The 110,959-nt window shown below is 46.3% G+C and overlaps 1 protein-coding gene across 1 annotated transcript; it reads left to right on the top strand.

The window, feature by feature from the left end:
* Positions 1 to 58,585: 58,585 nt before the first annotated feature.
* Cdh3 (cadherin 3) lies at positions 58,586 to 107,137 on the top strand. Its single transcript, XM_052728113.1, has 16 exons — positions 58,586 to 58,703; positions 58,928 to 59,048; positions 84,158 to 84,237; positions 85,401 to 85,526; positions 85,683 to 85,838; positions 85,940 to 86,084; positions 87,836 to 88,011; positions 88,667 to 88,795; positions 90,466 to 90,651; positions 93,198 to 93,439; positions 93,668 to 93,813; positions 94,573 to 94,797; positions 96,977 to 97,183; positions 103,102 to 103,232; positions 103,585 to 103,731; positions 106,419 to 107,137. Exons 1-16 carry the CDS (start codon positions 58,656 to 58,658, stop codon positions 106,626 to 106,628), a joined length of 2,475 nt encoding a protein of 824 aa, XP_052584073.1. The 5' UTR covers positions 58,586 to 58,655; the 3' UTR covers positions 106,629 to 107,137.
* The last annotated feature ends 3,822 nt before the right edge of the window (positions 107,138 to 110,959 follow it).

Below are 110,959 nucleotides of genomic sequence, written 5' to 3'. Positions count from 1 at the left end.
CAACTTTCAGGAGTCAGTTCTCTCCTTCCATTATGTGGGTTCTGGGGATGCGATTCTAGTCTGGCTTGGTGGTAGGCACTTTATCTGCTGAGCCATTTCACAGGCCCCAAAAAACTTTTTTTTTTCTTTTTTTTTTCTTTTTTGGTTTTTTCAAGACAGGGTTTCTCTGTGTAGCTTTGCGCCTTTCCTGGAATTCGCTTTGGAGACCAGGCTGGCCTCGAACTCACAGAGATCCACCTGCCTCTGCCTCCCGAGTGCTGGGATTAAAGGCGTGCGCCACCACCGCCCGGCCCAAAAAACTTTTAAAATGGCTGTGAAGACCCATAAGAGCTAGGCCAGCTTCCCTCCCTAATTTTAAACACACCAAACATGCTCTCACCTCAGCACTTTTTTAAAAAACAGTCTCTCTGTGTAGCCCAGGCTGTCCCTGAACTCACAGCAGTCCTCATGCTTCACCCTCTCACTCACAGAGATTACATTCGAGAGCCACCAAGCCCAGCTCCACCCCAGTGCCTTTGCACCTGCTGTCTCCACCTTATCCTCAGGTCCCTCCTTAAAGGCAAGCCCTCTTCCCTGACCACCACTTACAAACACAGTGACTTCCTGTCTGTTCACCCCATTTAAGTTTATCAAATCAAAAAGACAGCCTACAGAATGGGAAAAGATCTTCACCAACCCCACATCTGACAGAGGACTGATCTCCAAAGTATATAAAGAACTCAAGAAACTAGACATCAAGATACTGAACAATCCAATTAATAAATGGGCTACAGAGCTAAACAGAGAATTCTCAAAAGAAGAATCTCAAATGTCTGAAAGACATTTAAGGAAATGCTCAACATCCTTAATCATTAGAGAAATGCAATTCAAAATGACTCTGAGATACCACCTGTGAGAATGACTATGATCAAAAACACTAATGACTATGTTGGAGAGGATGTGGAGCAAGGGGAACACTCCTCCACTGTTGGTGGGAGTGCAAACTTGTACAACCACTGTGGAAATCAGTATGTTGGTTTCTCAGAAAACTGGGAATTGATCTACCTCAAGATCCACCCATATCACTCTTGGGCATATACCCAAGGAATGCTCAGTCATGCCACAAAGATACATGCTCAGCTATGTTCATAGCAGCATTATTTGTAATAGCCAGAACCTGGAAACAGCCTAGATGCCTGTCAACTGAAGAATGGATTAAGAAAATGTGGTACATATACACAATGGAGTACTACTCAGCAGAGAAAAACAATGACAGCATGAAATTTGCAGGCAAATGGATGGAACTAGAAAATATCATCCTGAGTGAGGTAACCCAGACACAGAAGGACAAACATGGTATGTACTCACTCATAAGTGGATACTAGATAAAAAGCAAAGGTCAATCAGACTGTAACCCACAGATCCAGGGAGGCTACCTAGCAGGGAGGACCCTAGGATGACTGTGGCTTATAATAAATTTTTCCCAATCACTGGGCAACCTTTAGTGAAACATTTCACTATTAGAATAAGAATTTGTACCGTATCAAGCTGATAAAAGAATACGCAGGCCGTATTTTCAGGAGGGGAGGCTAAAATCTTTTAGATTATGGATTAGCCTATAGAAAAATGTCTGCCATTAAATCAAACAGTAAAGGGGAAGATGAATAGGAATCTCACTTACACAACTTAACTAAAACATAGCTCTCTGAACAGATGAAGACAGGTTTCTTCTGTATCCCAGAATCTAATCAATATTTATATGTATAATTAAGCTATTATTTGGCTTAAAAGGGCTAATTGGGAAACGTTATCATTTTTACTATTTTCTACAGAGAAAATATTTTCCTGTTTCAAAAAAAGAATCTCCACACTTTAGGAATAGTCATGTCCTCCTCCGTTTACTTCACTTTTTCCTTCCGGGGGGGAAGGCAAAAGAGCACTGAGGAGGAAAAGAGGAATAGACATCAGATGGCTGAAATACAATAAAACTCACTAAATTTTAGCTATGGTTGCTATTACAATGAATATTTCCAGGGGCAGGGGTATAATCAGCCTTGAGATTTCTTACCATGTATTAAATAATAGTCACTGTCTGCCTTTTTCTGCTAGACTGTATTATTATCATCTTTACCAGTTAGGAAACAAAATGTTTATTGTACTTATGTGGGGAACAGAAATCCTTAGATCTAAAACTTAGGTTCATTTGTTTCTACACAAAATAAAATTATGAACTAAGGTGAGGACATCAAAGTGGAAAGAAAGAACTTTTTTTCTTAAAATAAATTTCTGACTTTTTCTTTTTTAAAATAACAAAAGTTGGTCAGATTACTTCCTGTCTAATGTCTGTTCCCACCACTCCCCGCCCTCGTGAGGATGGAGCACTGCTTGCCTTGTTCGCTCTGTGTCCCCAGCACACACAGTAAGCATTCAATACATACTTACCAGATGAGTGCATGTCTCCTTACAGAGTGACACACCAACTGTTCAGCTCACTTCTCTGAGCTTGTGAGGATTAAAGGAGATTTTAAAAGAAAATGAGACGGTGTAGAGTCATAGGGTACAGTTTTAAAGAAATGGGTTTCGATTCTCCTACCAACCCACTGGACCCAGGGGCATTGGCAAGTTTGGGATCTGACAGCCCTTTTGTCTCTACATTCTTCAAGCTGGCAGAGGGCTGAGCAAACCCCAGTGCCACTCTTTGGTAACAACAGATCTCTTCCCAGGCTGGTTCTGCTGGTCCCCACACCTTCTCACAGGTGAAACCTTAGCCAGAAACCTCGGCTCTCCTGAGACTGAAGGTCCCCGTTATTTATGTGGGGCGTGGCAGGCAGAGAGAGAGAGCCCATCTTGAGACTGGTATGGAAGGTTGAATTATGTCAGTTCACAATTCACTGTCTCTGGCCTTGAAGTCACTATGTTGCCCGAGGCAGCCTCAAATTTGTGGCGGTCCTCTCGCCTCAGCCTCCCAGATGCTGGGACCACAGGTGTGCACCACCATGGCTGCCTCATGCACTTTTTTTGAAGTCCTCTCTCTTCCCCTTTACCTGTCTCTACCGTGTTTATCGACATCTTTGAGTTTTTATGTGATTATGTAAAATGGGTGCTGTTGCTTCATATTACTATGATTTTACTTAGAATTTTTAATACGTATTTGTTTCCTATGTGTGCATATGCATGTTATGGAGGTGTAGAGGTCAGCGGACAACCTGAGAGAGTAGGTTGTCTCCTACCGTGTGGATCCTAGAGCTTGAACTCAGGTCATTAGGCTTGGGGCAAGCACCTCTACACCCTAGGCCATCTTGCCAGTCACAGTTTTTGGGTTTTTTTTTAATCAAGAGGCATCTTGTATTATTAGTCAGCTGACTAGGGACCTTTGCACTTCTCAAGTAGAAATCATGGTTAGAGATCAGTAGCTATTCTAATGTTGGTAGACCTGGACCCTTGAGTGCCAAAGGCTGGTGGGATGCGCTCACAGACTCAGAACCTTACAGCTTTAAGTTCTGAGAACTAAAGGCTTATGGCTCCAGGCTCGCAGAGACCTATGACTGTAGGTGCTCAGGTCAGCGGCTTATCACTCCAGGCTTTGCCAGTAGCTCGGCTCTTGCTAGTAGCTCGGCTCTTGCTAGTAGCTAATGTATCTCTGACTTGAAGCAGCAGCAGCAGCAGCAGCAATCACCTAGGGTTGGAGCTCCCAAACCTCGGCTGTATGCCTCTGCATCTTTTTTTTTTTTTTTTTTTTTCGAGACAGGGTTTCTGTGTGTAGCTTTGCGCCTTTCCTAGAACTCATTCTGTAACCCAGGCTGGCCTCGAACTCACAGAGATCCGCCTGGCTCTGCCTCCCGAGTGCTGGGATTAAAGGCGTGCGCCACCACCGCCCGGCTTTTTTTTTTTTTTTTTAACATACATTGGTGTTTTGCCTGCATGTATGTTTGTGTGAATGTATTAGTTCCCCTGGAACTGGAGCCACAGACAGTTGTGAGCTGCCATGTGGGTGCTGGGAATTGAACCCAGGTCCTCAGGAAGAGCAGTCAGTGCTCTTAACCACTGAGCCATCTCTCCAGCTTCATCATCTTATATCTTTACTGGCATTGGGGTAAGGACCTTCAGTTTTTAAGGCTTAGCAGCTTCCTGGAAGTCTTCTAGTCACCAGGGCCTCAGTCCTTCATCTTTGGCCTTTGATAACTTTTTCTGTATTTCCAAGGTCCTTTATCATCTCACAGTCTCTGCTCCAGGGGAACTCTGGATGCCCGCTCACCATTGCTGCTGCTGCCATAGCTGCTCTGCTGTCTCTTCTTCATGAAACCAGCTTAGCCTACATGTGATAGAAAGCAAAAAATAAGCAAAGAAGTTTAGTCCCAGAACTCAGGGACACAAGGAATTTCTCTGAGTTCAAGGCCAGCCTGGCTTACATATTTTCCAGGCTAGGCAGGGCTATGTAGTGAGAACCTGCCTTAAAAATAGGTAGATAGGCCGGGCGGTGGTGGCGCACGCCTTTAATCCCAGCACTCGGGAGGCAGAGCCAGGCGGATCTCTGTGAGTTCGAGGCCAGCCTGGTCTACAGAGTGAGTTCCAGGAAAGGCGCAAAGCTACACAGAGAAACCCTGTCTCAAAAAACCAAAAAAAAAAAAAAAAAAAAATAGGTAGATAGATAGACAGACAGACAGATAGATAGATAGATAGATAGATAGATAGATAGAAAGGCCATTTGTGAGAAACCATTTGTCTTAGTTAGGGTACCATGACCATGGCAACTCTTATAAAGGAAAATACTTAATTGGGGCTGGCTTACAGTTTCAGAGGTTTAGTCCATTATCATCATGGCGGGTGGCATGCAGGCAGACATGGTGCTGGAGAAGGAGCTGAGATTTCTATATCTTAATCTGCAGGCAACGGGAAATGAACTGAGACACTGAGTATAGGAGACCTCAAAGCCCACCCCCACAGTGACACACTTCTTCCAACAAGGCCACACCTACTTCAACAAGGCCACACCTCCTAATAGTGCCACTCCCTAGGGGAACCATTTTCTTTCAAATCACCACACCATTTATTGAGCCTTAATGTTGTTCTAACTCCAGGGAGCAGCAGAGAAGGGTGTCTCCCAGCTGACTTGAAAAGTGAGCTGAAAAGTTTGGTTCTATCACTAGGCAGTAGGTGTGTGGCAAGGATGTCTGTACCAGCCATGGTGCAGCTCTTTGTGCAAATGAAGAACTGTATTTGCACCAATCAAGCACAGCCCTTCATGCAAATGAAGGATTACCATCCACAATAATCAGTGCCTTTTTGCTGGGCCAGGATGAAGATGGGGGAATGGGGAATGGAGGTAGGGCTTGGGATGGAGTTCTTCCCTCTGAATGAGACAGCTATAGAGTAACCAGCATAGTTTCAAAAGTTCACCAAGGCTTATCTTATTATTGATTGATTGGTATCTTTTGGTTGATAGAGCCTATGTAGCCCAAGATGACCTCAAAATCACAACAGAGGCTCACCTTGAGTTCTTGACCATCTTGAGCACATCTCCTGAGTCCTGGCAGTACACAACCAAGCCTGGCACCCCCGGGAGTTGCTCTCTTGCATAGAGTACTGCTTTCTAAGCTGGTGTTGTCACAACTGGAGCACGTGTTCAGCTGTGGTGGAAATGGACCTTGGCCACAGCTGAGGAGTCCTCAGAGTCACAATAAAGTCCCCAAAACAACCAGGCTGCCATATGGGCAGTCCAGCCAGGTACCAACTGAGGAGCTGCTAGGGTAACAGTTCCCTGACCAAGACACGAGGGAAGGGCCTGTCAGACAGCCAACTCTAGGCAGTTTAGTCATTCCCAGAAGGCATTAAAAGGGTGTTTATAATAAAGACTTAACAAAAGCTCTGAACAAACAATTCTAACAGCCTTTAATGCTATTTCGTAGTGCTTAAAAATGCTTAGTAGTGCTTAACTCTCGACCCAGTAGCCCAGATTGAGGTTGTCCCAGAATCTGTCCTATCATCATAGGTCAGATTCAGTTTCTTCCTGTGACAGCCTGTGGCCGCCGCCGCTGCCGCCCCCCCCCCCCCCCCCCCCCCCCCCCCCCCCCCCCGCCCATGGGTCTCCTGGCAGTCACATCTTCTGAAATAAAAGTTTGCATCCCTACAAAAGGTATACATCAAAGATGGAATAAATTCGATGGCTTTTTGGAAACAGCCTTTGGGAGGTGGATTCGATTCAGATGAGGTCATGAGAGTGGGAACATGATAGGACTTGTGCCTTTTTGTTTATTTTTGATAAGGCCTTAATTAGCCAGCCTGGCCTAGAACTTCTGGTCCTCCTCTCTGTCCCCTGGGTGCTGGGATTACAGGGGTGTGCCACCATACCTGGCTGTGAGTTTGTACCTTTAGAAGATGAGGCAGTCAGGGGCTGAGCAGACGGCTCAGTGGGTGAAGAGCCTGCTGTGTGAGCGTGAGGACCTGGGATTCATCTGCAGCACCCACACAGCCGTACACACCTGCAATCCCAGCACTGGCCAGAGCGGATTCTTGGGGCTTGTTGGCCAGTCTGTTTAGCTGAATTGGTAAGTGCCAGACCAACAACAAGAGACCCTGTCTCAAAAATTAATGTGGAGAGTGAGTAAGGACACCAGACATCAACCTCTGGCCTTCACATGTCTGCACATACCCATGCACACAAACACCTGGACACACAGAAGCACATGCTCACGAGAGGGGCAAGAGAAGGAAGAGCAGGAGAGGGGATGCTGGAGCTCACTGACTTTTACACACCAAGCAAAGGCCAAGGAGCACACAGAGACACTGGCCACCCGCAAGCTGGGAGAAGAGGCCTCAGAATAAAACCTGCCTTACTGGGAGATTTCATCCCAGCCTCCAGCACAGGAAGTTTCTGTTGTTGAAGCCACCTGACTGTGGGCATCTTGCTGTAACTAACCAGCTCCCTGGGGTCCCTTGCTCTACTCAAACAGAAATCATGAGTAGAGAGAAGTCACTATTCTCGTGTTGGCAGACCTAGGCCCTGGAGGGCCAAAGGCTTGTGGGCTGGGCTGCAGATTCGGAGCTTTGTAGCTGATCCTGAACGTCTCAATAAAAACAACAAAAACAAGCCACAATGTTTATTAAGCATGGAGTTTGCTGTAATTTCCTCTCCTTTCTTTTATTGTATGTGTATGTACGTATGTCTGAGTGTATGTATATGCATGCTTCATTGAATTCTCACCAAACCCCTTGAGCAGCTACTGTTCTGATCCTTCTGCAGGTGAAAATAACAAGGATTCTGGGGCTGCTGAGATGGCTCAGCAGGCGTGGTGGTTTGAATGAGAAATTCACTCACATGTGTGAATACTTGGTCCCTGGTTGGTGGCACTGTTTGGGGAGGCTATGGAATCTCTAGGAAGTGGAGCCTTGCTGGAGGAAGGACGTCAGGGAGGGTGGGCATTGAGAGCTCAGAGCCTGACCCCACTTCCAACTTGCTCTCTCTGCTTTGCATTTTGTGGCTGAAGATGTGATCTCTCAGCACCCTGCTGCCATGGACTCTCTCTCTCTGGAACTGTAAGCCCAAATAAACTCTTCCATGTGTCGATTTTGGTCAGTTTGTCATAGCAACAGGACAGCACTTAATACCATGGGTAAATGTGCTTGCTGCCCAGCCCGAACACCTGAGTTGGATCCTGAGACCCACATGGTAGGAGAGAAGCACTCCTGTGAGCGTTCTGACCTCCACTCATACTGAGACACATGCAGCCCCCACAAACACACATGTAAACACAAGTAAGGTGAAGCAACGTGCCATACAGATGCCTAGGGATCACCAGCTACAGCTCAACTTCTGTTGTTTTGTTTGTTTGTGAGACAAGATCTTACTCCATTCCAGGCTGACTTTGAACTTATGATCATTCTGTCTCATCCTCCTCAAAGCTGAGACCATGAGCGTGTGCTGCCAGCCTCAGTGTTGTTGTTCTGTTATTTTTTGTTTTGTTTCATTTTCCAAGACAGGGTCTCTCTACACAGCTCTGGCTCTCCTGGAACTCACTCTGTAGACCAGACTGGCCTAGAACTCACAGAGATCCGCCTGCTTCTGCCTCTCGAGTGCTGGGATTAAAGGCATGCACCACCACCCAGCTGTTCTATTTTTATTCTTATACTTCCCAGTTCATCTATCTAATCCACACAAGTCACAGGTTGTTGTAAGTTCACAGAGTTGTGTGGCTCCACCATGAGCAATTCCAGGATATTCACACCATCCCTGGAAGAAACACTGTGCTCCTCAATCCTCTCAACCCCAGGCAACTGTTCATCCACTTTATAGCTCAACAGACTTTCTTATTCTGGACACTTCAATAAGTGAAAGCCCACAGCACACAGGGCACAACTCACAGGGCACAGCTCACAGGGCACAGCTCACAACAGACTATTCCTTGGCCTTTTCACTCAGTGTGATGTTTTCAAGGTCCATCCATTCTACAGCACATACAGACATTGTATTTCTTCTAAAATTGGAATAACATTCCCTAGTATGGTATGCCACATCTTATTTATGCACATATCAGTTAATAGTACTTGTGTTCTTCTACTTCTAAAAGTACCTTGTATTTAGTCTTGAGTAATTTTGTACCTGTACATAGCATATCTTGATCATGCTCACCCCTAACATGTCCATCATGTCCCCCCTCCCCCCCCCTCTCTCTCTCTCTCTATATATATATATACATATATATATATGTATATATATATATATGTATATATATAATCCATCCACTAAGTACAATTAGTGCTGCCTTCTGGAATGCTGACGGACCTTGTTAGCTTCATCTTGTGCACATAACCATAGCTGCAGTGAGTTCAGGAGTGCAAAGGTAAGCCATGTACAGGAGACAGCACTCCACAGCACTCCTCCCCATCCCTCTCTACCACAGTGTTCCCCAAGCCTTTTGACGGAGCACAGGTCTGCTTTTTAGCTGTCGTAAACAGAGCTCCACTGTTTTCTACACTTTCATGTAGAAATTTCTATGTAGACATATATCATTTCTTTCAGGTATGTACTCAGGAGTGGAGTTGCTAGGTCAGATAGTAATTATGTTTAACATTTGGAGGCAACACCTGTTTTTAATACATTCCAATAGCTGAAAGTGGTTTCTGCCATTAAAGATAATCAAAAGGATAATAACATGTTGTAACACACAAAAAACGGCACAGGGCTGCAATTCAGGGTACACAGAGCTGCCTTTATTCGACTGGTGTTATCCGTGGATGCTTCTGCGTTGCAATGGTAGCATTGATAGTATGATGAGGCCAATGGCCTGCAAAGTCTAAAATGCTCACTCCGTAGAAAAAGGTTTGTCAACCCCTGAAAGCTATGTGTTGGTGTTACTGTTGACTCTTGTTTGAGATAGAGTCTCATGTACCTCAGGCTGGCCTCAAATTGACTATGTAGTCCAAGGATGACCTTCAGTGCTGATCCTCCCGCCTCCCCCTCCCAAGTGTTAGGATTGCAGATGTACACGACCATGCCATGTGGAAGTACATACATGTATTCCCACATATAAACAGACACATGCAGCCAAAAATAAATAGTTGGGCATGGTGTTGCACATCTTTAATTCGAGCACTCCGGAGGCAGGTGCAGGAGGATCTCTGTGTGGTCAAGGCCAGGTGTGTCTACATAGCCAGTTCCAGGCCAGTAAGAGTTACACAGTGAGACGCTATCTCAACAAACAAGCAAATATGATCTTAAAAAAGAAATGAAACCTTGTGTCTGGCCCATCTTCTGGATAAGAGCATCGAGCTCAGGCTGGTTCATGTACACTGGGGAAAGATGAGGAGTGAGACTTAGCTTTTCTGTCTTCCTAGGCAACTTCCTCCCCTCCAGCTGAGAAGACCTGACCCTGAATAATTCATGGCTGGGGTTTGCAGAGCACTCCAGCTCTTCAGAGCACTTTGACCATCATTAATTAGTAAGAACTTGGCTCTAGCTGTCACCATGTTAAAGAAAGACAGAAGTGTCTTTAATGTCTCTACCGATAAAACTAGAAGCTTCCATCTTCATGAGCTACATGACAAAGCCTTGACCAGCAGCTTCCTTCTCCCTGCCCACCGCTCCATTGCCTCCCTAGACCTGCTGTTCTGGCTGATACCCCTGAGAAGCCATGTCCCCTGTTTGTCCTCATCGTCCTGTCTGAAAGGAGCAAAGACACGATCTCTGGGCTTGTGAGGATTATTGTCATGGAGTTTATGTTTACAAAACTGTTCTGAAAAGAACCCTCATCCACCAGTGGGGACATCCAATGGCCCCGCAGCTTTGGAAGGCAACTCAGCAGGTCCCCAAATAGTCAAACATCAAGCGATCAGATGTCCCAGCAGTTCCACACTTAGGTTATAGCCAAAGGAATGAGAACACATGCACACAGAGCCTGTACATATGGCACATTGTTATAATAACTCAGAAGTAATGGGGCTGGAGCGACGGCTCAGCAGTAAGAGCACTTGCTGATTTGCAGAGGATGCAGAACCCACGTGGTGGCTCACAACCATCCATAACTCCACTTCCAGGGCATCTGATGCCTTCTTCTGACACCTGAGGTCACCAGACACATACGTGGGACCCAAACATACCTGCAGGCAAAATACTCATACACATAAAATAAATACATCGAAAATAAAACAGATTCCAGGACCCATTTCAGATAGTGAGATGACAGGTTTTGTTTCTGGTTGTTGTTGCTGTTTTATTTTTTGTTTTTGTTTGTTTGGTTGGTTGGTTTGGTTTGGTTTTTCGAGACAAGGTTTCTCTGTGTAACAGTCCTGGTTGTCCTGGATCTTACTTTGTAGACCAGGCTGGCCTCGAACTCACGGAGATCCGCCTGCCTCTGCCTCCTAAGTGCTGGGATTAAAGGGTGTGCCACCACTGCCCCAGCTTTGTTTTTTCTACCAAAGGTAGCTAGCCCACCAAGGGCTGGTCCATAAATCTCCTTCACTTTAATCTTCCGACTTGAAAACTTTAATGCAGATCTCTTACTCTCCCTCACCTGTGAATACTTTTGTTTATACGAAAGATGCCCCTGAATCCTCCAAATGTAATGGCCTAGAGTAACTGGCCCTTCTCCCTTTGCCTTCCTTTCCTTTGCACTGACTCTTTAAATGAGTCAATCATGAAAGATTGTGAGGTCAGATCCCAGCCAATGAGGAAAACACACACACACACACACACACACACACACACACACACACACACGTCACTGCATTTAGAATAAAAGCCAAGTGAACTTTCTGCCCAATGTGCTTGCTTCCTAGTTTGGATGGTGTCACATCCTTTTTACAAAAAGAAATTGCCTCCCAAGCTCCCTGCACTTTATTCATGTATATAGAGATTATTCTTTGTTTCTAATACCAGTCTATCAGAATCTATATTTTTAAAAACTCTCTAGGTGAGTCTGGTAGTTGGGCTACTTTGAGAACATGATGATCCAACTTGGAGCCATGGAGCTTATTTACCCTTCCTCAAATCCCTTTTGTTGTTTCCTATTGACCTGCCAACGATTCCTGTGTTTAAGAGCTCAAACTCATAGCCTCAATAATAACACACAGCCCCTGGGAGTTTATAATTTCCCTTTAGTTTAATTCAGGGTAAGGATTGATGATGTTAATAACAGCAATAGAAAACTAGAATGTGCTGGGCCCTCTGCAGGGGGTTCCCAGGCACCATGTCCTCTGGATTCTCATAACAGACTAATGACTGAGTTTGGCTGTCCCTGCTTTGCTCAAGGATTTTGAGGAGTTAAGTGGCAAGGTCAGAATTGAGACCCATTTTTTAATTATTTTAAATTTTATTTTTATTTTTATTTACGGGTTTATGTGAGTATATGCCACATCAGTGCGGTGCCCACAGAGGCCAGAAGAGGGCATTGGATCCACTGAAGCTGGAGTTACAGGTGGATGTAAGTCTTTGCACTTGGGTACCAAGAGCCAAAGCCAGGTCCTCTAAAAGAGCAGCCGATGCTGTTACCTGCTGAGCCGTCTCTCCAGCCCCAAGACCCGGTTTTTTGGTTTTTGGTTTTTGGTTGTTTTTGGTTTTTTGAGACAGGGTTTCTTTGTGTAGTTTTGGTGCCTATCCTGGAACTCACTCTGTAGACCAGGCTGGCCTCGAACTCAGAGATCCGCCTGGCTCTGCCTCCCGAGTGCTGGAATTAAAGGGTATGTGCCACCACCACCCGGCCTCAAGACCCATTTTATATGACCCCAAAGCCAGCCTAGTTAATCTTATACTACTTAATACCCAGTAATCTTAATTCTTCATGTGAGGACACAGAGGCTCAGATTTTCAAGTTTCACACAGAAACTTCTAGACCAAGCTAAAGCTGGGACACAGGTTTGCATCTCCCCAGTCCTGTATTTTCTCACATCGTTGTGCATAAGTCCTGCTCAATTACTTTATCAGGAAACAACCACCTCAAACAAAAAGATGCAGAAGACTGATTACCTTTTCAGGTCAGGGTAATACACTCCTGTTTTTACCACTACAACTTTTTTTTTTTCAATTACAGGTGATAGTAGCTAACACAGATTGAGCATTTTCTTTGTCCCAATAATTGTTTTAAGTTTGCCCCGCCCCAGGCTGGCCTGCATGCTGGAATTACAGGCATGCCCCACAACACTGACTCTGAGTGTCATATCTGAGTACCACGTTTCGATCCCAGCTGAAGATGGCGTGGGTGCTGTTACCATGAGCATCATCATGCTCACTCTGCAGACTGGCCGTGGAGGTCCTGGGACTTTGTATGGTTTTTTTGTTTTTGTTTTTGTTTTGTTTTTTTGTTTTTTTTTTTTTTTGTTTGTTTGTTTTTTTGGTTTTTCGAGACAGGGTTTCTCTGTGTAGCTTTGCGCCTTTCCTGGAACTCACTTGGTAGTCCAGGCTGGCCTCGAACTCACAGAGATCCGCCTGGCTCTGCCTCCCGAGTGCTGGGATTAAAGGCGTGCACCACCACCGCCCGGCTTGTTTTGTTTTTTAACTAGGGCTAGCAAGTATTAGATCTGGAATTCAGATCCTGACCGGGTACCTATACCATCGGGGCTTTAGCCACTATTCAGTGGCACCTCATACTCTCCAGTTGTCTCCTGAAGTGTGGTTTTTAATATGTAGAGAAACCTCATCCTTTTTTCTCTTTTGAGACAGGCTGGCCTCTAACTCACTATATAGCCAAGGATTACCTTGAACTTGTTATGTCCCTGCCTCCACCTCCATGCTTGGCTTCATGCAGTGCTAAAGATGGTACCCAGGGCTTCCTGCAGGCTAGGCAAGCAATCTACTGAGACACAGCCTTAGCTCTGAACCAAAATTCCTGAGGCCATTACACACTCCGCAGATAGCTAGGCATAATGACTCATGCCTAATATCAACTCAGGAGGTTGATGCAGGACTGCATGAGTTCAAGGCCAGCTTGGATGACATAAGACTTTATCTAAAGAAAGAGGATAGGTGAGTGGAGATATGTATGCCCCTTGCCTAGCATGCACTAGGCCCTGGGTTCAAGTCCAAGCCCCACCCCTAAAAGTCAAGGTCAAGCAATAGAGACTTGGTAACCATTACAGTATAAAAGAGGCTAATCAGCTATGACAATTAAATGCAACACAAGATCCTGGATTACATCCGAACTAGGAAAATATATAAACACAAATAAAAGAGGAGATGCAATGTGGACTGTAGATGAGACTGTGATAATACTAAAGGCTTTGAGTCTGCTAACTGTGCTATAGCTGTGTATGGAAATGTCTTCATTCTTAGGAAGACAACCCACACCAGCTGAGGGGTGTAATGTTTCCAGCACAACTCTAGTAGTTCAGAAAAGGTAGACAAACATATGACTGTGTATAGCACTTGTGTAAACACTATAGGGGGAAAAGAGAGTGTAAGACATAGGGCAGACCAGAATGTTCCATGTGGACTAAAGGTTTCTTGGAATTTCTTGTACTTCTCTATAAGTCTGAAGTTGTATCAACACTACAAATGATAAAGGGGAGGGTGGCAGTGAGAGGGCTCCGTGGGTTAAGGCACTTGACAGTAAGCCTGCTGACCCGAGTTCAATCCCCAGGACTCACCTGGTGGAAGGAGGGAGCTGACCCCAAGTCCACCTCTGACCTTCACCCGTGTGATGCACATAAACTCACACACACATACATATAACAAATACATAATTACATTTTATTTATTTACTTCTTTTGGTTTTTTGAGACAGGGTTTCTCTGTGTAGCCCTGGCTGTCCTGGAACTCGCTTTGTAGACCAGGGTGGCTTTGAACTCACTGAGATCCGCCTGCCTCTGCCTCCCAAGTGCTGGGATTAAGGGCATGTGCCACCACCACCCAGCTACATTTTTTATTTTTTTAAATTATATATGTAGAGGAGCCATAAAGAAGCCTCAGTAAGTAAATAAAGGTGCTTGCTACCAAGCTTGATGATCTGAGTTCAATCCCCAGACCTCACAGGGTGAATAGAAAGAACTGATTCTCACATGTTCTTCTAAGACCTTCATACACATGCCATGGCATATGTGTGCCCCCCCAATAAAATGCATAAAAATCTAAAATTTTGACATACATGCTGACATTGCTATACAACATGAGAAAAACAAATGTTCTGAGTGCCAGTTGTACCCAGGAGTTGTCCTGCAAAGCCTCTGGCTCACTGTAGCCTAAATGGGAATGTAGACTCTTATTGGCTTGATAAAACACATTTCGCTGGGCGGTGTGGTGCAGCACTCAGGAGGCAGAGCCAGGCGGATCTCTGTGAGTTTAAGGCCAGTCTGGTCTACAGAACGAGATCCAGGACGGGCACCAAAACTACACAGAGAAACCCTGTCTAAAAAAACAAACAAACGCCGGGCGGTGGTGGCGCACGCCTTTAATCCCAGCACTCGGGAGGCAGAGGCAGGCGGATCTCTGTGAGTTCGAGGCCAGCCTGGTCTCCAAAGCGAGTACCAGGAAAGGCGCAAAGCTACACAGAGAAACCCTGTCTCGAAAAACCAAAAACAAACAAACAAACAAACAAACAAACAAACAAAAAACCACATTGGTTTGAATGTGTAGATGTGGAGGTCAGAGGTTGACACTGGATGGATTCCTTTCGTTGGATTTTCGACTTTTTGTTTTGTTTTTATGTGAGACGGGAGCTCATTGTGTAGCCTGACTGGCCTAGAACTTGCTGTAATAGGTCAGGCTAACCCTGAACCCACAGAGTTCTGAAAGCCTCTGCCTCCTGGGAGCTGGGATTAAAGGCATGCGCCACCACATCTAGCTCCGCCTTCTTTTTTGAGTCAGGTTCTCTCACTGAATCTAGAGCTCATAAATTCAGGAAGACTAGACGGCCAGCAAGTCTTCTTATGAAGATGCTCCAGAGGTCGTCTTGTTTCTCCCCACCTCCAGGAGCCTGCGCTGGAGTGCCGCCGTTCACCACCGCGGGAGCTTTTCTCCAGGAGTGCTCGGGATCCGAACTCAGGTCCTCACGATTGCAGGGAAGCGCTTTGCCAACTGAGCCACCTCCCAAGACCCTGGGTTTTGGTTCTGTTGTTGTTTTGAGACAGGATTTAGTGACCCAGGCTGTCCTAGAATGTTCTAAGTAGCCCATGCTGGCCTAGAACTCACAATCCCCCTGCTCCAGACTCTCAACGACTGGGATTACAAATGGGTCCCACCACACCCAGAAACACGTCGCTTACATTCTCTGTGCCCATTTCCTACCCTCACCTGTGCAGTGAGACTGGCAGTACCTACACTGCTGTCTTCCTGAGACACCACAGGGTAAAACACATATGGGTGGTGTGGGCACACACAAAGGCTCGTACAAATACAATCATTATCGTATCAAGTTGATGAAATTTCAAGGAAAATTCTCTGAATTTTTCAAACTCCATAAAAGAGATTTGTCATCGTAGCACCCAGGAGGTGGAGGCAGGAGGATAGGAGCTCAAAGCCAGCTCTAGAAGACTTTTTGGGCTGTATGAGACCTTGTCTTATTTACCTGTCAAATTTGCCAGGTGGGAGAGGCACACACCTTTAATCCCAGCACTCAGGATGCAGAGACAGATAGATCTCTGTCAGTTCCAGGCCAGCCTGGTCTACAGAGTGAGATCCAAGATAGCCAGGGCTACACAGTGAAACCCCATCTCAAAAAAACAAAACAAAACAAAAAACCAAAAAACCAAAACCAAAACCAAAACAAAACACACATCAAATTCCATAAAGTGAACACAGAATGCTTTTGTAAGCAGACAATATAAAATTATGTTTAAGCCATTGGTGTGATAGAGAAATGGTTCAGTGGGTAAGAGTTTTGCTATGCAAGCAGCAGGTCATGAGTTTATATCCCCAGGACCACTGTGGAAGCTGAGCATGGCTGCTCGGGTTGCAGCCATGTTAGGACTGCAGAAGCATGAGGATCCCAGGAATCGGTCCTAGCTGAATCAGCCAGCTTCAGTTACGGTGAGAGAACTGTTTTTAAAAATTAAGACGGAGGGGCTAGCTGCTCCTGCAAGGGACCTGATCCCACAGTCACAGCCATCCTCAACTCTGGTTCTTCATTCCTCTTCTGACCTCCTCTGGCACTGCACCCAGGTGGGACACATACATATATGCAGGCAAACCACTCATGCACATAAAATTAAAATAAATCAATCTTAAAAAATATAAGGTGGAGATTGATAAAGGAAAACATCCAGTGTCCTTCTCTGGCCTCTTCATGTACACATGAATGAGCGCATGTGCACACACACGTGTGCATACACTACAGATACACACACACACACACACACACACACACACACACACACACACACACACAAATAAAGGTTAACATTTTGGGGGATGAAGGAATCTTTTCCAATGGTCCAGCTCTTCTCTCTTGGGCTTCCTTCCATCTCCCTCTCCCTCTCTCCTCCTCCCCCCATGGCATCCCACACTCCCTTTCTCCAAAGATCTATAATTAAGTTCTTACTTGGTAATTGCCACTTCAGGCTCACCATGGAAATTGGCTGCCACCTGGCCTGTTTCCTTCTTTCTTTCAATCTTGGGAAGCAGAGGCAGGAGGCCAAAGTCAGCCCTGAAATTCATGATTGTTCCCATCTCTATTTGTTGAACATCCCCTGGGTGTGCCAGGCAGGTCCGCACGTGCTCGGCTCCCTTGGCATACTACCTGTTGGGTGTAAGTATTACAGCTCGGATGGAAAAGTAGCCTGGCAGCGGGAGCCAAGGGATACCACAAAGTCACACTGCTGCTTACATTGGGTCTTTATGACAGCCCAAGAATGACCTTGAACTCCAGATGCTCCTGCCTCTACCTCCCAAGTACTGGGATTACGGAGGGACACCACCATCCCGGTCTGTGAGGGAACTGAAGCTTGAGATCTTAGTGAGCTCTGAGCCCTCCAAAGCAAGTGGTGAACTGGGGTTTGCATCGACTTCATCTGGCCCCAGTGCTGAAGTTGTACTCTCTGTGAAGTCTCCAGACCCCGGTAAATGCTCTGGTAGTGTGATGCGAAACCCCATCCCTTTATCACCACCCTTTATAATAAGCCCTTCATAGCAATGACCTTGGACTCCTCCTACCTAAAAGGTGGAGTCTTTTACCCACTTTTTCAGGGCTGGCCTTGTTTCGGCAGAAATACTGAGGCAGCAGTGATGTGTGGCAGGCTTCTTTTCTGTCTCTTTGGACATGGACACTACCATAGAAATAAGCCCAGACTGGACTGGTGGCCCACTTATTCTTGTCCCAGCTGCCAGACATATGAATATGGCCATCCTAGACGTGAGGATGTCTGTGACTAGACCTGTGTGTGAGTCCACGTGAGATGAGCTGGGCCTGCTCAGACCCACAGAACTGCAGACTGACTCACAGACTCATGAGCAATTGTTGAAGCCACTAGGTTCCGGGAGTGGTGGTTATTCAGTGGTACCTAATGACAGGGCCCTCTCTAGAAGAGGCTTGGAGCACGTGAGGTGGGAAGCCTCAATAGAGAAGAAATAACCCTTACCTTACGTCTCCTCAGGGCTGCTGGAGCAGAGCTAGCCTGTAACCTGGCTCTGGTTCCTAACACCCAAAACATCATCGACAGTGATGACATCAACTTAATACTTACTGTGCACTGAGCATTTTCATTGAGTCACTGTGAACATTTATGAAGTAAGTACTGCTGAATATCCTTTATCCTAAATGCTTGGACCAGAACTATTTTGGATTTTCTTTTCTCTTTTTGTTTTTTGTGTGTGTCAAGTTTGTGATATTTACAGGTACAGATATGACGAGGGATCTTGGGGATGGGACTGAAGTCTAAACCCAAATGTGATTTATAGTATATACACCTTACATTATATTGCTTGAAGGCAATTTTATGCAATACTTGTAGCGCTCCTGAATTGTTGTTATTTTGTTTTGTTTAAGACCACGCAGCCCTGGCTGTCCTGGAACTTGCTATATAAACCAGGCTAGCCTTCATCTGCCTCTACCTCTCAAATCCTGAGATCAAAGATTTTCTACGGCATACCCGACTGTGCCCCTGAATTTTGATTGCAACTTATCACGGCATACCCGACTGTGCCCCTGAATTTTGATTGCAACTTATCGCATAAGATCAAGTATAGAAACACACACACACACACACACACACACATACACTTCATCTAACTTCCTGGCATGCGATGTGTTCCTCTGCATATTCCACTCTTTCTGCCTCAGCAGCTCATACTTACTGAGGCTCTGACTGTACAGCCTGATTGATTGACCAGGCTTAAAAGGCCTGTGCTTGAATTTGAGATCTCAGGCTTCCAGGCTTTGTAGGTCAACAAAGACCAAAGGCCTGGCGTGAACAGGAGGTTATTATTCACCCGAGAAGACATTAAAAACCACAAGAACGCAAGGCCAGCATGCAGGAATGGCCACCCAGCTAGCTCACCAGGCACACTGTGTCCTCATCCCTCTACCCAACGTGATCCGTAATGAAATCTGCCGCTGGCGGGAGGCAAACGAGAGTCTCCTGCAAGCTGTTACCGGGGGAGCACTAGGGACGCAGTGAATAAACTCTGTCCCCGGAGTTCTGGACAAGCTTGCCACATCGCAGTTAGAGCTCTCCTCCTCGACCGTACGTACGATCACCCGCAGGGAGCTGACCAAAACAGGTTTTCAGTCAACAGGCAAAGTCTAGGTTTGAAAACTATGACAACGAAGATACTCTATGTCCAGATCCTACGTCTGTTTCCAGTTAAATGTATCACTAAAGACAAGAAAGCCAGGGTGTGGACAAGGGACATTAAGAATTCATAGGTGATGAAGCCAGGGGTGACGGTGCAGGTCTTTAATCTCAGCACTCAGGAGGCAGAGGCAGGAGGATCTCTGTGAGTTTGAGGCTATCGTGGTCTACAGAGTGAGTTCCAGGACAGCCAGGACTACATAGTGAAACCCTGTCTCGAAGAAAATAAAAAAAGAGTAAGAAAAACAGAATTCATGGAAGAAAGTAGTGAACAGCATTTACCCATAATTCTCGGGTTGTGCAGCACAACTCCAGGGGGCAGGACTGGAGTTATACTCTGTTTCCAGAAATGTAGAGTTTGGGCCTGTAAGACAGGGTACACAGCCGTGGGTCATAATAAGAGACTATTCAATAAGCAAGGCCTGGGGTCATCCAAACTAAACAAACAAACAAAAACCATCTTGGATCCCTGGACACCGCAGTGAGTTCATCCTCTGCCTTACCTCAGCCTCCCCCATCCATGGTGCCAGCTTTGACCTTCTCATCCTGAAAACCGGAAGGCCTTCGTCCCAGCTTCCAGCATCCTGCTTGATAATCGCCAGTGTCCACCCACCCTCCCGGTACTCCACCTCCAGGGATTCTTCGGCTCCCTTCCGTCTGGCAAGGCTCTGATCCCACGGCCCTTCGGTGTCTCTGAGCCTTCTCCCTCACTTCCTCCTCTGTGTGGCTTCAGTTCTCAGACGTTGCTGTCCACGCTCAGCTCCTGCTCCTCTTTGCTGTGCTCACCCAGACACAACCATCACACACTCCTGCGCTCCTGCTGCGTCCACAACCGTGCAGCTGGGGGATGAGGAAAACTCACGGCCGCCACACCCAGAGCACTCCCCAGCATGCCCGGGTGGTCCCACTGCTTTTCTTAGGCCTTTCACTCTCCCACCCCCAGAAGGCTCCTTCACAACTTCCCTTCCCTCTTCCAGCGCATGCTCATCCTCCCCTGTGCTCACTCTCAACTGATGACCTCATCAGAGAACTTCCAGAAAGTCCCACACCCAGGTGCACCTACTTACTGATATCTGTCCCTAGACCCCACCCTGATTCCCGCAGCTCCCTTCTTTATAAGACGGACTGGTTTGGCGCTTCCTTCCCGCCTGGCCACTCCTTTCTTCTGCACGGTCAGCCTCCTTCACCCACTGAAGCCTCTCCAGCAACTTCCCACAGTCCTGTAATTTACCATTAAAAACAAACCAACCACCAGAAATGTGGAGGCCCATGATGCACACGGTAATCCCAGCATTTGGGAGGCTGAGGCAGGAAGATCGGAAGTATGAGCCAGCCTGGGCTACACAGTGGTTTCTAGACTAGCCTGAGCTTCATGTGAAGACTCTTGTTTCAAAAAACAGCCGGGCGGTGGTGGCGCACGCCTTTAATCCCAGCACTCGGGAGGCAGAGCCAGGTGGATCTCTGTGAGTTCGAGGCCAGCCTGGGCTACCAAGTGAGTTCCAGAAAAGGCGCAAAGCTACACAGAGAAACCCTGTCTCGAAAAACCAAAAAAAAAAAGCAAAACAAAAAAAAAAACAAAACAACACTCCTCAAAGCTTAATAGGGGTAGATAGATGAAAAGATATGTCAAAAATCAAATATAAATAAGAGTTACAGAACCCTGGTAGTGGAGCTACATTTTTTTTTTTTTGGTACAGTTCTTTCAACTTTTTGGTATGTTTTGAAAACTTTTATAAATAAAATATCAGCAAAATATTTTAGTTCCTGTCTGGAACTAAAAACAAAAACAAAACCCACCCCCAACCGACTAACAAACACAAAGTTCCAGGAGCTTCACATTTCACTCTAAGTGAAAGCCTTTTTTTTTTAAATTAATTTGTTTATTTATTCCAGAATAAAATGCAGCTTTATTAAGATATAGGAAAGACTAAAGCCACCAGGGAGACAGTCAAGCCCCTCAAAATGACAAGGGAGAAAGTGACATTATTGAATTCTTTTATTTATTTATTTATTTATTTATTTATTTATTTATTTATTTATTTATTTATTCAGTGAAGTCCTTTCGATGCTGGGTCCTTCTCCTCAGGTCTGTAATCTCACCTTTTGCTTCTCTCCCTCATTCATCTTGTTCCTTGCCTCTTCATTTTGTTTGTTTGTTTTGAGACAGGGTCTCACTATGTAGCTCTCTCTGGCTGTCTCAGAACTCACTGTGTGGACCAGGCTGGCCTCGAACTCCCAGAGATCCTCCTGCCTCTGCCTCCCCAGTGCTGGGATTACAGGCGTGTGCCACCATGCCCAGCAAGTCATAGCCTTTTTGGTTTTCCTAAGTCGTATCAAATGCTTTCCTATGTCAACACTTAGTGCTTATTCTTCCCTCTGTGTTAAATGTTCTTCCGTGTGACTCACGTCAGGTATCTGCTCAGGTGTCAGTTTATTAGAGAAACCTTCCTTGAAGGAGTCTCAATGAGGGATTGTCTAGATTGGATTGGCCTGTGGACAAATCTGTAGGGGATTATGTTAATTGATATGGAAGACCCATCCCACTGTAGGTGGCACCATCCCCTAGGCAGGGGATCCTGATCCATATAAGAGTGAAGAAAGTGCCGGGCGGCAGTGGTGGCTCACGCCTTTAATCCCAGCACTCGGGAAGCAGAGACAGGCAGATCTCTGTGAGTTCGAGGCCAGCCTGGTCTACCAAGTGAGTTCCAGGAAAGGCGCAAAGCTACACAGAGAAACCCTGTCTCAAAAAACTAAAAAAAAAAAAAAAAAAAAAAAAAGAGTGAAGAAGAAAGCAAGCTGAGTACAAGCAGGTAGACGTGCATGCATTCATGCATTCGTTTCTCTCTGCTGTTGACCGTGAATATGATTAGCTGCTTCAGGTCCCTCTGTTGACTTCCACACAGTGATGGACTGTATGCTGAAATGGAACTGTTAGCTAAAATAAACTCCATTCTTGCCCAAGTTTCTTTTGTCAGAGTATTTTATCAGGGCAACAGAAACAAAACCAGGATGCTGTTCTCACATTCTTTTTTTTTTTTTTTTTTTTTGGTTTTTCGAGACAGGGTTTCTCTGTGTAGCTTTGCGCCTTTCCTGGTACTCGCTTTGGAGACCAGGCTGGCCTCGAACTCACAGAGATCCACCTGGCTCTGCCTCCCGAGTGCTGGGATTAAAGGCGTGCGCCACCACCGCCCGGCAGTTCTCACATTCTTGAGTCTGGTCTTATGGCTTGCTTTGACTAACATAATGTGGAAGAATTTGTGAGAGTTTCAAAGTTTGCATTAGGTAAGCTTCTCTGAGAAATAGAACCAATGAGACATATAAGAAGAGATCTAGGGGCTGGAGATGGCTCAGTGGTTGGGAGTGCAGGCTATTCTTCCAGAGGACCTAGGTTGAGGTCCCAGCACCCACGTGACAGTTCACACCTGTCTGTGACTCCAGTTCTTGGGCTTCTGACACCCTCAAACAGACATATATGCAGGCAAAACAACAATTAACATAAAATAAAAGTAAATTGTATTTATGATTTTATATATATGAATGTGTATGGATGTTATATATTAATATATGATATATATGAATATTATATATAGAAAGAAGAGATCTATTATGGAAATCACATCATAAGTTCCTGGAGGCTGAGAGTATTACAATACACTCAGAGTTCTGTGGTACTAATTCAGACCCCGCCAAAATTGAACCAGGGTATGGATTGGGGAGGGGAAGGGATGCTGGGGTAAATCTGACACCCCCAAATTTGGCCCTGTAATGTCTGAGCACAGAAGAAGATGGATGACCCAGCTCAAGATGAGGGAATTCTCCCTTCCTAGTGGTGTTTGTTTTGTTTGATACAGGGTCTCACTATGTAACTCTGGCTGGTCTGGAACATGCTATGTAGCCCAGGCTGGCCTGAACACACTGCCTGCCTCTGCCTCCCAAGTGCTGGCTCCTTTCCTGACTTTTTGTTCCACTGACCTCTCAGTGGATTGGATGATGTCCACCTGCACTGGTGAGGGTGATCTTAGTGAGTCTGTGGATTGATTGATTTCCTAATCTCTACTGGAAACACCCTGACAGTTCCTCTCAGAAACAGCGCTTCATCAGCCAGCCTGGCATCCCTTAGCACAGTCGAGATGGTACAGGAAGTGAGCCATTACAGTAACCATTCCAAACCTAGACTGTGAGAGACTGTGACTTAAAGGTCGGGGCGGGGGGGTACCCCAACATATTTGTTATTGAACCAACCAATCAACTCACTCATGCAGAGCAAATTAAAAAGCAAGTCAGATTCCTAATTTTTGGGAAATGTCCAAATCTCCAGAGGTGATAACTTTCAGCTCCGTCTGGTAAGACTGATCATTGACCACAACTCAGCGTGCCCAGTCATGCCGTCACGTGTGGATCTGCACAGGCGAGCTTCGTTCTCCTGCGGTGTCTTCTCCTGGAGTTGTTACTGCTTTTGTTACCAGTTCTCCTGTAAATCCATGGGGAAATTGGGGCAACTTCCGTCTGTTCCTTAACCAGAAATCACTTGGTTCTGAAAGTCTCCTGAGAAGACACGGCAAGAGTGCAGAGTGCAGTCCATGGAGATGTGGGAAAGGAGAAGAGCCCTTGTCTTTAAAAAACAAACAAACAAAAAAAAACAAACAAGGGTTTCTCTGTGTGACCCTGGCTGTCCTGGAACTCACTCTGTAGACCAGGCTAGCCTCAAACTCAGAAATCTACTTGCCTCTCTGCATGTACACCACTCCCGGCTGCCCTTGACTTTTTAAAGCTGTTCTACTGGGGTATGAAATGGCCCGAGCCAGCCTTTCTGAGAATGAAACCACGTGGAGAGAGAAGCCCCACCAAGAGCCTGCACTGATGGCGGAACGAGACCATCGGCGGAACGAGACCATCAGGCCCTAGTCTATGCCAAGATGGCCTGTTACCTGAGTGGCCCAAGATAAAAGTAGCAGAACCATCCCTTTCATCTCAGATTAGTGGCTGCTACGCAGAGTCACACAAGTAAATGATGTAGCCCAGGCTGGCCTTGAACTCTCCATCCTCTTGCCTTCAACCTCTGAAGTGCTAGGTTACAGGTAACAGTACCATACTTAGCTGTCAGGGATTTTTGTAAATTTTAGTTATTTCTTTTCATGTCTAAATAAATACTAACTTAGGCACACAAACTTTTAAACCTTTGTTTACTTGTGTATGTGTGCCTTAGTGAGCATATGGAGATCAGGGAAGCTGGTTTTGTTCTTCCACCACGTGAGTTCAAGGGACTGGCAGCAAGCAGCTTTACCAGCTGAACCATCTCACCGCCCAAGATTGCCTTTTCAAAATTGAATATTGTCAGCGGCATGGAGGGCCTTGTGATTATGGATACGCACAAGGGGGGCTAAGAACGTTAAATGTACATGGTTGTTCCTTCAAAGGAAGGGATGAATAACCTGTTAACTGCCCAGAAGGCTGGGAGTTGATGTGGTTAGTAGCCTGCTGACCTTTACGATATCTGTATGGTCAAGATCACACCAAATCCTCTCATAGACCCTTATTGTGAGCTTGTCAATCTATAGAACCCATCTTTATGGAAGATATCACATGTACTTTACAAAGAGTTTTGATATATTCATGTCTTAAGCTTTATTGTGAACACAGAATTGAGTTAATTATCACCAGAAAGTTTTCACCAAAATATGCTATGCTTAAATATGCCTAAAATAAACTACTTGGGGTCAGACTCCTGAAGTTTGAGCCAACATTGGCTACTGAATTGTGTTGAACTGAACTGCCTTCTTGCTTCCTGCAGATGGATCATTGCTCTGCTAGCTGTGGTCATCACAGAGACCTCGAAACTGTATATTGTTTGGTTTCATGAAACCAGTATCTAGAGATGAATGAATGTATGAATACCAGTTTGGACCCACAGAAAGAACTCAGGGACTTCCTCCACCATACCAGGTTCTGGGACAAAAATTCGTGCCCTTCTTGTATTGACATGTGGGGAAGGCAGACATGGATGGGGGAGGAGAGAACAGCAAACTCATAAAAGGTAGAGTATACAGTACTTGAAAAGGGCCAAGGTGAAAGATGAGACAGGGAAGTGTGGGAGAGTGGTGTATGACTGGGCACAGCTTTCCACTAGGGCATCAGGAGTGTGTCAACACGGGCAAAGGCCCTGTTTGGGTAGCTGACTAAGCTGGTCTGCAAGCCATTTGTCAAACAGTGGTTTTTCAGGCTGTGTCTTGCTCTGGGTGACTTCATTTTGCAAGCAGCATTTGACTCCATTTTTAGCACAAAGGCAAGAGCAGGCAGACTCTGCACCATGCTGTGCATGTGAACACCACCAGCCAGCCAGCCACATCCTGGAGGCACAGGATGATGTGAAACTTATTCCACCCAACAAACTTACTGTACAAGGGGCTGGAGAGATGGCTCAGTGGTTGACACTTGCTATTGGTCTTAATTGAGTTCAGTTCTGAGCATCCATGTGGTAGTTGTCTATGACTCCTGTTCCAGTGGATCTGGTGCCCTCTTCTGGTCTCTGAGGGCAACAGGCATGCACATGGTGGGCATATACATATACACAGGCAAACACTCATATACATAAAGTAAGACAAACCATTTTAATTACCATATGTGCAAATGAATATATTTAAAGTTATAGCAGGAAATCCAGGCCTAAGAACTTATGAAGCACAACAGACTAAGGAAAGGGTGTAACACCCTCTCCTGGACCCTATAAGAAGAAGACACTGTGATCGTGAGGACCCCCAGTGACCTGCCATCTGACCATCAGGTATACGCATCAAGGGACTGACAGGCGGACAATTCCCAAGTATTCCAGGGCTTCGGCTGGTCTTTATCTGCTGACACAGCCTACAAAAATTTCAATCTGTCCATCCACTCATTCGTCCATCTGGATCAGGTCCCATGCTTCACCTCCACATTCATGACCTCACACCTTACTTTGGCAGTTGAACTCAGCTCAGCTCAAACCTGGGACCCTGGGGCCTGGCCCTGCAGCAGTGCCTTCAATGGTTCTCCTACATGGTTCCTTATCCAAACACCCCCCTTCACCCCAGAGACTGTTTACAACCCTGTCAGCCTTCTGCCTCTGCCTCCAGCAAGGCCTCTTTGGAGTCTGCTGTGGCCTTTTTAACCCTTTTATAGCCAGCCTGTAACCTCCATATATACGTATATGAATATAATTATTGTGTGCTGTGTAATATGTGAGCTGAGAGTTCCTATTAGTAATTAAGATTGGAATAAAAGAACCTGTGTTTGCCCACAGCCAGCTGTAAAGGGAAATAGGGACTCGTAGACAAATCACAGCCGGCAAAACACAGAGCGTGTGAAATGAGTGTTATTTTCTAAATTCCTGACGTTGTGGGACACGCTGACAACCGTGCCCAGGGGAGCAAAAGGGAGAGAGGGGATGAACCAGGGGAGGGAGGCAGAGCTCACCTGACCTGTGGGCAGGTCACAGTAGCCACCTGATCTGACTGAAGTGGGGCACAGACTGCAGACAGAGGCGGAAGTGGGGAGCACAGGGAGGGGGCCACTGCCCTAGTGCAGGAAAGCCGACGGAAGCTTGAGCCAGGAGATCCTGGAAAATCTTTGCAGTTAGAGCCCACAGCACTGGGTTGAAAGGTAGTAAAGGCAGGAAAAGGGGGCGGGGAGGAGATTGGTGGTCACTTCTAGCACTGTGAGCTAAGCAATTGCTCTGGTGGACATTGCTCAGGCAGGGGAGCCTGCAGTGGGAACAGGGAAGGCTAACTCGGAAATCACTGAGATTAGCTACAAGGGCCAGAGACGTCTTCACCTTGGACACAGGGAGGGCTGTGTTAGAAAGGGCAATGTTTATGTACTGTATGAAAACAAAACATGGGACTAGAAAGCACACGTCTGCAAAAATCTTGTATTGTATTCATTGCAGCGTTATTCCTTACAGCCGAAGTGTAAAAATAACCCAAAAGTCCATCACCTGATGAGTGGATAGACTGAATGCGGTGTATTTATACAATGGCACATGACTTGGCATAAAAGGATATGAATTCTTAACACATGACACATCATAGATAAATCCCAAAAACATCATTCAAGTGGGCACAGTGGTCCACACCATACTCAGGAGGCTGAGTGTGAGGTCAATTTGGGCTATAGCTTAAGAACAAACAAACAAAATCGTAATTCAAAGTAGGAAAAAGAGTCACAAAGACTACTGCAGCCAGGAGTGGAGGGAGGGGGCATGACTACAATCCAGTGCTTGGGAGATGGAGGCAAGAAGGTCAAGAGTTCAAGGTCATCCTCCTCTACATAGTGAGTTCCAGGCCAGCCTGGGCTATATGCTATCCTGTCTCAAAAAAATAAACAAACAACAGAAAGACTATTTTATGAATCTGTTTTTACAAAATAGATGAGATAGGCAAATCTGAATGGGTATATAAGATAGACAAGTGGCTGATGCTGGCCAGGGAGCTTGGGCAGAGATGAGGCTGGGTTGGGAGATGGGCTATCTTTAGGGGACAATGAAAATGTTCTAAAACTGACTGTAGTGATGGCTGTACAAGTCTGTGACTATGAAAACACAAAACCACATACTTTCAATTAGAGAGTTATGGGCCAAATTTTAAATAAAGCCGTTATTAATATTATTTTCCAAATAACTTGAAAATAAAAAGTACATACTACGATTTTCCTGAGAGAGCTAACACTGCGGATGCCTCATGTGAGCATGTGTCAGGGCAGACACCGAGACCAATCAAACCACAAATGACTCCAGCCAATTGCACTTGGCAATTTACAGTCACACGCTGGTCACACGGTACGTTCTGTACTCAATGCTGGTCATGGGAGTTCACAATCCGTTTTGTAGATGACACGCTGGAGCAGGCAAATGAGGTTCCCCAAGAATGAAAAGCAGTGTTTGGGAACACAGATTCTGCAACGGGACAAGGCTGACTTTGAACTCAGCTCTGTGCCGTGGCCACTGGCCTGTTAGCCTCTCCATGCTTCAGTTCCCAATGTGTAGAACACAGATAATAACACTTATCAAATAAAGTGATGAGTGGATCAAGTGAACTGTTTGTAGAACACGACATAATCCTAGAGATGGGGGGATCAGGAAATGGCAGCTGGCATCATTGACCATAACACACATAGTCCTCTGATCAGTGTCGTCTGGCACATGAGAAGGAATTAGTCTATGAAATGACAAAAATGTGTATATATATTAACTATCTGTATCTCTATATATGGATAAAGTGTGTGTGTGTATATGTCTACATATGGATAAAAGCAATTTTATATACATATATCTATATATCTATATCGATATAGATATATATATGAATGATCAGGCTGGCCTTGAACTTACAGAGATCTACCTGCCTCTGCCTCCCAAATGCTGATATTAAAGGTGTGTGGCACTGTGTCCAACAAAACTGGAGTTCTGACATTGGAGCCAAGACAAGAAACGATACTGCCCCTCCAAGGCATGAACTGAGTCAGGCTAGGAAAGGATCTCACTTGAAAAAAAGAAAAGTATAATCGGTACAATTGGTTTACATAGGAATTCAATGGCATTCCAACAGCAGGAAATCTGTTCATGTACCACTCCACACTATCTGGTTAAAGGAGAAAAATAGGATTATCTCAATGCCTGAAGGGAAAAGCCGAGGATGCTAAAACTCAGTGTTCACTTACGATTACACTTGAATGAACCAAAACCAAAGGGAAATTCCTGTTTCTGTTTAAAATTGCATGTGTATATTATATACTCCAGTATAATATATTATTATATTATATATATATAATATATACTATATATTATATAATATTAGGATATAATATTACAAGTATCCTAAGCCTTATCAGGCAACATAGTTAACACTAAAATCAAGAGAACTGCTTCCCAGGAGGGAGCAGCAGGAGGCTGCTCTCTTATTATCCGATGAGGTAGTGGTGGACAACAGATTCTGAGCAAGGCTGCCCCTTCATCCAACAGGGAAAGAAAGAATGTTGCCAGACTACAATAGACGGATAGCTGCATCTAAATACTAACCCTAGAATTTTATTATTATTGTTGTTGTTGTTACTATTGTTTTTTGTTTTTCGAGACAGTGTTTCTCTGTGTAACAGCCCTGGCTATCCTGAACTCATTCTGTAGACCAGGCTGGCCTTGAACTCACAGAGATCTGCCTACCTCTGCCTTCGAAGTCCTGAGATTAAAGACTTGAGCCACCACGCCTGGTGCCACACTAGATTCTTATACCATATTTAAAAAAAAAAAAAAAGAATTCTAACTGGGCCAAACACATAAATATGAGAGGGAAGACTATAAAATTTAGAGACTTCCTGACCTGGAACTAGGCAGGGTTCTCAGGACACCGAGAGTGTGACTAACCAGAGAAGGAATCAGACCAATTAGACTTGACCAAAAGAAAACTTTCATTATACTTTAAAAAGACACTGCCAAACCAGATGTGGTGGTGCCCATCTGAAATTTTAGCACTCTAGGGCCAGAGACGGGCAGAACTCTGTGAGTCTGAGGCCAAACCGGGCTATAGTGAAACCCTGCTTCAAAAAAAGGAAGCAGAACAAATGGAAAAACAACCAACAGAAAACGGAGGCTTGAGGTTGAGGGTATAGCTCAGTGACAGAGTGCTTGCCAAGCAAGTGTGAGGCTCTAACTTCAATCCCCAGGAAAAGAAGGAAGACGGGGCTAGAGATGGCTGAGCAGCTAGAGAAGACAGGCAGCAAGGCTGATGTTCGAGTTTTGTTCTGTTGCTGCGGTAACACATTCGGATCTAACTTAACTTAGAGGAGGAAGAAAAAAGCTTATTTCAGGTTAAATGTCACAGTCCATCGCTGAGGGAAGTCAGGTCAGGAACCAGAAGAAGAAACCATGGAGGAATGCTGTTTGCTCACAGACACGTACTTAGCCCAAGACCACCTGCCCAGGGAATGGGGCTGCCCAAAGTGGGCTGGGCTCTCCTACTCAAGATCGGGATAATCATTCTTTGAGACCTTATCTCAAAAAAAAAAAAAAAAAAAAAAAAAAAAGGACGGTAATTCCTGAAGGCTCTGCCCTCGTGACCTCACCACTTTTCATTAGCTTTCACCTCCTAACGCCACTACAATGGGGAATCGAACTCTTAACACATCCATTCGGGAGATGTATTCAAATCACAGCAAAGCCCAAACACTATGAAAAACTTCAAAAACACAGAGCCTTGGGTTCAGTCAGCACCACAGACAACACCAAAATTGTTGCACGAATCCTAAATAGTCTTATAATAAAAACCCAGAGCCAGATGTCAGGGTGAAAGCTGAAAGATCAGAGAAGCAGAGCAAGCCACAGCTACCACCTCTCACCTCACCAACTCCTCAGCCTGACAGAGCCTCTGCAAGAGTGTCTGCAAGAGAGTGAATGCTTATCTCCTCTGGCCTTATATTCCTTTCTCTGCCTACCCATATCACTTCCTGTTTCAAACTTACTAGTGCTGGGATTAAAGGTGTGTGATCCCAAGTGCTGGAATTAAAGGTGTGTGCCACCACTGCCTGACTGTCTTTTAGACTGGATTAATCTCATGTAGCCCAGCATGGCCTTGAATTTATAGAGATTCAGATGGATCTCTGTCTCTGCCTCCCACGTGCTAGGATTAAAGGTGTGTGCCACCACTGCCTGACCTCTATGACTAACTCTATGGCTGGCTCTGTCCTCTGATCTTCAGGAGAGCTTTATTTCTTAGATTATAAACAATATATCACCACATCTCCCCTTTTTTGTCTAAAATAATAAAAGAAGGTTATAACAAATATAAGAAAAACTACATACAAAAAGTACAATAATTATATACAATATATACAGTCAATAATTACATTAATAATGTCTAGTCCATTAACAATTGACAAATTCAGAGAAAATACTCCATTGTTTATCATATTTTGGTGACTCCAAAGTGTTGTGCCTAATTCACTTTCTATCCTAACTTATGTTACCAACTGAAAACTATCTTTTGATGTCTTTCAAACTTATACACTTTATACCTCTTTAGTGCGTTTCTTTTCTGAATTTGTTAACAAGGAAAACTATAACTATAAATTATTGAACTCCATCACAGACCTGAGAAGGAAATAATATTACCTAAGTAAACAGGAAGTGTAGGCAAGCAACTTCCAGAAATGTAAGAAATGACAGAAACAGCTGACTGCCTGGACAGTCACTCAAGTTTCCTCTGCAATGTTGGGGCATCCATCTTCGGCCTACAGGCTTAGCATATCTGACAGACTTTTCTGTAAAGCAGGATATTCTGAAGGGCTTTCCTACCTTGTCTTAGCATGGTTTGGCAGTCCTTTCTTTTGTGTCCTGCTTGTCCATTTGGACAGTATACTGTCATCAGCTGAGGCAAGGGCACTTTCTTGCCCAGTGGCTAACTTTTGCCACAAAGAAAATAAACTCAATATGAAGTTTTCTTCAATGCCCATCATCTTCTCGGAAGTAGATTGGTGCTGCCAGGAGCTGACATTTCTCATTGTCATTTAAAAAAAAAAAGAATCTATGTTATTAAAACATCTTATATGCCATATTCTGCAGATCTCTAAAGTGTTTGAAGACTACCTAAAATATAACTCTGTTTGAGCTTGAAAACATACCTAACCTGACAAGTTCCATTTTAATAGGTGACTAACTACTAACCTGCATTTCTTTATATCCTAATTAGTTGGTAATAATAACTTTCAAGGACTAGCAATTTGCATTACATTGTTAAGTGAACTGTATAGGTACAATACTTTGAACAAGATTAGAAGTGTATGTACAGTATGGTCTAACAAAAATAATCTCAACTTTGCATCAATATACACAGTTTGTATACAATATACAAAAATCCAATCCAATGTAAAATATTTAAAACTTGTAGTTGCTTTTTAAAAGTAGATTCAATAATCTACCTTTTTATCTTATTATATCCATATTCTCCCTTTTTTCTTTTCAGAGTAGATTCAATAATCTACCCTTTTATCCTTTATTTCTATATCTCTTTTTTTTCAGAGTAGATTCAATAATCTACCTTGTATCTTATCATATCTATATCCTCTTTTTCTTTTTCTTTTTTTCAAACAAGAACCCTGAATCTAATCTCCTTTGTTTAGCTTGATTCCTGACCATTACCAAGAACAACTTATAATCAACCACCAAAACAATGACAAATATCTATAATTCATTGAATGACCAAAAACCACCCACCCTACCCCTTGGGAATGTGGGCATCGTGTTCTTAAATTTACTTCCTGCTGTCTAGGAGCAAAGACATCTTTAGGAGATCTTGAAAAGAAAAATTTTGGGTTAATTGTCAAGTCCTGGGAGTGGTAGCTGTATCATTTGTTGTCCAGTCTCTGCATAATGGGAAACTGCAGAGCTTGTCTCAAGTCCAAGCAGTCTGTGAGGCTGGATCATCTCAGCTAGCCACCTTGAAATTGTCCTGAGCAGTTTGTAGTCCAAAGCCAATCTTTAGGTGGTGTTTGTCAGCTTAGTGATGTTATCATTGTCCTGATGAAATCATCATTGTGAGGCCCCATCATCCTTTTGGAGACTTCAAAGTGGCTGTTAGGCATGGTCATGGTTCACTACAGATAGAGTGATAGAGATTCAAACCCAAAATCATGGACAGGAAGCTAGATGAAGCCTTTTTTCTAGAATTAGTTAGTACTCTATATGACCATTAATATAATGACAAAAGTTTAAAATATATATATATTAATCTTATAAATTTTGAAGCCAGGCAGTGGTGGCACACACTTTTAATCCCAGCACTTGGGAGGCAGAGCCAGGCAGATCTCTGTAAGTTCGAGGTTAGCCTGGTCTGCAGAGTAAGTTCCAGGACAGCCAAGGCTGTTACATAGAGAAACCCTGTCTCGAAAAAAAAAATTTTGATGTAAAATTCATACCTTAAGAAGAGTTGTAAAGAGTCAAAATAAAACCAAAGGATCATGAGACTACTAGCAAAAGAATAGTCCCTTAATTTGGGTTTTTCTTCTGTCTTGTATCAGGTGGCTCTTTTGATATGATACAGAGATTTTGCATTTTCCTTTAACAAGCATGTCTTAGTTTAGAGAAGGAGATAGCCACACTCCAACTCCAAAGCCAGCTTTAATTTTTTTTGTTTTTGTTTTTGTTTTTGTTTTTCGAGACAGGGTTTCTCTGTGTAGCTTTGCGCCTTTCCTGGAACTCGCTTTGGAGACCAGGCTGGCCTCGAACTCACAGAGATCTGCCTGGCTCTGCCTCCCGAGTGCTGGGATTAAAGGCGTGCGCCACCACCGCCCGGCCTCCAGCTTTAATTTTTAATTGAACTGGGACTACATAAAGACCATTTGCGCCGGGCAATGGTGGCGCATGCCTTTAACCCCAGCTCTCGGGAGGCAGAGTCAGGCGGATCTCTGTGAGTTCGAGGCCAGTCTGGTCTCCAAAGCGAGTTCCAGGAAAGGTGCAAAGCTACACAGAGAAACCCTGTCTCGAAAAATCAAAAAAAAAAAAAAAGACCATTTGCATTATGTGTCTGTAGAGAACAATAGAAACAAACATTTAGGAAGACTTATGAAATTTTATCCTGTTAGATATGTGATACACCAGTAGGCCAATTTATTCTTTTTCTTGGAACATTTTTTTTCTGGATGATTTGTCCTTTTTTTTTTTTTTTGATGTCTCATTTGTCCAGTGTTCTTCAGATTCCTTAGCCTTCATTTTCCTGAAAGACAAAAACAAAACACTTCCCCAACCCTAACTTTGGGGAGGTTCCCTTTTGGCAAGTTATATATGATCAAATGAAAAGCACTTGTTAGTCATATAAGTTAGTTTAAATTGAATGGTCATACTGGTTGATAAACTATCACCTGTTCTAATTAAGAAGTCTTTCTTGGCCGGGCGGTGGTGGCGCACGCCTTTAATCCCAGCACTTGGGAGGCAGAGGCAGGCGGATCTCTGTGAGTTCGAGGCCAGCCTGGGCTACCAAGTGAGTCCAGGAAAGGCGCAAAGCTACACAGAGAAGCCCTGTCTCGAAAAACCAAAAAAAAAAAAAAAAAGAAGAAGTCTTTCTTGATCAAATCGAACCTTTATCAATTTTGATGGTATCCATAGCTTTTCTTCTTCTGTGGAAACAAAAGCAAAACCTTGTCCCCAACTTAACACATATCCTGGTTTCCATTCTGAGATCAATACATCTTTAAAGTATGTAGCCTGATTTAATTCTGTAGTTTTTTTCTGTTATCCAATGTCTCTCTACAGCTGTTGCTCCTTTCTCATTAGCACTGAGAAAATTAAAAGTTAATAAAGCATTATGTAATCTATTTCTGGGGGGTCTTTATTACCACTTTCTGTTTAGCATATCCTTTAGAGTTCGATTTGATCTTTCTATGACTGCTTGGCCTGTAGGATTATGTGGTATACCTGTAATATGCTTTATATTGTAATAAGCAAAAATCTGTTTCATTTTAACAGAGACATAGGCTGGAGCATTGTCAGTTTTAATTTGTGCATGTATACCCATGATGACCATAACTTTTAGCAAATGTGTGATTATAGAATCAGCCTTTTCTGAACTCAGAGTAGTTGCCCATTGAAATCCTGAATAGGTATCAATGATGTGATGTACATATTTTAATTTTCCAAATTCTAAAAAATGAAACACATCCATCTGTCAGATTTCATTCCTCTGAGTACCCTTTAGGTTACTTCCTGCAGGTAGTGGAGTTTGATTGTATAAAAAACAAGTAGGACATTTCCTTATAATTTCCTTGGCTTGTTGCCAGGTAATGGAAAAATCCTTTTTCAAACCCTTACTATTGGCATGATTTTTGTATGAAATTCTGAGGCCTCCAGCACATTTCCTATTAATAGTTGATCAGTTTTGTCATTATCTTGTACTAGAGGGCCTGGCAGACCCGTATGGGATCAGATGTGTGTTATATATAAGGGATGATTCCTATTCCTGATTATTTCTTATAACTGAATAAATAATGAAGTTAATTCTGACTCATCAGGGATTAATTCAGCAGTTTCAATGTGTAAAAAAACTCTTTCAGCATACTGGGAATAACTATGTTGAGAGGTTCTATAAAATCTAGTAATACCATCAGAATGGCATATAATTCTGACTTTTGGACAGAATTATAAGGACTTTGATCCACTTTACTTAAATTTTCTTATTTGTAACCTGCCTTTCTTGATTTGCTTGCATCAGTATAAAATGTAGGGGCTCCAGCTATTGGTGTTTCCCATACAATGAGAGGCAGGATCCGATTAGTTCTCTTTATAAATTGAATTATATTGCTTTTGGGATATTTGTTGTTAATCTCTCCCAAAAAATTACTGCAAGCTCTTTGCCAGCGTTCACTTTCTGCCCATAATTTGTCAATTTCATCATTAGTTAAAGGTACTACAATTTCTGCTGGGTCTATTCCTGCTAATTGATGAAGTCTCAATTTTCCTTTTAAAATCAAATCAGAAATATTTTCCACATATGTCTTTAATTTCTTACTCTGTTTATTTGGTAGAAATATCCATTACAATATAATATCTTCCCTCTGCATTAAAATTCCCGTAGGTGAGTGCTTAGAGGGTAAAATAACCAGAATGCAATCAAGCTTTGGATCCAAACAATCCACACATGCATCCTGTAATTTCTTTTCCACCAAAGCCAATTCTCTCTTGGCTTCAGCTGATAATTCTCTTAGACTATTTAATTACTTGTCACCATCTAAGGTTTTGAACAAATTACTCAGGTCATGAATTTTTTGCCCCAATAGTGGTCCATAGATTGGAAATGTCTCCTAGCAACCTTTAAAAGTCATTAAGGATCTGTAATTGATCTCTCTTAATTTGTACCTTTTGGGGTTTAATTTTTTATAGACTTATTTTATATCCTAAATAATTAATAGATCTCCTCTTTGTATTTTTAGGAGCAATTTGTAATCCCTAACAAGGCAAAATTTTCTTTACTTCTTCAAACATTCTTACTAAAGTATCTACATTTGAATCAGCTAGTAAAATGTCATCCATGTAGTGGTAAACTATAGATCGAGGAAATTGTTTATGCATTACTTCCAATGGCTATCGTACAAAATATTGGCACAGGGTTGGGTTATTTAACATTCCCTGTGAGAGAGCCTTCCGTTGATATCTTGTAACAGGCTGAAAATTATTATAAGTAGGCACTGTGAAGGCAAATTTTTCTCTGTCTTTTTCTTGTAAGGATATTGAGAAGAAACAGTCTTTTAAATTGATAACTATAAGAGGCCATCCTTTAGGTAACAGAGAAGGCAAAGGAATTCCAGATTGTAGAGAGCCCATTGGCTGAATTACCTTGTTAACAGCTCTTAGATCTGTTACCATTCTCCATTTACCAGATTTCTTTTAAATAACAAATACAGGAGAATTCCAAGGGCTGGTTGATCTTTCAATATGCTAAACATTTAACTGCTCTTGTACCAACTGTTCTAAGACCTGCAGTTTCTCTGTTGTTAAAGGCCATTGCTGAACCCATACAGGCTTGTCTGTTAACCATTTTTTTTTTTTTTTTTTTTTTTTTCCTTTTTCGAGACAGGGTTTCTCTGTGTAGCTTTGCGCCTTTCCTGGAACTCGCTTTGGAGACCAGGCTGGCCTCGAACTCACAGAGATCCGCCTGGCTCTGCCTCCCGAGTGCTGGGATTAAAGGCGTGCGCCACCACCGCCCGGCATGTTAACCATTTTAAAGGTAGGGCTGTTGGTGTCTTTGAAAGATCAGCAGTTGTTGTGTCCTGTTCTTGTGCAACCTGAATGGTCAGTGACTGTTCTTTATAATACCATCTAATATTTTTCCCAGAAACATATGTTAGTTTATGGTTTGTTTCTGAGATTGGAGGAATGTTAATCTGGGTATTCCATTACTGTAACAAATCATGTCCCCATAAATTCATGACTATATTAGCCACATATGGCTTTAATTTTCCTTTCTGTCCTTCTGGCCCTATACATTCAACCCATCTCTTGCTCTGTTTCACTTGAGATAATGTTCCAATCCCTAAAAGCTGAACATTTACCTCCTGAAGAGGCCAGTTTGGATGCCAAGATTCTGGTGCAGGTATTGTTACATCCACACCTGTGTCTACAAGAACTTCAGTGACACCATTTATTCATATTTTTAGTTTTGGTCTTTGTTCATTTATAGAAGTTTGCCAAAAAAATTTGCTTTATGGTTTCTCTCAAATTTTTTATTCTCTTTTCTATAGCTGTTCTATCATCCAGAGCAGTATGGTTTTTTACAACAGGCATTATGTTCTTTAATTGTCTGGGAAGGAGTTTCTTCCATGATGACAGGAAAGGATTGAACAGAATTTGACATGGGGGCCTTCGAGAGGCCCCTTAGGGTGTTTCCTAATGGCAAAGGCAAAGGATTACCTTGTCTGTCCTTTATTGATCTACATTTGTTAGTCCAATGTCTGCCTTTGCCACACCATCTGCATGATCCAGAAGGGAGGGGCATTCTGTTGGGATTATTCCTTGAAAAAACATTATTTCTAGGAATTCCCTGTTTTTAGTCCCTTTTTAGGTGAAACATTTGACATTAGTATTTTTCTTCAAACCTCTGGGAATCACCGCTTCTAACCAAGCATCATCATGGTCATGAGATTCAATATTGATTGTATCTTAGATCCATTCCTCCAAGGGTTGCTGATCTTGCCTTTAATGGCCTAATTACCTTTTTGCATTGTGCATTAGCATTTTCAAAAGCCAGAGATTCAATTATTATTTGTCTAGCTTCTGAATTTGGTATCATTCTATTTACTGCTGAAATCAGTCTTTGTAAGAAATCAGTGGCTTTTGGGCCTTGTATAACTTTAGTAAATGACTCAATTTTCTTTCCTACTTCTTCAATTCTGTCCCAAGCATTCAAGGCTACCGTGTGGCATAAAGCCAGGGTGTGGTCATCATATAAAGATTGTCTTTGTATATCAGCATAATTGCCCTCCCCAAGAAGTTGGTCTTGGCAAATTTCAATACCTCTATCCCTACTTTGTTGTTCAATGGTCTTAGCTTCATCTTTCCACCAGGTCCTCCATTGTAATTGGGGACCAGCCTCTAAGACTGCTGTAACCAAATCTCTCCTGTCTTGAGGGATAATTCTATTACAAGTTGACCATGAATTTGACATCTGCTTCACAAATGGTGAGTGCATGCCATATGAGACTATTGCTTCTTTGAATTTCCTCAAATCTAACATTTGCACAGGAGTCCATTCAGCTCTTATACAGTCTTGTCAATACCTATCATTTGGCAGTTCCTGTAAGGTTACTGGATAAATTAAGGTTGGCTGTTTGAAAGACTTAGGTTGTTTCTCTGTAACCTTATAATGCAATGCTGGGATTGGTCCTCCTTTAAATTCCTCTGTCTGTGTCTGAATATCTCTATGATCTGTTTTAATAAGTTTTTCTAAGACTTGTATCTTGGCACTCATATCAAGCAACTTGGCACTCATATAAACCAACTTTCAAGAATGATCAAACCAATAATGTTTATAATTAACATTATGTCCTCTCATTTAATTGTTCCATTTTCAGACCATCTAGTATATTATCAAACAGAGACCAAACTCCTTCCATTGTAATAGGGTTTCCTATTTTTTTATTTTTATTTTTTGTTGTTGTTTTGTTTTGTTTTTTGAGACAAGGTTTTTCTGTGTCGTTTTGGTGCCTGTCCTGGATCTCGCTCAGTAGACCAGGATGGTCTCGAACTCACAGAGATCTGCCTAGCTCTGCCTCCTGAGTGCTGGGATTAAAGGCATGTGCCGCCACTGCCTGGCCTATTTTATTTTTAATGTGGGGAAAAAAAACTCTCTTTTAACTAATTTCTCCCTTTAAGAAATCCCAGTTGACTCACCAAATCTTCCAACAATAACGATTCAGATGATGATGTGGTGGCAGCCCAAGGAGGGGTCCCAGAGAAAGTCATGACCCACCAGAGAGGGGAGAAGCCAAAGAGCCAGCAGTGTGCTGTGGGGGGGGGGGGGGGGGATTGGGAGGGTGGAGGAGGTGGGGACGACACACAGGACACCACATGCGAAAGCAGTTAAGTGTTTGGAGCCCTGAGCCTGAGCCTGAGCTTGAACCTGGGCCTGCGCCTGTGGAGTCAGCTGTCTGCACAGAGGAATGTGTGAAAGCAGCTAACTCCTGTGGTTTTTGGAGCCCCCAAACCTATGGAGTTTACTGCAGAGGGGCTACAACAAAAACTTAACCGGCAAGATAGGGATTCCAAGCCAGGCAGGGTGGAGACTCCCGCCTCATGTAGCAAGTGGCTTTTTTGTGAGTTGGTGCCCCAAAAGTTGAACAACGGATGTTGCACGAATCCTAAATGGTCTTGTAATAAAAACCTGGAGCCAGATATCAGGGTGAAAGCTGAAAGGTCAGAGAAGCAGAGCAAGCCACAGCTACCACCTCTTACCTCACAAAATAATTCAAGGTGCTAATATTCAGGACAGCTGGGCTGGCCTCTGGTAGAAAGGCTCTTAGCTGTTGCATGATGTGACCATCAATAAAATGTAGTCCCTCTGTGTGATGGGGGACTCTATTCTTCACAGGCCACACAAAAGTGTCATGTGTATCAACTTGGAAAAGTCTCAAAAATATATTATTGTAGGTTAAAAAGTGAGTTATTAGTCAGGCATGGTGGCACACGCCTTTAATCCTAGGACTCTGGAGGCAGAGGCAGGCAGATCTCTGTGAGTTCCAGGCCAGCCTGGTCTACAAAGTAAGTTCTAGGATATTCGGGACTACGTAGAGAGACCCTGCCTCAAAAAGCCAAAAAAAAAAACAACAAAAAAAAATGTGAAATACAGAGCCTGAACGGGCCATCTTCTGTAACCAGGCAAGGCTTCCAGTAGGGTGCTTGGGACACCAACCCAGCCACAAAACCTTCGACCTACAATTTGAACTGCCTGCAAGATGTGCTGGGATAATGGTGGTGCAGAACTTCTGGGATTAGCCAACCAATGACGGATCCAACTTGAGGCCCATGACACGAGAGGGAGACCATGCCTGGCACTACCTAGATGGCCAGGAACCAGAGCCTGGTTAGCCCAGAGACCTAAAACAGAACCAAACATAACTAGACCAAAAAAAAAGTCAATAAAATGATTCCTAATGATATTCTGCTATGCTCATAGACCAGAGCCTAGCCCAGTCATCAGAGAGGCTTCTGCCAGCAGCTGATGGGAGCAGATGCAGAGACCCACAGCCAAACACTAGGTGGAGCTCAGGGAACCCTGCGGAAGAGGGGGAGGAAGGATTGTAGGAGCCAGAGGGGTCGAGAACACCACAAAAATCCACTAAGCAGGGCTCATAGGGGTTCACAGAGACTGAAGCAGCAACCACGGAGCCCGCGTGGGACTGACCTAAGGCACTCTGCATGTATGTTACAGTTGTGTAGCTTGGTGTTCTTGTCTGACTCCTAACAGTGAGAGCAGAGGGTGTCTCTGACTCTTTTGTCTACTCCTGGGACCCTTTTCCTCCCACTGGGTTGCCTCATCCAGCCTTGATATGAGGATATGACCTAGTCTTATTGTTACTTGTTATGCCCTGTTTGGTTAATATCCCTGGGAGGCCTGCTCTTTTATGAAGGGGAATAGAGAAAGAGTGGATCTGGGAGAGAGGGGAGGTGTTGCGGGGGAATTGGGGGGAGTGGAGGGAGGGGAAACTGCAGTCGGGATGTAATACATGGGAGAAGAATAAATAGATAAATAAATAAGCCAAAAAAAGTGAGTCATAATGTGTCATAACTGTTCCTGAACTGGAATAATCCCAGCACTTGGGAGGTAGAGGCAGGAGGATCAGAAGTTCAAGGTTTTTCCTGACTGTGAAGTGAGTGAGCAGCTGGCCTACCTTAAAAAAATGAAACAAAACGAAACTGCTTTCAAGGAACAGGAAGGGCATTGTGATAGTTAATGTTGATTTTCAGTTTGACAGGATCTGCAGTCCGGAAGGAAGAAAGCCTCTGGGCACACCTGTGAGAGAATATTGAGATTAGGTTCACAGAGGCGGAAGACCCGCCCCCTTCTTTTTGAGGGAATGCCCTGGGCTAAGGAAGGTTTCAGACTAAGAAGGAAGACAAAGCTGAACGTCCGGGTTCATTTCTGTGTCCTGGGTGTGGATGCAATGTGACGGCTACCTCAGCCCCTGCCTTCCAGGCCTGACTGGACTATTGGGTCTTCAAGCTGTGAAACAAAACGCACACTTTCTCCCTAAGGTGCCTGTGTGAGAGGATTTTGTCACAGTAGCAGTAAAGTAATTAAGACAGACACACTAACTATTTAGAATCTTGCCTGTGTGCTCTCTTTGGTTCTTGACTGGCCTCAAACTTCCTGTGTAGCAGAGGCTGTCCGTGAACTTCTGATCCTCCTGTCTCAACCTCCCAAATGCTGGGATTGCAAACGTGTGCGACCGTGTTCCGCTAGAGAGAACCTGCCTCTTTGAGGAAAAGGAGGGGGCACCACTCAGTTTCTGAGCCACTGTGCCTTATTTTTATCATGAAAATAGTTGTGTCATTCACTTATCCACTCATTTTCATTGTTTGTTGTTTGTGTTGAGTCTGACTCTGTAGGCCAAAGCAGCCTAAAACACTTCACATGTACAACAATTCTGTCTCTACCCGCTTAGCAGAACTGGCCCCGCTCCTTGCTGCCTGCTGTAGTGGGTGAGCTGGCCAGGGCAGTGCTGGAGAGCTCACCCAGGTGGGGAAGATGAGGGAGAGCTGGCAGGCTGACCGGTCCAGCTACCACCCGGGCCCAGAACCAGGCCTCCCACCCCAACATCCACTTGTCCTCTGTAAGCCGCTGGAGCGTGCGAAGGGGCCAGATCCGCAGATCCAAAGCTGCAGGCTCTCCACGACACAAGGCAACAGCAGGCCATCCAGGAGTCCCTCCCAGTGAGGGTCCAGCATCTATGGTGTGGCACAAGCCAGACGCCTCAAACCAGAGGTGATTGTAGCAATGAACACCTGCAAGTAAAGATGTGCGGACTAAAGGGTGTGCCGGGTGACTCTGTGTGTCACACTACAGCTTCCATGCCAAGACTTCTTGTTTGTTTTTCTTTAAAATTTTATTTTACTTTGGGGGTGGGGGTGTTGCAAGGGCAGAGGGCAGATATGAAGGGACAGGAAGATGAACGGGATCAAAACGCATGATGTAAAATCCACAAAGAATCAACAAAAAGTTTAAAAAAAAACCTGACAGGGTCTGGGGAAATGGCTCAGTTGGTAGAGTGCTTGGCTGGGCAGCCTAGGAGAACATAAGTTCCAACCCCCAGCACCCACATAAAAGTGGGTTGCAGGTACATGCACTTGTAATCCCTGAACCACTGAATCTGAATCCCTGAATCCACATGCACTGAATCCACTGAAATGGGTGGATCCCCAGAGCTTGCTGGCTAACTGCGTCTGTGAGTTCCAGATTCAGTGAGAGACTGTCTTAAAAAATAAAGCAGAAAGTGGCCGGGCGGTGGTGGCGCACACCTTTAATCCCAACACTCGGGAGGCAGAGACAGGCGGATCTCTGTGAGTTCGAGGCCAGCCTGGGCTACCAAGTGAGTTCCAGGAAAGGCGCAAAGCTACACAGAGAAACCCTGTCTCGGAAAAAAAACAAAAAACAAAAAACAAAAAAAAAACAAAAAGCAGAAATTGACTGAGGAAGGTATCAGCGTCCAGCCTACCCACCACCACCACCACCAACAACAACAACCACCCAGTCCATGAATCCTTCCTTTTCTCCAGCATCAGCCTGGAGACCTGCCCTACACTAACCCTCATCTCTCTGTCTGCAGGCAGGCAGGCTGGTGGAGCCAGGTGAACATGTTGCACCTGGCTCTGAGATCTCCTGCCTCTAGCATCCAGGGCCCACCTCTGCCCTCAGGTGGCTACATTCTTGCCAAGGCTTTTAGATCTCAGGCTTTGATCCTTAAAACGTTTCCAGAGCATCAATGCATTAGTTTCACCCACGTGACAAGATGGGGCTTCCCCCAGCTGTAAGGAGACCCGGGCCCTCAGGCTAACTGCAGAAGATGGCTGGGGTAAGTGTTTATACAGGTGGGCTGCTACAGAGGTGCTTGCCGGAGGCCATTTCCTTCCCTGGCAGATGCGGAATGGAGGGCTTTATCAGACCTTTAAATTTTTAAAGACTTTTGCTGGGGATGTTTTTGTCTTGCTGTCACCCTTTTATCAAGGGGGTAGCTTTGGTGTCCTAACCATTGTGCGTGAGGGTGTGAAAGCCAACTCCTACAAGCCCTACAAAATGCAGATTAGTGGAGCAGAGGGGGGCAATGGGAGCCCGAGACTGTTAGCACCTCTGCAGAGATGTTCTGGAGTCTTCTGTTAGTCCCTTTCCTGCCCTGGAGGTTGTCCTTTCTGGCTTGGATCAATTGATTCTTTACTGGCAAATCTTAAAATCTGATCTCTGAGTAAAAAAAAAATAAAAATAAAAATAAAAAAATATATATTTTTTTAAAAACTCACAAATGACAAAATTGTAAAATATTTTATTTTTCTACATTGACGATTGATTGGTGTATGTGTGTGGGTGCACTGGGTCAGAGTCACTTGGGGGAGCGGGTTCTCTCCCTCTGTCTTGTGGATCCTGGGAATCAAATTTGGGTCATGAGGCTTGATGTCAAGTGCCCTTACCTGCTGAGCCATCTTGCTGGCCCAGCAGAGATTGTTTTTTGTAGAAAAACCAATAGGAAAAATATACAAATATGCTAAAAAGAAAGTGAGAGAGGAAGACACAATTACTCATGATTGTGTCACTCGCTGGCTGCTCTTCCAGAGGACCCGGGTTCAATTCCCAGCACCTATATGGCAGCTCACAACTGTTTGTAACTCCGGTTCCAAGGGATCCGACATGCTCACACAGCCATAAATGCAGGCAAAACACCAATACACATGAAATAAAAATAAATTTAAAAAAAGATAAAAAGGAAGGAAGGAAGGAAGGAAGGAAGGAAGGAAGGAAGGAAGGAAGGAAGGAAGGAAGACAGGTGATTTCCAGCTGAGTGGTTGTGGTGCATGCCTTTAATCCCAGCACTTGGGAGGCAGAAACAGGCCGATCTCTGAGTTTGAGGCCAGCCTGGTCTACAAAGTGAATTTAGGACAGCCAGAGCTACACAGAGAAACCCTGCCTGGAAAGCAAAACAAAACAAGAAAAGAAAAGCAAAAAACAAAGACATGTTTTCCCGCAGAATATGATACTGAAGCAGGATAGAGATTCGATCACGGTGTGGGCCACCCAGAGAGTTTGGAACCACTTGGAACTTGTAGCAAGACGCTGTCCTGAAAGAAAAGGAAGCAGGGGCTTCGTATCTGTTCCTTTGCTTATTTGGTAACTGCTGCAAATCTTGTCATTTGGCAGCATCCTTGCGGGGAATATGTGTGCTGAGCGTTCACCTGGACTCTTCATGGAGTTCACAGTGAATGCAGAGCTTCAAGCTAATAAAACAAGCACACAGAGAAACGCCAGGATAAACACTGAGGGAGACGGCAGGCCCAGTCCTGCAGAGCTTTCTTTTGTGTGGTTGATGGTAGTGGGGTGTTTTGTTTGTTTTGTTTGTTTGTTTTTGTTTTTCCAGGCAGAGTTTCTCTCTGTAGCCCAGGCTGGCCTGGAACTCAGAAATCGGCCTGCCTCTGCCTCCCAAGAGCTTGGATCAAAGGTGTGCTCCACCAAGCCTAGCTGCTACTGCTGCCTTTCCTTTGGTTTCATTTTTAAGTTATTTTAAATATTTTATTTTTATGTGTATGAATGGTTTGCCTGCATGAATGTATGTGCACGGTGTGTGTGTGTGTGTACCTGGTACCTGTGGAGGCCAGAACATGGTGCTGGATCCCCCAGAACTCTAGCTACAGACAGTTGTGAGCTGCCATGTGGGGCTGAGAATTGAACCCAGGTCCTCTGGAAGAGCAGTCAGGGCTTTTAATGACTGCGCCATCTCTCTAGCCCCTCTTTTTTTTTTAAATACAGATTTATTTCTTTTTATTTTTTATGTGTATGAGTTCTTTGCCTACATAGATGTGCATGTATCAAGTACATGCCTGGAGGCCTTTGGAGGTCCATTGGATTCCCTGGAGCTGAAGTTACAGAAGGTGGTGAGCTACTTTGTGGGTGCTGGGAACTGAACCTAGGTCCTCTGGAGGAGCAGTCAGTGTTCTTAATCACTGAGCCATCTCCCCAGCTCCACATTTGGAACTCTTGATTCTCTTGTCTCTGCCTCCCAAGTGCTAGGATTGTAGGCCTGTGACTCCATGCCCTGCATGTTTAGAGTTTTTGAGACAGGGTCACATGTAGCCCAGGATCTATGTAGCTGAGGCTGGCTTTGAACTCCTGATCTTCCTGTCTTAGCCTCTAGAGTACTGCCTTATTATTATTGCTGTTGTTATTTTGATACAAGATTTCACCAAATTACCAGGCTGGACCCAAACTCTGTATGTAGCCTTGGCAGGCCTGACACTTCACTCTTCCTGTTTCGGCCTCCTAAGAAACTAGATCTATAGGATCGCGCTATCAGGCTCTGATAAATTTTTTAAGTTGTTTTATTTTTATTGTATGTGTATGAGTGTTTTACTGGGATTGTATGTCTATGCACCACACATGTGCCTTGGGAGGCCAGAAGAAGGAGTCAGACGCCCTAGAACTGGAGTGTCAGGTATCTAGTTGGGAGCCTTCATGTGGATGCTGAGAACCAAACTCGGAGCCTCACAGTAAGTAATGACAGCTGCTGAATCACTGCTCCAGCCTTGAAACCCAGCTGGATGATGATGATGATTTGATGATGATGTGATGATGATGGTGGTGGTGATGGTGATGGTGATGATGATTTGTTTTGTTTTGTTTGAGATAGTCTTCCTCTGTTGCTTGGCTGGCCTTGAACATGAGCCTGCCCCTGCTCCCTAGGGTTCGTATTCTAGGTGCATACCACTACACCCGGTCTTAGATATTATTTTTAATTAAATGATTTCTTTGTTTGTTTATTTATTTATTTACATTTTTGAGACAGAGCCTAGCTGTGTAGCCCAGAGTGGCCTCAAACTCACCATTCTCCTGCTTCTGCCTCCCAAGTGCTGAGTACAAAGTACCATATCTAACAAAACAATTAGGTCCAAATATTACATTACAAATTATTTTGAAAAGCTGAGGAGACAGCCCGGTGTGTAAGAGCAGTTGTCGCCCAAGAATGAGAACAGCACGTACATAAAAAACTAGGTGTGGCTGTGCACACACCTGTAACCACAGCACTGTTGGGGATAGAGACAAGAGGATTATGGGGGCTGCCTGGGTGGTCACCAGCAGCCAGCCTAGCTCCAGGTTCAGTGAGAGACCATGTGTCAAGTGAATGGAGCAAAGAGCAAAGGTCAGGACACCCGTCACCCTCCTCTGACCGTGCACACACCTGCATTTGTGTACACACTATGCACAGACACACCACACTCACATGCATATATGAACACATACAAAATTTTTTCAGGGGCTGAAGAGGCTACGTCAGTCAGTAAAGTGCAAACCTTACAAGTACGAGGACCTAAGTTTGATCCTTAGAGCCCACATTAAAAAAAAAAATAGATGGAATGGTGCATCCTTGTAGTCCTTAACATTAGGGAGGCATCCACACACTCAGGACATGAACACACACACACAGAGAGAGAGAGAGAGAGAGAGAGAGAGAGAGAGAGAGAGAGAGAGAGAGAGAGAGAGAGAATTAAAATACACAAAATAATGAAAGAATTGTACCAGAAGCAACCACACACTACCACCTGGATTCTCTGAGTGATATTTTTGTATATTTGCTTTATCACATATCTATCTAGTTACTCATACTCTAGACAGCCACCAACACATTTCTCTTTGCATTCAACAGCACACTGCGTACATCTTTTCATAAAAGCAAACAGTCTTCCACAATAGTGTGTTAGCCGGCCTCTCGCCATGCTGTCACTGAATGTGGCACTTCTGTGACACCTGCAAGAGCCTGCCTTATTGTAATTCTTTAAGGAGAATATCCCGGTTGGGGTGTTTGAAGTGAGTACTCAATACCCAGATTAGAAAGCTGAGTTCTAAACCAACAAGAAGACAAGAAATCAGTCGGTGAGAACCAGATGGCACCTGCATTGTTGATAAAGCTGCTGTTGGGAAATGGAGGCTCTACCGGCCGACAAGTGGGCTTAGTAATTTCCCGGTACGAGAAAGGCCTGGCCAGTTAGCTGTGTTCTCAGCAAAGGCATAGCTTGCACCCGAAGAAGCCGAGTAGAACATGTTCTTTCATTCCTCTGTGTGCTTGGAGTTTTTCATCATGTTTGGGCTTTGCTGTGGTTTGAATACATCTCCCCAGTTGATGGGTTAAAAGCTTGATTCCCATCGCAGTGGCCAGTGGCGTTAGGAGCTGAGAGCTAATGAAAAGTGGTGAGGTCATGAGGGCGGAGCCTTCAGGAATGACCGTCCTTACCTCAGGAGTGAGTGAGTTACTGGGAGAGTGGCCTGCTTACCAGAGTAAACCAGCGGCTGGTGAGGTAGCTCAGTAGTTAAGAGACTCTACTGTTCTTAAAGAGGAGGTGGGTGGGGCTGGAGAGATGGCTCAGCAGTTAAGAGCACTGGCTGCTCTTCTAAAGGACCCTGGTTCGATTCCCAGCACCCACATGGCTGCTAACAGTCATCTGTAACTCCAGTTCCAAGGGGATCTGAACACTCTTCTGGCCTCCATGGGCACTACATGCACATGGTACACAGACACACATGCAGTCAAAACACACATACTCATAAAAATAAATAAACCTCAAAAATCTGCCAGGCAGTAGTGGCGCACACCTTTAATCCCAACACTGTGGGGGGGGCGGGGAAGACAAAGAAAAAGAGGACCAGAAGTTGGTTCCTAGCACCCAAGTCCAGTAGCTGACAACCACTAGTAATTCCGCTCCAAACTATCAAGAAGGAGATGGCAGGTGGTTCAGTTAGCCATGGGTTCAGTCTCCAGCATCCTTGGTTAACTTTTCCTGAGGGAAACACAAACAAATGACTATTCACCCCTAGCTGGGCACCAGCAGCTGACTGAAGTGTGTTGTATGCATCTGTGTGGGTGGTATGTGCTCCTGAGTGTCGCTCCGTATGAAGGCCAGAAGAAGGCAATGGATTTCCCTACAGCTAGTGTCACAGGTAGCTGTCAAACTGCCCAGTGTGGGTGACTGGAACCTAAATCAGGTCCCCTGCAAGCCCATTCCTACTCCTAATGGTTGAGCCGTCTCTCCAGGCCCAGCCTTTCTTTCAGTCAGAGTCCAGTCAAGTATTTAACGGATAGGAATTTAAACAGAGAAATGGAGAGCCTGGAAGACCAAGCAGGAAACAGAAATGAAATTCCGATTCAATGGGATGACCTCACAGGCTTGTCCTTTGGTCCGCCCCCCTGCTCTCAGCAGCGTCTCCTGTTGGCCGAGGGCTGAAGGAAGTCATTTCTGAAGGGAACTGGGAGATAATCCGAAGGGGTAACCCTGCTTTGCAGAGGGAACTGAAGAATGGTTCTGAGAGCAGTTGCTATTTGTGTTATCATTTTCTTTAAGGTTTGGGGGCGGGGGCATGTCTAGAATTCTGAGTTTTTAGAGCTCAGCCCAGCAGTGAGATCTGAGGCTTCCTGAGTGCTTTATTGATCTTGGCCCTTGGTGTATAGAGATGCATGTTGGCTTCTGGTCTCTGGAAGGTAATTGCTCAGGCCTTGGCAGTTGTTCAGGAAGCCCTGAAGTCAGCACTGCCTCACCCAAGATTCAGCGAAAGGGAAGCAGAAGGGATTTCTCAATGAACGCAGAGAGGTTGTCTCAGCACCTTTGAGGACTCGCATAGACGGGAAGTTCTGGCCAGTGATGTCACGCAGCGAAAAGGAGGCTCCCGGGAAATTCAGGGATAGACTGAATATTGTGAAACAGTTTGTTACCAGGCCTGGGTGGGACGTGCCCAGAAATGGCTTAATCCAGTTCTAAGGCCACTTCCTGGAAGACTGGGAAATATCTTCTGGTCTTTGAGACATCCCCTTAAGTGGGTTCTGGGGGAGTAAAGCTCTAGGAATTTGACTACCAAAAATGGGAAGAAAGTCTCTATCTAAATACTTCTCAGGAGACCCAGAGTTTAACCTTGAACCAAGGTCAAATATGTTTATTTTCAGAGTTGAGGAAAAGGATTGTGCACTGGGAATGGAGCTCATTTGGCCGTATGCAAGGCCCTGGGCTCAGTCTTCAGTAAGACAGAAAAGTCTCCAATATTTAGAGAGCCTTTCTCACATACAAACATATTCTCCAAGTTCATTCTAGAAAATGCTTCTCAAGAGCAGGTTGGCAACGAATTTAGGCAATAAAATTTGGAGTACAGAGCTGGGGTAGACTGTGGTTTTTACTTCTGTCCTGGCTATTTGGCTATGGGCAGGGGACAGAATCTCTTACTCTTAAGAAATATGACCAGGACAGCCAGGGCTATACTGAAAAACCTTGTCTCAAAAAACAAAAAAAAGAAAAGAAAAGAAAAAGAAAGAAAGAAAAGAAAGAAAGGGAAAGGAAAGAAATATGAATCATATGAACTACTTCATAGAAAGGTATGGATTAGAATAAGCTCACACATGAAAGTACATGGCTGCAAGTCCGGTATGCAGTGAGTAATACCGAATTGTGGTCATTCATTTTCTTATGATGTGCATGATTTGTGTGGCACTTTGCAAAAAACACTTTCCCTTATGTGAGTGCACCGGAGCACTGTTGCGTGAGGTCAGGCAGGGAAACAACATTGATTTTGCTTCTCCTGTGCATTTAGCACCCTGCCGGATGCTAACAGTTACTTTGTTGGTTTCACTCATTCAATAAATATTTGAGTGTTTGAGTATTTGATGCCAGGCTGTTTTATGCACTGGGGAATCTAGCAGTGAACAAGAGACAAAAATCCCTGCCTGGGGCTGGTAGTCAGTCTCTGATGCCCAGACATGAAGATCTGAGACTGGATCCCCAACACCTACTTACAGTCATGCGCCTGTAACCTTAACACTGTTCAAGTAGAGAGGCGGGTCCCCAGAGCTTGCTGACTTGCCAGCCTAGCTGAATCAGTGAGCTCTGGGCTCAGCGAGAGACTCTGTCTCAAAGAAACAATGAAGTAGAAAGCCAAGGGAGGGGGACAGCAGCATGGACCTCTGCAATCACATGCAAAGGTAAGAGTGAAACAGGTTCCATGCCTTGGCACAGCTGACTCCATGATGGAAGGTACCACTCAGGCTGTAAAACTCAGCGTGTGGACAGCACCATCTGCCAAAACTGAGAACAAAACTCTAACCTATCAAAGCCCATAGCTCTGGGAAAGCGTCAGCTTTTTGGCTTCTGTAGTTCCACTCCTTGCTAACTGTTCCTGTTAACTGGAAGTACCTCAACCCAGGATGTGGTTTTTGTGCTTAAAAGCTCACCCTGAGAAAAGCTTGGGATCACACTGGGATCCCAAACACCCAGTGTAGTCACTAGATTGCTGATAGAGACTTTCTGTTGGCTTACAGTCCTGTCCAAGCAGTCTTCTCTGGTGGACACCCCACAAGAGTGTACCTGCACAAGCACATGCACATATGTACACACAAACAAATATGCACCCATACATGCACTACACACACACACACACACACACACACACACACACACACACACACACACACACGAAAATAAAAAAAAAAAAACAATAATTAAAAGATGTTCATCAGGACCAGGAAAGATTCCATTAAGAGCACTGGCTGCTCTTCCAGAGCACCCGTATGGCAGCTCACAACCATCTGTAACTCCAGTTTCAGGGATCTGGAGCCTTCTCTGGCCTCCATGGGTACCAGACACTCACATGCACGGACATACATGCAGGCAAAACACTCATAGACAAAATAATTTGAAATTTTTTTAAAAGATGTTTAGTTCCTCTTCAGACTACTCAGCTGCAAGTTGATTAAACTAGTTTTGTTTTGGGTTTTTTAAATCCCTTTCTCACGTAGGGAGTTCTCTCCATGTAGAGAAAGACAATAAACACAAAATAGTAATCTTTTGGGTTTGGTGTTATACAATGATTTACAAGCACTGATTGTACAGACGACATTTGATACACTTTGGTACTCACTCAGTCTCACGACTAAATGTGCTAAATTCAAGATTTAAAGTCAGATAGCACGATTCTGAGTTCTGGATCCTAATCATTATGGTATGTTACCTCGACAAACAAAACAAAACAAAAATCTTTATTATTATTATTATTATTATTATTATTATTATTATTATTATTATTATTTTGGTTTTTGACAGAGTCTCTCTCTATAGCTCTGGCTGTCCTGGAACTCACTATGTAGACCAGTTTGACCTTGAACTCACAGACAGCTGCCTGACTCTGAGTGCCTGGATTAAAGATGTGCGCCACCACACCCAGCTCAGTAACAAAAACAAAATTATATAGGTACTAATAAATCAAGATCCCGTAAATACTCTGGGAAAGGGGTAAAACAAAGGCCGGCAAGATGGTCAGGGGGATGCAAGATGGTCAGGGGGATGCAAGATGGTCAGGGGGAAAGGCACCAGCCACCAACCCTGATGGCCTGAGCTCTGTCCTGAGACCCACATAGTGGAAGAAGAACCGATCCTGTAGCTGTCCTCTGGTGGCCACATCTGAGCCACCGCACATGCACCCACACAAGATAAACAAATAAAAATGTAGTTTAAAAAACTGAAAAGGGAACCCTCGGAAGGCAAGTGCAGGCATATCTCTGTGAATTCAAGGTCAGTCTGGTCTACATAAAAGGTTCTAGGCCAGCTAGGGCTACAGAGTAAGACTGTCAAAAAAAGTCCATAATAATAATAAAATAAAAAGCAACAGGAGGAAACATAGAGTGTGTGTTCTCTGCATAGGGTCATCAGAGATGGGCTCCTTGAGGAGTCACATCTGAGCAGAAACTTTCCAGGCATGGAAAAGATTACAAGGGATATCCTGCACCACAACCCTGGCTGAGGGAAGAGCATGTGCAAAGGCCAGAAATGGACATCTGTGTTCTGGGGAACCACACGGAGGCCAGGATGGCAGGTGCCATGAGCCAAGGGTTCAAAGATGGCTCAGCTCAAGCCGCTGGCTGGATGTAGTTGTTTTTTGCTAAGGAAGATTATGGGAGCAGGTTTGGATGGCAAGGCGAAGGTTTGGGGTAATCTATCACCCAGGTGGGAGTTACTAATGCCACAGGATTTAGAGGGGTTAAGTAGCTCAACCCAGGCAGTCATTTTCTAAGACTTGATTCAAACTCATGTAGGTGAGTGTGGTGGTACACACCTGTAATCCCAGCATGTGGGAAGCAGTGGCAGAAGTTCAGGGCGAGCCTGGGTTACACAATCAAGTTTGAGGTCAGCCAAACACCCTGCCTCAATAAAAACAAAAGCTTCGGATAGAGCTCTGTTGGTAGAGTACTTGCCTGGCATGCACAGGGCCCTGGGTTTGATCCTTAACACCAGGTTTGATCCTGGGTGGGTGTGGTGGCTCATCTGTCATCTCAGCCTAGGAAGGTGGAGACATGGGATCCTCAAAAGAACCTAGCTAGTGAAAGTAGCTAGCTGTATTGAGAAACTCTGGGTTTGATGAGAAACTCTGCATCAAAGGATAAGGTAGAAGAGCCTTAGAAAGAGATTCCTGACGGACAAACAACCTCAAGTCTCCTCCACATGCATGCATTTGTGTTTACACCTGCCCACTACATGTACCCTCATACTGGGAGAACACACAAACACACAGAGAGAGAGAGAGAGAGAGAGAGAGAGAGAGAGAGAGAGAGAGAAGGAATGACAGTCTCAGTCTTGAATCCCACGCACGTTTCCCCATGTGGGTGCTGTGGGGAAGTCTGGAGTTGTTTGATTCTGACAGCCTTAGCCTCTGTCCCCAAGAGGGTTTAAGGTGGGAGGAAAGAGGGAGAGGGGTAGTAGCGGGTAAAGCGACAGAGACACTTAGAAGGAAGCAGTGGTACTAGAGGTTGGTACAGCACAGCAAATGGCAAGTGTTTAAATACAAAATGTAATCCAGAAACACTGGGAAGCGGTGATTCTCTGGAAAAGGAGAAAGAACAGAAGAGTCCCAGCCCCATGTAGCTGGAGGATGTCCAGCAGGCTATACCCTGTCAGAAATGGTATTATAGTTTGGATCTTTGTCTCCCAAAGGGGGCTGGGGAAATAGCTCAGTGGTACAGAACTTGGCACACACAAAGTCTTTTATCCTCTGTAACACACACACACACACACACACACACACACACACACACACACACACACACAGGTCTCCAAAGGCCCATGTATTAAAAGATTGGTCTCCAAGGTCCACTAATGGGAAATGATAGAATATTGAAGAGCTGGGGCCTGGGGATAGGTATGGTAGTACACTCCTTTAATCCCAGCATTCTGGAGGCAGAGGCCAGCCTGGTCTACAAAGTGAGTTCCAGGACTGTGGGAAACCTGTTCCCACCTTTTAAAGGGTTCCTATGAGGAGGAGAGAGGAATAAGAAATATTAAATAGAATGTCGGGCCTAGCCAATGAGAGGAAAGACAGAAACACAGGATAGCTTCGGAAGGACCTGGGTCAATACCCAATGGCCCAGAACTTTATTCAAAAGGGCTTTTTATAGTAATGCCAAGGGGCAAGGCAAAAGACCTCCCTCTTGCTAGATACAGCCAAGTGTAGACCTTTCCAAACACCTGGTAACCAGGCCCATGGTCCAGTCATCCTCTTATGCAGCCCTGCTGGGTAAAGCAAGCTCAGATCTCACTAGGAAACCTCTGTGGGCCTCCACAAGTGACAATAAAGGCTACACAGTGAAACCAACCTTCTTTCACAAGACCACACACAAACACACAAAAAAGGATCTAGGGCCAGGGGGTAAGTGGGTTTTGTATTCCTTTATACCTCTGCCATGCTGGTTTAGCACAGCCCCAGAACTTTGGGGACTCTCAGTTGTGGACTGGAACCTTCAAAGCTGAGAGCCCCAAACAAGCCTTTCTCCTTCTAGGTTGCATGTCTTGGGTATTTTCTTATTACGACAGAAAACTAACCAATGTAGATGAGAAGACTCCAGAAGCCTGGAGTCCACTGGGCATGTCTTCCCTGTAAGATGTCTTCCCGTTGTGACAGTATCCCCTAGCCAGACTCTTCCTCTGACCTGGAACACACAACCCGAAAGCCTCCTCCTCACACCATGTCAGGTTTCTGAAATATCACCAAACAGAAACTCTTGGTCTTTCTCCAATCCTAGGCTTGTTCTGCCCATGATGGGATTCTAAGAACCCAAACTTGAGATAAGGATTCACATTCCCAGCCTTGCACACCAAGAAGTGCTCCCAGGAGGAACCACGTGGGAGAAGTAAGATAGCGAAGGGCAAGAGGTGGTGTGAGCACAGACCTAGGCCCACAGAGGGTGGCATCAGCCTGCTCCACACGGAGCTCTATGGTGCAATTACATTGAAAGGGTTAACGGCTCCCACTTTCACAACGGAATTTAGGTTCCAGTTCTCTGAGAAGGACAAACAGATATCTTTTCCAACAAAGGGTCATTTATCCACAAGGCTCTTACATTCAGGGTCGAGGGAGAGAACAAACACAGAGGACCGAAGTCAGCCCCACAGTATCTCAAGGACAAACCAGCAGCCCCCTTCTGAGTTCACGTCCAAGCTTGTGCAGATGTGTCCAAAAATGATAAGACTAAATCTTAGCCAATTAAAAATATACTAGCCAATTAGGTAACTGACACAGAAACTCTTCCTTAAAAGGAGCTTACACGGCCCTCTGGGAGTCGTCACCATTTTGTACAGGTGAATGACCCTACATGCATGTGATATAATAAACGCTTTGTTCTTGCATACTATTTGAGTCTGAGGTCTTCCTTTAGCGTTTCCTCGGACCCTACAACGTCTTAGGGTTTGTCTATCTGGAAGGAAGGATGCTGGGCTGTCACCTACTCCAGGTAATCATTGGCTGTGGGTGGAGGAAGCAAATTCTGGGCATCTTCTTTTTTTGTTTTTGTTTTTGTTTTTCTGAGACAAGAGCTTGCTATATATCCCATGTTGAGCTGACCAGGCTATCAGTAAATTTAACTGAAACTCAAAACTGAAATTCATTCAGTTAAACGAATGAATTGATGAATGGCCAGCTGGGGAAGCAGCGCAGAAGGCAGCGTCGTGATCCAGGCACGCATAAACGCTGAGTACCGTTTTCTCCGCTCGCGGCCCCCCGCCGGAATGCTGAGTGCCCGGGAAGGAGGCAGAAATGAGCGTGCTCCACAGCTCTCCAGCCGAGTGTTTACTTAATTAGGGCCTGTATCCCGAGGCTCGTTTGTGTTTAACTGTCCGCCTAATAGCTTCGTCTGGCTCCGGGCCGGCGCGCGGGGGAACTTTGGGGGAGAGGATAGGTCGGGCCACCCTGTTCCCTGTGGGCCAGAGCCATTGAGCAACTCGGGCAAGCACCTAGGACATGGAAAGGGTCCCCAGCAGGAGAGCGGGGCCCCTAGCTAGCTGCCTTAGGCTTTTCCTGCAAGTGGCCACCTCCCACCACCGCTGCTGGGACTGAGCGGATCACTGAAGACTCTAGAGATGGCAGATGCCAGCTACCCTCAGCCGTGAAATTGAAGGATTCCGACACTGCTCATTCTCTTAGTTGTGGAAATGGGGGTGCTAGCCAGGAGAGGTATGGCTGGCTGACGAGGCAGAGAAAGCCAAATGGGCCGCATCCTAGAGCCCTAATACCGACAACACTGGGCCCTTGTTCTGTGCCAACTACTGAGTTCAGCGTTTTTAACACATTAATCTGTTTAATCCTCATGTACACATGTTCACTTAATCCTAATACAGCCAAGTACAGTATGTGTGGTGTGTCGGGCGGGGGGTGGGGGGAATGTGGGTGGTGGTGTGTTCATGTGGATGAGTAGAGTGCAACATGCATGGCCGGAAGACAATCTCCGAGCCAGCAGCCCTATCTTTCACCTTGTTTGAGACAGGTGTTCTGTTGTTTGGCACTGTATAAGCCAGGCTAGCTGGCCTGATAGCTTCCCTTGAGTCTCTCATCCTTCTCCCATGCCTCCATAGGAGATTATAGATGGGCACTGCTTTCTGTATAACATGGGTTCTGGGGATTTGAACATAGGACTTTACCAAAGCTGAGCCATCTCCTCTATCCTACCCACCTGTTTTGAAACAGGCTCACTATGTAGTGCAGGCTGTCCTTGAACTTGCAGTAATCATCTTGCCTCCCATCCCGTGCTGGGATTAAAGGCATATACCACTCACCACTCCTGGCTCTAGTACAGTTCTTTAGAGGGTAGGTGTCAAAATAGTTCCATACACCAATGGATAGGTAAGGGTTCCATCCCAGTAAGAGGTGGGATCCAAGCCTGAATCCCACCCAGCAGAGCAAGCAGAGCCAGTGCTTGCCTGATTGCATCACAAGTTCCACGGCTCAGTCAGAGACTTGTGGTAGGAAGGACACGTAGGTTCAGGTAAATACGTGAAGAACAAAAAAAAAGCTATAAATAAACCTTTAAATCTGAGCTAGGTGGAGGAGAAGGCAGGGGAAGGAGAGGCATCATCCTGGGGTTCTCCAGGGAGCAATGGAAGGTGGGGAGAGCTCAGGGCGAAAGGAGTTAGATTGGTTCAGAAAGCTCGGCTCCAAGGCTGAGGCTGTAGCCCCGAGGTGGAGCACTTGTGGAGGGAGCACTTGCCAGCCATGTGCAAGGCCTTGTGTTCCATCTCCAGCATTGCAGAGAGGTGAGGCAGAGGAGGGGGAAGCTGCCTATATGGGGAAAGGGCATGTAGAGTAGGGTAGTTGGAGCCTATGCCTGCCCAGGGACTTATGTGCCCCAGTGTGCCTCAAGGACAGGCATTCTTGTCCAATACAGCAGAAAGAGCAACCTAGAGGAACAAGTCCCAGCTCACCAGGGGAGCTGTCTTCCCAGGGACAAGCATTACGCAGCAGGTAGTTTTCAGATTATGTACAGCATTTCAGGCCAATAACAAAAGCTACATTTAAAATTGCCATTATTGGGACTGGGGCTATAGCTCAGCTGATAGACTGCTTGTCTAGCATGCATGAAGCCCTGGGTTCAATTCCCATAATCACCTAAACCAGGCATAGGGATACATGCCTGAAATCCTAGTAGTAAGAAGGTAGAGCCGGAGAAGCAGAAATTCAAGACCATTCCCAGCTGCATATTGAGTTTAAGGCCAGCCAGAGATACATTATTAGATTTTTATAAAATCGTCGTTATTAAGCTAGTCATATCGGGTCATGCCTTTAATCCCAGCAGTTAGGAGACTGAGATGGAAAGTTTGCCATGAATTCAAGGCCAGCCTGAGCCTACAGTGTGAGATCCTACCTCAAAAAAATAAATAGAAGGGCAAAGAGATGGCTTAGCAGGCAAAGCACTTCCTGCACAATCCTGATGCCCCGAGTTCAAACCCCAGAACCCCTTTAAAGGTGGAGGGAGAGAACCGACCTCACAAAGTCCTCCTCTGACCTGCCCATGTGTGCAGTGGGCCCGTATACACACAGCAACAAATAAGACAAAAAACCTCCATTATTTGTATTTAACATCAAATTGAGGAAACATTTATATAGGGGGAAGAAAGCATTTATATTGGGGGGGTGGAAACAATGGGGCTAATAACTAATAACCGTCTCCCTGCCTCAAGCCCTTTGAAGTTACTATGACTTCCAAACTCTGGGGATTTCTCTACTTGCTTCCTCCCATTTGTTCAGCTGCAAACGGAAGTAACTATTCTCTCAAACGTATATCAGATCGTGTACTGCGGTCCTCTTGAGATCTCGATGTCAGTTTCAAATCCCTAGCGCTCCCAGCGCGCTCGCCTGGGAGGTGGAGAAAGTGTCAGGGGGGCAGACCCCGCTGTAGCTGGTGTGAAGACACGCCCTGCCTCCATCAAAGCTTTGAACACGACGCCTCCCGCAGCATGAATGGGGAGCCTCTGTTTTTGGTCGGGTTTCAGATGCGTCTCCACTTTTTTTTTTTTTTTCCGTTGTAGTTGCCAGCAATGGAATATTTGTCTTCCCGTGCTGCAGAGGCTGAGGTGGAGTGGACTGGGGGTTTTGTTTTGTTATACTTTTTTCCAGCGAAGCCAGAACCTGCGAGAGCCACGGGGTACCTTTCGGGAGTAGCCCCAGAAGAGCTGGGAGGACACAGGAGAGAACACCAGGGAGGCTCTGCAGGGGCTTTGCAAGTGCCTCCCGCAGGCTAGCCTCGGCCCCACCTGCGAGGGGGCGGGACCTTGTGACGTCGGACCAATCAGCAGCTACCTGAGCGCACCTGGCCTCCTCCCGCGGGCTCCAGCGAGCCGCGGCGCTCAAAGCTGCACCAGGAGCTTAGCGGAGTACACTCCTACCGTCGCGGCAGCCTCTTCACCTCCCTCAGTCATGAGACTCCATAGTGGGCCTCTCGCCTCCCTGCTCCTCCTGCTTCAGGTACCACAGTGCCTTGCCCTAGTCCTAACCCAGATTGATCCCTGGAGGGCGGGCGGGGTTCTCACGCTGCGGGCGTCGGGCAGGGAGTGGGGGCACGGACCTCGGGGCTGTGTGCCTTGGGGCCAAAGTTGTCCCGGAGGCTCACCGAGGACTCTCCCAAGGATGGGTGTGCAGAACCGGGCACGCCTGTGACTCAGCCTCCCTCTTAACCCTTCTGCTCTCAGACGCAGGTTTGCTGGCTACTAAGCGTGGCCTCCCAGCCCTACCCGGCGGACTTCGGGGAGGCTGAAGTGACCTTGGAGATGGGAGGAACTGATCTGGAGCCGAGCCAAGCGCTGGGGAAAGGTAAGACCCTCCTGGAGCCAGCCTGGGATGGAACAACTCTGCTTTGCTGTGGCCCTCCGGTGGGGTGTCCAGACCAGAGTTGGGGACGTCTGGAGCCACCTCGCATCCTGGGGAGGAGCAGAAAGTGGTTCCCGGGCTGGGCTGGGCTCTAGAGGGCTGAGCAACGGTGCGCCCACTAAGGTCCTAGCCCCGCAGCCGCTGCTTGTCTTGACCTCTCAGTGCCTCGCGGCTGAGCCCCTCACCCAGCCCCGACGTGGAAAAACGTCTCCCGCGCCGGCCACAACCGAGGAATGCGCAAGGCACATTCCTCCCACAACCCCCGCGCAGGTGTGGGGATGAGCGGTGCCCCGGGCAGCCCCCTTCGCCCTTCTCGGGCCCCCTTTGTGAACCGTGCTTTGTGTCTCCGACAGACAGACCGGGTCTGTTTCTCTTCTCCCGGCTGCCCTCCCCGCCCCCCTTCTTCCCGGGCTGGAATGCACTCTTAACCCTGCCCTCCCCGGAGGGCCTGCGCCCCTGCAGCCTGCCTGCCAGTGGCCTGGCACACCTGGCCGGAGGACATCACGCATGGGGGACACACTCGGTCCTGTTCTCCAAGCATCTTGTTAATAGGATGTTAGATCAGTTGAATGGGGGGGGGGGGGGAGACGAGGAGGGGGGGGCGCATCTGTGTTGTGTCCCAAGCCCGTGAGCGATCAAAGCACATTTTGATCTTCCTGTTGGAGTTTTCTCCATTCAAGTTAAAAGACTTGAAAGTGGAGGGTCATTTTGGTGCTGAGGACCATGAGACCCGAGCGTCTACCAGCTAGTGGGGGCTCCTGACTAGAGAGGACAATGGAGTTTTCTCTGTAGATCAGACCCACGTTGTTAAAAACCAGGAGTAACTCGGGATCCTTGAGTGAAGTTCCAGAGAACTTTTGCATGCATTTTTCTGGCAAGGGGATCTATAGTTTAAACGACTTTCAAAACATTTGCCACCTAGCACTTTTTAGTGCTCCCATCAAACACTCTCCCTACATACACGTGTCCACGGCTTGAATGCGGGGTGGTGGGGGGAGGTGGGGGGGGTGTCAAAGTTTAAGGACAAAATGACTCTCCTTTGTTTCTCAAAAAAAAAAAAAAAAAAGTGAGGCCCTTGAGTCTGTAGAACTCCTTAAAAAAACAAAAAACTTTTCTCAAATAACTCTGCAGATTGACAAAATAATTAACACCCAGGCTAGGCTAGGTTCCTTAAAGGCTTGGCTGTAGGGAGCCGGAGCCTAGGCATTAAGAGGCCATGCCTCATAAACTTTAAATTCTTGCACATGGGTTTATTACTGGCGGGCTAACAAACTGCAACTGAGCCAACCTGTAAAAATGTTAACTTGGGCAGGGCCCCAAATCCAATTCCGGCTCCCCGAGGAAGCTCTATGGCTAGCCAGGCTTCTGCCAAATCCACCTCCCCACCCCCACCACCACATTCTCTGCTGTATTTTGAGAGCAGGTATGGCTTTGAGTTGGGAGTGTCTTATCTTCCTTACTGAAGCAAATATATATATTTATGATATATATATATATATCATAAATATATATATCAGATTAGCTGTCACTTTACTTGGCTGTGGGGAAGTGCCGATCAGGTTTTTGATTACATGGTTGAGCTGGCCAGTGCTTCCCGGTGATGTCATGAATTTTAAAACTTCTTTTGTAAGGAAATTCTACTTTCTCCGATGTCTGGTTTATGGTTGTGAAATGGTAGGTTTGTGCCAAGAATGCACCTGGTTTATAAAACAGACTGGGCTAATGTGCTTAGCACGCCTTGATTTTCCCTGAAAACACTACTGACTCTTGGGATAGGCGTCCCTGGAAATGGGAAGTCACTTGGGTTTTTAAGTAAGAGCAAGTTTCTGGACTCATGTGGTGCTAATAAGTTGAGACTCTCTAAACTGAACAGCATGTTTGTAGTCCCAGCTACTCCAGAGGCTGGGACAGGATCCCTCGGCCCGAGAATCGGGGTGGGGTGGGGGGGGGGGGGGTGGGTGGGTGGTGGTGGTGGTGGTGGCGGCGGCGGCGGCGGCGGCGGCGGCGGCGGCGGCGGCGGCGGCGGCGGCAGCAGCAGCAGCGGCTCACGCCTTTAATCACAACACTCGGGACGTAGAGGCAGGTGATCTCTGAGTTCAAGGCCAGTCTGGTCTACAGAGCCAGTTCCAGGCCAGCCAAGGCAACGTAGAGACCCTATCTCAAAAAAACAAAACAACAATATTTATTATTTGTGGCCAGGGTGCATTCAGGAGTCTATTCTCTCCTTCCTCCATGGTTTCCCAAGATTGAATTCAAGTTTTCAAGGTTAGCTCAGCAGCTTTTTCACCGACCGAGCCAACTCAGTACCCTAAGTGTGTGTGTGTGTGTGTGTGTGTGTGTGTGTGTGTGTATGTGTGTGTATTTGTGAATGCCTGCATGAATGTATGTGCACCATATATGTGCCCACAGAGGCCAGAAGAAGGCTCCAATCCTCTGGAAGGTACAGGGCTTGTAAGCCACCTGATATGAGTGCTGGGAACTGAACCCAAGTCCTCTGTAGGAGCAACTACTGATCTTAACCACTGAGCCATCTCTCCTGCCCAAGATTCCATCTCTTAAAGAATGGATTTTTTTTTTTTATTTTATTCTTTGTGGGTATAGCTCAGTGGCAGGATGAGGCCTTGGCTTTGATCCTTAGCACTGCAAAACTTTTTTTTTTATTTATTTAACTTTATTTTATGTGCATTGCTGTGAAGGTGTCAGATTCCCCTGGAACTGGAGTTACACCGTGTGGGTGCTGGGAATTAAACCTGGGTCCTCTGGAAGAGCCGCCAGTGCTCTCAACCGCTTTACTATCTCTCCAGCCCTTTCAAAACTAAATTTTAAAAAATTAAATAAATGAAACTCCCTAACAACAAGAAGAATATGTAAGTCTTATTCCCCGGTGTATTTCTTCATGGTCTCAACTGCTGAGAAGTTTTACTTCACTGTCACCACCCTAGTTCCCTGTTCTTAAAACATCACGTCCCTTAGATCTGGCAAGGTTGAAAGGGTTATCCTGCAGGTACATACAAACCCTCAAGTCTGGCCAAACAAACAACCCTTTCCATTACAATTGTCCCTCCTTGCCCCTGGGTTATGAATATTATAAGCGGCTATGAAGTTGAGCTCAAAGAAATGATCTGGTGTAATTAGCACCTTGTTTGTGTGTGTGCCTTCCTCTTCAAAGCCCTTCTACAACTCTGAGCTTGCTTTACCCTCCTAACAGTCCCTTGAAGCAGGGTAGGTGAATATTAAACACTTTGAGGTCTTAATCTCAGAGTTAGGACTTGAGAAACCCCATAGCCAAACCCTGCCAGAAGTTTTAAAGGTGGAGAAACAAAGGTACAGCTTCCTCGTTTGAATGTGTTCAACAGTTCGTAAACATCTTTGAGGCTCCCAGACAAAACGTTCCTTCCTGTTGCCTGCCCAAGGCCCAGTAGGTCCACTGGAAGAAATCAAGACAACCTTCGTGAAGGCCAGTCTATTTTTTGTCCCACCCCCCCCCCCCGCCCCCTTTTTAAAGATAGAGTCTCATTCTGTAGCCCTGGCTAGCCTGGAACTGTGTAGATCAGACTGACTTTGAACTCAGAGAGATCTTCCTGCCTCTGCTCCCACACCCGGCTGGCCAACCTATTTTACAAAAAGAGACTCTAGTGGTGATGATTTTATCACAGTTATTGTTGCAGCGCCCAGCTAGGATTTGAAGACTTTTCTGACTCCATGTTGTGTGGGACAAATGATCAGAGTGAATGCTGGGTCTCGAATCTCACAGACACCGGTCACCCTCACTACTCCTGTGAGCACTTAGTCTTTGTTTGGTTGGTTGGTTGGTTGTTGTTGTTTTGGTTGTAAGCCTAGCCTTTCATGTCGGAGCCATCTCTCCAGCCCTGTTTGTTCATTTTTTTTTTTTTTTGAGACAGGGTCTCACTATGTAACCCCGGCTGTCCTGGAATTCACTATTAAGACCAGGCTGGCCTCAAACTCACAGAGACCCACTTGCTCTGCCTCTGCCTCTTGAGTGCTAGGATTAGTGGCATATGGCACCATGCCCAGCTAGTCAGATATTTTTTATTGTAGGATTTTCACAAAACATTTCTCCACAGGGAGACAGCCTCTCAAGGTCCCAGTATTAGGAGATTGACTGAAGAAGTTAATCTGGAAGGAAAGAGAACAGGGCTGTTTCTGTGTTCTGGCCCCTCCCAGTGGGGGCTCCCTAGTCCTTCAAGTGTGATCTGAGAGCAGAGACAAAGGACAACTTGTGAGGTATGAGTGTTGTGATGGGAAGTGAGGAACCTCAGCCACCTACCCATCCTTGATGTGGAGCAGTTGAGAGAAACTGCTTCATGACATTGGTCCAAGACACTCAGGTCCCAACTGTGATCCCCCCCTCCGCAGTATCAACCAACTCTTAGGAAGCCTTTGGGTGAGGTTGAAAGCCAAGCATAGGAAGCATCAAAGCTCGCTAATGAACTTGACTGGCCTTGAGTTGCTTTCAAGATGGTTGTGTTTAGCTCAGCTATTAGTATTAAAAACCCCCCTTTAGTTTGGAGTTAATAGTTCACTTTTTCAGTGAACTGTAATCGGTATCTACATGTTTCAGGGTCTGTTCTAGAATTGTGTCTAACAATGAATGGATTAAATGAAGTCCCCGCCTTTGGGAAGCTTCCAGTCTGGTGTGAGCTGTTTTTCTGTGTGATGGCTGCCTTGCAAAGCGGGTGATAATACCTTCTTCCCCTTAGATGTAAAATGGAGTCACTGGGGCAATCAGCAGTAAGTCCAGAATGTAAATCCTGGTTGGCTGCTTCCATAGCCCAAGGGGATTCTGTAGTGCCCAATAAATCTGCCTGGGAGGAACGAAGGGTAGGGAACTGGGGGTTGGAGCCCAGCCAGCTGCCTTCCTTGCTTGGCAGAGGGGAGGGCTGGTTGCTGAAGACTGCCCTATATCACCATCCATTGTGTCAGGGGAGCAGGTCTCAAACCTCTAGTCACCTCTCATAGCACTCTGCTCCTAGGTTACCCAGAATGAGTGTTCTCACCTCCCTACTGCGTCAGGAAGATGTTGCTTATGGTGGACAGTGAGTAACTAGGGTCAGAAGCCTAAGTTCTGTAAAACGTTTGGAGTGGGCTGTGATAGGAGGGGAGAAGGTCTCCCCTGCCAAGATCAGTGAGGCTTCTGTCCTGATGCCGAGCAGTCTCTGTTAGGAGACTTGGTGTTGAAGAATAGCATATGTTGAGGACTGGCAGGATGGCAGCACATTAAAGCACTTGTCTCCAAGCCCAGTGACCTGAATTGGATCTCTGGGATCCACATGGTGGGAGAGGTAACTTCCTGCAGGTTGTTCTCTGACCTCCATAAGCATACCCGGTAATTTGGCTTTCCTTTCTCACCCTGTCATAACTAACTAAATAAATGTAATAACTAAATAAAAGAAAATGAAATGTAATTTATTTAGTTATTATTTATTTTGGGGTTTTTTTGAGACAGGGTTTCTCTGTGTAACCCTGGCTGTCCTGGAACTCACTATGTAGACCAGGCTGGCCCTGAACTCACAGAGATCCACCTGCCTCTGCCTCCTAAGTGCTGGGACTAAAGGCGGTGCCACCAGCACCCGGCTAATAAATGTAATTTTAACAAAAGAACAAATATGTTGAGGTAAGTGCCAAATTAATTAGCTTATTGGCATCACCAGCTTAAAATGCCTATGGATCCAGCACACAGACCAAGAAGTGGCATCACTAGTAACCCCTTGCCTTCTAGCTACCCATCTCTCAAGATAACTACTATTCTGACTTCTGATATTGTAGATTAATTTTCCTGCATTAGAACTTTATATATAGGCGTGTGTTACTCTCCCTGCAACCCCAGCACTTGGGAACTAATGGCAGAAAGATGAGAAGTTCTAGGTCACCCTCAGCCTGGGGTATATAAGACTCTGTCTCAAAAAACAAATGGGCCTGTGAGATGTCATAAAGACACCTACTGCCAAACCTGAGTTCAGTCCCTGGAATCTACATGGAGGAAAGCAAGAATTGACTCCTGCAAGTTGTCCTCTGACCTCCTGCGTGTGTGTGTGTGTGTGTGTGTGTGTGTGTGTGTGTGTGTGTGTGTGTGTGTGTACATGCTGTGATGTTTACACACACACAAACTAAATAAATAAAAAGCTAATAAGAAACCAACAGGAAAGATCACATAAACTGGGAATGGTGGTGCATGGCTGTAATTCCAGCACAGAAGGCAAAGGCAGGAGGGTCTTAAGTTCAAGGCTAGCCTGGGCGACATAGTGAGACCTTGTGCTAAAGGAAAGAAAGATATGAAGTATAAGCTCTTGAGCCTGGCTTTTTTTGTTGTTGTTGTTGCCCATATTGAGACCTTTATGACTCTGGGTGTGAGTGCAGTTGAATCTCACTGTTGTGTTCCATTATGTGGCCATTTCAGTAGTTTTTATTCGTGCTTTGGCTATTAGTAGTAATATTCTGTACATACACACACACAGATGCGTGTTTCTTACAGGGACTCTCAAAGTGCATGCTAGGCAAGTTCTTTGCCACTAAGCTACATCCCCCTATTCCCTCATGAACATCTTTTTTTATTTTTGAGACAGGGTCTCATAATGTTGCCCTGGCTGGCATGGAGCTCACATAGACTGGGCTGACCTTGAACTCACAGAGATCTATCTACCAAGTGCTGGGACTAAAGATGTATGTCACCATGCCCAGCCCATGAAGATTTTTGTTCTAATCTTCTGCTTAACCTTTCTGAACACATTTGCTGGATTATCCCTTGGTCCCCTGTGCATCACGGTACTATGTGGTATTGGATCAAGCTAATGACTGTTCTCTGTCCTAAGGTAGCTGCTGTCTTCCGGATGCTCTTACCCTCCTAGACTGGTTTCTTGTATGGCCAAGTGCTAAAGAGACAGCGGGTTTCTAGTGTGTATTTGGTCCTTTGCCTTGGTGGAGACTCTCATCCTATGTCTGCTGTTAAAGGTTTCTCCTTTTCCCCAAATTAGGAAGCATGTCTTAGTCACTGTTCTATTGCTGTGAAGAGACACCATAACCAAGGCAGCTTCTAATGGAAAGCATTTCATTAGGGTCTTCTTATAATCTCCAAGGGTTGGTCCATGACCATCATGGCAGGGAGTGTGAGGGCAGGCAGGCATGGTGCTGGAGCAGTAGCTGAAAGCTTACATCTGATCCACAAACAGGAGGCAGAGTGACTGGACCTGGTGTGGCCCACCCCAGTGACACACCTCCTCCAAACAAGGCCACACCTCCTAATCCTAAACAGTCCACCAACTGGGAACCAGACATTCAAATATGAGCCTATGGGAGCCATTCTCATTCAAACCACCACAAAGCCTGGCAAGGGCTGTGGCTTTCTAGGCAGGGACTTTTATCCTGGCCAGGGCAAGGGAGGGCAGCAGCTTTCTGGTTTTGCCCCATGGACAAATTCAGTTCACTCATCATTATAGAAGCAGTGAAGTATCTGAGATCTAAAGCCAAGTTGAAATGGTCATTCAGCCCACAAATGCCTGGGCTTGTACTTGGTGTGAGATGTTCAGAGGTAAGCAAAACCCATAGCTTCTTGTGAGCTCCCAGTTAGAAATACACACAGGTCAGTCTCCAGGCCATTATAATTGCTAGTCCTCAATTCAACACCTACCCTATGCCTCACTCTACTTTAGACTGGCTCTCACTATATAGTCCTCATGGTCATGATCCTCTTTTCTCAGCCTGCTTAGTGCTGGGATTCCAGATGTGTGCCAGCTTCTGTTCTAGGTGCTGGGGATACATTAGTGAGCAGATGGACAAAGCCCCCCAAGCTTCAAAGGCTACTTTGAAAAGTGGAGAGACAGGCAAAGTTAAGTATAGGGGTGGGTAGGAATTTAGATTGACATTAGAAGGGAACCCTAGGAGGGGACGCATAGGAAGTGATGTCTTCGAGGCTGGGAAGGATCTAGGCTAGAGTGTTGGACATGAGAGATGGCAGAAATGTTCCCCCAGGTGATCAGCATGGATTCCAGGACTAAATCCATTTCATATGGCTGGACCATAGAGTGTAGGGTGGAGAGAGCAAGCGAGAGCTGTTTAGGACTGTCGGGGCCTCAGCGAGGGCAGCAAGGTAATGTTTGGGAAAGGCAGGCCGGATGTTTAGGCAGTCATAGCCTTGCTGAAGTCTTCCTCTGAGCCAGGATGCTGAACCCCCACACTCAATGTCCCCCCTTGCTTCTCCTCCCTGGCTTTCCTCGGACCAGAAGATGTTTCATGCATTGACCCTTACCCCTCACTTCATTTATTTGGGCAAAGGAACTGGCAAGAAAAGGTTCAAAAGCCATCAGCCTAAACGCCATCTCTTTTATTTTTATTGCACTCATTTACTGTGTGTTCATGTGTGTGCGTGGATCCATGAGTGGAGGAGAACAGCTTGGGAGAGTCAGCTCTCTCCTTCTGCCACGTGGGATCCAGGCACCAAACCTGGTTGTCAGGCGTGGTAGCAAGCACCTTTATCTACTGACTCATCTCACCAGTCCCTAAGTGCCGCTTCTTGAGAGCTTACTGCATTCCAGAACCCCACTTTGTACTTGATGTAATAAGCCCCTTTAATCCTGAAAGGCCCCACGGGCGGTTGGCATTGGCCCCATTTAGCCGGATTGGAAACCTATGTTAGTAATTTTGTAACTTGCCCAGTGTCATCTACTAGAAAGTTGTGGAATCGGGCTTTGAACCCTCCCCTAAGTGTACAGTACTAACCATGTGGGAATCCAAGTAGTTGAGGGAAAGCTATTGCGAGTCCTCTGGCCCCAGACGAGCTAAGGGAAGATTGGAAATAGTTAAACTTCTGACTCAGGAGCCTTGAATTCCTGTTCCCTCCCCTGGCCTCTGTTAATCACCAGGACCTGGAGTGGTGAGGCCGAACACTTCCGTCCAACAGCTCTGGCATCTCCTTTAGGATGGGGGGTGGGGTTCAGATACCAGGCCTGTTAGGGCTCAGGCTGACATTCTTAGCAGACATTGCCACTGGCTGTTCATCTTCTGCCTCTCCTTGACCCACACCTCCCGCCCCTGGCCCTGGATAGTAGAGCTTGAAAGACCTCGCCTCCCTCTTTTCTCCGCCACTACCAGATTCCAAACCTCATGGTTCTGGGTTCCCGGGAGCTTTAGCAGCACTGGTCTAGAAACTACACTAGCTACCCGGTCTGCAGGCTGCAGCTACCCTGATCTTGCTCAGAAATACCTCACCCTAGGAAAGCCAGCCCAGTGAACAGCTTCTTTTCTCTCCCGACCGCTTCTTTAAAGTCACAGCGTTCGCTTTGTCGCTGACTTAGCATCAGAGGAGAAGAAGGCTCAGCCACACAGGTGAGAGAACCTGACTCAATGAGGAGAGACAGTGGGCTGCTTCCCCTCGGGGCTTGAATGGAGAGCTCTGGATTGAGGAGGTGTAATCCCAGGCCTTCCTCTCCCCACTAAACCTTAGGATCCCATCTTTGCTCATTTGAGAGTTCTTAAGGGCCAGGCATTGTGGGACATGCCGGGGATCCTAGTACTTCAAAGGGGGAGGCAGGAGAATAGAGAGAGCCTGACCGCTGGGCATGATGGTGCATAATACTCAACAGTCTGAGGCGGAAGATTGTGGGGCAGAGCAGCCTTCTCTCCATAGCAAGACTTTGTCTTAGTAAAATAGACTGCCTAAGATACTGGAGGTATAGCCGGCTCAGTGGTAGAGTACATGATTAGCAAGTCTTTGATCCCCTAGAATTATGTGTATAGGGGTGCATGTACATATTTCTAAAATATTCTCTTGAGACAGACTATTGCTCTGTAACATAGGCTAGCCTGGGATTGGAGACCTTCCTGCCGCAGCCTCCTAAGTGATAGAATTACGTTCATGTTCTGCCAAGTCCGGCTTCCTTTCTCACACTTGAGGACCATAGCACCTTTCTTGATCTATCTTGTGTTGTTATTGTTGTTACGTGTGTGTGTGTGTGTGTGTGTGTGTGTGTGTGTGTGTGTGTGTGTGTGTGTATGCGTGTGTGCCATAGCAGGCACTTGGAGATCAGAGGACAGCTTGCAAGAGTTGGTTCTCTCCTTCCACTGTGTGGGTCCTGGGGATCAAACTCAGGCCATCAGGCTTGGTGACAAGCTCCTTTACCCACTGACCCACCTCACTGTCCTTGGTCATTTTATAGAGAAATAAGAACTACCATCTAAACTGAGCATGTAGCACAGGTCTGTAACCCTAGTGCTCAGGAAGCTGAGGCAGGAGGACCATGAGTTAATGCCGACCTGGGCTGTATGGAAAGGTGGTGTCCCCATCCCCCAAATTCCTTTAGACTCTTGTTAAACCAGCCAGAAGGGACAGACCTATGGTGTTCACCTGAGCGCTTAAAAGAGAGGGGAATTTTCCTTCTTGATGCTCACCCCAAACTGTGTGACCTGAGGCAAGCTCCTCCAAGCTCCTCCTGGAGGCTCAGAATGCCTCCAGTGCCCTAGGACTGTGAGGAGATAAGCCTCTGCTCAGACAATTAGAGAGACAGTTGGAGGGTCTGCTAAAGTTTCCGTGCCCCTTGGCACATCCTGGGTGTCCTGAGCCAGGCTGACTGCTGGCTGATCTGCCTTCACAGGACAAGCCCTGTCTTGTACCCTCAGACATAGGGTAAATAGCTTCTTGTGGGCTCCCTACAAACAAGCCCGAACAAGACACCAGTCCCATACCCTGCCCTCTCCCTATGGAGTCCCACAGCCAGCTTCCCAAGAGGCTCCCAGACCTTTTTTTCCTTGTCCTTTATGGTCTTTATCCCATTTCAGAATTTTCTCGCATTCCCCAGTTTGGACTTAACCCTACCCCCGCTGTTTCATCCCTGCCTTTGGCCTCTGAGTCAACAGTTTGCAAGTTCATCTTTTGTAAGAGTGGTGTGTGCTCATAACTGCTGCTGTCTCTCCAACTCCTGAGATTTTTAATTAAACCATGCACATATGCTCCCTATAGATATAAACATTTTTGCAGTAAAATATGCGGCACTTTCTGTGTGACAGGCATGATTCTAAGCACTTGATATGTACTAGCTCATTAAAGTCTCCAACATTGTTTGAGGGAGGTACCATCACCCAGTTTTTCAAGTGAGGGAACTGAAATCAGTTAAGTAACCCACCTCCCATTCCCACCACCCCACCCATCCCACCCCCCTCCCAGTCACACTGATCTTAGCAGACACAGAATTTGGACTTAGCAGTCTGACTCCCTGTCATTGGCACCAAATCATAAATAAATACAGAATAGTTCTTTTTCCGGATTCTACTCCCTATGGGCAAGTACAGTTAGTAGCTTAATATAATCCTATTTTGTAGACCTTTTTAATTTTTTAAGGCATTTATTTATCTCTGTGTGTGGACAACTTGCTGGAGTTCGGTTTTCTCTTTCTGCAGGATGGGCACCAGGGATTGAACTCGGGTCATCAGCCTTGGCAGCAAGCTTATTTACCGGCTGTGCCATCTTGATGGCCCCATTGCAGACCTTTTTCTGACCAAAACCGTGAGCGTACATACAGGAATTTGTAGACATGTTACTGTACAGCTTGCTTTGCTAGCTTAGAGATGCAGGCATCTTTCCAGATTGTGAAATGCACATCTATCTTGATTTTAACCACTCCTGGAGTCTTCCAGTGGCCGACGGGACATGATTTATTTGAGCCAGGCCTCTGTTTTTATCTTTTACAGATGTGGTGGTAGGGAGGAACTAGCACAAAGATTGTGAAGTGTTTGGATTTTTAGAAATCTATCAGGAGTCGCCTTATTAGGAAAGACAGCAGCTGAATAATGATGGAGTGAACTGTGAGTCTTAACCCCATCCAGACGAACTGAACTTTTTATGGTCAGACTGTGCTTGCAAGCTCAAGATAAGGCATCTACACTATTTAAAAACCATTAGTTTTCACAGTAACATTTTTTTTATGACTCCATAATATGAATGTTTTCAAAGCATCTGAAATCACCAAAAATCAAGACAGTTTAAAGCTGTATTACTTAGAAGTAAACTGCCAAATGTATTCATGCCGACATATTTTTCTCAACCACTCAGAGCTTGAAAGTATAGTTCAAACAGAACAAGAGAGAAAACACATTTTCTCCCCTCACATATTTCTTTAGACTTCAAATTCTGCTAGCAGGTCTTTTGCTCACCAAAAGTTGGTTTCCCGTCTTCAAGCAGACACTCACTTCTGATCTTATTTTTCTCTTGAAAGAGATTTATAAATTCTTTCTTAATCCCAGAGAGTGCTGTGGTCGACAGTCCTACCCAGGGCACAGTTGCATGGATGTAAAGGGTGCATTCCAGAAAGCCTCAAATAATTCGTGACACCCATGATTGAAGATGTGTGTTTCCATAGGAACAAATGGGAAGGGTGTGCATGGCTCCGGGCAGATGGGGGCTTTACAGATCCACAACCTCTGCAGCTTAGCTTAGCATTTGTGTGACTTTCTACAATTTTTTTTATCATGAGAAATTGGGGTTTTATTGGTTGTTTTTTTAAGATTTATTTATTTCCTATGTTGTTCTGCCTGTGTGTATATAAGTGCATTGTGTGCATTCTGGTGTCCAGGAAAGTCAAAAGAAGGCATCAGATCCCCGGGAACCGGGGTTAGAGACAGCTATGCACTACCATGTGGGTGCTGGGAGCAGAACCCAAGTCTTCTGCAAAAGCAGCCTCCTCTTCACCTCTGAGCCATCGCTCCAACCCCCTGTCACAGGCATTCGTGTGTCTTTAAACTTAGCACACAAAGGGGGGTTTATTTGTGGAATCATTTCAAACTTGTTTTTTCTTTTTAATTATTTATTTTTATTTTATGTGCATTGGTGCTTTGCCTGCATGTTATGTCTGTGTGAGGGTATCGGATCCCCTAGAACTGGAGTTACAGACAGTTGTGAGCTGCCATGTGGGTGCTGGGCATTGAACCAGGGTCCTCTGGAAGAGCAGTCAGTGCTCTTAACCGCTGAGCCATCTCTCCAGCACCTCATTCCAAACTTCCATAGTTGAAGTTTATATAAAGTTTATCAATAGTATGACATGTAGGGTGCTTGGGCTGCTCTGTTGGTTCACTTATTAGCTGTGGCTCTTGGGTTAGACTGTTTATCTAATCACTGCACCTTAGTTTCTCAGCTGTAAGATAGAGGAGGTGTTAGGGACTGGAGAGATGATGGCTCAGTGGTTAAGAACACTGGTAGTTTTTGCAGAAGACCGGGTTCAAGTTCCAATACCAACATGATGGCGCGCAACCATTCTTAACACCATTCTAGAGGACCCAGTGCCTCTGCTGACCTCCATGGGCACCGTCACTCGTGTGGTGCACATATTACACACAGGCAAAGCATTCATACACATAGAATTAAAAAAAAAAAAAGTTTAAATGCATTTTGAAAACAGGTATTAGCTGGGCATGATGAGAAATGAAGGAAGGAGGATCAAGAGTTCGAGGCAAGCCTTGGACACATAACACATAAAGCCTGGGCTACATAAAATACTGTCTCAAAAAATAATAATTACCTGGCTGTAGTGGTGCACACTTCTAATCCTAACACTTGGGGGACAGAGGCAGGCGGATCTCTGTGAGTTCAAGGCCAGCCTGGTCTACAGAGTGAGCTCCAGGACAGCCAAAGCCACATAATGAGATCCTGTCTTGAAAAAACAAACAAACAAAATAATAATAATAATAGTAATAATAATAATAATGATAATGTTGTTATAAGACATGGTAATGCATGCCTTTTTTTTTTTTTTTTTTTTTTTTGAGAAAAGATCTCACTGTGTAGCCTGGCTGGCCTGAAACTCACAGAGATCCACCTATTTCTACCTCCAGTGCTGAGATTAAAGGCATGCACTGTAAGAGATGGTATCAGCTCAGGACCAAATTCTCTACACAAAAGGAGATTTATTTGCCCCAGAGGGACAGAGGGCAGGGGATAAGAGACAGAGACAGAAGACAGAGGACCAGGGAGAAGGGGAGGGGACAAGGGAGAGGGAGGGGACAGGGAGAGGGAGGGGACCAGGGAGAGGGAGGGGACAAGGGAGGGGGAGGGGATAGGGGTATTTTTCCCGGAGGGGAACAAAGACCACCTCTGGATGGAATGGAGACAGATGTGGCACATAGGAAAATGGTGGTTTATAAAGGTAAGGGGGGAGACCCTGTGTTAGGATGAGGTGTTTAATTTTAATTGGGCGTGTCAATTAGGTGAGCCAAAGGGGGCTTCTGACTGCTGGACCTCGGTAGTCAGCCTCAGGAGGGCGAAGTGGCCAAATAAGGCAATAGACCTTGGTGTCTAGCGTTAGGAATGCAATCTAACGGTTTTTAGCAAGGCAGAGGGATTGGGGAAGGCCAAGGACTGCCAGAGACATGTTTGCCAGACCCAGGCTGGCTAGAATCCCTTCATGCACCACCACATCTGGCCTTGACTCTTGCCTATAATTCCACTATTTGGGAGGCAGAAGCAGGTGGATCTCCATGAGTTCAAGCCCACTCTGGTCTAGTAGCAAGTTCCAGGCCAGCCAGGGCTACATAGTAAAACTCTGTCTTAGAAAAAGAAGTTACTACTAAAAGTAAGCAAAGTAAAATTGGACTACAGTGAGGGAATTAAATAAGTTTGTGTATAAAACCACACATAGCTACTGATGGGAGGTGGTACATATTTGTAATCTTAACACTTAGGAGATGAAGTTCTAAGGATTGTGAATTTGAGGCCAGCCTTGGTTACATAGTGAGATCTTGTTGAGGTGGGAGGGGGGACTTAGAAAAGGAGGGAGACAATGGGGCTGGACAGTGGAGGTAAGGATTGTATATTAACGTTTTTGAGGGGTTTTGTTTGTTTTATTAAAGACTTTTTTTTTTAATGTATGTGTTGTGTGACAAAAATTTTCTTGGGGAGATGAAACACCCAGATTGGGAACCCGCAATAGACCAAAGTACAGATGCCACCAAAGCCCAGCTTGGTGAATCAGTGAGTTTTAATGGGATTACTTACAGGAATATGGAGGAGGGGTTACCTAGAGGAGCAGAAATGACTCAAAGACCAAAGCATCACCAAAGCCCACCCTAGCATGTGTGACAGCTCAAAACAACCTGGGTACCTGGAGCACACTGCACAGCCTGCAGACAGCTCATCAGGTTGGAAAGTGTCCTTTCCAAGGGACTTTGGTCTAAACCTCTTCTAGGCAGCCCAGCTGGTTTCTGCTTTCTCCAGGCAGCTGGTCTAGTCTCAGATTCTTCTTGGCAGCCAGCGGCTCTGAGCGTCTCTGCTAATGGACTCTGTTTACTCAGGCAGAGAGGGGCCTAATGAATCTGGTCAGTTTCAGGTACTTCCTGAAGCTGAGTTGTTTACCTTTCTCAATGAGCTCCCCTGAAGGGTGAAATGATTTGCTCTCTAAGGAGACTGCTCCAGTGTCTATTTTGCCTACATGAGTTTACGTGCACCATGTGCATCCTAGTGCTAGTAGAAGCCAGAAGAGAACGCCAGAACTGGAACCAGAGTTACAGGCATCTGTGAGCCACCCAGTGTGAGTGCTGGAGACTAAGCCAGGGTCCTCTCCAGGAGCAATAAGTGCTCATAATCTCTGAGCCATCTCTGAGCCATCTCTCTAGCCTTTTTATTTTTGTTTTCTGAAACCGAGTCTTAGGTAGATACTGTTGGACCTGGACTGTGTTGTGCAGTCACTTCAACACATGACCTTCTCATCTTTCTGTCTCCACCTCCTAAGTTCTGGGCTACAGGGGCACACCACCCATGTCCAGCAAGGTTTTGTTTTTCATCCTAAGATTAATGGCACATGATTGATGAGTTCCAAACAAGAATCACAGCCTTTAGACCTCCAGAAGACAGTAGTGTCAGGGTACATCTCAGAATCTCGTGGACTTTTGGCCTGCCCACTATAGGCGCTCTGGAGAAGCTCTTGGAGAACCCCCAAGTGTGCTGGAGACTAACTTCAGTGAAGCTAGTGTGGGGATGGACCTTCCAGCACGCCCTGGGACAGCTTCTGGGTCAGTCAGAAGCACAGGGGCTCTTAGCCTGCATAGTGGAGTACATTCCCAGCATGCTTTTCTGCCCTCCAGCCTCTCCCCATTGGCCTGCTCAGTTCCAGTCTTCTTCAACTTTGTTTTCCACTGCCATCTCTTTTTGGTCTCTTGCCTCAGCCTTTGGTGTTGGTATATGTAAGCATGTGCCACCACAACCAGCCATCTTGGTGTTCCTTTGTTTAGAAGATGCCTAATGGATAGGCTTCAAAGACAGGAAGCCTTCTTGGTTCCAGGGCTGGGCTCCATCTCCTCATTTGTGCAGTGTGACACTATTAAGATTGTATAATTGTTGGACGCCTACTATAAATGGCTCTTCGTGACCTTTTCTCTGCTTTCTAGAGCACTGCTTTTCCTTGGGAGGTTTTCTTTTATAGGATTTGAGGCTATAGTTTAGATATTTGAATCCTTGTAATACAGCCTAATTAAGCATTCCATTGAAAGGTTATTGAGTCCTTTGTTTTTCTCCCACTTAAGCAACAGACTTGAGGATTCTCATAGGTCTGTCTTTGCCACACCTAGGATGATTTCTGGCACTGTACCCAGGTCAGAGGGCTTATTTATTTATGGATTTTTAATTGATGGAAAAGTGCTGGTTTACATTCTCGCTCATCCCAACAGTACGTAGCAGCACCTGGTTCTCCAGTGGTCCACAGCACTTGGCCTTTTAATTAGTATTTCTCAGTGTTTTATATATAACAGATGTTGGAGTTATGTAGCACCTTCATATTGTGGCTGAGAAGTCCAATTCCCCCCTTTCAAGGGTATTTCCTTGGGGTTGAGAGGGAAGTATCTGGGCATTTCTGACTGAAAGGGAAACACACACCCTCAGCACAATACCCGTCAGTTTAAAATGCTTCCTTTCTTCCACACAGCTCCAGTACTCCATAGACTAGACTCTTCATGCCCAAGGTTTATAGTGGTGTCAGTTTAAGATCTGAGGCCAGCCTTCACAGGATGGCTTTTAGAGAGGAGTTTTGAACCCAAGCCAGGGACTCCAGGTTCCTATCTAGAGCAGAAACACGAGGCTCTGATCTTTTTTGTTGGCATTCTTGTTAGTTTCTGTAGAAACAATCCCAGCTGAAAGCCGTCGGTTTCCCTGAGTCCAGCAGGCATGTCTTCCTGGAGTTCATACCCATGTCCGAACCCCCATGGGGAAAGCAGCCAGATGACGTTAAGGCCTTGGTGGGTATGGAAGTGAGAACTGTTTAGGCCTTTGTTTTCCAGCCTTAGAGTCTGAACCATTGCGTCATGTATTCATTGGTGCTCATCAACTCACCTCAAAAGAGCGGGACACAAGCCCATTCATGCCCCCATGAGTTAGCCAGGATGTGTGGCCTTCAGAGCTGCCACAGCCAGGAACAGGCATCTTCTCTCTCTGAGGAAGGCGAGACCAAAGTAGGGTGAGTTATGATGAGCCCGGGTATGGGGCCCAGTTTTAGTCTGAGAGAGTGGCGGGAAGCAGGAAGCAGCCGGGAGGAAGTTAGAGTGGTCTGCCCCAGGGCTTAACCTCTCAGCAGCTTCTCTGTGATGCCTAACGTACAAAGAAAATGACTCATGTTCTCACAGATGCCCCAGCAAGTTTCCCTTGAAAGGTCACTGTGTCTGTGAGATCTCCATCCTCTGCCTCCCCCAGTGAGACACACACACACACACACACACACACACACACACACACACACACACACACACACACACACACACACACACACCCCTTCCAGCGGCAGACTGAACCAGTTTTCTTCCGTGTTCTTGGGCACCAGGCATCTACTTCCTCTCTTCAGGTCTATCAGTGACAGCTAACCTCTTTGCAGGTTGGGAGATTCCCCCCCCCCCCCCCCCCGCCCCACTGTGGTCTAGAAAAGACTAGCTAGAGGAGGGTAGTACTGGAGAGGTGGTCCAGGGATTGTGAGCACTGGCTACTCCTTCAGAGGCCACAGGTTCAGCTCAAGGCACCTTCGTGACCGCTCACAACCATCTGTAACTGCGGTTTTAGAGACTCTCGCCCTCTTCTGGCTGCTGCAGGCACTGCATGCACACTAACCCCCCCCCCCTCCCAAAAGGCTCATAAAAACTTAAAAGTACACATAAAAATCTTTTTAAAAATAAAAAAGACCAGCTGGCGGTGGTAGCACATACCTGTTATCTTGTACTTGGAAGACTGAGGCAGGAAAATTACAAGTTTGAGGCCAGCCTAGCCTACATATAGTAAGTTCAAAGCCAGCCTGAGCTGCATAGCAAACCTTAAATCAAAAAAAGAGTGAAGAAGCCAGGGAGATGGCTCAGCGGATAAGCGTGCTCCCTCTGCAGGTGTGAGGGCCTGAATTTGAACCCCCACATAGAAGTCTGGCTTGGTTGTGTGTACCTGTACCCCCAGCTAGAATGGAGGGTGGAGACTGAATGATCCTGAGGGCTTGCTGTCCAGACAGTCCAGCTGGTGGGGGTGGGGGGGGTGCAAGGTGAGGGGGACGACCCGGGAACTGTTTCCCATTCAATAAGAGACTTTCAAGACAGTAAGGTAGAAAGAGATATAGAAGACACTTGATATATTGATCTGGCCTCCACAAGTGTGTTTATGAGCACACTTACATATATGTACCATACACATATATGACACACTTATACACAACACACAAAGGGAGCTGATAGAAATCGAGGCTTGGATATAGACACTTTGGTTAATTGTACATACGTAGATTGATGGTACCTTTTATCGAAGGCTTGTCCTGGACCAGGCACACATTATTACTCCCATTTCAGATGAGAAGACTGAACTTCCGTAGCTCACACCATTCCCTAGGCATACAGTCGACAGCCCAAGTCTGCTGGACCTCTGTGTTCTTCACTGACTGACTGCCTTCAAGATTTGAAGTCTGGTCCTGCTGCCCTCTAGCTGTTGGGACGTTCTCTCTCTGAAGCTGTTCCTGGGGCAGTTCAAGGCACCCTCGGCCCCTTTGCCCCTACAACCTCTTGTTTCCTGAGTTGTTGGGTTGGAAGCTATAATACCTACCTTGCAGGAATGTTAGTTCCCAGGACTGGGAAAGAAAACATTTAGCCGAGTGTCTCCAGCAGAGTGGGTGTTTGAAGCATGTCCCTGCCTGCCTGAACTCCTGCCCCGTGGTTGTATTCTGCTTCCTGCTGAGTGTGGGTTGGAGCTGATGTGTCTGGAATCTGCAGCCTTCGGGGGAGGCCGAGACACCCATTAATAGGTGACTGCTGCCTGCTTGGTTGTTGGCACTGTCCCCTCTGAGAATAGGTGGACAGCCTAGGCACTGAGATGCTGAGGTCCAGCACTATGTACTAGTGGGAAGTGCCAGGAGACAGGGCAACAGCGTGTGCTGGCACCCCTTGCGGGTAGAGTGTGGAGATAATAGGTTTTTCTGGGTTACTGACTCCTTGTGGGTATGGCGTATTTAGAGTTTGGGGGGCTTAAGGCTTATGAGTGTTGGGGGAGTCATTAGTTCCTTGTGGGTAACATGAAAGGATAGAGTAGGAGAGCTGCTGGAGGCTCTCATCGTTCAAGATCAGGGAAAGGACTATTACGTTTTCTATGGTTGTTGTTGTTTTGAGATAGACTCTCATTTAGCCAAGGATGGTTTCAAACTCCAGCTGACAAAGACAGCGAGCTCCTGATTCTCCGGCTTCCACCTCCCACATGCTGGGGTTACAGGCTTATGGGATTGTGCCTGGCAAATTTTAAGTCAGTATTTTGAACAACTAATACAGTTAGTAACCATGGGACTCCAGAAAGTCTGTGATAGTTGTCTTATCTTTGTCCAGCTGCAGGGGTCTTTGCCCAGAAGCCTGTTTCTTTTGAATTGCTTTTCAGAGATATTTTTCAATATTTTGTTGTTTTCCATTATATTTATGGGGGTTGGGGAGGGGGCGACAGAGAGGCCAGAAGAGAGCATCAGCTCCCATCAGGAGCTGAAGTTACAGATGTTTGCGAACCTCCTGACATTGCTGGCATCTGAACGCTGTTCCTTCTGATTGATCGGGAAGTGTTTGTAACCACTGAGCCATTTCTCCAGCCCTCAGATCCGGTTTTAAAAGTACACATATGAACTCGGGATATAGCTCAGTGACATAGATTTTGCCTGGTACGTGTAAGGTCCTGGTCAATACCCATTGTCACACATACAAAAAAATATATCAAATAAATAATAAAGTACAACTTGGAACATATTAGCAGGGAGACGGATCACTCTCTACCTTTGAAGTTTATTAACAATATGTCCTGGGATCTTTTCATAGGTTACAGAGTAAAGACATCCATCTTTTATAGCTTGTTTAGTTTTTGAGTGCTAGGGAGTCAAATCCAAGGCCTCATACGCTAGGCAAGTGCTTCTTGCCACTGAGCTAGATCCCTGGCCCTTTTCATAGCTTTCTGCAATATCTGGTTGGTATTTTGTTATATGGATGATAAAGTAACACAAACCAACCCCTCACTGATGCGCATTTAGATTTTTCTCTGCATTTTTGCTGTGTCAACCATGCGTTGTTGATTAGTTTGTGAATGGTGTAGATGGCCCAGAAAAAGTGACTTTGGAGTGCCCTGTAGGAGTGCAAAGATACTTGTGGACCCTTTATCATGGTATCTAGGCAAATGGCACAGGTGCACAGGTCGCACAAGGCAGTTTTTGAATGAATGCCTTGCTGGAGAATCTGGCTTTAGACTCTGACCGTGCCTGGGTTCTGATTCTAATTCTGCTCTTTAGCAGTATGGATTTAGGCAAGTCATCTCACCTTGGAGTTCCAGTTTCCTCTTTGTGAGTACTAGATGATGCTGTGTGTGGTCGACAGAGTCATGTTTTGGGGTTTTGATCTGTGTGGTATTCGTGATGGTTCTGTGACGTCGAATGATGATCTTCCAAAATATAATAAATTAATCCAAGTCCTGCATCAAGGTATCAATGTTTGTGCCAGATGGTGGCGTACACCTTTAATCCCAGTACTGAGGAGGCAGAGGCAGGTGGATCTCTGAGTTTGAGGCCAGCCTGGTGTATAGAACAAGGTACTTGACAGACAGGGCTCAAAAAAAAAAGATGATCACAGCTAGCAGATTTTAAAAATAAAAATAAGCTGGGCGGTGGTGGCGCACGCCTTTAATCCCAGCACTCGGGAGGCAGAGCCAGGTGGATCTCTGTGAGTTCGAGGCCAGCCTGGGCTACCAAGTGAGTTCCAGGAAAGGCGCAAAGCTACACAGAGAAACCCTGTCTCGAAAAAATAAAAAAAATAAATAAATAAATAAATAAATAATAAAAAATAAAAATATAGGGGGCTACAGAGATAGCTCAGTAGTTAAGAACATATACTGCTCTTACCAAGGACCCATGTTTGGTTCCCAGCATCCACATTGGGCAGCTCACAACCACATATAACTCCAGTTCCAGAGGATACGATGCCCTCTTCTGGCCTCCTCAGGCATTGCACATGTGTACTAAGATACATGCAGGCAAAATAGCTATACACGTAAGATAAAAACAAACAAACAAAAAACGGCTTAAAAATGATTGCTGTTAGCCGGGCGGTGGTGGCGCACGCCTTTAATCCCAGCACTCGGGAGGCAGAGCCAGGCGGATCTCTGTGAGTTCGAGGCCAGCCTGGACTACCAAGTGAGTTCCAGGAAAGGCGCAAAGCTACACAGAGAAACCCTATCTCGAAAAACCAAAAAAAACAAAACAAAACAAAAAAAAAAGCGCTATTATTTCTGTAGATGAGGAGTCATGGAAGGTGGAAGAAGCTCTGAGACAGATGAGCAAGACTGAATGACCGTGGTGGTTATGGAATGACTCAGGTTTCAGACAGGGCTGGGAACTACGCCCAGCATTTTCATTGCTTAGCTGTGTGACTTTAATGAACTTGTTTAACCACTCAGTTTCCCAGTCTCAAAAATGGGCATTAAAATGTTTCTCATAAGTTGCTTCATCAGATGAAATAAGGAACTATGAGCTGGACGTGATGGCACATGCCTATATTTAAGGTGATTTAGTTTGTGTCTTATATCTATCATTCCTGGTCTTTCTAGGATTAAGGAAAAGCAAAATTCCTCCGATGAGCCTGCAAACAAGTGCAGTAGAATAAAAGACAGGCCCACTCTATGGTTCTCATGGCTCCTGGGACCCTCTGGAATAGAATCAAGCCCAGGTCCTTTTCTTCCCTTCCTCCCCCAGGGCTCCTCAGAGAGGTTATTGTCAAGGAGGCAGGGCTGTCTCTAAGCAATCTTCGCTTTCCCACTCGCACATTCCAGCTTTCCAGGAGGAATGGGTGCCTGGATGTGTGCGCTCTGGGGCTCTGGGGCTCCTGAAAGCTGGCACTGGGCTCCTTGTGGGCTGCGGGTGGCTCGTTATGGTTGTTAACCCCGGTGCCCCGTCCACTGACGCCATCCACCTCCGTAAGCTCTGCTGGTTCCCCAGCTTCACGTGGTGGAATCCTACTACAGGCAACTGAAATGTGTGGCTCCAGAGAATGCCTGGATATAAATATTTTTGAGCAAAAGGCAATTAAAAAGTACCAAGAGAGCCAGGCATGGTGGTGCACACCTTTAATCTCAGTGCTCCTAGGACATCTCTCTGAGTTCAAGACAGCTTGGTCTACAAGGCTGAATAGGGAGACTTTGCCTTTAAAAAAAAAGAAGAGAGAAAAAAGGCAAGGGCGTATATACTCAGCATGTACAGGACCTGGATTCCATACCTAGCACGGAAATAAAGATGGATGAGTGAATACAGATTCAAATGCAGGGGCTGGAGAGGTGGTCAGTAATTAGAGAAGAAAAGGGACGAGGCGTGCTCTCTGCCCTCCCAGCTTTCCCGCAACGGCTGAGAGTTCTCCTTTCTGAAAGCCGCTCGTTTCAGTAAAGAACCCCCACTCCATTATTTGCTCCCTGGATTTACATCCACGGTTTCCTGCCTCTGTAAGTGCTTCCCTTTGTCCTCTCTCGGAACTGCACTGTTCATTGTTGAGGAAGGCGTGTCAAGTTCTAAGCCACGCGGAGGCTTGCCCATGTGACACATACTGAATGTGTTAATAAGCTTGTGTGTCTCCTCTTACTCCACGACCAGCTTCGGCTGTTGGGGGAGGGGGGGTTTCTTCCCCACAAGCGTGCATCCTGCCTTCTGTATGGCTTTGCTCCTCTGCCTTCTGCTCCTTGAATCCACCCCTTGTTGCATGGCCTTGCAGCTGAGTCATTTCAGAACATGATGATACCACCCTGTTTCTGTGCGTGCTGCTTGCGTGGACACCTCGCATTTCCAGTTGTAGCAATGACGAGTAGTGCTGCTGTGAACATCTTAACATGCACTTCCGGTTTAAAAGAAAAAAAAATACTAGAGATTGAACTCAGGGCTTTGTACATGCGAGACAACTCTCTACTACTGGGTTACATGCCCAGCCTTGTGAATGCATTCTAATTTTTTTTCAAGTTTTATTATTTAATGTGTATGGGTGTTTTGTCTACATGTGCGTCTGTGCACCACATGCGTACTTGGTGTTCATGGAGGTGATTCATGGAGGGTATCAGATCTCCTGGAACTAGAGTTACAGGTGTTGTAAGCCGCCGTGTGGGTGCTGGGAATTGAGCTCAGATCCTCTGAAAGAGCAGCCAGCCAGCGCTCTTCTTAACTTCTCACCGCCTCTCCAGCCCCACTACCAGACTTTTCTACAGGGGCTGTTCACTTTCCCGTTCCCACCAGCCGCGCACGCGAGGCATCTGGTTTCTCCAATCCTCGATCTAGGAGTGAGACTCCATACTAAAGCTCCTGACTACCAGTCACTAAGCCCTGGGCTTGACCCCCAGCAGCACAAAGTAAAAGGAGTTGGGGCTAATAGCCAGCTTGGGTGTACGCTGGTGACCTGTAGTTAGTAATTCCAACTGCTGGCTGCTCTTCCAGAGGACCTGGGTTCAATTCCCCGCATCCACATGGTAGTTCACAACCACCTGTAACTTCAGTACTAGAGGAATCCAATTTCCTCTTCTGGCCTCTTTGGTGCACAGACGAAAAATAAATAAAATTTTGTGGGGGCGGGGGGAGGGGCAGTAGCCTCGCAGGTAGAATTCAAAAAAAGTATGACAAACTTAAATTCCTAGAAGTTGCAGAAAGAGCCGGGCAGTGGTGGCTCACGCCTTTAATCCCAGCACTCGGGAGGCAGAGCCAGGCGGATCTCTGTGAGTTCGAGGCCAGCCTGGGCTACCAAGTGAGTTCCAGGAAAGGCGCAAAGCTACACAGAGAAACCCTGTCTCGAAAAACCAAAAAAAAAAAAAAAAGAAGTTGCAGAAAGCGTCTGGGGAACAATGTCACGTCCTTGGATGCCGACTGTGTGTAGCTAGCCTCCAGGAAATCATCTTCCTCCTTTAGCTGTAACTCAGCAAGGCTACCTGCAACTAATGGCATGAATGCTCACAACCGTGGTTCTCCAGCCTGGTGGACAAAGGAGTTGGACACACAGACTGATGGTGAGGTTGTCCTCCCTCCACCAAGACCAAATGTAGGGGCTGGAGAGATGGCTCAGTGGTTAAGGGCATGTACTGCTCTTCCAGAAGACCTGAGTTCGGTTCCCAGCATGCCCATCAGGGGGCTCCCAACCACCTGTAACTCCAGCTCCAGGGCATCTGACTCCCCCGGCCATCACAGGCACCTGCACACATGTGGCATACATTCATACATATACAAATAAAAAAAAATTAGCCGGGCGGTGGTGGCACACGCCTTTAATCCCAGCACTCGGGAGGCAGAGGCAGGCAGGTCTCTGTGAGTTCGAGCCCAGCCTGGTCTACAAAGCAAGTTCCAGGAAAGGCGCAAAACTACACAGAGAAACCCTGCCTCGAAAAACCAAAAAAAAAGAAAAGAAAAGAAAAGAAATTAAATAATGGTAAGACTACGTGTAGAAATGACATCTGAGACTTGTAATCACCTGCTGGACAGAGAGAATAAGCCAAATCCCTGGGTGCCACCACTTGGTAAACCTTGATCTAGTCAAGGAACTGCTTTCTAATTCTCTCTTTTCCTCACTTGTAGCATTGACTGGATGCACTGGACATGAGCTGCATGGTGCTGACCATGGAGAAATCACTGTGCTGAACAGTGAGACAGTCCAGGTAAAATGCCTTGTCTGTCTTCAGGACAAAAGGAAGGTGCTGTGTTCAGATTACTGCTGGCCAGAGGCCCTAAATGCTATAGTAGTGAGCGCTAAATTAAACTCCTAACCCTCCAGCCAACCAGCCGGGAGCATCAGCTGATAATCAGAGCAGAGAAGTGATTGAAGCTGCCCAGTAGAGGGCGCGAAAGAGGCAGCCCATGGGGAAGGGAAGAGGGGCGTGGCTGACATCACCCAGTTCACCATGGGGAGGGGAAGAGGGGCGTGGCTGACATCACCCAGTTCACCATGGGGAGGGGAAGAGGGGCGTGGCTGACATCACCCAGTTCACCATGGGGGAGGGGAAGAGGGGCGTGGCTGACATCACCCAGTTCACTATGGGGAGGGGAAGAGGGGCGTGGCTGACATCACCCAGTTTACCAAGGCTCTGTCAATCCTTCCAACACCTCCCTCCCTTCCAGTTTGGTCCATGTTAACCCCAAGTGAAGGCCATTTCAACATAGGATTGCCAATCCTATGGACCTCTAGGATTGTAGACCTGAGGCGATTAGCCATACTTCCTTGTTTTTTTTTCCCCTAAGACAGTGTCTCACTATGTGACTCTGGCTGTCCTGGAACTCACTTCTGTAAGCCTGGCTGAACTCACAGAGATCCTCCTGCTTCTGCTTCCCAAGTGCTGGGATTAAAGACGTGCACCACCACCACCCAGCTTCCTAGTGTCTTTTAGTTTTTTGAATAGTCAAATGTTCAAAACAAAAATATTTAGAGCTTTATAACAGACAGTCATTGTCTCCATCTGCTCATGTCCCTGCCCACCCTTGAGAAGACACATAACCACTGTGAGCAGGTGCTCTCACTCAGTTTCCTTCTATGTGTATATACAAATAAAAACAGACTTTTCCTCTTTTTTTCCTTTTCCTTTATTATTAATATTGCAATTGTTATTATTACTGGGTTTTTGCTTTTGTTTTTGTTTTTTTTTTTAACACAAGGTCTCACATGGTTTAGGCTAACCTCAAACTGCTAGGTAGCCGAGGACGACCTTTAATTTCCGATCCTTGCCTCTGCCTCCTGAGCGCTGGGATTATGGGTGAGTGTCGCCACACCTGATTCCTTTCTCCTTTCATGCAAAAGCTAACATATTATTCACATCTTTCCTTGCAGGCAGTGAAGGCTACGGTGAGCTCCCTGCCCAGACGCATCTTACGGAGACGCAAGAGAGAGTGGGTGATGCCGCCAATATCAGTCCCTGAGAATGGCAAGGGTCCTTTCCCTCAGAGGCTGAATCAGGTAGGACTGTGCCTTCGGCCTGGGCAGCCCTGAGGTCTGCAGGATGGATTGTCTAAGAGCGAGGCTTCTTGCCGCCGGGTGGGGAGCTGCAGAAAGCTCCCTGCTGCCAGGTGAGGCACCTGCCACTTGTCAGCTGTCATTTTATTTTGTTTCCAGCTCAAATCTAATAAGGACAGGGGCACCAAGATTTTCTACAGCATCACTGGGCCTGGAGCTGACAGTCCCCCTGAGGGCGTCTTCACCATAGAGAAGGAGACAGGCTGGTTGCTGTTGACTATGCCACTGGACAGGGAGAAGATTGCCAAGTATGAGGTAAGTAGCCTTTAGTACCCAATATAGATGTCTTTTCTGAGGTGGGCCCAAGGCCTGGTGAGCAGGGAACACCAGCTGACCCCAGACCTCTGTGCCCACAGCTTTTTGGCCATGCAGTGTCTGAGAATGGGGCTTCTGTGGAGGAGCCCATGAACATCTCCATCGTTGTGACAGACCAGAATGACAACAAGCCCAAGTTCACTCAAGAGACCTTCAGAGGGAAGGTTTTGGAGGGGGCAACACCTGGTAAGGTTGGGAAGGAGCTACTCTGGGTCAGCAGGGTCCAGATCTAGTTGGAGATCATTCTGGAGGTCAGCCAGAACTACATAGCTGTGTGTCAGGTTCTCTCAGCACACTGCCCATCCACCCTGTGAGTCCTGATCAAGCCTGACCTGTAGCAGAGCTCTGGCACTCACATTTGAGAACTTCCCAGAAGCTCAGCCAGACTTAGGAGCTACAGAGACTCAGAGTTAAATCTGGACTTTGCCTCTTTACTGCCTGTGACCTTAGGCACATCTGTGACCTCTGAGCTTCAATCCAAATGGGAATATCAACCTTGAAATACTATGACGGTTAGAAATAGCACACGCCACTGAGGGTGTAGCTCAGGGGTGGAACACATGCTGACTGTAAGATAGGCCCTGGGCACCAGCACCCCACAAAAGAGAGAAAGAACACGTGTATCATGTGTGCACTCCTATACACTGTGGAACACCCAGCCCGAAGTTCTGCAACCACAGGGCAAGCAGCCGGGGCTAGAGGGTGTTAGAATGTGACTTACAGAAAACAAAAATAGATTGCCATCACTAGAGAAGAGAGGACTAGAAGATGAGGGACTAGATGCTCAGTGACAGGTGCTGGGGATAGGGGTGGTGTAGCTGGAGTTTTCCTGCCTGATCCACAGTCAGGACAAATCTCTCTCACCTGCCAGTCCCACAGCTGCTCAGACCCGACCAAGTAAACACAGAGACTTATATTGGTTACAAACTGTATGGCCGTGGCAGGCTTCTTGCTAACTGTTCTTACAGCTTAAATTAATCCATTTCCATTTATCTATACTTTGCCACGTGGCTCGTGGCTTACCGGCATCTTTACATGCTGTTTCTCATCATGGCGGCTGGCAGTGTCTCTCTGACTCAGCCTTCCACTTCCCAGCTTTATTCTCCTCCTTGTCCCGCCTACACTTCCTGCCTAGCCAATGGCCAATCAGTGTTTTATTTATTGACTAATTAGCAACACATTTGCCATACAGAACATCCCACAGCAGGGTGGGGTCCCCTTCTTGTTTGGAGTAGTCTGAACTGATCACCTCTTGGCCTTCTGGTTTCAGAGAGTTTCAGAGATGAGTTGATCAGAGAAATTACCACCATTAAAATATTTGGTTGTTTTTATTTGTTATTTATTTATTTATTTATTTATTTATTTATTTTTGAGTCAAGATCTCCCCATGTAGCCCAGGCTGGCCTCAAACTTGTGATCCTCCTGCCTTAGCCTCCTGAGTACAAGCTTGTACCAACACTGATAAAAATGTTGGCCTCAAGCCAAGCGGTGGTGGTGCACACCTTTAGCAGGCAGAGGCAGACAGATCTATGTGAGTTCGAAGCCAGCCTGGGCTCTCACTGCTCTGTAGTCAAGGCCAGACTTGAACTCATGGTTAGTCCTTCTGCCTCAACCTCCCAAAGTTCTGGGATTACAAGCTTGAGTCACCAGCTACAAGTACATTCTTTAAACAACTTCCTCCAAATTTGTCAGAAGTCACTGCCATGGTCACAGCTGTGGCTGGAAGGATCAGAGCTATGGCCGTGGCCAGCCTAAACTGAAGATCCACTTCCCAGGAAAGAAGGGTGTGATGGCAAATGGGTTCCAGGAAACTGGCTGCCACTGAGCAGGGGAGAGATCCTTCTGGTATGCAGGGCAGAACTTCACGGGGTCCCAGAGTAGTCAGGCTGGCACTGGGCTGAGAGGGAAAGGTGCTCAACGGTCCCTTCCCCCTGCAGGTACTTCTGTGATGCAGGTAACAGCCACAGATGAGGATGATGCCATCAACACTTACAATGGGGTGCTGGCTTACTCCATCCATAGCCAAGAACCCAAGGAGCCACACGACCTCATGTTCACCATCCACAAAAGCACTGGGACCATTAGTGTCATCTCCAGTGGCCTGGACCGAGAGGTGAGTGGCCTTTGGGAAGGTATTAGTGCCAAAGCCTGACTCAGAGTGGAAGCTGCTGTGGCTGCCCCAAGGTCAAGGCCGGGCAGTGGAGACCCAGGTCAGCTGCTTTGGCTTGGCTGCTGCTGCATTGGCTTTTGCTGTCCCACAGCTCTTTGGGCCAGTGGCCTGCTGCCTAGATCCCCAGCAGGGGGTGAGGAGGCAGCGGTAAAATGCAGGCTTTTGAGTGCTTCTCATTTCCTGTCCGAACGGCTCATTTAGTTTCCATGTTGCTCAGATTTGTCCCTTGTGTGCCACAAAGTAGAACTAGCTCCGTGGATATTGGAACTACCTTCTGTTTCCTAATTAGTATCTCTGCCTAGGTCCTTGCGCCAGGCTCCTGTGTGGAGCAGCCGAGGGTTGGCGGTGCTTGGGCTTGCACAGGAGAGCTGTCGGGAGATGAGACTCCAACCCTGCGCCCCACCTACTCCCGTCCTCTGTTGACTTGTCTGTTCCCTGGAAGTGGTGATGGGTGGGCCAAGGAATCGAAAAACAGTGGAAGGGAGGACTGCTCTGCTCCCCTGCCTCTGTACCCCCAAGGCAGTGTCTTGTTGCCCAGCTGGGGAAGCCCCTCACATTGGACTCACAGTGGGCTTCCTCTTTGCTCCTTTCTCCCCAGAAAGTCCCCGAGTACACGCTGACCATCCAAGCCACAGACATGGATGGAGAGGGCTCCACCACCACAGCAGTGGCCATAGTGGAAATCCTTGACGCCAACGACAACGCCCCCGAGTTTGAACCCCAGAAGGTAACTCCGGTTCCTTCCTGCGTTCCTCATCACATAAAGGACTGAGGTTGGCTGCCTCTCCAAAACCAGCCCAAGTCTGTCTTTGCTGGCTGTGTGACCTTAGTCAAGCCACCAGGCCTCTCTGTGCCCAATTTCTTAATCTGTGAAATGGAGGTACGATAAATACCTGATAAATTGTTCCGAATTTTCGGTGTAATGATCTGTATACAGGTCATTTCCAGTCTACAGGTACTACTACAGGGGCTTGATGTCATATGAAAACTACCTCGTATCTATACCTGTCCATAAACTTACATAGCTTCTGAGACAGAAAACTCAATGCCAGGACTGGAGAAATGGCTCAATGGGCAACAGTATTTTCCACTAACCCAAATGATATTTGATCCCAAGACCCACGAGGTGGAAGGAGCGAACTGACCCTGTCCTTGGATTTCCACAAGCTTACCACGGCGTGTGCACCCCCCCCCCAGCCCCAATACGTAAATGTAATACAAAAATTAAAAGAGAAAATCTCAATGTCTGTTGAAGTGACACATTCCCTGCATATGGACACAAACCTCTAGCCTTGGAACGTTATTGGGCCTCATTTTCCCCTGGAGAAATGGCACAGTTTGTAAACTGTTGGCTGTGCAAGCCTGGAGGCCTGAGTCAAAAGCCAGGTGTGGCGGCCCACACCTGGAACTCCATTCCAGGACTCCTGGGGCTCCCTGGCTCGTCTCAGGTGGACAGCTTCTGAGGAACAATACCTGAAGTTGACCTCTCCTGCAAATACATGCATACGCGCGCGCACGCACACACACACACACACACACACACACACACACACACACACACACACATTGTTCAGGAGACTTAGGTAGGGTGTCACATGCCTGTAATCACAATATTTGGGAGGTAAAGGCATGAGGATCAGGACTTCAGGGTCACCTTCAACTCTGTATCACACTTTTTGTTTTTAAAAGATTTATTTATCATGTATAGTGTTCTGCCTGCATGTATGCCTACAGGCCAGAAGAGGGCGCCAGATCTCATCATAAATGGTTGTGAACCACCATGTGGTTGCTGGGAATTGAACTCAGGACCTCTGGAAGAGCAGCCAGTACTCTTAACTGCTGAGCCATCTCTCAATCCCGGCACTCAGGAGGCAGAGGCAGGCTGATGATCTCTGTGAGTTCAGAGGCCAGCCTGGTTTACAGAGAAAGTCTCCAGGACAGCCAGGGCTGCTACACAGAGAAACCCTGTCTTGAGGGGGAGGGCGAGCTAAAACTTAAAAGAAAGCTGACTCCCTGGTCTTTGTTACCTGCCCCCAAACTTCCGGCCGGTCCTCCAACACCATGAGGCACCTGTCTTGTTGCCGTCTTTCTCGGGGGCCTCTGCTCTCTGCCCTAAGGTGGGTGGCTATGGACAGTAGGGGCTTGGGCACCCAGACTGGGAGAGTCCCGAGCTTCAGGCCTTCATGGAGAAGGTCCAGGGTGTGTGGCCTGGTCCACACATCTTTGCTGATGCTTGGGGTTGTCTCTCTGTACCTGTGTGTGTCCTGAAAATCTCTATGGGTTAGGCCGTGGGGCTTCCCAGCAGCGAGATAAGGATTCCCAGCTGCTGGAGAGTGGAGCAGGATGGCTCCTGTCTCTGCTCTGATTGCACTGTGTCCCGTCCCTCCCCCTCCACAGTATGAGGCCTGGGTGCCTGAGAACGCAGTGGGCCATGAGGTGCAGAGTCTAACGGTGACTGATCTGGATGCCCCCAACTCACCGGCATGGCGTGCCACCTACCGAATCGTCGGAGGTGATGATGGAGACCATTTTACTGTCACCACTCACCCGGAGACCAACCAAGGCATCCTGACAACCAAGAAGGTAGGTCTGTTTGGGCCTCTAGGACAAAGGGACACCTGCCTCAGGCCGCTTACCTTGGGCCATCGCTGGGGACTGCACCAAGCTCCTTCCTCGTACTGTCCTTTGCTCTTGTGCTGAGAGCCCCTTATTTAGGCTTTGAAACAGGGTCTTACTGGATTTTGTTTGGGGGGCTCTAGGGGGTTGGGAGAGCACTAGGAATGGAGCTCAGGGCCCTTTTCTTTTATGGACTTGATTTTATCAGGATACAGGGCAAGATTGGGTCAAGGAGTCTTTGGGAGCAGGGCAGGGTAGTTCACACCTATGATCCCTCACTTGTGAGTTCAAGGCCAGCCTGAGCTATACAGTGAGACTAGTTCAATAAGAAAAGATAACAACAATAATTGATGGTTCAAGAATATGGGCCTGTCACCATGCCCAAACCAGGCCCTGCGGTGGTGGTGCACGCCTTCAATCCCAGCACTCAGGAGTCAAAAGCAACAGATCTCTGTGAGTTAGAGGCCAGCCTGGTCTACAGAGTGAGTTCCAGGACAGCCAGGGGTACGCAGTGAAACCCTGTCTTGAAAAACCATGAATGAATGAATGAATGAATGAATGAATGAATGAATGGTCTCTGGTTTGATCCAGGTTTCAGCACCAAAAAAGAATGTGGGCCTGGTCTGGGCCTGGTGACACACTTGCTTACTAGCACTCAGAAGGTAGAGGCAGGAGGATTTAATGAGTTTGAGGCCAGCCTGGACTACATAGCAAGACCTTATCTCAAAGAAAACAGAAAAAGAGCCTTCATCTGCCTTTGCTGTCTTTCTAGTTCACAGTAGAGAATGGCTTGGTGTGAGAAGCAGTTCTTAAAACTGCCTAGCCTCACGGTTGCACACACCTATAATCCCAGGCAGGAGGATTACTGCAAGTTTGTGGCCAACCTGGTCTACATAGCAGGCCGGCCATTCCAATCTTGCCTTAAAACAAACAATATAGCCGGGCGGTGGTGGCGCACGCCTTTAATCCCAGCACTCGGGAGGCAGAGCCAGGTGGATCTCTGTGAGTTCGAGGCCAGCCTGGGTTACAGAGGGAGATCCAGGACAGGCTCCAAAGCTACACAGAGAGAGAAACCCTGTCTTGAAACCCCCACCCCAAAAAAAAAAAAAAATAATATATATATATATATATATATATGTAATAACTAGATAAATAAAGACTATTTCAGATATGTTCTTTTGAAACAAATTCATTGTAGTACCTCTTATGTTTTGAAATGAAGTCCATATATAACACAATTTAGCCAGCTCAGTACTTTCTAGAAGAAAAGGCTGGGGTCCTGACTCAGTGACAGATCACTTGCCTAGTATCTGCAAAGCCCTTGGTTTGATCCCTGGCAGCACCACAAAAATGAAAAGCCAGGTGGTGTATAACTTTAATCCCAAAGAGAGGTAGGTTGATCTCTGAGTTCAAAGACAGCCTGGTCTGCATATTGAGTTCCAAGCCAGGGGTGAGAGAGAAGCTCAATGGTTAAGAGTTCCAGGCCAAGCTGGGCAGTGGTGACCCACGTCCTTAATCCCAACACTCGAGAGGCAGAGACAGGCGGATCTCTGAGTTCGAGTATAGCCTGGTCTACAGAGTGAGTTCTAGGATAGCCAGGGCTACACAGAGAAACCCTGTCTTCAAAAACAACAAACAAAAATAGTTCCAGGCCAGCCAGGACTATATAGTAAAACCCTGTCTAAACAAACAAATACAAAGAGGAGGAGGAGGAAAAAAAATATGTTATATATAATATTATAAATATGTACTATATTATCAGATTATAATATATAGAGATAGAGAATTATAAAATAGAAGGAGAGGTTCCTGTATTTTGATATGTGAGCTATGTTTAGGACAGCGGCACTAGAAAGCACAGTGATGTGGTCAGATGTTTGCATTTGTGTGTAGAACATTCCATGTGCAGTGGGCCCTGTATGTCGGCCTGGTGACGCATTACTACCACTGGTATTCAGAACAGTGAATAAACAACTGAAATCGTCCTGAACAAATTAAATTACAAGCCCCTTTCAGAAGTTGCATTCCTTGAGAACTCAGTCTATATTAAAACCACACCAAAGCTTGCTTTATGTATTAAATGTGTTCTTGGTTCTAATTATAAACAGATTTCTCACTCCAGTGAGTATATGAGTGACTATGGGGACATTGGCAAGTCACAGGAGACATTGAGGTGGTTCTTTATTCATAGCATTGGTGTGATGCAGCATCCTCCCCAGGCTGGGTACCAGAGGCACCCTCATCACGACTAATATGCCCCACAGCCTCTCAGCTGTCCTAGAGGACATCACCACCCCATTGGGAATGGACCTTCTAGGTCTCACTAAGCTTTTGGGGTGGTCTGAGAAACCCCAGTAGATTTCCCCTTAGGAAACACAGGGAGTTTGGGGGTGATAGGGAATAGGAGGGGGCAGGATTGTTGCTGGCCAGAGCCTTGGTCCCTTCACTGTGAGCCTTCTGATGTCCACAGGCCACCTCACAAAATGCTGCCTCAGCTGCTTCTTCTCTCCTAGGGCTTGGATTTTGAGGCTCAGAGCCAACACACCCTGTTCATAGAAGTGGCCAACAAGGCTTCCTTTGTGGTGAAGCTCCCGACTGCCACTGCCACCGTAGTGGTCCACGTGGAAGATGTCAATGAGGCTCCTGTGTTTGTCCCACCTTCCAAAGTCATCGAGGCCCAGGAGGGTATCGCTGTTGGGGAACTGGTCTGCGTCTATACTGCACAGGACCCAGACAAGGAGGATCAGAAGATCAGGTACCTGGGAACTGGGCACCAGGTCAGCCAAGTACATAGGTACACTTGGGTGGCTTGTTCCATTCACCATAACATTTGTTCAATACTGTTACCATCGTTCTTGCGCCAGACCCCGCCTTCCGGCCATGCTCAAGGCTGAAGGTTCTACGGTTGGTCTAAGGAGGCTCTGAATGATTACAGTAACATTCTACGTCTGCTAGCTGTGACCCTTCTCAACTTTCTGTCCAGCTACCACATCTTGAGAGACCCAGCTGGCTGGCTAGCCATGGACCCAGACAGTGGTAAAGTCACGGCTGCAGGCATCTTGGATCGTGAGGACGAGCGGTTTGTGAGGAACAACATCTACGAAGTCGTAGTTTTGGCCACAGACAATGGTGAGAGCTTTCACCCAGTCCTTCCACAGGCAGACCTGTGGTACCCAGGGCATAGGACACAGCATATTCTCTCCTTAGCAGGAGATGGTGGTAGGGAGGGGATTGACAAACCGGTTAGTCTGGATTTAAAGGCCTGGCTGCTATGATCCTAATTTTTCTGAATCCCAAGAGATGCAGTATAGAGTGAGGTACTGAGGACTCCCTTTTCAGCTTGTTTTTAGTTCACTGAACTCTAAATTGGCCTGTCGGTTTCTACTGATAGTTGAATGACAAGGACTGCTGGGAATACCACAGGTGATTAGTGGTGTTGCACCATAACCAAGGGGGATTATGATATTATGCCATTTCTGCTTGACATTTAGTGAGCCAAGGACTTGAGACAGGTTTCTCTGAAGCTTCCAGTTCCCTGAAGTTGATCAGTAGACAACTGTACTAGCTTCAGGTAGCAATTAGGTTTTACTCTGTGATCGATTATAATGGCTGTCTGAATGTAGTAGCTGTAGCTGCACTGTGATTTGTTAGTAATGTCTGCTGTGGACACAAATTAGAATGATGGTGAGATTGTCATGGATTCACCATTGCCAATTTGATCTACAATGAAGTTAGTGTATGGAGGGACTTAAGAGGGGATAGCTGGGTGGTAACCAGGAGTCACCTGGAGGCTGACTGAGTAGGTCGTAGGAGAACTTAACATTGGTTCATTCACCAACCGAGAACAAGAGCAGAAGCTGAAGAGATTGTATGTGTAATTGTGAACAGGGAGCCCTCCCACCACCGGCACTGGGACCCTCCTGCTAACGCTTACCGACATCAACGACCATGGCCCACTCCCAGAACCCCGCCAGATCACCATCTGTAACCAAAGCCCTGTGCCTCAAGTGCTGAACATCACAGACAAGGACCTGTCGCCCAACTCCTCCCCTTTCCAGGCCCAGCTAACTCATGATTCAGACATCTACTGGATAGCAGAAGTCAGCGAGAAAGGTAACTCAGTGGTTAGCAGGAGGCTGCCAGCTCAGCTGGGTGGTAGGTGTCCACAATAGGACTCACATACGTTCCTGTTCCAGCATCTGTGGGTTGCAGAATTAATGGTCTCAAAAATGGCCATCAAGTGCTCTTCCTTAGTTTTATATCAGCCTTTGAAATCCCTCAGGAGCCCTAAAAGATGTCTTCAAAAATAAAACAAACAGGACTAAGCATGGCTGCACTTAATCCCAGTACTCGGGAAGCAAAAGCAAGCAGATTTCTGTGGGGGTTCAAGGCCAACCTGATCTACCTAGTGAGTTCTAGGGCTATATAATGAGACCCTGTCTCAAAATAACAAGCAAACAGCATCCACAATAGAAACACAAACAAAATTAGGTAGCCAGGGATGGAGAGATTTCTCAGTGGTTAAAAGCATCTGTTTCAGGGCCTGGAGAGATGGCTCAGTGGTTAAGAACACTAGCTGTCCTTCCAGAGGACACTGGTTCAATTCCCAGCACCCAATGGTAGCTCACAACCACCTGCAACTCCAGTTCCAGGGGACCAGGTGTTCTTTTCTGGTATCCACATCACTAGGTATGCATGTGGTGCACATACATACATGCAGGAAAAACACCTGTATACATCAAATAAAATTTAAAAATTAAAAAAAAAAAAAAAGAAAAAGAAAAGAGCATGTGTTGCTCTTGTAGAGATCCCGGGAGCAATTCCCAGCACCCAGATAGTAGCCCACAATCCCATTGTCAAGGGATCTGGCATCCTCTCCTGACCTCCATGGGCACCAAGCACACACATTGTGCACATACATACATGCAGGCAAGACACTCATACAATAAAATAAATACTTGTTTAAAGGTGGGTAACCAGGCCAGGCAGTGGTGGCATACCTTCTTAATCCCAGCACACAGGAGGCAGAAGCGGTGGATCTCTGTGAGTTCAAGGCTAGCCTGGTCTACAGAGTGAGTTCTAGAACAGCCAGGGCTATACAGGGAAACCCTGTATCAAAAAAGATAGGTAACCAGTTAATGTGAATATTAACCAATTAAGTTAGCTACTTCTTAGAATAATGTTTGAGACAGGGTTTCTCTGCATAGCCCTGGCTGTCCTATATACTCACTCTGTAGCCCAGGCTGGCCTCAAACTCAGAGATCCTCCTGCCTCTGCCTCCTGAGTGCTGGGATTAAAAGTATGTACCACCATTCCCTGGCTTATAGTGTATTCTTTTGAGGCAAAGACTAGTCCAGCAGCTGATGATACCAGGCGTATTGATCCAATATCACATGACTTACAGAACCTCACATTTTACTAATTCTATAGTTGCTTTCTTGTTTGTTTTTAATAAAATGACAGTCAAGCATGGTAGCTCACATCTGTAATCCCAGCACTCAGGAGACTGAGGCACCAACCCAGACTATAGACTAAAACCCTGTCTTGTAAAAAATTAATTAGTTAACTAATTTTAAAATAATGAATTAATTGGAACTGGAGAGATGAATTAGTGGTTAAGAGCACTGGCTGCTCTTCCAATGGACCAGGTTCAATTCCCAGCATCCACATAGCAGCTCACAGCTGTCTGTAACCACAGTTCCAGGGGATCCAGCACCACCCTCCTCTGGCCTCCAAGAGCACCAAACACACATGACGCACAGATGTACAGACATACATGCAGGTTAAATACCCATACACATTAAAGAGAGAGAGAGAGATGAACTAATTTGTGGCCTAGCAAGATTTCTCAGGGGGTAAAAGGGTTGCACAGGCTTGATGGACCTGAGTTTGACTCCCAGAACCCAGAGGTGGAAGGAGACAGACTCCCAAAAGACTTTCTCCTGATCTTCACTTGTGCATCGTAACACACGCATGCCCCCCACACACACCAGCAACCAAAACAACACAACAATAGGAAGATGATAAAGAAAATATACTGAAAAAATGAAATGATTTTTGTAACCCAGTACTCCTCACAATGTTAAATTTTACTTCAGCCACGTTTTTTGGAGATGTTTTGTTTTGCTTCTTTGTTCTGGGGCTTGAACCCAGAGCCTCATGGACGCTAAGCAGGTGGTACTCCATCACAGCACTACACTTAGACAAAGGCTCTTCTTAAACTTTTGTCATCTTCTACTCAGTGCCCACCACATATGACGTCCGTAGACTAATAAATTGTCTGTCTCTCCAGGAGACACCGTGGCCTTGTCCCTGAAGAAGTTCCTGAAGCAAGACACCTATGATTTGTACCTTTCTCTGTCTGACCATGGCAACCGGGAGCAGCTAACCATGATCAGAGCCACTGTGTGTGACTGCCATGGCCACGTGGAGATCTGCCCCCCACCCTGGAAGGGTGGTTTCGTCCTCCCCATCCTGGGTGCTGTCCTGGCTCTGCTGAGTGAGTACCATGTGCCTCCACGTGCAACTGAGTAGTTGAGAGTCCTGATTTTTCTCAGAATTTCTGAAACTAAGAGAGCATCCAGTATTTCTCATCCATTTCTTTCTGTTTTTTTTGGTTTTATGTGTATGAGTATTTTTGCCTGTGTGTATGTATGTGCACCACATGTGTGCTTGTACAAGCCATAACAGGGGTCAGATAGCCTGGAACTAGAGTTCTGGACAGCTCTGAGTTGCCACATTGATGCTGGGAATCGAACCCAGCCCTCTGCAAGAGTAGCCAGTGCTCTTAACCACTGAGCTGTCTGTCCCCTCCCCCAACTCATCCATTCCTTAAACTCTAAATTCTGAGAGTATCACTTAGTCAGTAGATGTTTCTGGAACTTCTAGAACATTCCTGGCTAATATCTTCCTGTCATGTCATTTTGAGACATAAGCAGTGGCTCTGGGTAGTCCAGGAACTTGTTAGAAAGGCAGACTCTCTGCTTCAGGCAACCTCTTGCTACTCCAGCTGGCTGTCCCTTGCAGGATACTCAATAAACCTGCTTTTAAAAGAACAGGCAGGCCAGGTGGTACTGGCACACTCCTTTAATCCCAGCACTCGGAGGCAGAGCCAGGTGAATCTCTGTGAGTTCGAGGCCAGCCTGGTCTACAGAGCGAGATCCAGGACAGTCACCAGAACTACACAGAGAAACCCTGTCTCGAAACCACCCCCCCCCCCAAAAAAAAAAAAAAGAACCAGCAGATTCTCATGTCTGCCATCCTGCAGATCTGCTGATCCAGAAACTTAGGAGTAAGACCTAGTTCCCTGTGTTTTAACACACCCTGAGGGCTTTTGAAACATGCCACAGTGTAAGAATCACTGGGCCAGAAGGTAGATATGTTTAGGTAAAAACAAATTTCTTTTATGGCATTGGCAGGAAAATGGATACAACTGGAAATCATTATGCTAAGTGAAGTAAGCTAGACTCGGGAAGACACTACCGCGTGTTTTTTCTCTCATCTGGGACCCAGATTTAGAATTATATATGTAAATATATTTCTGTGTGTGCATGTGCATACATGCGTGTGTTTATATGTATGCATTTGCAGGTCATGAAGCTAGCATGGGGATTCCAAGGGGAGGAAGCAGAAAGAGGTGACAGATTACATGTAATAGGAAAGCAGAAGGGGTACTGTGTGGGCAGAGGAATGACCAACACTGGTGGGCAGTGGAGACAGGAACAAAGTGCAGTGACACATGTTACTTTGTGTGCTAACTTAAAAAAATCACGAATAGCCGAGCGGTGGTGGCGCACGCCTTTAATCCCAGCACTCGGGAGGCAGAGCCAGGCGGATCTCTGTGAGTTCGAGGCCAGCCTGGGCTACCAAGTGAGTTCCAGGAAAGGCGCAAAACTACACAGAGAAACCCTGTCTCGAAAAACCAAAAAAAAAAAAAAAAAATCATAAATAGCTATCAACACTTTGGAGGTAGAGGTTGGTTGAGTTCAAGGCCGACCTGGTCTATAAAACGAGTTCCAGGATAGCCAGAGCTGTTACACAGATAAATTGTCTTGGAAAACAAAACAAAACAAAACAAAACAAAAAATAGTAACAATAAATAAATAAAATTTTCTATGCTAGGCAGTGATGGTGCATGCCTTTAATCACAGCACTTGGGAGGCAGAGGCAGGTGGAGCTCTGAGTTCAAGGCCAGCCTGGTCTACAGAGTGAGTTCCAGGACAGCCCAGGCTACACAGAGAAACCCTGTCTTGAAAAACAACAATAACAACAAAAAAAATTCTCAGAGCTAGACATGGTAATTACACATCTGTAATCCCAGCACTCGGAGCAGAAACAAGAGTATTACCACAAGTTCAAGGCCAGCCTGGGCTACATTGTGAGACTCGTCTGCCAAAATAACAATAATGCAGATTTGAGCTGGGGATGGTGGCATATACCTGTAATCCCACCACTGGGAAGACTGAGGTAGGAGGATCACAAGTTTCATGCCAGCCTGGACTACAAAGTGCAACCTTGTCTCAAAAAACACGTGCATACACATGTAAGCCCCAGATTTCGTTGCTATAAAGATAGAACCGATCATAGGTGCTTTTTCTGGCTCTTTGGCTTAGTCCTCACACCCAGTGCTCATAGCAGCCAGATAGGTGTGGGACAAAGGATGGGCCTTCACCACTTCCCATACTGTTCCCCAGCCAGTGTTTAGGCACCAGGAGGTAGGGGTGGGGGTGGGGAGATGAGGGTGCAGCACGGAACAATCCATGCAGGGGCTGCCCCTGCAGAATGGCCGCTGCGGCACAGAGAGCTAAGAACAGTGGTTTAGCAGTCAGTCGGGTGCTGCTGGGAAGAGAGAGGAAGCCAGAGGGCCGACAGGGTAGGAAGTCTGCAGTCTTAACTGGGATGAACAGAACAGGCCTAAGGCGGTGTTAAATAACTAAAGGTCTGGAAGAGGGAAGAATGCAGATGTCCAGAACAACATATGCCCTGGGGTGCGTGGAAACGGCAGTGCCGTGGTGGGGAGAGGTAGGGAGGTGCACACTCCTTGTAACGGATCTTGTGGACTGCTGGAAAGACCGGGTGATTTGGCACAGTCACCAGGAGATTAGAAGCATCGGAGTGCTGTGAGCTAACATGAATTTTACGGAATTTCTACTGAAAAGACTATGCAGGGCCAGGGTGGAGGCAGGAGACTGTTGCCATAACTTACCGGTGAGAAGATGGTGGGTGGCCACACCAAGATGGCAGTATGGTGGTAATAGTTCGTTCAGCTTGGGGGAAGAAAGACTGGCAATGATTCCAAGCCTTTGGGGCTGAGCAAGCAGAAATAATGGAATTTTGGAACTGGACCCTGCGGCCTCCTGCACCTTGCCTCAGTCCCTAGATTCCCCCACCACTATCCAGTCAGTCCCCTGGTGCTCATGAGAGTCATGAGCCAGGTAAGGCGTTTGCTTGCTGGGTTAAGGGAGGAAGGTTGATTTCCACTCGTAGCTCCAGGTTTCAGTCCAGAACTTGAAGCATCTGGTCACATCCACAGTAGAGAACAGGGAGGAACAGCCAGGTCCAGTGGCATATCCGTTTAATCCCAGCACTCTGGAAGCAGAAACAGGTGGACTGCTGTGAGCTTGAGGCCAACCCTAGTCTACATACCAAACTGTTGGCCAGCCAGAGCATCACGGTGAGACTCTCTCAAAAAGGGGATGAAAAGGGCTGGAAAGATGACTCAGCAGTTAAGAGCCCTGGCTGCTCTCTTTCTGAGGACACCGGGGTTCAATTTCTAGCGCCCACATGGTGGCTCACAATCATCTGTAACTCCAGTTCCAAGGATCTGATGCCCTCTTCTGGCTTCTGTGGGCACCAGACATATACAGGATACCAGACATACAAGCATCCCTACACATAAAATAAAAATAGAGGAACAGAGAGACTGGATACATGCAAACTCATGTTCACTCTTTTCACTGGAATACAGTTCAGGATCCCCTGCCTAAGAAATGATGCCACCCACAGTGGGCAGCACTTTCTACCTCAAGATAATCCCCTACAGCCATGCCCACTGGCAGATTTGATCTAGGCAATCCTTCCTTGAGATTCTCTTCCTAGGTCATTCTAGATTGTATTGTGTTGACAATTAAAACTAACCGTCATGCTAGTGCTGGTCACATCTCAGAAATTGTTAAGGACAAGCAAGATTTCATAAGACAGTCTCCCTCTCACATCATCCAGGTATTTAGACTAAGTTGAAATGAGCCAGGAATCTCAGCTTTAAGAGAACTGGGCCTTGACAAAGTGTAAACTCCTGTGGACTTCACAAGAATTTGTGAGTATTTGATTGTAGACAGTCACCTAGAAATACAGAAGATAACACATTGCCTTAGTTGAACAAAACTTCCTTTATTGAGTACCAAGCTATGTAACAGACACTTGGAATTTAATAAAAGAATGTTTGTCTAGCAGGCATGAACTCCTGGTCTACATCCCCAGAACCACATAAAAAAACTGGGCAAGGTACCAAGTACCTGCAGTCCCAGTACTTGGGAAGCAGAGGCAGGAGAATAAGAAATTCCAACTGAGCCAGGCAGTCCCAGTACTCGGGAAGCAGAGGCAGGCAAATCTCTGAGTTCGAGGCCAGCCTGGTCTACCTAAAAACAGGGAATGAGTGTGGACTGTGGAGGAGCTGGGGGAGGAGGATAAGGAAATACAGTTTCCTCTTGCCGATCTGCTGTGGGAAGAGGTATGCCTGGCCAGGCCAAACAGAGAAGTGAGTAGGCACATACACATAAGCCTTGGGCTCAGGTGGGAAATCCAGTTTACCTTTAGCCTTCCCCCAGACCCGGTGGGGAGGAAAAGAGAAGAAAAGAAGTCACATCCAGTCCATTCCTGGGTGTGCATCCGGAGAAGCCATGACCTCCCAAAGAAAGCTAGGTCTGTCTTGTCTAGTCACAGAGACAATGCTTCTCTCAGTCAATAATAATAATGATAATAATAGGCAACCCCAAAGAGAGTTTGCCACAGCAGAGGTGAGAGGGCACCCCATAACGTCTGGGAGGAACAGCCTGGCCTTAGCTGCAAGTTCTCCCCAGGCAAATGCTTTGCCAGTCTTTCCAACTGTGCCACTGGAAGCCAGTCCTTCCCTTCAAATTCCAGTTTAGCGTTTGCCACTAGATCAGTTACTACAGTATATCAACATCACTTATTTTACCTTTAAGTCCATGGCTCACTTAGAGGATATCAATGGCTAAGAGTCTCATGGAAGGTAACGACTAGCCCCCCCGACACACACACGCTTTGATACCACCATTGTGGAAAGTCTGAGGTAGTAAATGCTGTAGGACTGCAGGTGAGAGGATTGAAGTCATGATGCTTCCAGGAGGAGGTGACGTTGAGCGGAGACCTAAAGGTGAAGCTGTGATTGTGCATGAAGGACAGAGACTGGAGGGCTCTGAATCTATAGAACTGGATATCGTAGCGAGGTCCTGGATCCCAGCATTGGGAGGTCTTGGAGGCAGAGTGGCAGGGTTCTCTAGAAGAACAGAACCGATACAGTGAGAGTGTGTGTGTGTGTGTGTGTGTGTGAGTGTGTGAGTGTGTGTGTGTGTGTGTGTGTGTGTGAGTGTGTGTGTGAGTGTGTGTGTGTAGAAAGGGGATTTATTAGAGTGGCTCTCACAGGCTGGGGTCCAGCTAGTCCAACACTGACTGTCTACCAGTGGAAGGTCCAAGAATCCAGTAGTCGTTCAGTCCACAAGACTGGATTCTCAGCCGGTCTTGAGTACACACCAGAATCCTGAAGACTGGGCTCTAATGCCAGTGAAGGAATGGACTTGCCAGCCAGAGGGAGAGCAAGCAGGCAGAGAGAGCCAGCTTCCTTCTCCCACGTCCTTATCTAGGCTGCCAGCTGAAGGTGTGACCCAGATTAAAGGTGGAGGATCTTTCCACCTCAAAAGATCTGGATTAAAAGTGGTCTTCCGCCGGGCGGTGGTGGCGCACGCCTTTAATCCCAGCACTCGGGAGGCAGAGCCAGGCGGATCTCTGTGAGTTCGAGGCCAGCCTGGGCTACAAAGTGAGTTCCAGGAAAGGCGCAAAGCTACACAGAGAAACCCTGTCTCGAAAAACCAAAAAAAAAAAAAAAAAAGTGGTCTTCCCAGTTCAAATGATTTAATTCAGAAAAATCCCTCACAGATGTGTCCAGATGCTTGGGTTTTAGTTAATTCCAGATGTAGTCACGTTGACAACCAAAACTAGCTGTCACCCAAGGGGGATCAGGAGTTCAAGACTAGTCTCAGCTAGACAGTGAGACTAATCCTGGCTACATGAGACCCTCTCTGAGAAATCCCTAAGTAGCTAAATGCACTGTGCTCTGAGGGCTTGCAGTCCTGGCTGGCCTCATGGTGGGGGAGTACTCACATTTCTCCACTCTTTCAGCCCTTCTGCTGGCACTCCTCTTGTTGGTGAGAAAGAAAAGAAAGGTCAAAGAGCCCCTTCTGCTCCCAGAGGATGACACCCGTGACAACGTCTTCTATTATGGTGAAGAGGGTGGTGGCGAAGAGGACCAGGTGGGTCACTGGAGGGGCTAGGCGGTGGATATGGATGCTCCCAAAGCCCATGGTGGAAGTGGTTGGACAATACAACAACCTCCGTTAGCTATGTTGAGTGGCCCCGGCAAAGGCATCAGTCTCCCTGAAGAACTGGCCACCAACTCCCTCTCCTGGGACGATGTCTAGTACCATATTCTCTTTGCCCCAGCTAAGTGGCTCTCAAGTCTGCCCTTAATTTGGAAGAAGGGGGGCAGTAAGAATGAGGGATTTCTGGGATCTCTGGCCTCTTGCAGAGCACCAGAGGGGTGAGATGTAGCTGGTAGGAATGGGGTACGTTCTCAACCCCGTGCTCCCATTTGTTTTCATAAAGGACTATGACATCACCCAACTCCACCGGGGACTAGAGGCCAGGCCTGAGGTGGTTCTCCGAAACGATGTGGCACCAACCTTCATCCCCACACCCATGTACCGTCCCCGGCCAGCCAACCCAGATGAAATCGGCAACTTCATCATCGAGGTGAGGCATGCCAGGTTAACCCACAGCAGCCCTGAGTCAAACACAAGTAGCGTGGGAGAACAAACACTGGCTTTCTGTATTGACTCAGAGTTCAAATCCTGGCTCTACCCACCAACTATGTGAGCTCTGAATACTTGAGTATCTGTGGGCTTCTCTTTTCTCCTCCATAAACTCCAAATTTGTAGAAATAGTTTCATCATTTATTCAAGCACTAAATTATTAGGAATGTATTCTCATTCTCTCTCTCTCTCTCTCTCTCTCTCTCTCTCTCTCTCTCTCTCTCTCGTTTTTTTTTTTTTTTTATCCTTATTTATTTATTATGTATACAGTGTTCTGTCTGCATGTATGCTTGGATGCCAGAAGAGGGCACCAGGTCTCTTTATAGATGGTTGTGAGCCACCATGTGGTTGCTGGGAATTGAACTCAGGACCTCTGGAAGAGCAGCTGCTGCTCTTAACCTCTGAGCCATCTTCTCCAGCCCATGTGTTGGTTTTTGTTGCTTGTTTTTAAATTATTTTGTTTTATTATTTTGTGTGTATGGGTGTTTTGCCTACATTCAAGTCTGTAAACCACATGTGTACAGTGTCCCCAGAGGCCAGAAGAGAGTATTGGATCCCCTGGAACTGGAGTTGCGGACAAGTGTGAGCCCCCATGTGGCTGCTGGGCATTGAAACCCTTTGCTCAGGAAGAGCATCAGCCAGTGTTCTTAGCTGCTAAGCCATTGCTCCAGCCTGTGGTTTTTGTTTTTTGTTTGTTTGATTGGTTGGGGTTTGTTTGTTTGTTTGTTTGTTGTTGTTGTTTGGTTTTTTGAGACAGGGTTTCTCTGTGTAACAGCCTTGGCTGTCCTGGAACTCTCTTTGTAAACCAGGCTGGCCTCACATTCACAGAGATCTGTCCGTCTCTGCCTCCCAAGTGCTGGGATTAAAGGCGTGCACCACCATATCCGGCCTGTTTGTCTTTTTTTTTTTTTTTTTTTTTTTTTTTATTATTTCGTTTTTTCGAGACAGGGTTTCTTTGTGTAGCTTTGCGCCTGTCCTGGAACTTACTCTGTAGCCCAGGCTGGCCTCGAACTCACAGAGATCCGCCTGGCTCTGCCTCCCGAGTGCTGGGATTAAAGGCATGCGCCACCACCACCCGGCTCTGTTTGTCTTTTGAGATAGTATTTCACTATGTAGCCATCACTGTCCTGGAACTTGCCTGGCACTGGAATCCCTCAGAACTTTCGAGACCACTGGAGCCTCTGAAATCTCACACACACTCCCAGGACTGGGCCTCCATTGATCTGGATGTAACCATAATCCAGCTTTAACTCTCCAAATAAGTTATTTTGTAGATCCTTAAGTTAGGTAGGTGGGAGGTCTATGTGACCTACTACAGACTCCTTAAAGTTGTCTTCTGAGCTACACACACACACACACACACACACACACACACACACACACACACACCCATCCTCTGTTCTGTCTTCTGCAGAGATGGAAACACCTGCTTGCCCCTTTTGCCTGTTGGAAGTAGTCCAGCAACAAGCCTCTCCTCTTGAGCTTTATTTGGAAGAGTGCTGCATCAGACACACGGGTGCTCACACCTGGAAAGCTGCATCAGACACATGGGTGCTCACACCTTGAAAGCTGATCAGACACACAGGTGCTCACACCCAGAAAGTTGCGTCAGATACATGTAGCTAGAGTTTTCCTGCCTGGCCCACAGTCAGGACAAATCTCTGTCACCAGCCAGTCCCAAAAGGGGAAGTGCTGTGGCTATCGTTCTGTATAAATAAAACACTGATTAGCCATTGGCCAGGCAGGAAGTATAGGTGGGATAAGGAGAGAGGAGAATTCTGGGAAGTAGAAGACTGAGTGGGGGAGACACTGCCAGGCGCCATGACAAGCAGCATGTAGAGATGCCGGTAAGCCACGAGCCACGTGGCAAAGTATAGATTAATAGAAATGGGCTAAATTTAAGAGTAAGAGCTAGACAATGGTAGGCCTGAGCTAATGGCCGAGCAGTTTAAATAATATAATAGTCTGTGTGTTTATTTTATAAGTGGGCTCCGGGACTGGAGGGACTTGGCGGGAGCTGGAGAGAAATTCTCCAGCTACAGATAAACAGGTGCTCACAGCTGAAAAGCTGCATCAGACACACAGGTATTCACACCTGGAAATGTTGCTCAGGGCAGCTGGTTCAGAGAAGATGTTTTGAGCCTCTCATTAGATGAGGACAGTTTCTAGACAATTTCTAGATAGTTTGCAAATTCTATCTTAAATCCCACATTTGCAAATATAAAGATGATGTCCAGCTATGTCAGGTACTAGCCTACTAAGGTTTCATATGTACTCAATTCCTCAAAAGCCACAGGGGCATACAGATATGAAACAGGCGTAGAGTGATTGAGAGGTTTGCCCAGTCTCAAAACTGATGTGTGTAGTAGCTGGCTGGATCTGTCTGACTTCAAAGTCATGGTCTTTGCCCACTGCCTTGGGTTGTCCTGAACTGCTGTGCTAAATACTTTCTATGCATTATTTAATTCCAACTTTCAAAGCCTTGGAGGCAGAGGCCAGGCAGCCTTCCCCTGGGTTGGAGGTGGTGGGGGTATAGAGGTTCAGCAGATACACTGATTTGCCAGAACCCAGACAGCTGGCAAGGGTCACCATCCTGCCATTCCTAACTGCTGATCTCTGTTGCTCTAGAACCTGAAGGCTGCTAACACGGACCCTACTGCTCCGCCCTATGACTCCCTGCTAGTGTTTGACTACGAGGGCAGTGGCTCCGATGCTGCCTCCCTGAGCTCCCTCACCTCCTCCGCCTCTGACCAGGACCAGGACTACAACTACCTTAATGAATGGGGAAATCGATTCAAGAAACTGGCTGACATGTATGGAGGTGGCGAGGATGACTAGGCTACCCTGCCAAGCCATCCAGCAAGAACTAAAGATCAGGTCGCAGCAGCGTCTCCAAGGGAGCCTAGCTTCCACTTCAGCCGAGGACTCTGGAGCTTGCCAGGAAGCGACCTGTGTAGCATACTGCCTCTGACATGAAGGCTGGACTGTAAGCCTTTCAGATGGAAGGATGTGGCGTTGACTTGATCCCCTCTCAGCCAAGGTTGCTTCAGACACTGAACTTCTTGAGGTCTCCCACCGCCGCACAGTGCTCAGCCCTGCCCTTTCGGGGTCAACTTGCTCTGAAGCCCTCTCTTTAGAAAGAGGCTTCTTACTCTAGCCTTTTCTTTTTTCTTCTTAATGCAGTTTTCAGAAAGTTAGAGGCTGGGGGTGGGGAGGGGTCAGTGTCCCCTCAGGCCTTCTGGAAGAGAAGCCTGCAGGGCTCCCTGGTCCTGGTGCATTTCTCTGATCTCTAGACCTCGAGGCTTCACATTGGGGTGGATCGTTGCATTATTATTATTTTTTTTTTTTTTTTTTTTACTGAGTACGTCTAAATTGTCTTGCATTTTTTATTTTCTCTGTTGCGTGTAGATGGAGAGTGATGACAATCGTGTAAATGTTCTGGAATTTTTTTTTTATTAAACGAACTTTTCCCAGAAGTGGTAGGAGAGTGAATTTAAAACAAAATGCTTATCTAATTCTAATTCTCATACTCTACCATGCATTTATGAGAAGAGTTTGGTTTAGTGGTTCTCAGACTTTTTATAAGCTCTTGCAAACCCCCTCACTTCTCCTCAACTTCCCTCTTGCGGTATAGATATGCTCAGCATTCATTCGAGTGCTCTGTGGGCTCCATTGATCTCAGGGCAGGAAGGAGGAAGTAATTCTGTGACGGGCAGAGGTGGGTACTAGCCTCCTCTCCCTGCAGCTTCAGAGCTCTGAGAGGACCCAAGTTAACTTCCTTCCCCGAGAACTGAGTGGCCGAGCCTGTAATTACGGCACTTGGGAGGTGAAATCAGGAATCCAAGGTCATTGTGAGCTACGCAGCAAGCGACTGGGAGGGGGGTGGAGGGTATCATGGGTGGTGTGTACCTATAATCCCAGAACACAGAGGCTGAGGCAGGAGCTCTCAAATTGGAGGTCAGCCTGAGTTATATATCAGAGCTCTTGTCTCAGAAAACAAAAATGCTTTCCAGGCCAACCAGAGCTTTGTGGTGAGACCTGCCTGAAACAAACAAACAAGCAAACAAGCAAAGGTTGGATGGATTGATAACCTGCCTCATGGTAAGTACTGCCACTTACTCAGGACTTCCCAAGCCCCACAGCACTTAACTTTGCAGACTTCTTTCAACTTCACCTCACAGTCATCCTCTGGGGGGTTTTCCTGCATTAAAGAGTGACTCCTTTGCCGGGCGGTGGTGGCACACACCTTTAATCCCAGCACTCGCGAGGCAAGAGGCAGGCAGATCTCTGTGAGTTCGAGCCCAGTCTGGGCTACAGAGCGAGATCCAGGAAAGGCGCAAAGCTACACAGAGAAACCCTGTCTTGAAACACGCCCCACCCCCGAAAAAAAAGTGACTCCTTTGTGGGAGTTTTTTGTTGTTGTTTGTTTGTTTGTTTTTTAACTTTGTTTTGTTTTCAAATGATATGTCAAAACCAAGCAAAATGGGAAATTGGAGAATTCACTCAGAGTGTTGGTCAAATTAGAATAAATTAGAATGTTCCTGACACTGCCGGGGAGTTGGGATGACATCATCTTTAAATTGGAGTCCAAAATTGTTCTTTTGTTGTTTTATTTTATGTATATGGGTGTTTTCCCTGTATGTATGACTCTACCGCGTGTGTGCCTAATGGCCCCTCTGCCCAAGGAGGCACCAGAAGAGGGTGTTGGATCCCTCAGAACTGGGGTTACAGACAGTTGTGAGTTGCCATGTGAGTGGGAATTGAACCCAGGTCCTCAAGAAGAGAAGCCAGCATCCTTTACCACTGAGCCATCTCTCTCTCTAGACCCACAAAATTTGTTTCAGAAGATACTGAGTACGTTAAGTATGGCCATCAACAAAATTGTTCTTTTCAATGAATGAAAAGAATAATGTCCGGCTGAAGAAATTGATGAGATTACAGTGGATGTTTCTTCCCCTGAGAGTGGCTTTTGTTTGTTTTCTTTTATTTTGTTTCTTTTTGGAGAGTGGTCTGTGTAATCCACTAGCCTCAAACTCACAATCATTTTGCCCTAGCCTCCTAAATGCTAGTATTACAGGTGTGAGACCCCACCCCTGACTAAGAGTGGATAATTCTAGTCTAACGTTTATTTTTATGTATATGAATGTTTTGCTTGCATGTATGTATGTATACCATGTGTGTGGTACCCAGGGAGGCCACAAAAGGGTGTTAGATCCTCTGGACCTGGAGTTACAGCCTGTGGTGAGCTGCCGCGTGGGTGCTGGTGTTATGGGAAGCCCACTAGAAAAGACCACTCAAATGCAGTCCATAGCCAATTGAAAGTCTTTATTCTGGCTGAGTGGGACTGCACTCTGATATCTGGGACCCAAATATAACCCCAAGCCTTTAGAGCAAGGGGCTTTTAAAGGCAAAAAACACATTCTGGTCTCTTGTTTGGCAGCTGCAGAGGGAGGTTTTATGCAAGCAGGTAGTTTGTTTGTTTTTGTTTTTGTTTTTCAAGACAGGGTTTCTCTGTGTAGCTTTGCGCCTGTCCTGGAACTCACTTGGTAGCCCAGGCTGGCCTCGAACTCACAGAGATCCGCCTGGCTCTGCCTCCCGAGTGCTGGGATTAAAGGCGTGCGCCACCACCGCCCGGTGCAAGCAGGTAGTTTAACAGAAGCTAAGATAAGCAGTTAGCTGCAGGGGCAGGTTTGCAAAAGCAGGCAAGTTTAATAGAAACCTGGCATATCTTGACCCTTGGGTTCTTAGAACAGAGTTGGTAATTTTCCATGGGATTCTCCATCAAGTAGGTCAAATTCTAGTCAAACCTAAAATGTCCTCTAAAGAATATGAGATGGAGGACACTGCATTGTCTGGTCCTGTCACTCTGGAGCTGAACCACAGGTCCTCTGCAAGAACACCAAGTACTCTTAACGGCTGGGACTATCTCTCCAGCCCCAGGAGTGCTTAAATCCTTGAAGCAGCTGTACTTCAACTCCAGTCTAGCCTTAGAAGCCCCAGCTGTCACCTGAAGAACGGCATGCTGGGGGTGGAGCCAGTGGTGATTTACGCAGACCTCAGGTGATTTGGGTACCCGCATAGGTTTGATAGCAAGACTGACAACTAATGTCATCTGATGAAGAAATCAAAAGGGAATCATGGGACCAGTGCAGTGGTTCAGCAGGTGAAGGTGCCTGCCACCAGCTCTGACAGTCCTGAGTATGATCGCTGGAACTCACGTGGTGGATTCTCCCAAGCTGTCCTGTGACCACCCCATGTGCACCGTGGCCTGCATACCCATGCCCATGCACACCAATAAAAATATCATTAAAAGTATTTAAGGGAATTATGTAGGTTTCTCACCTATCCTTGATCTGTTGTGTGTTAGCCCTCCTACCAAGGCTGCTCCTGCCTCTTTGGGGCCCCTGTGCCTCTGGTCCCCCCTACTGCTCTCCGTGATAAGCAGGTGTGGAAGGATAGGATGTCCCAGCCAGTCACACCTGCTGCCCCTTATCTTTCACTCCCCTCTCAGAGCCTGAATGAAGCAGGGAAACCCTATCTGCAGCCACAGCTAGTCACAAAACCCGACAGCCACCGTTTGGCCCAGCTTCTCCCCTGGGACTTGCAGAGGGTGTCAGAGGAGAAGTGGCTTTTCACAGCCAAACCTGGCTCTGTGAATGAACCTAGACTCCTTTGAGGAAGGGACGAATCACCGACCTGGGTATCTGGGAAGAACGGGCCTGGAAGAGGTGGTTGGGATGTGTGATGGTGGTGGTGGTTGGGGGGGTGCCACACAGTTCCCTTGCTTTGGATGTGCTTCCCGTCTGCAAAATGAGGTCTTGGACCCGTGGTCCTTGGGTTCTATAACAAGAACCAGGGGTGGGATGGCTCAGCAGGCGAAGGTGCCTGCTGCCAAGCGTGATGAATTGAACTCATTAATCCCTGGGACCCAACACGGTGGAAGGAAAGAGCTGTCTTCCTAAAGCTGTCCCCAGACCCACCACATACACACACACACAGGAACACACACACACACACACACACACACACACACACACAAACTAAAAAAAAAAAAAAAAGTAATTTTTTAAAAAGAGTATTTTCAGGGAGTGAGTCACCGTCTCCATTCCTGGTGAGCAATAATCACACACACCCTGATGGTCGGCCATGCTAATGAGGACTGCAGGGTA

Source organism: Peromyscus californicus, unplaced genomic scaffold (genome assembly GCF_007827085.1).
Source record: "Peromyscus californicus insignis strain IS unplaced genomic scaffold, ASM782708v3 Scaffold_8__1_contigs__length_139910024, whole genome shotgun sequence".
In the NCBI taxonomy this organism is placed as follows: Eukaryota; Metazoa; Chordata; class Mammalia; order Rodentia; family Cricetidae; genus Peromyscus; species Peromyscus californicus.
The sequence above is the reverse complement of the archived record's forward strand: the minus strand, read 5'-3'. Positions and strand labels throughout refer to the sequence as shown.

Bases quoted from the DNA above. Each gene is read 5' to 3' on its own strand.
- Cdh3 (XM_052728113.1), top strand. From the start codon at position 58,656: ATGAGACTCCATAGTGGGCCTCTCGCCTCCCTGCTCCTCCTGCTTCAG. The intron at 84,238-85,400 runs GTAAAATGCCTT...CTTTCCTTGCAG, and splicing joins TGAACAGTGAGACAGTCCAG to GCAGTGAAGGCTACGGTGAG. The intron at 103,732-106,418 runs GTGAGGCATGCC...CTGTTGCTCTAG, and splicing joins TCGGCAACTTCATCATCGAG to AACCTGAAGGCTGCTAACAC.